Genomic DNA, 144179 nt, shown 5'->3' on the forward strand with positions numbered 1-144179 from the left:
ACGCAAGTGATTAATTTTATGAATCTTTTTATATTTTATATTATTCGCAAATCGCACTATTAACAACTGAACAGTGAGGTTGTAGGCTATTCAGTACGAATTTGCAAATCTGTACGGTACGGTTGATCAACTTTCTCAAAAATTCCAAAAATTCCGTACCGTACCGTACTTGTCCTATATATATTATATTATAGAGCCAGTACGGTATGGTACAGCTAATTTTGTTTTTTATATGTCCAAATAACCACCATAGTTAAATAGACATTGGTGTTCAAATAACCACTATGGTCAAATGGACATTGGTGTCCATTTAACCATGGTGGTTATTTGGACATTAATGTCCGTAGTTATTTGGATATATACAGTATATATATATAAATTAACCACGCCATACCGTACTGGCTCTAATATATATATAGTACGGAATTTTTGAAAATTTTTGGAAAAATGATCAACAGTACCGTACAGGTTTTCAAAATCGTACTGTTGTGACTTCTTTGTTAAGCTGGAAAAAGATAATGTAAAAACATAATTATAAACTTATCATCGTACTTATAAATTACATTTCATTGTGTTCTACGTTTAGGATGGGATGTATGATTTTAATAGTATTTTAATTATGATTTTCATGAACATATAAATTTCTGAATTACAAAAATACCTTCATTAATTAAAAATTAAATGATTGTTTTCCTCCTTAAAACATGTAATATTTAATATGTTAAACATTTTTAAACGTATTTATTTATAGATGATTATAACTATTTTATTTCAAACTTATGAGGTGAAGGAAAAATAAATAAATAAACCAATCAACGAACAAACAAATAAATGAATCAATAAAGTAATATACAGTATACGAAAAGTTTTTGAGTACTAAAAAGAAATTTCCTAAGTTTATTCATTATTTACTTACAGTCTGCGTGAAGTAGCATTAAATTCATTTCAATTCACTTAATGCAGCACTATTTGGTACAATACCGATTTTTTCCCAATTTAAAACTTTTTTATGACGTTCGTTTAAAGGATTAAGTTCTCCTTTAATGTTAATGTAATTAAAAGAGGAAGGAGGAAGTGGTTCGTTAAGAATATTTGTTACTCTGTTTATGAATTCAGACATACGTTCATACGACTTTGTAGTGCAGGCATAATCCACGAACTGAAATATATTAAAGAAAGAATTAATTTTTAATTAAGAAAATATTTTTTCTTTAAATTAATATATTTACTTGGAACACGTGAGGCATTTCTTCATATATTTCGAATGTAGTATTTGTCGGAGTTTGAAATTGAGATTTTTCAAATTTACCAGCATTATATGATGGACCCTTATATTTAGTCGGTTCAGCAGATCTATAAGCAAAATAAATTGTTTCATCTCGTAGTCTTTCCTCATCTCCTGCTACCTACATTATTCGAATAAATTCTTTTTTAGTGTAAAGTTATCTTAAGAAAAAGTCAAGGAGAAATACCTTTCTTACCAATAATAAAGGAGGCAAATTGCCTAAGCTTTCAGCTAACATTGGACTGACATATGGAATTGCCAGCCCTTCATTATTTACATATAATTGTAATCTTCCCTCAGGCCTATCAAAAGAATCATGCCAAATTTTGGGACCAAGATTTTGGTTCTTAATCTTCGCTGCTAAAGCAGCATCTTTTCCTTTATATTCTTTACTAGCCTGAGATTCCGCGTAAAAAGAAGCAGCACCTCCCGTCACATTTGGAATATAATCAGCACATCCATCATCTAATATTGAAGGCAAGCTAGCTGTAAGATCAACCCATGGGCTCTGTAATGTTCCACAACACTATCATGTAAATTATTGACAATTCAACAATATGATAAAGCAAAAAAAATAAATTTTATATTTACCAAACCGATAATTCCAGCACACGATGGCAAACCAGCATCGCGTATAGCAAGACCGAGAGCTAAACTTAAACCACCTCCAGCACTATCACCACAAATTACAATATTTTTTGGATTTAAAGGTTCAAATCCAGCATCTTTGGGAGGATTTAAGAGATATAGATAAGCAGCTAATGCATCATGTAATGCGGCGGGAAATTGATTTTGAGGTGCAAGCCGATAATTGAATGCTATACAAGAAAATTTTGGTTAGATAATATATTAAAGATTATTGAAAGTTTCATTCTTTCGAGGTTTAGACTTACCTAAAACTCTTGCATTTGCAATTTTAGCAAGAGGACTCGTAATACAACGATAAGTTTCTTTAGTGAAAAAGTAATAAGCTCCACCATGAATATACAGAATAGTTTTCTTGTTTTCTCTTTTTTCCCATCCATCATTAGGGACTTGAAGCCATTCAGAAATAATTCCATCATCTTTCAAATTTTTCCATTCAGGATCTAAGACGTGTTCGTATGGTTTCAAAATTTTATCAAGATGAACTTGAGCCTCGTTTCTATATTTATTATCAATCTTAAATTCATTTATCACCACACCAGCTTGTACAGGAGAAGGTTGAAAACTAAAGCTAGCTCTTTGCATTTCCTCAATCGTTTTGTTACTTACGAGTAATGATATAAACTTTGCCCAAAATATATGACTTGTTAAATTCCATGAAGGTCTAGGTGGTCCATTAAGATAATGTTTTATCGTTGTAGAAATATACAATGGTGAATTTTTTAAAAAGTCGGCCATTTTTCAATTAGTAAAACTATATGTAAAAGATTCAGTTCAAATAATAGTTTAATTTATATAAGAATTTATTTAGATACTATTTTTTACTCTAATAATTAAACTTATATTGATATTTGTATTAGTATCTGAAACATCTTATGATGTATTCATTATCAGAATTCTTACCCAAAATAAGTATATTATATATAAATTTGTCTTAGAATGCCTTCCTGATCTAGAACCTCGAACAATATATAGTTAGCAAGAAAAGTCAATTACGACAAATATGCAAACTCTAAAGCAATCTAATCGTTTGCAATACATTCAAAATCAATTAAAATTAAAAAATTAATAAAAAAAAAGCATTGTGCGACGGTGACGTTAAGACTACCCCGGATTTAATAAATGGATCGTCCAGCATCATCATGCATCTGCGCCCTGTGCTACAGATTTGAAGTGGCGTATCATTTGCCATAGATTGGCTAAATTGGCAGGCTCTAATCCCAATACAATTTTGAATTAGGCTGCATAAATGATTGGCGTAGAACAAATTTACAACAACGTAATGAAACTAATCCTAAAAAATTTAAGCTATAAAATAATATAATCGTGACAATGAAATTCTTCACATGAGAAATCATCATTGCCATCAGTTTTTTTTGATTTTCCCACACGACGAATTTTCTTTTTTTATATTTTTCAGTTTTTAGATTTTCCCACGCGACGAAAAAAAATTCTTTTTCTTTTAAAAAAAAAATCCACCTTTTCTTTTAAAAAAATTTTACATTTAATTTTTAATTTCTAGTACCTGCACAGCTCTCAACAATTCTTTATGCTTTGCTGAATGTATTAAATTGTGCCAGAATAGTAAACAAATCATAACCAAATCGTGCAAGTAATCGCGAATTTTTAGTAATTATTTGGATAAAATCTAGTCTATATGCAGTTACTGCGCATTAAGACGTTCAACAATCTATTTTTCAACCAATCCGACGTATCTATTATCAAAGTCGTTACGACTTTTAAAATTTTTTTTTGAATAATTTTAATTATATTTATAAAATTTAGTAAACGTAATGTATAATTGTATAAATATATTGTAATTGCATCATTAAGTCATTTTAGTAAATATGAAATAATACATTATATAACCTTGAATAAATGTTTCTTATAAGTCAATAATTTTCAAATCCGTGACTACCACCGTGTACTATTTATATCAACTTCATTTATAGGGTGGATCGTTTGTGTATCTCAAAACCTTTAATTCGGCATCCCCGGCCAATTCAAATAAATCCGAAGGTGAAAAAAAAGAAGTAAAAGCAATTAATAACCCAATTTCTTTAATTAAGAAAATCAAAGTTTGAAATAATTCCAAAACTTACCACATATCTCCAAATTACAAATATGAAACTCCAAAAAAAGAAACTTCCAAATTAGAAAAGAAAAAATCAGAGTTTCACAACAGCGAAACCTACCATTTTCTGCCCAAAACCTACAAAAAGATAAAAAAAAAAATTTTAGTAAAAAGTTTCTTTTAAAAAAAATAACAAAACAAATTTAAAACTTACCTAAGAATCCACTTTACAGAAACTTCAAGATCGTAGCGATGGCTTAATGCGCAGTAACTGCGTTATAAATACATAGTGACCACATTATGTAATCGTAAAGAAATTACATATATGCAGTTACTGCGCATTAAGCCATCGCTACGATCTTGAAGTTTCTGTAAAGCAACGCTTAATTTGGAGTTAGAATCTACAAAGAAAAAAAGAAACTTTAATAAAAATTTCTTTAAGGAAAATAAAAAAACAACTTTTGAAGTCCTTCAAAACTTACCCATGGATCCAAAGCCAAATCCAAAACTGGATCCTACAAAATATAAAAAGAATAATGTTTTGAAAACTTAGAAGTCGGAACCAAGCAACCAGCCTTCTGGGAAGCTTTCTAAGAAAAAGAAAAATGCACTGTTAGTACAATTCACTTTCATTAAAGAAATAGTCTAAACTGTCTGTCTAAAAAATAAGAGGAGTATCAAAATATTAGTAAAGTATTATATTAAATAATAATCAATAAAATATTTCTAATTCCTCACCAAGATACACCGTGTCAAAAGGCCTTGTTACTTAAGAGAAATGAAAAATCAAAACTTAAGTAAACTATTCTATCAAAAGAATAAATCAAAATATCTGATTTCTCACATAACCAAAAGTCCGGCCATCTAAGCAAAAGAGAAAATCAAGATGTTGGTAAATGTTTCAGTATATACAGTATATAATTAAAAAAAGAATTCCTCACACGTCCAAAAAGCTAAGAACCAACTGTTTAAATAAAAAACAAGAAAAAAATGGACGTTTATGAGTTATGACTGTTCTGAAAAGAAAAAGTTTAAAAAAAAAATTTACAGGCCCATATTCAAAGAGATTCTTCTAAAAAAAAGTGAAAAAAGAAAGGAAATTATAAGAAAGAGAAAGTGAAGAATGAGGGGGAGGAAAACGGAGGTACGAGAGAGAGGAATAAAAAGTATGAGAGAGGGAAAGGAAAGGAATAAGGGAGGGAAAGAGAAGAGTAAAGGGGGAAAGATTCTTTGTCCCTATAAGAAATATGTATACGGAAAGGATACGTTTTGTATACATTTTATGTACGTTTCTATAGATTCCGTATACAAATTCCGTATATTTAATAAGCAATTCATTTTTGAACATTTTTTAAAAAAACTAATGTATACGGAAAAAATTAATCAATACGGAATGTATACGGAATTTTAAACTTAATATTTTTAGAAAATAATTTTACAAAAATCTCGTATCATAACACGAGATCACGTGATTGTTTATTGTTTTGTTATGATACGTTTTTTGTTTTTTATATAAACCCTTACTTTGATGAGTTTGATCTTCCGATCTTCCTTTCTGTCTTTCCTTTTCTTCTCTTTTCTCTTGTCTTATTTTTGTTATTTTTTCTAAATTTTTCTTCTTTTTTCGTCACCCCCCTTTTAAAAAAAAATTTTTTTTTTCGTACCTCACTTTAAAAATTTTTCTTTTTCATCACTCTCCTTTAAAAAAAAAATTTTTTTTCGTCACTCCCTTAAAAAAAAAAAATTTTTTTGATTTTATTCTTTTATTCCCACTCTTCTAAAAATTTTCTTTTTTCTATTTCTATTTCCTCTTTATAAAAAATTTTTTATTTTTCTAACTTTGACGTCCTTCCTTTAAAAAAAAAATTTTTTTTAACTCTCCTAACTTCGTTACCCTCTTTTTAAAAAAATATTTTTTTTTGATTTATTCTTTATTCCCCTTTCTTTTTTATTTATATTTATCCCTTTTTTTATTTCATAGGCCAGCAGATTTTTTTTTGTGAGAAGATTCAGTTTTTTTGTAGATCAGTTTGGGAGTCTTTTCCTTTTTGTAGGATTGTTCAGGATTTTTTTCTTTTTTTAGGTCAGTTCAAATTTTCTTTTTTTTTTTTGTAAGTTGGGTTCAGATTCTTTTCTTTTTGTAGGTTGTTTCAGTTTTGTTGCTTCAGAGTCTTCTTTTTTTGTAGGTCAGTTTTGGATTTATTTTGTTGTTTTGGTTTCTTTTTCATCAGATGCTTCATAATTCTTTTCATTTATGTAAGTCAGACATTCTGGAGTTCTCTTTCTTTTTTTGTAGGAATGCTGACCTTTTGTGACTTGGACGATTGCAGATACTATATGAAGGGGGGTTTGTTTCCAATTAAGTTAGACGTTCTTTTTTGTTTTTTTTAGGTTGTTTGACTCCAAATGAACCTGAACTTATAGATAATTTTGGTTGCAATAGGTGGCCTTAATAAGGAGGGAATTTTCATAATGTATTTGTATTTTGTTTATTTTTTATTTTTTATTTAATTTAATAAAGTAAAATTAGATTTATGTAAATATAATTATAGTAAACTGTAATACAAATAGTAAATTCAGTGACCAAATCGTATAAATTTCGTGATAAAATCAGTGATCAAATCATGTAAATTCCATATGAATTCCGTGCAAATTCCGTATCCAAACCATATTTTTAGTGATACGGAATTGTGCATTTTTCCGTATCCTATTATGATACGTTATTTCTAAGGAAAAAAAATCGTATAAAAACTTTATAAAAAACGTATCCAATTTTTTTATAGGGTGTAAGAAAAAGTTTTTTAAAAAAAGAAAAAGTTTAAATTGAAAGAAAAAGTTTAAAAGAAGATCAATTGAAAGAAAAGTTTAAAAAAGAAAATTATTAAAAGAAAAAGTTTATAAATATTTTAAAAAGTTTAAAGATCATTGCGTTGCAGTTATTACTAATTATAAATTGTAAAAAGTTTAACAAAAATAAAAAGTATGATATAAGTTTAGAGCAATAAGGTTAGAAATAGAAAAAAATTATATTATAAAATAACAACTTTACGAAAAGTTAAGAAATGGCGAAAAAGTTTATTGGAGACCGCTAGAGGAATCAATTGAAATAGGTTAGGATAGGTTTTCCAAATCGAACTTAAAGATACTATTCAAAGACAATTTAGACATTTTTATTTTATTTTTTTTTTCTTTACAAAAGAAGAGTTAAAATTAAAAAAAAATATAAATATTAAATCACGTGTTGCTTTTTCACTTGATTTTTATATAATTAATTGGAAGCGCAGCAAAAAAACTATAAATTGCCAGTTATAACATAAAAATAAAATAAATATATTAACGGTTTAATGGTTAATTAACGGTTAAAAAATTTTTTGTTTTAAATTATTTTTCGATAAAAAAAATAAAAATAATAAAATATTGTGCATATCAGCAATTTTCTATTTTAAGAAATTTTTTTAAAAAGCAACAAATATTTGGTAATGCGCAGCAAAATAACATCATTGTTTATTAATCATCTGATTCATTTATTTTTGTATTTATGGAAATTTGTGCAACTGTTGTGAAACAAATAAACTTTTGCATTTATGGGAATTTGAGTTAAAAAAGAATTTTTTTTTCCCTTTTTTTTAAAAAAAAAATTATGCAGCCACATATAAAGTGATCGATTTTCTAGGAAGGAGGATGAAGCGTTATAGGGTTAAGGGTTCGCATACATTATTCTTACTATCTAAAACATTAAATTTGCAAGCAAAGTTTCTGGTAAATCACAATTTTGATGCCTGGAGTTTATGGGTTTAATTTACTTAAAAAATATAAAGAAATTTGTATCGCCATATTTACGGAATATTTACATACCGATTCTGCGGTAAATTGGCTTCTTGTGGTTAATAAATATGTATTTATAGCGAACTTTACCCAAAAGAAAATATATTATATAATTTGCTTCCCGGAATGGGATGATCGGCTAGGTAAACATTAATTGATTGTAAAAATACTAATAATAGTTAAAATTTCGAAATTTCGAAATCTAATTTGTCATATCGATTCACAGAATTCATATGCGGTACAAGTAAAACCAGAGTCCATATAAATAGAACCAGTATTTGCGCTGAATCTTTTACATTATAGTTTTACTATTTAAAAAAATGACCGATTTTCTAAAATATTCTCCGTTATTAATTTCTACGACGATAAAACATTATCTTAATGGACCACCTAGACCTTCATGGAATTTAAAATGTCACATATTTTGGGCAAAGTATATATCATTACTCAAAAGTTCCGAAACAATTGAACAAAAGCAAAGAGCTAGTTTTAGTTTTCGTCCTGCTCCTGTACAAGATGGCGTGATGATAAATGAATTTAAGATAGATAATAAATATAGAAACGAAGCTCAAGTTCATCTTAATATAATATTGAAACCATTTGAACATGTCTTAGATCCTGAATGGAAAAATTTGAAAGATGATGGAATTATTTCTGAATGGGTTCAATTCCCTAATGACGAATGGGAAAAAAAAGAAATTAAGAAAACTATTTTGTATTTACACGGTGGTGCTTATTACTCTTTCTGTAAAGAAAATCATCGTTGTATTACAAGCTCTCTTGCTAAAATTGCAAATGCAAGAGTTTTAGGTAAGCTAAACCTTGGAAGAATGAAAATTTCAATCAATATTTAATATATTACCTAGCTAAAAATTTTCTTATATAGTAATTAATTATCGGCTTGCACCTCAAAATCAATTTCCTGCCGCATTACAAGATGCATTGGCTGCTTATTTATATCTCTTAAATCCTCCCAAAGATGCGGGATTTGAACCTTTAAATCCAAAAAATATTGTAATTTGTGGTGATAGTGCTGGAGGTGGCTTAAGTTTAGCTCTCGGTCTTGCTATACGTGATGTTTGCGATGCTGGTTTGCCATCGTGTGCTGGCATTATCGGTTTGGTAAATAAAGAATTCATTTTCTTTGTTTGTTGAATTACTAAATCATTTACATAATTATAATGCGTCACATTATAGAGCCCATGGGTTGATCTTACAATTAGCACAGCTTCAATATTAGATGACGAATGTGCTGATTATATTCGAAATATGAAAAGAGGTACTGCTAATTACGCAGAATCTCAAGCTAGTAAAGAATATAAAGAAAAGGATGTTGCTCTCGCAGCAAAGATTAAGAACGGTCCCAAAATTTGGCATGATTCTTTTGAAAGACCTGATGGCAGATTACATTTATATGTAATTAATGAAGGTCTAGCAATTCCATATGTCAGTCCTATGCTAGCTGAAAGCTTAGGCGATTTACCTCCTTTATTATTGGTAAGGAAAGGCATTCACATTATCCTCTCTTAGATATTAACTAAAAAAAGATTTATTTGCATAATGTAGACTGCAGGAGGAGATGATAGATTTCGAGATGAAGCAATTTATCTTGCTCATAGATCTTCTGAACCAACTAAATATAAAGGTCCATCATATAATGCTGGTAAATTTGAAAAATCTCCATTCAAAACTCCGACAAATACTACACTCGAAATATATGAAGAAATGCCTCACGTATTCCAAGTAAATATATTAGCTTAAATTTAAAGAAAAAAAATGTTTTTAATTAAAAATTAATCCTTTCATTAATATATTCCAGTTTATGGAACATGCTTTCACTACAAAGTCGTATGAACGTATAGCTGAATTTATAAATAGAGTGATAAATACTCTTAACGAACCACTTCCTCCTTCCACTTATAATTACATAAATGTTAAGGGAGAATTAAGTCCTTTAAAAGAACTTCATAAAAATGTTCTTAATTGGGAAAAAATCGGTATAGTACCAACTATACCACATGAAATGAATTAAAATTTAATTCTAATTCACGTAGATATGGTAAGTAAAGAATGAATAAATTTAAATTTAGGAATTAATTTACTTAAAACAAAACTACTTTTTAGTACATCGTATACTGTATATTATTTCACTTATTTTCTTTATTGATTCATTTATTTGTTTGTTTGTTGATTGGTTTATTTATTTATTTTCACTTATATAAGCTAAAATAAAAAATAGTTGTAATCATCTATAAATAAATGCATTAAAAATATTTAACATATCATATATCTTAGAGAGGAAACGATCATGTAATTAAGACATAAGTTGTATCAAACTTAAGAATATCCGAATATGTGACGAATTAAATTATAATTTACAAACAATTTTTTGAATTTTAAAATATAAGTTTTATTTTAATTATAAATAAAGGTATTTTTATAAATTAGAAATTCAATCGTACAAAATATAGTTGCAAAATCATAATCAAAATCATCTATCCATCCTAAACAAATACGATGGTGAGTTTCTAATTTTGAATCGCCGCAACATATCGCTGTTGGCACCGGTAAACCATGCTATTCTCTTCTTATTCTTAAGTTATTCACTAAGCTCAGAGCAACAATGCAATTTTATAATATGAATGTGTAATTTTTTAACGCTTTATTAGAAAATGCAATAAATTAAAGATTGAAGACTAATGAGCCAATTGCGCCTGCATTTTTGAATAAATGTTCGCTACAAGTAAAACAAAAAATTCAAAATTTTTCAGAACATGATACTGATATTATATTTTAATGACAACTTTAATAATACTATATTTCTTTTCACCTGCCAAAAGGCTTATATGTTTTATTTAGGAAGAATATTAAGGTTTGTTTAACAAAGTTTGACTTGTTATTTACTTATTAATTTAAAGGGACGGAGATATCATAAAAAAACTTTTCTTTGGTGTAATAATAATAATTAATAATTTTAAGGTAACTTTTTAATAGTAAATTATTTTATTTTCTCTTTCAGAAATAATTTTACTAGTTTTATTTCATCAAATCGGGCGGTGCTTTCCTTCGGAACAGCTCCGCCATCAGGTTTTGTTTTCGGACACCAGGGTGATGTTGTCATATTGGCGGCTTGGTTCACAGATCATTTTCGGCTCTAATAGTTTAGTGTCCTTATGATTTGTACCGTGACACAGATGCCACTCACGTCGTGATAGGAATAAAATGGGGAGTAGCATCATTTGAATGTAAAGACGCAAGGAGGATAACAAGTCTCAAGTTGAAGCAGCGTTGAAGTCTCATTTTGAATAATTATCAAATTTGAAGAGTAAATAATTTTATTTAAAACAGAATATAAGATCTATAATAAGAAAAGTTTGTTGGTAGGAAATCTTATATAGATCTTAATAATAATGCTATAGTGTTCTTGTTAATATGTATATATACTAACAAATAATTTTGTATTATTTCAAAAGAAAATTTTACTCTAATTTTGAAATTAAAAATTGTTCAGATTGATCACTACATATGGAGATATTAATGATGCTAGAAAATAGAAAATTAGTATATTGGACGAAATTACTCTTCAACCAACGATTCAACTAATGCAATTTTTTAATCATTGGATAGGTTTCATTCTTCTCTTTCAAATAAATGTAGAATTAGGGATTGGAATCGATTCGACTAAAATCGATTTAATCGAAATTTGAATCAGTATCTAATAGAATCGATTAATCGAATCTAAAAATCGAATCCCAATAAATCGAATTTTTATACATTTTGGCGCAGCAAATATAATCTTGCTGTTTCTATAACCACGTCACAATGAAACATTATCCAATCAAGTCAATTGTGGCTAATGTTTAATTAATTAAAAAAAAAATTTTTTTTTTGATTGATAATTTCGACTGGATCATCTTTTGGCCAGAATTAAATATAATTCTATAATTCGGGCCAAAAATGTCTACTGCATATTATACAGTACATATATTTTTTATTATAATGATAACAAATTTGGCTTTTTATATAATAATTACTTTAGCTGATAAATTTTCAGGTTTTTTATTCAGTGCAAAAATAAAATCATTTTAATCAAAAATTTTCAAATTTTACAATAAAGATTATTTTAGTATTTTAGTTAAAATCCACCTAAAATTTTGTGCCGCCGGGATCATCGAAAGCGTTGCATCACGAAAATGTTTAAAAAATGATTTTTTTGTAAAATTACTGAGAAACGATTAATCGATTCTTAAATCGAATTCTCGGGTTTCAATTTTCGATTGAACCGATTCCAATCCCTATGTAAAATCATATCCGTAGCATACATGTACGTAAAATTATTTAGAATTTTGCTATAACAGATAAGAATTATGATGGTGCATATTAAAATTCCTCATTTTACGTTAAATTTAATAAAATTTTAGATACAGATACATCAAATTATTGTTTAATAATTCGAAAAGTTTGAGTAATATTTATTATATGAAATTTTAACCCAACCAAGACATTTGCAATAAAAAAAAAAAATGTAGAGATTTATTTTTATTAAAATTCATCTGTTATTGGTCAACTTTATATGTAATAACTTTTTATATTATAAAAATACCAATTATATTTAATTGATTAGCAAAATTTGAGAACAATTTAATATGTAGAATTTTTCAAATTGGAAAAAAAATATTCTCACAACGGAGTGATAAAATTGAAAATGATCGGCAAAATTCGCTTGATAAAATCGGAAGCCATATTTTTTTTAAAAAAAAGAGGTTTATTTTATTAAATAGTAAATATTTTTTTTAAATAAAAATCAAAAATTGGGTTTTGTTAAATCAAATGCATTTTTTTAAAATATTTTAAGTCAAAAAAACGAAGCCAGTTGTTTTTATTAAAAAAAAATAACCGAAAGTTAGGTTTTTTTAATAAAAAGTACGCATTTTTTTTACCGTAATATAAAAAATGTTACACTTTTAAGCAGACTGAAATTATTTTTTTTAATTAATTATCTTTTTTTGCAGACTCATTCCTTATAATGCGTCAAATAATCATCACATGAACTGATTGGATAAAATGAGCTACATAGTGACCAATCAATGAAGGGCCCTGTGATCGATATACACATCCAATAAAAGTGCTATCGTTCTGACATTTTTGATCATGCGATCATGCATTAATTATAACATCATAAATAAACTTTATATTCAACTTTCTATAAATTTCATTTTTATGATATTTTTAATCCACTTTATAAGCTTCACTTAAATTTTTCTTATAAAAATTTTAAATACTATCGGTCGGTATGATCTTGATGGACTGAACGATAACAAAAAGTTACGTCCTCATTCATTTTATTTGAAGAACCGAGAAAAAGTAACATTAATTTCATTTCATTAGTATTATTTACTTTTTATTATATAAGCTGGTACTGAAATTCAAACAAGTGTATTAATTGATCGAAGAAGCATTTTTATTATTAATTGCTGGTCTCAGGCACTCTCATCATATAAAAATGTCGTCCGACTTGCAATCAAAAATGGTGAAATTTCATTTATAGTTTGTAAAAATTTAATCCTAACTCTAATAAACTTAACTTTTTATAAAAAAATTTTATTTATTTTATTTTATTTTGATGGAAAAAAAAAAGTTGACTATACTGTAATAAACCCTTAGTTTACTAAATATTAACACTTATTATAAACCTTTATAAACATCATGAATACTATTAAATTCTACTATTTTAACTCCTTTAGCTTTAATTTGATTCAATAATTTCAATTCCTCATCACACAATTCTTTATCCAAATTCATCATACCAAGAATTTTTAAACTATTATTACTTCTTTCAATATAATTTAATACAATTTTAAGAAATCTTAATTCAATAATATGATTTAAATTAATCATTTCAAAACTATCATGACAATTTTCTAAAAATTCCCTAAATTTTAAAAACTTAATGGAACTATAAGGATAATAAATAGAAATAGAAATTTTACTAATATTAATAGGTATATTATTTGCTAAACTTATTAAATCAATAAGGAAATGAATTCTTAATTTTAAAAAAGTAAGGTTTGGACAATACATTGATATATCTTCAATAAGATTAATTGTAGGATTTTCAACAAATAATCTTTGTATTGATGCACCTAGATATTTGATTATTAAAGATGTAACATCAACTTTCCATATATTGCATTTAAATGATATTGTCTTGAGTTTAAATGAAGCACAATTTAAAATCTCACATTGATTTAATAATATACCTTTACAGGATTCAAACATTAAATATTCTAAATTATATAAACTATTAAAACTTTTTAAATCAACATTAATAAAGTCAGTGTTTATAAATTCAATATGAACTAAAGAATGCTTTTGAAATTCTAAGGATAAAAGAACATTATTTAATAAAGAATAACAATTCTTTATCTTAAATATTTTAAGTTTGTTTTGCCTTTGAATAATTTTATGGAGCTTTTCCCAAGTAGTAGTATTGATCAAATTATTGGATGTATCATGTCTATATGATCTTTGAGGAAGCTTAATTAGTAATTTTCTCAAATTTAAACTAATATCTGCCATATTTCTTAAAAATTCATTTTCAATTTCGTTATTGATGGTATCAATTAAATAAAAACTGAATGAATTTAATCTTGTTAAATTTGAAACGAAATTTTGAACATCAAAATTTTTAAAACTTTCTTTATAAAATAAATATGATGAAATATTTAATTGTTTAATGTTTCTACTTTGACGTAAAATTGATTGATGAAATATCGGAATAATGTCATCATACATTTTGTTGTTAGAAATCAATAAGCCTGAACAATATCTTATAATAGTGGAATTTATTTCAAAGTCATGATAATCTTCCAAATATTTTGGATATTCAAATAATGGTTTGTGTTCTTCGTCAATATTAATATTATTAATCTGATTTATTGTTAGTTGATTCTTCAATTGTAAAATTTCTGCTTTATTAAAACAAAAAATTAAGGTTGAGATTATCAGGTATTTTTTTTTGGATTTTTTTGCAAAAGGGTTTGCGTAAATCAAAGGAATTGTCGATTTACACCAAAATCGATTAACTAATAAACAGTTAAATAGAGTTGAGTCATCATTTTGAAGGTATTGTAAAATGTAATAAATACAATCATCTGTTAAATAAGGTAAAGTCATCTTAGAAATTTAGGAAAGAAAGAAAGTCTTTACGGAGTATCGGAGTAAAGCTATTAGTTATTATCGTTATATAGAAGTCATACGGTACGGTTGTGTAATACTGTAGCACGGAGTTTACATTCCCCAACAGGTAATGCTAATCTATGCCGTAACTGGTGACGTCATGCGTGCATGATGTATGGCGTATTGTATGTAACTTTTTGATCGGCAAATTCGGTAAGAGTATGTTGATCATTAATTTGGTATGTACGTTTCCATTTTTCATAAGTCTCTGGAGAGACAAAAAAAATTTTTTAGTAGCAAAAATCAGTCGAAATGTGTAACGTCGGCCATTCGTTAAGTTTTTTGTGGTTAGTCCTTGATAATCTATTTTTTTAGGTTTCAACTTGCTAGTTTCTTATTTTTTAAGCTTAAATTAAATATTTTATTGATTTTTTTCTTGAACAATTTTATCCACGTTTCTCTTTTATTTTTTACATGTTACTCCCTTTTTATTATTAATTTCAATTATTGATTTCGCGTGGACAATTTTTTTAACTTTTTTTAATTATCTTAATTCTGGTCGGAATTATTTAAGAAATTATCTTTAATCTTTGCTGGAATTGTGTTAGGCATAAACGTTAATGTCACGTGATTTACCTTATTAACGTGACCAGTAATTTAGCAATTGGTATCAGGTGGCAGAGGTTTATAGATAATATGAAAATCACATAAATAATGATTATAATATAATGTGAATTTAATTTTACAACAAATAATAAGTGTATTTAAAAAAAATTAAAAATAAAGTTTAATTTCTTACATCAATTTGATTATCGACAGGTCCAATGCCAAATTTGAATTTGCAATAGATAAGGCTTGTCCTTCTTCCAATTTTGGTACATCATCGGGAGTTGTATTTTTTGTAGAGTCTATGTAATATCTATAATCTTATATATATCCAATGTAAATTTATTAAATTTATTGTATAAATTTTTACAATAATTTACCGTACCATACCATTTCCAAAAAATCATTTACTTCTTAAAATTATTTAATTTTTATAGAATTGGGTTATTTAAATATTTAATAAATGAATTTTTTTTTTCTTTTTAGAGACAATTTATCACAGCTGAAAATAATGATAAGAGATAATAAAAAAATTTTGAGGCCATGTATTTATTAATAATTATAAACAAGGACAATATTATAAAAGAACATTTATTATTTTTATGCGAAAGATGTAATAATATATTTATTTTTTTATCCCGATATTTATTATCTTTTTTTTTTTTAGACGTAATAATTTTTTATACCTTGTAATGGATTAATATTTCTATCAATATCACGATGATGTTATAATTTTAAAATATTTCACAAGAATTAATGTCTTTATTGTAAAATTATTATTTTTTTTTATTACATGTAATTTTTGCGACGTATTATTACAGTAATCGCCGAAGGGATATTTCGCCGAAAGGACGTCTCGCCGAAGTACCATTTCACTGAATCCCATTTCGCCGAAGTCATTTTATAAAAATGGATATTTCGCCGAAAAATTATTTATTCCATTTGGTTATTTTATTCTATATTATTCTATATAATTAAAAAAAAATGGTGTTTGTGTGACTAACGTTTAGATTAGACTGTATAAATAATCTTTAAATTGTGCAATGCGTTATCATCTGCGCCTCTACACCCGTTATCTTATAGACATACAATGTTAATTACTAATGTTGTGTAACATTTTATATGAGCTATTAATGTGTTTGCGCCTGATCTATGCTTAATAGTTAAGACCATTTGATCGGCAAATTCATTCTAATTTACTAATGTGCAGGAAAAGGAAATTTGTATAATTCTGGCCGGAATTATACCTTAGCAATTTTCTCCCAAAATTAAAATGACCCCCCACGTTATAAATTAAAAATCTTAACTGCGTCGAATTATATATTAATTGCCAAGACTTTCAGAAATTATTTAAATTTTACATTTTATATTTAAAGTTATAACTGATATATCACATACTGTAACCTTTTTTTCCATCAAAATTAATTTAATCACTTTCTTAGCAAAGATCTAAATTTGATAAACGTTTGATCAAAAATGACGATCAATCAATTTATACAACCCGATGCGAAGTAACGGGCTGCTGCTAGTAAATACATTAAAGAAATGTTTTCTTAGAAAATTTTTGAATTAGCTGATTTATTGAATTTATCTCGTTGTTTATAATATATTAATAGTCTTTTTTTTACTCACTTTTTCGTGAATAAATGTTTTCAGGAAAATTAAGTTATTTATTTATTTCATTCTTACTAACAATATTAGTTACTTGAATGTTAAAGTGATAATATCCTGAAAAAAAAAAAATCTCTAAAAATAATGGACGATTCGATGAAATGGATTCGATAAAATGTACTTTCGGCGAAACGTCCTTTCGGTGAAATATCCCTTCGGTGAAACGGCTTCGACGAAATGAGTTTCGGTGAAATGGATTTCGGCGAAATGTACCGTAACCGTTATATAAAACATAATAAATCACATAAATCACATTATAACTGATAATGACAATTAGAAAAAATTTACTAATGGCCCGAAGAGTATCGTTATAGCGGGCGGCACTTGTATTAATAATTATTAAATAAGTACAATATTAAAAAAAGGATAATTTGTTTTTGTTTTTATACGAAATCTATAATAACAGATAATATATTTGTTTTTTTTACTTAATTTTATGAAAAGTATTAATGAGTCCAACGCTCACAATCCTGACAAATCACACTCATTTATATCCCGACACTTATTATCTTTTTTTTTTAACTTTTTTAACTTTTTTAAACATGATTATAAATTATACTAGGAGACAGAGACCGTTGCGACGTATTATTGTAAGTTTCAAAAATTATTGAAATTGAGGTAATCATCAATATTTTACAGTAGGGATTGGAACCGTCCAAAAAAACCTTAACCGGTTAAAAACCGGTTAACCAAGGGTCTTAACCGGTTAATAACCGGTTAATATCAAAAATATTTTAAAAACTTTTTTTACTGCAAATTGTACCAATTTTTGATTTTACTTGCATATTTAGTTATAGGAAGACTATGTATCACTAAAATTATTATAAATAAATAGAAAAAAATTCGGCATTAAAACTTCAAGTTTAGGAACACGTGGCCGCAATTTACATGTCTCTGGGCCGCATTATATAAATCTGACTAGAATTATGGTAAATATAGTTTTAACCGGTTAACCGATTTTCAAAATCCTTTAACCGGTTAACCGTTTTAACCGGTTAATTAACCGGTTAACATTAACCGGTTCCAATCCCTATTTTACAGAGTAAATAAAGTTCCAGCAGAAACGATTAAAAAGATATTACATCATAGAATCAAAAGTAATACAAATATAAAACTGTAAACCAAGTCATCTTGGAAGAACTCAAAGATACAGTAACTTCACTCTGGTGGAAAGAAAATTAAAGGTACTATAAAAACGACAAAGGAGTATTTGAAATACTATCCATGCCGAAGAATTAGTTGACTAAAGAAAAAGAGAAAAACAAAACTAAATAAATTTCATATAATAATCAGTTTAAAATAAATGAAAACCATCCACCAAAATTCGTGTCAAAAGAGATTTGAAGAAAGTGTCTAAAAAAAGGAAAGAAAAAAAAGAATTTTTTTTTTGCAAAAAGAAAAAAGAACGAAAGATATTAAATTTTTTGAGATAAATTTTTCTTATGAAAAGAGAAAAGGATAAATCAAAGATGAAAATAAAGTGACTTCAAAATGTTATTTTGAAAAATTATTGAATTTTTGTCAACTTTTTTTATTATGAAAAATGATAAGTGATTTTCCCAACAAATTAAAAATTAATATTTTCATATCTAAATTGGAAATTCGGATCGGCGAAAATTATCTTCTATTTAAAAAATATGTTTGTCATTTAAAAAGAGATAACTTATTTCTTGGTATATTTAAATTATGGTTAAATTATGGATTATACAGTAATTTTTACATTGTAGTTAGCGCTGATATAAAATAACTTATTAATTTTATGAAAATTTTTATAAAAAAAATTTATTTTTTATTGAAAGTATATCTTACGAAAGAGAATAATACTGTAAAATTAAAAACAATTTTTTTTATCTACTTAATTTTGCATAGGTATTTTGGATTTACTACGAAATCTCAAGAATCCTGTTATAACACATCCTGATGCTTAATATCCTCAGGATATTAAAAAATATTATACTGTATCTTTATATGTAAAACATTAACATTTTTATTTAATATAAAGCAAAATATTTTAATTAATTTATTACTTAATTTTGCGACGTCATATTTTGATATAAATAGAAATAATAATCGTTACAAAGTATTACAAAATTATTACGTCTAAAATAAAATGTAAAATTAAAAAAAAAAGATAAATATTAAAGTGTTGAACTTTCGAGATTATGATTTATCAGGATTGTGATTTGTGAGCGTTGTGAGCGTTTGACTTGTGTTATAACGGATTCTGATCGTTGGGATTTTGAACGGCTCCCAGATATTCTGTGCAATAAATATTCAGTTATTCTAATTTTAAGTTATTGTCTCACATGGACTATATTTCACTTAGCTTCTCATCGCTCAACAACTCTGTAATTAAAATGAATTTTTCTTTTTCTTCTCGGATAGCACCCTGCGTTGAATTTTCCATAATAACTTGTTGTTATTATTGAACGCTAACTGATCGGCCGGATAATTTAATGGATGATCTGCAATAAATTATCCGGCTGATTAATATATTTAAATTTAATCTTCGAAGCTTAATTTAGACTTTCTATAGACTTTTAATACACTATTAACTTCCTTATAAAATTCCTAAAAATTTTTTAACAATAAAGTGTATTAATATTCTTTAATATAATTTTTTATTTAGTTCTAATATTCAAATATTCTGTATCATATTTAATAAAATTTTAATGGCCGGACGAATTAAGGTCGAGGTAGAGGTAGAGGCCGAAGTCAAAGTCAAATTGTAGTAAAATTTAAGGTAGAGGTCGTGAACGAAGCAAAAAGAGCCTTGATATAGTAGTGAATGAAACTATAACTTCGATTTCGGATGGTAAATGTAAAAGATCAATAATATCAATAGCGATGATGAGAAAAACCAAAAAAAAAAAATCAACATTATCACAACTACCTTCATTAGAGCAAAATGATACTGGACTTTTTCATTTGTAACTTACTGCTCCAATTTTACAAAAAAATACATTAATTTCTCATTCAACATCAGTTTATATCCCTAAGTCACTTTTTTCATCAACTCAATCTGATTTAAACAACACTATTAAAATAAACTCTAGTACATTACATTCTGATGATGATAATGGTAATCAAACTGATGATTCCACTGTATCTTCTCAAGAAGAAGCAAATGAAAATGAACTCAACTTTATTACATGCAAATACAAGTATTTATTTTATAATATTCACTTAATTCTTTTTATATTTACATGTACTAAACTAGAAAATTAATTCTTTTTAGCATCAGATTCTCATATATTGACAAAACTCCTTGAAGTTGTAATGCAAAACCAAAAAAGATATTAAATTTTTATCAATCAAAGTAATGGAATTAGAAAGTGATAACAAAATACTTCAAAAAGAATTAAGTGAAATTAAAGATGCTATTGGATCAAGTGATAAAATTTAAAATCAGTATCATCAAACAAAAAGGAGCATGGTTGGATTGATGTAAGTAATGGTAAATGATTCTCGTGATGCATATTATGACTATTACGTTCTCTTACTAATAAATATTTTATTTAATAAGTTTATGTAGACTTATTGTTAAATTACAAATATCCAACAAAAGAACAAGCTAAAGAAGCTTCTTTGTGAATATTAACAAAATTTTAATCAGAAAAAATTAAACTAATAATTTCATCTAATGAGTGGGATTTATTATTTAAGAATGGTATTCTTTCGGTAGTAAAGCTATCAATTCACAAATTAATTGCCTAATATATATGTTATAAATTATTATTATACTTTACATTTGATTTTTATTAATAGGTAATCACTAAGTTAACTTCATTGCGTGGTGGTATTGTTTCTAAAATTAAACAAAAAATGCTGTCATTCACTTGAATATATTGATTCTGATGCAAGTTTTAGAGCTATTACTGCTTGGAAGTAATCGGATAATACAAAATAGTGCTTTGAAAACTTGGGTACAATAATGTCAGACGCATCAAATACCACATATATGGATGAAATTATCAAGAAAAGTTTTCAGACAAAAGCAGCAACTGAAAATGATCGTCTATACACCACTGCAGTTGTATGCTATATTCTGAATGTAAACTCAGGTGGAATTAAGATAGAAAAGAAGTCTATTTTAAAACTACTAATGGACCAACTTCAGGTATCCTATTTTAATATTTTAATATATTTCCATTGTATTTTGAATTATGATTAAATTCATATTTCATTATATTTATAGAAAAGTATGTAGAAGTATAAAAATTCCAAAATAAAAATATTTATAATTAAAAGTGTAGATTTATTTATATTTATTAAATTACTAACATAAAATCTATATATAAATATATATAATACTCTTTAGGTTTGCATAACATTTTACATAATTTTATATGGTTCATGGTCCCTACGGGCTGTGAAGATTTTTACGTACTTCTATAAATATGCTATATATTTATTATATATATATAAGTTCCTGATGATAGCATGATTTTTAAGAGGGTAAAACACTGTAATATTAAATATTTGGGTAGCATCTGAGTCACCTTCAAGTCTTGTATATCCAGTAGCCATTCCTACGAAGAATTCACTTGACGTTTTCTCCCTATATTCTGAAATATAAGGAATTGTTGAGAGCTGTGCAGTAAGTGCAGTTATTAGGAATTAAAATTAAATATAAAAATTTTTAAAAGAAAAGGTGTATTTTTTTTAAAGAAAAGTGTTTTTTTTTCGTCATGTGGGAAAATCCAAAAAACATTTAAAAAAAAAACAATAACGATTTCTAAAGAGACAATGTGAATTCTCATGTGATTGTCACGATTAAATTATTTTTATAGCTTAATAAATTTTTAATTGCTGATCGGATTAGTTGCTAAAAATTTGTTTCACACCAATCATTTATGATTTATGCAGCCTAATTCAAAATTGTATTGGGATTAGGAAAAATCTGTAGCACAGGACGCAGACACATGATGCTGGACGATCCAATTTGGTACCCCTTTTATTTAATGTACTGTAAACGATTGTTTAGAGTTTGCATATTTGTCTTAATTTACTTTTCTTGCTAACTATATATATATATTGTTTGAGGCTCTAGATCAAAAAGCATCCTAAGACAAATTTATAATAATAAATACATAAGATGGTTTCGGATACTGATGCAAATATTAATGTAAGTAATTATTAGAGTAAAAAATAATTCACGAAATAGTAATATCTAATTCATTCATATATAAATAGAACCATTATTTGAACTGAATCTTTTACATTAAAGTTTTACTATTTGAAAAATGACCGACTTTTTAAAAAATTCACCATTGTATATTTCTACAACGATAAAACATTATCTTAATGGACCACCTAGACCTTCATGGAATTTAACAAGTCATATATTTTGGACAAAGTTTATATTACTCGTAAGTAACAAAACAATTGAGGAAATGCAAAGAGCTAGCTTTAGTTTTCAACCTTCTCCTGTACAAGCTGGTGTGGTGATAAATGAATTTAAGATAGATAATAAATATAGAAACGAGGCTCAAGTTCATCTTGATAAAATTTTGAAACCATACGAACACGTCTTAGATCCTGAATGGAAAAATTTGAAAGATGATGGAATGGCTTCAAGTCCCTAATGATGGATGGGAAAAAGAGAAATAAGAAAACTATTCTGTATATACATGGTGGAGCTTATTACTTTTTCACTAAAAAAACTTATCATTGTATTACAAGTTCTCTTGCCAAAATTGCAAATGAAAGAGTTTTAGGTAAGCTAAACCTTGGAAGAATGAAATTTCAATCAATCTTCAATATATTACCTAACAAAAATTTTCTTGTATAGCAATAAACTATCGGCTTGCACCTCAAAATCAATTTCCCGCCGCATTACATGATGCATTAGCAGCTTATTTATATCTCTTAAATCCTCCAAAAGATGCTGGATTTGAACCTCTAAATCCAAAAAATATAGTAATAGCCGGCGATAGTGCTGGAGGTGGTTAAGTTTAGCTTTCGGTCTTGCTATACGCGATATTTGCGATGCTGGTTTGCCATCATGTGCTGGAATTATCGGTTTGGTAAATATAAAATTTATTTTTTTTGTTCTATCATATTCGGGCCTGATTTATAATTTGCAATCATCGTAATGCCGGTTGACATTAAAATGTGGCCAGAGATTTGCGAATAGTAATATTGGCAGCTTTGCATAATTCTGGCCAAAATCTCAGGATTTCACGAAATTTTGTTTTGGGACACACAGAATTTACCATTTAACGCCACAAAAAATCATCGGTCACACAACTATATCAGGAGCAAGAAACGGCAATTTCCGATCGGCCAAATTGTTCCGGAAGCCACATTTCGTCCCACTTTATTACTCAAACCTAAGCCTCCCGATTCTGCTAAAAATAACTAAAATAAATAAACTATATATAAACTAACTAATATGAACATAAATAATAAAACTATTTAACTAATAAACTACCCAAAATATACATTTGAAAAAATAAACTAAACCAAATATATAAAATCCATAAATGTGTAACATAAATAAAATAATTTACGACGTATGTGTGCGGATGTTTTTACGGCAGGTCACCTGCTCGCAAAAACGGCACATTTTTGACCAGCACGGCTTGGCCGGCTTGCCATTCGCCACCTAATATTGCTATTTCAAGTTAGAGTAATTTAGTTTCACATACTATTTTGGAAATGATTTTTGTAAATGAAATCACGCTAACAGTAATTTCAATCGCGTTATCAGTTATTTTTTCCTTTTAAATAAAAATATTTATTATAATTATTAATATTATTAAAAAAATATCAATTTTGTTTGTGGCATGTCAATCTGGCTGATCATTTCAAAATTCTCGATCGAGCAGAATTTTTATTTTTAAAATAAAAATAATTTATAAACAATTAATATTTTATTTTATTTTAGTTTTTTACTTCAAGTCACCAGGGGTGATCATCACCCCGTGATAGTTAGAAAAATTCTTTATTTTATTTTTAGTAATAAAATATTAAATTCAATTCATTAAATAAAATTTTTTATTTATTTATAAATATCAAATATTTAATAAAAAAGGAAAAAATATAAAGTTTTGACTTTTCCAAAAAAAACTAAGTATATTACCGTATGAAATTATATTGGAAATTCATTCATAAAATAATAATGCTTTTAAAGGAAGCTGGCAGAGCCGACACTAGCAATACAAGTCTAGTTTAAAAAATATCACCATATTTACGAAGAGGAATCTGTTTATTACGATGATCCATGACAAAATTAGTAATTAAAATGCGTTGCCTTTTTTAAAATACATATACATTGTATCAGTTCCGAAAGCGGTATTAATGATCACGTGTCTGAGTTTCTTCGGAATAAAAACTAGAAAAATGATCATTTATCGGAGTTTTTTATAAGGTAAGCAGCGAACTGTATCCAAAAAATGCATTATAATAAACTTTCTCTGAATGAGATGAACTTAATTGTAAAAATGATTCACGGGATTTTGTGCAGTACAAGTAAAATCGGAGTTCTTTAATATAGGAGTTCTTTAATATATATTAATATACACATATTTTATACAAATAGACCATAATTTGCACTGAATTTTTTACATCGTAGTTTTATTATTTTGAAGGAACTTTTACATTGCATTGTAGTTTTGTTATTTTGAAAAATGACCGAATTTTTAAAACATTTACTATTGCTAATTTCTACAACGATAAAACATTATTTTAATGGACCACCTAGACCTTCATGGAATTTACAAGGTCACATATTTTGGGCAAAGTTTATATCTTTATTCGTAAGTAACAAAACAATTGAGGAAATGCAAAGAGCTAGCTTTAGTTTTCGTCCTGCTCCTGTACAAGCTGGCGTGGTGATAAATGAATTTAAGATAGATAATAAATATAGAAACGAAGCTCAAGTTCATCTTGACAAGATTTTGAAACCATACGAACATGTCTTAGATCCTGAATGGAAAAATTTGAAAGATGATGGAATTATTTCTGAATGGGTTCAATTCCCTAATGACGAATGGGAAAAAAGAGAAATCAGGAAGACTATTCTGTATTTACATGGTGGAGGTTATTACTTTTTCACTAAAGAAACTTATCATTGTATTACAAGTTCTCTTGCCAAAATTGCAAATGCAAGAGTTTTAGGTATGCTAAACCTTGGAAGAATGAAATTTCAATCAATCTTCAATATATTACCTAACAAAAATTTTCTTGTATAGCAATAAACTATCGGCTTGCACCTCAAAATCAATTTCCCGCCGCATTACAAGATACATTAGCTGCTTATTTATATCTCTTAAATCCTCCCAAAGATGCGGGATTTGAACCTTTAAATCCAAAAAATATTGTAATAGCCGGCGATAGTTCTGGAGGTGGTTTAAGTTTAGCTCTCGGTCTTGCTATACGTGATGTTTGCGATGCTGGTTTGCCATCATGCGCTGGAATTATCGGCTTGGTAAATATAAAATTTATTTTTTTTGTCCTATCATATTGTTGAATTGTTAATCATTCACACGATAATGTTGTGCCACATTACAGAGCCCATGGGTTGATCTTACAGTTAGCACGCCTTCAATATTAGATGATGAATGTGCTGATTATATTCCAAATGTAACAAGAGGTACCGCTGCTTTTTACGCAGAATCTCAGGCTAGTAAAGAATTTAAAAAAAAAGATGCAGCATTCGCAGCGAAGATTAAGAACCAGAATATTGGTCCCAAAATTTGGCATGATTCTTTTGATAGACCTGAGGGAAGACTACAATTATATGTAAATAATAAAGGGCTAGCAATTCCATATGTTAGTCCAATGTTAGCCGAAAGCTTAGGCAATTTGCCTCCTTTATTATTGGTAAGAAAAAGTATTTTTTGTTGATCCTCTCTTAGATAACTTTGCACTAAAAAAAATTTATTTGAATATTACTACAGGTAGCAGGAAATGAGGAAAGACTACGAGATGAAACAATTTACTTAGCTCATAGATCTGCTGAGCCAGCTAAATATAAGGGTCCATCATATAATGCCGGTAAATTTGAAAAATCTCCATTCCAAACTCCGACAAATACCACATTCGAAATATATGAAGAAATGCCTCATGACTTTCAAGTAAGTATATTGGTTTTAAATTTAAAATTAAAAATTTTTTTTAATACGAATTAATTCTTTCGCCAATATATTCTAGTTTGTGGATTATGCTTGCACTAAAATGTCATATGAACGTATGTCTGAATTCGTAAATAGAGTAACAAATATTCTTAACGAACCGCTTCCTCCTTCCTCTTATAATTACATAAACATTAAGGGAGAACTTAGTCCTTTAAAAGAACGTCATAAAAAAGTTCTCAATTGGGAAAATATTGGTATTGTACCAAGTAGTGCTGCATAATTAAATGAATTGAAATGAATTTCATGCTCACGTAGGCTGTAAGAAATAGTGAATAAACTTAAATTTAGAAACAATAAAATCATTAGGACTTTCTTTTTAGTACTCAAAAACTTTTCGTATACTGTATATTTTCACTTATTTTCTTTCTTCTTTATTTATTTATTTGTTCGTTGATTGGTTTATTTATTTATTTTTTCTTCACTCATAAGTTTAAATAAAAAATAGTTATAATCATCTATAAATAGACACGTTTAAAAATATTTAACATATTACATATTTTAAGGAGGGAGAAAAATGTTTCAATCATAATTAAATACTATTATAATCAACCATCCAACTTAACATAGAACACAATAAAATATGATTTAAAAATACGATGATAAGTTTATAATTTCGAATCGCTGCAGTATATTCAATCCGAGCCGCTGTTATAATCAGTAAAACATGCTATTTCTTTTTCACTGTTCAGTTATTAATAGTTGCGATTTTGCGTAATAATTTAAATATAATATTTTTTTTTTAAAAAAAAAAAATTAATAAAATTAATCACCTATAGCAGAGCTAACAGTTTAACTTATATATTTTTTTATTTAACCTATGGATTATTTCTTTGTGTCACAGGGAAATCACAGAATAGGCTATAAAAATGTTAAATTTTTGGCCTGATTTATAATTTGCAATCATCGTAATGCCGGCTGACATTAAATTTGACCAGAATTTGTGAATAGTACGGCTGACTTTGCATAATTCTGACCAAATCACAAAAATTTCACAAATTTTGTCTTAGTCACATACCAGTACATCTGATATATTTGAACTTTCTAAGATAAGAAAGTAACATTTGACTAAAAAAAATCATTAAATATAATTTGGATAGAATAAAACAAAGAAAATTAATAAGAAACTCGCAGCAAGCCACCTGACTCATCCCCAAAAAAGTAGCATTATTGAACAATAGAAATATTAAATTTAATTTTAACGTATCTAATTAATAATAAAAAATGATGAACGTCACTGCCACCCAATCTTGCTATTTCAAGTTAGAGTAATTTAGTTTTCTAAAATTGACCATACTATTTTGGCAATGAGTTTGGTAGATTAAATCACGCTAACAGTAATTTCAATTGCGCTATTTTTTCCTTTTAAATAACAATAATGATTAATAATATTAAAAAAATTTCGTCAATCTGGCTGATTATTCCATTATGATCAGTTGAACCTATGATGATTTTATTGAAAATTAATAATAACTAATATATTTAAATAGTAACTATTTTATTATTACTATTATTATTATTAAAAAAATATATATATTGAATTATAATAAAAAGTATTAATTTTTAATTTAATAATTAATAATAATATTAACAAAAATACCGATTTTGCCGTATAAAATAAAAAATATAAAGTTTTAAGTAAAAACTACGTATATTATTATTGTTATGTAATTATATTGAAAATTCATTCATAAAATAATAACGCTTCTAAAGAAGCGGCATTAACAATATGGGTCTAGTTTAAAAAATTTCGCCATATTTTAAAAATATGAAAAAAATTATGAGTCTAGTTTAAAAAATTTCGTCATATTTTAAAAACATGAAAAAAATTAGCATTTGTTTTTTTTTTTCACCCTACGATAATGACAAATTAATAATTAAAATGCGTTACCTTTTTTTAATTACATATACATTGAATCGGTTCCGAAAACGGCTTAAAAAAAATATATTAGATATAATTTTGTCTTAGGATACTTTGATGATCGTGATGATCGGCTAGGAATTGATTGTAAGAATGATTCACGGATCACGTGCGGTATAAGTAAAAAATTGGTTCATAAATAAATAAAATAAATTCATTTTTGTATAAATAGACCATTATTTGAACTGAATCTTTTTTACATTGTAGTTTTATTATTGTAAAAAATGGTCGAATTTTTAAAACAGTTACTATTGTTAATTTCTATAACGATAAAACATTATCTTAATGGACCACCTAGACCTTCATGGAATTTAAGAGGCCACATATTTTGGGCAAAGTTTGCGTCATTATTCGTAAGTTACAAAACAATTGAGGAAATGCAAAGAGCTAGCTTTAATTTTCGTCCTGCTCCCGTACAAGCTGGTGTGGTGATAAATGAATTTAAGATAGATAATAAATATAGAAACGAAGCTAAAGTTCATCTTGACAAGATTTTGAAACCATACGAACATGTCTTAGATCCTGAATGGAAAAATTTAAAAGATGATGGAATTATTTCCCAATGGGTTCAAGTCCCTAATGATGGATGGGAAAAAGGAGGAGTTAAGAAAACTATTTTGTATTTACATGGCGGAGGTTATTTCTTTTTCACTAAAGAAACTTATAATAGTATTACAAGTTCTCTTGCTAAAATTGCAAATGCAAAAGTTTTAGGTATGCTAAACCTTGAAAAAGTGAAAATTTCAATCAATCTTTAATATATTACCTAACTAAAATTTTATATTTAGTAATTAATTATCGGCTTGCACCTCAAAATCAATTTCCCGCCGCATTACATGATGCATTAGCTGCTTATTTATATCTCTTAAATCCTCCCAAAGATGCTGGATTTGAACCTTTAAATCCAAAAAATATTGTAATAGCCGGCGATAGTGCTGGAGGTGGTTTAAGTTTAGCTCTCGGTCTTGCTATACGTGATGCTCGAGATACTGGTTTACCATCATGCGCTGGCATTATTGGTTTGGTAATTAATATAAAAAAAGTTTTTTTTTTTATATTGTGGAGTTGTCAATCATTTACACGATAATATTGCGTCACATTATAGAGCCCATGGGTTGATCTTACAGCTAGCACGCCTTCAATATTAGATGATGAATGTGCTGATTATCTTCCAAATCTGAAAGGGGGTGGTGCTGCTCATTTCTTAGAATCTCAAGCTAGTAAAGAATATAAGGAAAAAGATGCTGCTTTTGTAGCGAAGATTAAAAACCAAAATCTTGGCCCAAAAATTTGGCATGATTCTTTTGATAGACCTGAGGGAAGATTACAATTATATGTAACAAATAAAGGTCTAGCGATTCCATATGTTAGTCCGATGTTAGCCGAAAGCTTAGGCAATTTGCCTCCTTTATTATTGGTAAGAAAAGATATCCTTGATCCTCTTTTAGATTTTTTTGTACTAAAAAAGAATTTATTTATATAATATAGATTGCAGGAGATGATGAAAGATTACGAGATGAAGCAATTTATTTTGCTCATAGATCTGCTGAACCAACTAAATATAAAGGCCCATCATATAATGCTGGTAAATTTGAAAAATCTCCATTCCAAACTCCGACAAATACCACATTCGAAATATATGAAGAAATGCCTCACGATTTTCAAGTTAGTATATTAATTTTAAATTTAAAAAAGAAATTTTTTTTTTAAATTACGAATTAATTCTTTCATTAATATATTCCAGTTTGTGGATTATGTTTGCACTAAAATATCATATGATCGTATAGCTAAATTCATAGATAGAGTAACAAATACTTTTAACGAACCATTTCTTCCTTCCTCTTATAATTTTATAAATTTAAAAGGAGAATTTAGTCCTTTAAAAGAACGTCATAAAAAAGTTTTTAATTGGGAAAAAATTGGTATACCACATGAAATGAATTAAAATGAATTTAATGCTACTTCATGTAGATGGTAAGTAAATAATGAATAGAAAAAAAATATAATCATTAATTTACTTAGGAACTTTTTTTTTTAGTACACAAAAACTTTTAGATAGAGTATATTTTCATTTAGTATTTTCTTTATTGATTTATTTATTTATTTGTTAGTTGATTGATTAATTATTTTCTTCATTTATAAGTTTAAAATAAAAAACAGCTATAAAAAAACGCGTTTAAAAAATCTTTAATATATTGTACATTTTAAAGTGGGAATCGATCATGTAATTAAAACATCGACAAATTCAACAAATTGTTTCAAACTTGAGAATAGCTGAATATGTAAAAAAAATTGATTTATAAATAAGAAATGTCTGATTTAATTAATGAAGATATTTTTGTAAATCAGAAATTTAAAAATCATAATAATCCGTCCTAAACGATGAAATGTAATTTATAAATACGATGATGACAAGTTTTTAATTTCGAACCACCGCAGCTGTCATCGGTAAACCACGCAATTCGTTGTTCAGTTGTTCACTAATAAGTTTCAGGTAGAGTAATAGTGCGATTTTGCATAATAATTTAAAATATATTTTTTAAAAAAAAAGTTCATAAAATTAATCACTTACAGCAGAGCTGCTATAGTTTAACTTTTATATTTCGTTATTTAACCTATGGATAAGAAATAACAACTCTTTTAACGTCTTATTGGAAATGTAATAAGAAAATTAATGGGCAAATTGAACCTGCCTTCTGGGTAAATTCGCTATGAGTAAAACAAAAATTCATATTAAATTGTAATGACAACTTTAAAAATCTTCAAGCCTGGCTGATTGAACTTTACACCTCTGTTTAGGAAAAATATATAAATGATCATTAATCTGGGGAATTTCCTGATTTAAATTCATGATCAAACACGACTATATCAGGACAATAAATAGCAAATACGTTGTGGTGGTGAAAGTGAATATTGAGTTTACGTATGTGTATTTTTTTTTCATATCTTATGCTTTATATAAAGAAAATTCGAATAAAATAAGAAAATTTAATAGACGGTTTTATTGTATTTTAAGTATATAGAGGTGCGTAAAAACAAAACTGAGTGGAACTATAATTAGTATGAGCGTCTGTAAGCGACGTTCTCAAATTTCAACTACCCATCCCCGGTTGACTTTAATCTAGTTGTATAGCGAGGTTTGTTTGTGGGTTTGTTAAAGAAAACTGTAGAGTTTTTGCGGTTTGGAAAAAAACCGAGAAAGTTTTTACCAAAAAAAAAACCGATTGTAATCCTGGCCAATTCTATGCTAATTCCGGCTTAATTATGAACAATTTTTTGGCGCACGCTAATAAGAAAGACGATACATTTAATACAAGTGTTTTAATTCAGAATTCTTAACTTTGATTTGCAGAATTTTGATCGAATATTGAATCAAAAAACTCTTGTTTTACTCGAGTTGACTTTCTTTATATTTATATATACAGTAAATATGACTTGAGTACAAGCTTGTGATTCATTTGGAGAATTTTAATACCCGATATTATTTATATTTCTACATTTGCATCTACCAATCTTCCTTACATTTTTTAATATTTCCATTTTATATCTGATCCCAACTCCAATTGCGCGATATATTATAAATAATTTTCTATACATATTAGTAATAGTACATGTTAACAATATTATATGTTTTATTAATAAAAAAAAAAGAAAATCAAATAACATAAGAATTTAATTAATTGAATAAATTTTTAAATCCATAAAAAATGTTAGCTGCTTTAGTTTTAAGATCTTTAACTATCTCTTTTGCCTTACTTTCTATTAAATCATCATATTCATAAGAATAATGAATAAAATCTTTTACTACACCTTTTGATTTATAATTTCCTATTAAATCATTTAGTTGTTTTTTTCGAATAAAATCCCCTTTTATACTAATGATTAATGAAATAGGTTTTCTACCTTCCCAATTATCAAAAAATAATTTTAAAGATTTCAATTCAGGTTGATTAACAGGATAGATAATTTTAAGTTTGTGTAAACTAAGTGGTGATGATGTAACTAAAATGTTGAATAAATTATCCCAATTCATAAATTCATCTTCAACAATATAATAAATTCCTAATATTTTTAAATATTGACATTTAATCAATAATTTCTCTAAATCTAAAACATTACAATTTTTATAATAAAATTCAAGATGAGTAAGGTTAGGACAATTCTGACAAATAACTTGAATAATTTCTTTAGTACTAATAGCATCAGGAAAAATAACTGAATAAGAAATATTTAATTCATTAAGTTTCCCACCGGAATTTTCGATTAAACCTTTTAAACTCTCAGTATTAATGTCCCTAGTATATAAACTTTGTAAGGAAGGTAAAGATAAATTTTCTATATATATCCATCTTTCCCAATCACCCATTAATACCAAATCTTTTAAATTTACAAAGGATGTAAGAATTTGTGTTTCAAGTTGACCACATATATTAAAATATTGTATAGTATTTGCATGTTTGATCAACGAATTTTCTAGAAATGCACGAAATAATCCATCATAAGGAGAATACTTATGTAAAAAACTAACATTAATTAAATTTTCTTGATTTTCAATTAACTTAGGAATTCCAAAATTATTTTCATACTTGTAAATAATAAGTTCCAAATCTTCAATCGATTTACACATTTTTGTTAATATAGCTAAACTATTATCCTTTACTCTAGAATCACATCTAAGGAATTTAATTTTTGAAAAACACTGTTCAGCTTCAGGGATAAGATGATATTCATAGTAATAGTTAGTCATATAAAGGTGAGTATATTCTGCATTTTTATTAATAAAAAGATTAAGTATATAATTTTTAATTTCATTATATTGACCTTGACCATGACTTAAAATTATATTTTCGATTATTTCTAAATTTAAATGTTTGCAAAAACTAATATAATTAAACAAAGGTTTCTTATATGAAATTGTAGAGTATTGACTTAAATTATTTCTTTCTTCATCTGATAAATGTGAAATAATTGTGTTTAATAATAATTTTTCTTTATCAAAAGTTAAATCTTCCCAAGGATTTTTCCATAAAATTGGAATAATTATTTCACACCAAATTTTATTAATAGTAAGACATGAAACAAGAGACTTTCTGTCATATTGTAATTCTTCGATTATCAGATAAAGAATATCTCTATATAATTTCGACATTTTATTTATTATTATTATGGTTATAAAAAAATTTTTTTTTTGTTCGAGTGAACAAAAATTTTTTTGTTTGTGAAAGTTGTACAAGGCGCCGTTTTATGTTGTAATGGCGTGGTAATGGTCGATCATTTTTTTTTTTACCCGAAGACATATGATGATTTATTATTTTAAGATTTTCTATGGTAAATGTTTTTATTTGTATATAAATATTAACAATAATTGAATAATTTACATCTTTAAATTATCCTCCTGTTTACTGTTATTATTAAATATATTAATCATTTTTAGAATATTCATATAAAATACATAGAAATCGATACATTCCGTCTAGATATCTTAATAGGGTAGCTAGTTTTCTTTTTTTTTATTTATATATCAAAGTTCTCATAATATTTACTTTATATTATTAACGTGCGTTAATACATCACAATAATAATATATTTAATTTACTAGGTGTTAATTATAGTAACTTTTTTCCAGAAAGGTTCAGTATATTAAAAATCTTTTTTATACTTAGATGCTATTAATAGATTGAAATAAGGTTCTTTTGCTGGTCCTGAAGTTTTAAATAATTTTTTTTTTTGGGGGAATTTCATAGACGTAATCCAACGATTTATAACGCTTACGTTTATTATATTATCGTAAAAAAAGAGTCTGTAGTTATTCAAACACATGTCGACAGGTTACACAACGAAATTAACGCTACACGAATAAGTAAAATTATGAAAAGTAATTGCGAAATTGTGAAATTTATCCAATTATAATGTTAATAGTGATTGTGGTTAAAAATAACATTATAACTTAAATAAAAATATTATAATTAATATCGTCAAATTTTATTTGCGCTGAAAGGTAAAGAATCCAAAGATAATGAAGTACTAAAGTTGATGAAGAGAATATTGAAGAGAAGAGAAAGTGATGAGGACATTTAATTAATTTAATTAGTAAAATATGAATTATTTTTTTGATTATGATATTATAATCCTTCTAATAAGATGTTCATTTAAATCTATCGAAGGAATAAAATTTTTTTATTATGAAGAAGCTGAAGCAAGAGGTAATGACCGGTAATGACCTAATTAGACGTATTATGTTATTCTTTACTAATACACTATCTTATTATACCGAATAAGAAAGAAAATTATAAATAATAATATTAAACTTATTGGGCAAACGTAGTAAATAAGAAGTTGAAAGTTAAGCTAAAACTACTCGTTAGCTCAAGCGCTTGCGTAATTATATAATAATTTAGCGTGTATTATTAAGAACGTTTGGACTAGAGTAAAATTAGCCGACTGATAGCAAAATGCATTGGAAGTAGATTTTGGCAACGATCACGTATCTTAATATCAGCTTGAGCTTTGCTCTTAATTTGGTTTATTGTGCGTCTTCTTATTTTTTAAAATATTTTAATAAACTTTCATATGAAATAAGGAAAAAGTCAAATAAAATATCATAATCGAACTATTACAAAGAATATTTTATAAAGTCTATTATCACTGAAAAACTTTTGTAATAAAAATTTATCGTATCGATTTTTTCACTTATTCACAGTAATGCTTATAAGGCGCAGTAAGACCGGGTACTTTAAAATAAGTAAGTTAATTTAAAAATATTTTAAAAAACTATAAAAAATATATAAATTCATTAAATAATCTGATCCAATAAAAACTACTTTTTATAAATATTTATGACCATTAAATTTTTAGACATACTCACTTTCTAATAAAACACATCAAAAGTAATTACATACACATGACCGTGTGTTATCAGTAAGGAACAGTCTCTTACCTTGTTCTACTTTCATCTTCATCACTTTTAAATACAGGAGTAGTGGTAGAAGCACGAAAAAATTTGCTGTAGGAATAAAAGCAGAAGAGATCTCTCATCTCTTGCTTCTCACTTTTTTTTCCATTCTTCTCTCTCTTCCACATACTTCCACTCCTCCCTTCTCTCTTTTCCTTTCCACTTTACTCTTTTGACCAGCAAGGAAAAAGCAGAATAGAGAATGGAACGTAATTTTTAACCAAAAATTATGGTAACATCCGGAAGTGAGGTGTAAGGAATATTGGCGAAAGTTTAGAGATGTATTATGATAATAATCAATGTATTATGATTAGAGATGTATTATGATAATAATCGATGTATCATGATTAGAGATGTATTAATGGTAATAATCGATGAAACCAGTGTTCGGACTTGTCATTTGGGACTTGCCAATCATTTCAGTCATTTGATTTCACATGGTTTTAATCAAAGTAAAGTGCGTAATGTATAAAATGACCCATCATTTGTCATTTGAGAAGTGGAATGACCATTTGAATCATTTGTCATTTCAAGTCATTTGAGAAAAATGAATGTTAGACTATAAATAGTCAACAAAATTTTATGCAAAAAAACTTTCCCTTGGAATATAACAAACTTTCCCTTTAAAATAAACACTTGCAACACTTCCTCATTTTTTCTTCACAAACATGACATACTCAAAATTATTTTCAGGAAATTCATCTGAATTAGGAAATTTACCTGAGTTATTATGTGAAATTATACAATATTTTAGGAATGATTTATCAACATTGTATTCATGTGTTTTAGTCAACAAATTATGGTGTCGCTTAGCAATTCCATTGTTATGGGAAGATCCATTTTCAATTTATGCACAAAATTTTCAATTTATTGACATTTACTTATGTAATTTAAATGAGGATGATAAAACAAAATTTAATGAATATGTAAAACAAAAATTAGCGAATATAGAATCAATATCAAATTGCTCGAGTACATTATTCAATTATACTAGTTTTATTAAATGTTTAAATACACATAAAGTTGTTTGTTCTATTGAAAAATGGCGCTCAGCTTTAATGAATAATAATTGGATCTCTCAATATTAGTTTATAGATTACTATTTAAAATGTTTATTGAAAATGAAGGAAATTTACATTCTTTTGAAGTTGAAGTATGTACATCCAATGATTGTAATTGTCTTAAAGATATTATGGAATTAATTTTACAAAATCCAAATTTTAATTGCAATATTAGAAATTTAATGTTTTCTATAGATGTTATAGATCTTAATACAAATATCTTTTCTTTACTAAAATTTTTATGTTTTAATTGTAATTCAATCTCATCATTTTATATTGGTTATGAATTTAAAGAGAGTAATTACACCTTATTTGAAAAATGTTTAACACAAATAAACCTTTAATACACAACAGAATCTCGAAAAAATTTCATTTGAATGTGATGACTTTGTATTATACAATTTATTTTCATCATTAAAAAATTCCAGTATTTCAAATACTTTGAAAATAATTACATTCTATAAAATTGATTTTAAGAAAATAATTATTAATATTCAAGAAATATTCAATCAATTGAATATTTTAGAAACTATTCATATTATTTATTGTAGTGCTTTAAATTCTGATTTTGTCCAACAAATTATTAATGTTATTAGGCCATTCAAATTAAAATCTTTGATCCTAAGCCATCATCCTTTTCAAGTTGAATCATTACAATTGTTATTACAAAAATTTGGTAGTGATTTAGAAAATTTTGAATTTGGAAAATATAATTTCAGTGATGAATCAAAACAAAAATTATTCAAATCAATTATAGAATATTGTACAAAAATTAAATATTTTTCATTAAAAGATATTAATTTTAATCTAGCACTTAACCTAATTGAAAATATTAAAAAACAAAATCTTAATTATCTTAATATAAGTTTTGATTATTATGGTGATGACTACAAATCAGAAAATTTAGGACAAATTCTTCCTACTAAATTAGAATTTTTAAAATTAGATAATATTAAATCAAGTGATTTGAAAAAATTTTTAGAAAATTCTCAAGATACTTTTATCAAAAGGTTATTTATTAGAACTAAAGTTCAACGGAAATACTTAGATAGTTTGCCTTATATAAAAAAATACATTATGAAAAAGAAAAGGGTTAAATATTTAGCCATATTATTTGATAATAATGAATTTATTTTTTATCAAGGTTCGCTTTCTTTTAATGACTTGTACACTCACTTTAATGATTTTTGTAACTTTGTTAATAAAGACTTGGTTTCTTTGGAAGATGAAGTAAAAGAATTTGAATTATATAATATTAAAGTTCAAAAATATGATATTAAAGCTATTTGTGAACAATTAGTTGGGTGAAACAAAATATTTTTTAACTTTATATATATAATTTACATGATGACTTTTGATTTTTGAAATTAGAAAGTATCTCTGTTCACTAAATCTTTAAATAACTTTGAAGTCCATTGTCTCTAAAATAGCTGTTATAGTTATTTGAGTTATTATAAGTAGTGATTAAAAAATACGATCACACAGTTACAAAATATTATATTTTTTTTCTTATGATATGGTACAAAAAAAAAATAATAAATTTTTTTTATATGCAATAAAAAATATTTTAAATATTAGTAGGTAAGTCAGCTCCTATTAAATGTCACTGTAATAAATATTTTGTAATAGTTAACATTTTTTTAGAGAAAGAATAGGAATAATTTTTTATCTGATCATGTTACAATAAAACAGAGAAAAAAATTTAAATTGATATTCCTTCTTGTTAAATTTGTTAAATTTTAGTTAAATTTTACAGGTAATACAAATATATATGCCAGCAAAGTCACGTGGAGCGGAAAAGTGATGGTGATACTTGGTAAATGGTGAAAATCGGCCATCCTTAACCTGATCCACCGGTCCAGTTGCTTATCCTTGACCGATCAAATTTGATTGGACAACCTATTTTGATTAGTATCGTGGATTATTTTTCAGATTACCGCATGTATTTTTCCTTCTCTCTTCCGTAATACTCGTAATACTCATGTTTTCATATTTCACTTTTTATTTTTATTAAAAAATATTATTTTTGGTTATATCATAGTTGAATAATAAATATTGCTAATATTGCTATTTTTTATCACGAAGCTATGGCATTTTCACAACTATATTAACTCTGTTGACAATTTTTACATTGGAACACTCTTAGAATTGACTCCGAAAGATAGAAATATTTTAATAATTATTTAATTATATTTATTTATGAATTATGAGTTTTGTAACAATAAAACGTAAACTTTTTTTAAAATATTATTAAAATATAAATAAAGTTATAGTATATATTGCTATTTGTGTATAAAATACAAATATTCAAACATAAAGTTTGCTCGCCAGACAAATCGTTAGTTGTTTCGCTCAAAAAAATTACTTTGAGTTGAATTTTGTTTTCTTCACTCCCTTTTTAAAAAATAACTTCACGAAATTTTTTCTAAGGCAAATGTTACACAAACCAATCTTCATCCAATCAATTTGAGCATCCAGACCATGGTCCAGGCTCGTGAAAATCCCTATTATTTGTCACATGCTTAACACCGATATGGAATGATCACCATGGAACTTGATGGAAAGGTCATTGTCAATGAGTCAAGGAGTCTAATTATTAAATGGATCCGATCTCATATAAATAGAAACATTATTTGTACTGAAACTTTCACATTATAGTTTTACTCTTAAAAATGTTCGAATTTTTAAATAATACACTATTGTTTAACATTTCTTTAATAATAAAATATTATCTTATCGGACCACCTAAACCTTCATGGGATTTAAAATTTTATCAAATTTGGGCAATGATAAAATCAATGTTCGAAAATACTACTATGACAATTGAGCAAAAACAAAGTGCTAGTTTTCGACCTGATCCTACACCAGCTGGTGTGATGATAAATGAATTCAAAATAAATAATAAATATTGACATGAAGCTCAAGTTCATCTTAATGAAATTTTGAAACCTTACGAACATGTCTTAGATCCTGAATGGAAAAATTTGAAAGATGATGGAATTAACGCCGAATAGGTTCACGTTCCCAATGATGGATGGGAAAAAAGAGAAATTAGGAAAACTATTTTGTACTTTCATGGTGGAGCTTATTATTTGCGTAATAAAGATTCTAGTCGTAATTTTACTTGTTCTTTAGCAAAATGGACAAATGCAAGAGTTTTAGGTAAATCAAAATCTTAAAAGAATGAAATATTTAATAAATTTTTATTTTATTTATACCTAACTAAAATTTTATTTTATAGCAATCAGTTATCGGCTTGCACCTCAAAATCCATTCCCTGCCGCATTACACGATGCATTTGCTGCTTATTTGTACCTCTTAAATCCTCCAAAAGATACGGGATTAGAACCTTTAAATCCAAAAAATATTGTATTTGCTGGTATTAGTGCTGGAGGCGGTTTAAGTTTGGCTCTTGGTCTTGCTATACGTGATGCTGGTTTGCCATCATGCGCTGGTATCAGCTGTTGGGTAAATAAGGGATTGATTTTTTTTATTGTGTTGAATTACTAACCAATTTACATGATTATATTGTATCACGTTACAGGGCCCGTGGGTTGACCTTACACATAGTACTCCTTCAAATCTAGATGACGAATGTGCTGATTTTATGCCAAAATTCAAAGGAAGTAATATTATTCAAGCAAAATCTCAAGTTCTTAGTGAATATAAAGAAAAAACTGCTGCCCTCACAGAAAAGATTAAGAAACAAAATCTTGGCCCCAAAATTTGGCATGATTCTTTTGATAGACCTGATGGAGTATTGCAATTCTATGCACCTAATGAAGGTCTAGCAATTCCATATGTTAGTCCAATGTTAGCTGAAAGCTTAGGAAATTTGCCTCCTTTATTATTGGTGAGAAAAGGTATTTCTTATTAATTCTCTCTTAGATAACTTTGCACTAAGTAAAAAAATATATTTAAATAATACAGGTTACAGGAGATGAAGAAAGAATACGAGATGAAATAATTTATCTCGCCCATAGATCTGCTGAACCAACTAAATATAAGGGTCCATCTTATAATGCTGGTAAATTTGAAAAATCTCCATTCCAAACTCCGACAAATACTACACTCGAAATATATGAAGAAATGCCTCACGTATTCCAAGTAAAGAGCATTTATTTTAAAATAGAAAAATGTACTTTTGTGCAATTATTTTTATTAAAATTAATTCTTTTATTAATATATCCTAGATGATGGAACATTTTAGCACTACAAAGTCGTATGAACGTACATCTGAATTCATAGATAGAGTGATAAATTCTCCTAACGAGCCACTTCCTCCTTCCTCTTATAATTATATAAGTATTAAGGGAGAATTTAATCCTTTAAAAGAACATCATAAAAAGGTTCTTGATTGGGAAGAAATTGGTATTGTACCAAGTGTCACACGAAATGAATTCAATTCTACTACCTCACATATATTGTAAGTAAATCAATAATTAAATTTAAATTTATAATATAATAAAAATATGTTAATTTACTTGAAAATTTCTTTTTTAGGACACCAAAACTTCTTATATCCATCGGTATTATCAGTGTTCTCGCTTATATTCTTTATTGATTTATTTTTTTATTTATTTGTTTATATATTTTTTTTTTTATGTTTTATTTTTTTTTACTTTGTAAGTTATTAAAATATTCGCATACTGAATTATCTATCATAAAATCACAGTATATGAATTGGGGATCAGTTTAAATAAATTTTATTTTATTTTATTTCATTTTATATTAAGGAGAATTACAATGAAGGAATCGCTATTATAATTAAGAAAAAGTGCAAGACACTATAAAAACCTCGCCCCAAAATAATGACAAAAATCACTTAAGTGGCCCCTTACTAATTTTGGAAGACTATCCAGGACTCCGACCAAGCTAGGATAGGAAAAACGAAATAAATAACGCACTGGGGAAAAAGAGTATGAGAAAAATAATGGGAAAGAGTGAAAAAAAATTAAAGCTAAAAAAAACCCGAAGAACTGAACTTACAACTACCCACAAACACCTAACCACCACCTTTAAGTTCACCAGCACACCAACTGTGGTTTCTACAAAAGAAGAAACAGAAGGAGGTCAAAATTTGTTTCGGAATGATGACGGAGCGCCTGCTGATCTCTAGAAGTATTTTCCTCAAAATCTAAGAAAGGAGATTCAGGATTAATTCCAGCAAGGAACGCGTATTGTTCATTTTCTAATGCTTCTTGGAGTTATCACGTGACTTAGTCGAAAGAGGTAGATTGCTTAGAATCCGCCTTTTTCCACTTGCTGGATTTCGAGTTTTGCTTTTTGTCTTGTTTAGACGTGTGCGATTGTTTCTTGAATGGGGTTTGTGAGGTTGGCTTCCAAATATGCTTGGCTTCCATAAACGAATGGAGGTCTTTCTGCGATTCAAAATACGCAATCACAATTTTTTTTCCCACCATCAGGAGTTATATTTTTTGTAGAGTCTATGTAATATCTATAATACTATATATATCCAATGTAAATTTATTATATAAATATTTTATATAATTGTAGAAATATTATAGATATTCTGCATAAAATTAGCATAAATATAGAATTATTTAGATATAAATTTATGAATAATTTATAGTTAAGTAAATTTTATACGAGTATTAATATAAAATTGCATGTTAGTTAAATATAAATTTATATGTAATTTACAGTTAAATAAATATTATATGGATAGTATTTATATAAAATTTTCATATAAATATATTTTATTTAATTTTCATATACAGTATGTGTAAAACTACTAACACAATATATAAAAAATTTTATCAATATAGTACGGACCTAAAATTTCGTGGAAAATACATACTATGGACAATGACCGTAATGCAGCGAGTTCGTCGAGGAGTAGCAGTTGATGCGGGTCATTTGTTACTATGCAGATAAGTGATCATTTTTTCAAAATCGGGTAATGGTCCTACTCAGTCCTACTCGGTCTGGTCTAAGCCGGTCCCGGTCTTTGTAGGACTGGACCGCGGTCATTGCTCATTTGTGGTGCAGTAGGACCATCTTGCTTTAAACTGTGGTGGTTTTTGATTAAACCTTTTATGTGAATTTTTCCTTCCTAAATCACTTAACCTAGAATAGTCCCAACTTTCATTATCTTCATTTTTAAATTCTTTGTCAATTTTTTATATTTAATTCAACATCATCTTCTACTTCTGCAACTTCTTATAATTCTGAACCCATACATCTTCTCATCTTTTTTTCTTCGTTACTTTCTTTCACTGCAGAATCGTATAATGAATTTATTTCAAATATTTTTCTATAATTTTTAAATTTATGTATGTACTATGTATTTGTATATTTTAATCGTATATCTGTGCACTTTTTAGATCTTTATTTTTAAAAACATACTCATTTTAAGCACGTGATTATACGATTCGCTCCAACTATCCCTCCTACTTTATCTATATAGTCTCTTTATTTTTATTATTGCCATCAACCTCTTTCCGTTCATTGTGTCATTATCATATTTCTTTTATACCTCCTAAAATATCTACCTCTAATCTAATGTCAAAATCTCTACAAAATACTCAAATTCTCTATAACATTATTCGTTATCGGAAAAAGATATCAGTACCAATGATGTCATGATTATTCTGTTGGAATGTCGATCACTCTCTTGTCACAAGATTTACATTTCACATACTTTTAGTGTCTTAGATCTCACTATTTGGAAATCAAGTGACAAAGTCCGGTGGTGGTTGAAATCAGAAACTTCTATTGATGAAGATGATGAGTCGCCAGTCACTCGCTACTTTTTCAAATTGCTACAAAATTTGTGTTTGATAAAAACGCAACTAAGAATAATACTTTTGTAATTAAAGCATGTGTTCAAAATATGTTAGATCCTGAACACCAAAGACTGAAATGGACGAAGATTATATTATTTCAAAATTAAATCAACATGCAGTAAGTATAATATAAATTCAATATTAATTATTATATATAATTTTTTTTATAAACGTGATATTTTTTTTATAGGATAATGAATGTAATAATGATGATGATTTTATTTCAATATTATTAGATGATTGTAAAATTTAATAGCTATAGAACAATATAATTGTATAATATTTCAAAGTAGACAACGATAAATTTGCAATTTTAATATTAAATATAATACTTATATAAAAGATACTGTACATATAATTTTATTTGAATTTAAAATAAAAAATTTGTATAACTTTACATAAATCTATTTTACACATAAAATCATATTCACATGAAATCCACGTTGGGTACTTAAAACTACATAGAATAGTATATGTAGATTTTTATTTTTATTTTTATTTTTATTTTTAAAATATAGACACGACTGGAGTATAACGTTACATAAGAATAGTTATAAACTAATAGTCTATTAAATTCTAAGCTAATGATAAAACCCAACCTCTCGGGAGAAGCCCGAAGAAGTCGTCCTGCCTGATTATTTAAAAAAACAACCCAGACATAACCTAAGTCGTGAAAGGACTATCTAAAGAAAAAGTCGAACTAAAAAAATTAAAATTAAAATTACAATGAAAAGAAAAATTATATATATCTAACTCGAAACTACTAGGTTGCCGGATAGAAGATAACCATCCACCAGAATGTAAGTACACAGGATCAACCACATCGGTAGTGCTGAGGTAGTTATTGGATGAGTAGATGGAGGCGCGAAAGACCATGGATGATGTGCGCGAGAATTAGAGCCATCTGAGGGTGAGTTATTCATCCATAAGTGTGAAAGAGGCGGATCCTGTGACTGGACTGAGGCAATATGTGCAGCTCTAGAGCGAGTAGGTTTTGTTCGTGTTTTATTCGATATGAATCCATAAATAAAAATTGCATATTTTTTTGGTCATGTGTTAAGGTCACGTGATGAAATACGTTATGATTCGGTTATTTTAACTATGGCGCCATGCGTAATTATCAGGGATGCTTGAGAATTTTACAAGTACGATAACTTCACAATGTACTTGTATCTTTATACATACTTAGGTATGATACCAAAATTTATAAAAAGTTACTTACAACATCCAGTAGAGTTTTAAGAACATGTAATAACAAGTATAATATCTTTATTTAAATATTAAAATATTAAATAACAATTAATTATAGATATAATAGAACTGCCATATTTCATTCTCTTTAATATTTACTGGCATAATGATATAAAGTTTATTTATTATAATTTTTTCAATAAAATATACGTTTTTGTGATATATTATTATACAATTGTATTCGTCTACATAATTTTTTTTTTAAAAAAAATTATACGTTATTTAGTTCATTTTTTAGTACTTACAAAGAATCAAGGTCTGATGAGTTATCAAATTATTTATATCAATATATTCAGAAAACATATTAAAACATATATATTAAGAAAAATTTTTTTACAAATAAATAAGAAAAATTGCAAGAAAGAAGTATTATCTTGGAGCTGGTAGTAGTGGATTTATGATCATTTTTCTTATACAGTATATTATTATTTCATCCTTTTGTTAAAGGTCAGATTAAGATAATTAAAATTTGTATATCTGATATAATCGTAATAAATATATTATCAAATTTATATTTTTTGTTTATAATAAATAGTAATTATGATAAAATAAATTAATAATAAATAAGTCGTTGACATTTTTATATTATTACTATAATAATAATAATATACTTTGCTAACAATGCTAAATTTTCAGAATGCATTGTGCGATCCTTGTACAAGCCTTGTACAAATCTGAAAATATTTCCAACAATACATTTTAATATTAATTTATTCACAATAAATTGTAAAATTCATAATTCTGATACATTTTTCAATGAGACTTATAATTTTTTACAATGTTTTCACAAGACTTTACTTATGTATATATTGTACGAAATATTGTATATTGAATTTCACAATTAATTATTTATAACTTTATAACATAAATTTTACAATTAGTAGAAAAATTAGTATTACAATCTATAATGTGATGAACAATAATTTTTAATTTTATAATTTTTAATTATAACTTTATTATAATTACAAAAGTAATCAATTCCGAAATCAACGTCTTCATTTCCGTTTCACATTCTCGCTCTTTACCTTTGTCGTTAATCTAAATAATTCTTTTAAATTTTTTATTCAAATTATCAAAATCTTCAATTCTTTCTTTAGTTGGACCCTTTGAACTCTCTAGACTATCCGTTGCCTCATAGAATTAGAATTGTTCATCCTCCGATGTATGATTAGCATTATTGTTTGGCGTCGTCTTTTAAATTCTCTTTTGAATTCTCCGCGTCACAAACGTACCATTCTTCAAAATAATTTCATCTTAATTTATAATTATATTAAAAACCCTATGGGCTTTTCGTAAAGTTTATATTAGATATATAAGATATATATATATGTACGTATATGAGCACATGTATACATATCATTAAAAATATAAAAAAAAAGAATTTTGTTTTTTGAGAAACCCCCTATTTATATAAAATTACGTATCACGTGTATGTGATATAATCCGCAGTTTGAATAACTAACTTTTTTTTTTAACCTTTTTTTTTAATTTTAAACTTTTTTTTAAAACTTTTTTCTTTTTCTTTTTAATTTTTTTTTAAAACCTTTTTTTTAAACTTTTTCCCTTTTCCTTCGTTCACCCTTCACTTCTCTTTGTACCCTTCCTTCGTCTCTCCCTCATTCTTTCCTTCCCTTCCTTTCCCTTTTCCCTTTACTTTTACATTTCCCTTCTCTTTTCTTTCTCTTTTCCCGCTTCTCTCGCACTTTTTGTTGAAGAAATCTTAAGCGTTTTTCTCCTTAGGTGCAAATTTCTGGTAAGTTTGTCTTTTTTTTAATTGTTTCATTTTAACGAACGATTTCTAATAGTTGTTTTTATTACTTTTTTTTAGACTTCGAGTATTTAGACACGTGGGAATATGTGGGGAAATTTTTTCTTAATTATCTATTTTAATGAAACATTTTCTAACGTTTCAAATTTTTTCTTTTTTTAGACGCTTCTTACGGTCTTCTTGGACCGGCATCATTTTTTTTTATTTGATTGTTTTTATTTTACGAACGATTTTAATAGTACATTTAACTTTTTTTTAGACGACTTGGTTTTTCGACTATTTTGACGCGTGAGGAAATTTTTTTTTTCTTAATTATATATTTTAACGAAACGTTTTCTAATGTTTCAGTTTTTTTTTTAGGTAGTTCTTTCGGTCTCTTTGGACGCGAAATTTTGGTAAGCTATTTAAATTTTTTTCCTTAATTGTATTGTTTTAACGAACGTTTCTAACAGTTCGTTTACTTTCTTCATCTATGCATTTCTCTAAAGTCTTTTTGGGAAATGGGATTTTGGAGTGGTAATTTTTTGTTTTTTTTCTTTGATTATTTTATTTAATGAACTTTATTAACAGTTCGTTTTTCTCAGTTTTCTCTTCTTTTAGGGTTTGCCGATTCCCCCTGGAAATGAAAGTTGATGTCATTTCTTCTGGTCTTTCTTATATTTTTGTCTTTGTTATTAACTTTTTCCTTTCTTTTTTTTGTAGGTGTAGGTTTCGATTCTTTTTTCTTTTAGGTTTCGGCGGCTTTTTCGTGTTTCTTTTTTAGGTTTTGTCGATTTCTGGGTGGATTTCATTTTATTCTCATTTTATTTGTCTTAATTACTAACAGTTGTCCTTCTTCTTTGTAGGTTTCGGTACATCTTTTTTTTTGAGGTTTTGGAAGAAGGAAGGTTTTTGTTTTTATTTTATATTTATTTTTTATGACGTCTTTGATACTAATCTTTCTTTTTCTAGATTTTGACTTCATTTCACCCTTGGGATTCGGTGAGAAATCAGAACCCTGGACCGATCAAATTTGATTGGACAACCTATTTTGATTAGTATAGTGGATTGTTACCGCATTTATTTTTCCTTCTCTCTCTTTCGTAATACTCGATTTATATTTCATTTTTTATTTTTATTAAAAAATAATATTTTTAGTTATATCATAGTTGAATAATAATATTGCTAATCTTGCTATTTTTTATCAACTCTGTTGACAATTTTTACATTGGAACACTCTTAGAACTGACTCTGAAAGATAGAAATATTTTAATAATTATTTAATTATATTTATTTATAAACTTTTTTAAAAATATTGTTAAAAATAAAATTATAAAGAGTACGATCCTATATTACTATTTGTGTATAAAATATAAATATTCAAACATAAAGTTTGCTGGCTACTAATAGATGACAAATTGTTAATTGTTTCGCTCAAAAAAATGAATTTTGTTTTCTTCACTCCCTTTTTTCTCAGACATATTACTTATATAGTGTTACACAAATAATCTTCAGTCAGACGGCTCGACGGCTCGTGAAATCCTATTTGTCACATGATTAACTTCAGCCAAGTTCTATATGGAATGATCGCCACGGAACTTGATTGGAAAGGTTATAGATCATAGTACGTACTTTCTCAATGAGTCAATGAGTTCATTTTTAAATGAATTCTCATATAAATAGAAACATTATTTGTACTAAAACTTTCACATTGTAGTTTTACTCTTTTGAAAATGATCGAATTTGTAAATAATACTCTATTGTTTAACATTTCTTTAAGAATAAAACATTATCTTATCGGACCACCTAAACCTTCATGGGATTTAAAATTTCATCAAATTTGGGCAATGATAAAATCAATGTCCGAAAACACAAGTACTATGACAATTGAGCAAATGCAAAGTGTTAGTTTTCAACCTGATCCTACACCAGCTGGTGTGATGATAAATGAATTCAAAATAAATAATAAATATAAACATGAAGCTCAAGTTCATCTTAATAAAATTTTGAAACCTTACGAACATGTCTTAGATCCTGAATGGAAAAATTTGAAAGATGGTGGAATTAACGCCGAATGGGTTCACGTTCCTAATGACGGATGGGAAAAAAGAGAAATTAGGAAAACTATTTTGTACTTTCACGGTGGAGCTTATTATTTGTGTAATAAAGATTCTTATCGTAATGTTACAGGTTCTTTATCGAAATGGACAAATGCAAGAGTTTTAGGTAAGTCAAAATCTTAAAAGAATGAAATATTTAATAAATTTTTATTTTATTTATACCTAACTAAAATTATATTTTATAGCAATTGATTATCAGCTTGCACCTCAAAATCCATTCCCTGCCGCATTACAAGATGCATTGGCCGCTTATTTGTACCTCTTAAATCCTTCAAAAGATACGGGATTCGAACCTTTAAACCCAAAAAATATTGTAATTGCTGGTGATAGTGCTGGAGGCGGTTTAAGTTTGGCTCTTGGTCTTGCTATACGTGATGCCGGTTTGCCATCATGCACTGGTATCAGCTGTTGGGTAAATAATGGATTAAATTTTTTTTTATTGTGTTGAATTACTAATCACTTCACACGATTATATTGTATCACGTTACAGAGCCCGTGGGTTGACCTTACACAAAGCACTCCTTCAATGCAAGATGACGAATGTGCTGATTATATTCCAAAATTCAATGGAAATAATATTATTCACGCAGAATCTCAAGTTTTTAGTGAATATAAAGAAAAAACTGCTGCCCTCACAGAAAATATTAAGAAACAAAATCTTGGTCCCAAAATTTGGCATGATTCTTTTGATAGACCTGATGGAGCATTACAATTCTATGCACCTAATGAAGGTCTAGCAATTCCATATGTTAGTCCAATGTTAGCTGAAAGCTTAGGCAATTTGCCTCCTTTATTATTGGTAAGAAAAGGTATCTCTTATTGCTCTCTTAGATAACTTTGCACTAAAAAAAAGAATATATTTGAATAATACAGGTTGCTGGAGATGAAGAAAGAATACGAGATGAAGTAATTTATCTCGCCCATAGATCTGCTGAACCAACTAAATATAAGGGACCATCCTATAATGCTGGTAAATTCGAAAAATCTCCATTTCAAACTCCGACAAATACTACACTCGAAGTATATGAAGAAATGCCTCACGTATTCCAAGTAAAGAGCATTTGTTTTAAAATAGAAAAATATACTTTTTTTGCAATTATTTTTTAATACAATTAATTCTTTTATTAATATATCTTAGATGATGGAACATCCTAGCACAACAAAGTCGTATGAACGTACGTCTGAATTCATAAATAGAGTGATAAATTCTCCTAACGAGCCACTTCCTCCTTCCTCTTATAATTATATAAATGTTAAGGGAGAATTTAATCCTTTAAAAGAACGTCATAAAAAGGTTCTTAATTGGGAAGAAATTGGTATTGTACCAAGTGTCACACGAAACGAATTCGATTCTACCTCACATACCTCACATAGATTGTAAGTAAATAAATAATTAAATTTAAATTTATAATATAATAAAAATATGTTAATTTACTTGAGAATTTCTCTTTTAGGACACCAAAACTTCTCGTATCCATCGGTATTATCAGTGTTCTCGCTTATATTCTTTATTGATTTATTTTTTTATTTATTTGTTTATATTTTTTTTATTTGTTTATTTATTTTATTTATTTTATTTGTCTATTCTTTTGTCTATTCGTTTATTTTTTTTGTTATTTTCTTTATGTTTTATTTTTTATCTTTATTTTTTTTACTTTGCAAGTTATTTAAATTTCAATAAACGTAGTGAAAAATATTCGCATACTGAATTATCTATCATAAATAAAAATTACATATCAATATAGTTTTTTGGTCGGGTCAAGGTCACGTGATGAAATACGTTTTGATTCTGTTATTTTAAGTATGGCATGTGTAATTATCGCTTTGAGAATTTTACAAGTACGATAACTATTTGCAAATCGCAATGTACTTGTATCTTTATACATATTTAGGTATGATACCAAAATTTATAAAAAGTTACAACATCCAGTAGAGTTTTAAGAACACGTAATATCAAGTAGTATAATATTGCATCTTATCAAATATTAAATAACAATTAATTGTAGATATAAATAATGCTACTTAAACAGAATTAATTTTTTCTTGAACTGCCATATTTCATTCTCTTAATATTTATTAGCGTAATGATATAAAGTTTATTAATTTTAATTTTTTTAATAAAATATGCGTTTTTGTGATATATTATTATACAATTGTATTCGTTTACATGATTATTTAGTTTTCATTCAATTGCAATTTGATGATCTATTTCATTTTTATATTATTTCATTTTTTAGTACTTACAAAGAATCAAAGTCTGATGATTTATCAAATCATCTAAATCAATATACTGTATTCAGAAAACATATTAAAAATTAAAACATACTGTATATATTAAGAAAAAAAAATTTATAAGTAAATAAATAAATAAGAAAAATTGCAAGAAAGAAGTATTATCTTGGAGCTGCTGGTAGTAGTGGATTTATGATCATTTTTCTTATATATTATTATTTCATCCCTTTGTTAAAGGTCAGATTAAGATAATTAAAATTTGTATATAATCGTATTAAATATATATATTATCAAATTTATATTTTTTTAAATGGTAGTTATTACGATAAAATAAATTAATAATAAATAAGTCGTTGGCACTTTTTATATTATTATTATTATAACAATAATAATATATACTATTAATTTTGAAGATTTAGAAGTTTTCCATTTACATAAAATTCAATTGGACTATTCCTGTTGTAGACCAAACTTGACCATGTCCCAAACAAAATCTAATAATGCCTTAAGACTGTAACAACATTCACAAGTCCATTTTTTACGTTTAATTCATCCGGTTGATCCGTGGATCATATGATGCCGCGCTAGATGCAGATCCTTTGCAATTTAAATTTTCACTTAATACTATAATATTTGTGACGCAGCAATCTTGATGATAACTTTTTTTTGGTAGAAAATTGAACCCAATGACATAACTCAGGAAAAATTATAGTGCCGGCCAAAAATTAAAATTTTATTTAAGGGCCATAAATTTTATTTATTAAGACCAACCAATCCACAATTTTTTTCTGGAAAGTGGAAATATCCGGATTTATTGTAACGTAAGATGGTGAAAATTTGAGTAATTACATTACTCCCCACGGAACGTAAGATGAAATTTTTACCCAATTGTGATATTTCTTTTATGATATAATTTCAGTTTCATATATAATAACAATAATTATGTTACATCACGCTCTAAAATTGCATCAGGAGAATAAAGTAAGCGTAGATCTACAAAATAATACACATGTGAAAAAACTACGCAAATCTACACCACTCGCGACAATATACGAGTGTGAAAATATTAGAAAATTTTCAATGGTATAAAATAGAAAAACGAGTAGTTTTTTAATAGTAAAAAATAATGTAGTTACCTTAATAGCAAAATAATAAAATTTTTCTTTTTATAATTTTTTTTCTAACTTTTCTTTACTTGAGTATTTTTCCGATATTTTGATATTTTTCTACATTTTTGTTATTTTTTTTTTACCTACACTAAGAGTCGAACTGAATACCTCAAGATAAATTATTACACTATTTCTTTTTTTTTAATTATTAATATTATATTTCATATTATCTTAGAATAAAGACATGCTTAAACCTTTGTATTTATGTATTTATATAATTCTTTTAGAGTGTAGATTATGAAAATATATTACAAAACTTACCTATTTGTGTAAATTTTACACAACTTTTTTAGATACAAATTTATTCAAAATATTTTAAGCTACATACATTTTCGTGCGTGGGTTATGCAAAATCATGTATTTATGCAAATTTCTAAAGCGTAGATTACCGAAACTACCAGGACCCAGAAATATATATATAGGGGTCAGGTGATGAAAAAAATTTTTTACTATGAGCTGTACGCATTTTTTCAGGGCCGGAATTATGATAATGTCAGTCGATTACTATAATAGGAAATAAAATTCTGACTGGAATTATCAAAAATTATCTAAAAAAGGAAAGATTTTCATGATTTTTTTAGTTCAAAATACGCAAACTCAAACCTGACCCTTTTATATATTTCTGGGTCCTAAACTACCTACTTGTGTAAAATTTATAAAACTTTTTAAGTTACAAAATCAATAAAGTATTTTTCAAATTGTTTTTATGTGTAATTACTTAAAATCATATATTTAAGAAATTATTTCAAGACGTAAAACTTTGAAACTAGTACCTATTCATGAAAAACTCATGCCATTTTTTAAGATACACTCTATTAAATAACTATGATTTAAAGTGTACATTATGAAATCGTACTATATTTATAGATTTTTACGGAGTATAAATTTCCAGGTATTCTACATATTTGACAACTTTACACTAATATTCACCTCATATAACCTCCTGGTGTAAGATTAACACTTCAAATAACAAATTTATATACAGAATATTGAGCATTATAAATTTTAGTAAAAAAAAGAATATACCATCATATTGATGGCACATTATTCAGATATTTGTCCGAAACGTAAGCGTAGGACACATTCAATTACAGTGTAAATACTAGGATCCTGTGTAACCATCAATTTTTAATTGATTTTCGTGATTTTGTTTATCGAAAATTCGCAACGTAGCACAACGAATTTAAATATACATTTGTTTAGCTTTACATTTTTTTTAACTATGTTTTCAACGATACATTTTTTTTAACTATATTTTTAAGCGATACATCTTTTTTAACTATTTTTAAATAATACATTATCATGTGATTTTAACGTCTCGGATACTCCAACAAGTTCCTGTTACCTAGTTTTTATTATAAAGAGCGAATAAATAAACAAATATTCTTTATTTTATTATAAGGAATAAATAAACAAACAATTAAATAAAACAATTAAGTTTTAAAAAAAGAACAACACAATTTATTTTTATCAAAAATGATAAAAATATTAGTAATAAATTAATTAGGTTCATTTTAGTGGTTAAATATGTTTATGTTTCAAATATCCCTCATTCAGTGCCTTTATTTGGAAATTTAACAAAAAAGCAAATATTTGTTTTGAAATAAAAATAAAACATAATATTTCACATTTTCACTATTTTTGGGAAGTCAATTTTATTTTGTTTATTTTATTTTATTTTAAGGTAAGCCATCAATTTTTATTTTGTTACACGACGGATTTCCAGGTCACGTGTAACGTTTATGTGTAAATTTTGTATCACGCTAATAATTTTATTGATTTGTATTCAAAATTTTCGACGATCACGGACCGAACAGCTTCATTTTAATTATAACTTGTTTTTTAACTCTATTACTGTTTTTTTTTCTTATTATTAAATTTCTCTTATGGCAAATACTAAAATAATACGACGAAAGTCCCTTGGGAGAGGCGCATTTATTGGATCCTTATATAACGCCGCAAGCGATACGTTCTGCGGGACCACGATATTGAAGTCAGAGTATCCAAATGATTCCGTAAGAAGAGCTGACATTCCTCATGCCGAAATTTTATATGAATATGAGGATACATATAAGGAAAAGTTTAACAAGTTAGACGTTGGAGCCGAATTAAAACTAAGTGTACTCGCAGGGCTGTTTACTTTGGAAGGATCGGGAAAGTATTTAAACGATGTAAAAGAAAGTTTTAGAGCTGTAAGAGGAACTTTAATATATAAAATGACTTCGGTCGAGGAAAATTTGGATATACATCGTGATGATGTTAAATCGTGTATTTCTACAGATGTGTTTAGTAATAATCAAAATGCTACTCACGTGGTGATAGGAATAAAATGGGGAGCTGCTATGATGGCATCATTTGAATGCAAAGATACGAATGAAGAAAGCAGATCTCAAGTTGAAGGAGCGCTAAAATGTCACTTTGAAAAAATAACTGTATCTGGAGAGAGTCACGTAGATGTCGATGAAGGACAATCGAATATTATAAGCCGTTTCTCTATAAAACTTCTTGGTGATGTAGTTCCAAATAATAAAGAGCTTCCTCAATCCTTTGATGAAGCCAGGAAAGTAATCGCCGAACTTCCTTTATATACTAAACAATATAATAATGGTAAAGGAGTTCCAATTGAATATATTTTATATCCATTATCGGAACTTGCAAAACTACTTACTCAAAATTTCACGATTGACAATATGGTAACAGAACTAAGCGAAGAAACAATTCTAAGAGTAGAACAAGTTTTTGATGGTTTGTCCGAATCAAAACAAAAGCTTAATGACTTATATAATGATGCGCAGTCTATTTCTGAACTCTTACCGGACGAGGTTTTTGATCAAATTAGCAATCGTGTACAAGAAGTTAGAATAAATGAGGCAAAATTCAGACGTGAACTTGCAGAATGTCTTGTTAAAGTACGTTCTGGTAAAAGCAATATTATTGAACTTGAGAATAAATTAAAAACATTTCATAAGGGTGTATTATCCAAAAGTTTTATGACAGAATTTATTCATCAACATCTTTCAGTATCTAATTTGGCCGACTTGGTACTTATATTAAAGGCCAAAAAAGTGGAATATCTTGGAAAGAATTCAAAAATTGAACATATTTTACATAAATATTCAACTAATGATATTTATGTACTCCTTGGTTATGATGAATATATTATTGATGGTAATTCATCTCCAGTACATAGTATGTTTCGAGATCTTTACAATTCGGACGAAGGGTCAAGCAAGTTTTTCATAGTTAATCTTAAAATATGCACTCAAATAAAATGTTCTAGTTATCCAATAATTCAACATTATATTAATGGAAGATTAAATAGCAACAACTATTATGATGATAACAAAGTATTGTTCACATCTAACCTTATCAAATTTAATCCTCTACCAAGTAACAAGCCAAAAAATGATCCCAGAGAGAAAGTAAGATTAGTAATACCTTGTCCTCAAGATTGTCCAACTACAGATTACAATTGGAGATGTTTCAGGTGTAAACAGAACATAGAATACGGCTACAACCAACACTTGTATTGTAAATGTGGTGAAAGTAGCATTGCTCATTCTAAATTTAAGTGTAATAGTCCCCATCACATAAAAGGATACACATCTTTTGAGTTGAACAAATTCATTGATCTGTTACCATTAGCACCACCTCAGGAAGAGATAAACATATTATTGCTTGGTGAAACTGGCGTGGGAAAATCAACATTTATAAATGCTTTTGCAAATTATCTTAAATTTAACACTTTAGACAACGCAAAATCTGGAGATATGGAAATATTGATTCCATCTGAATTCACAATTACAGATGATAATTACGAGACAAAAACGATAAAATTAGGTAATTATGATTCAAATGAACCATTAGAAGTAGGCGAGTCATCTACTCGAGAATGCAAAAGCTATGTATTTCATGCAGCTGAGAATAAGCTCATCAGATTAATAGATACTCCTGGAATAGGAGATACCAAAGGATCAGAATATGACGTTAAAAATTTTGAAAACATTCTGTGGTATATTAATTATTACCGGTATTTAAATGGGATATGTATCCTTCTTAAACCTAATAATGCACGACTAAACGTAATATTTAAATATTGTATACAAGAATTGTTATCCCATCTTCACAAGAATGCTAAAGATAATATTGTCTTTTGCTTTACTAATGCCAGAGAAACGCATTATCGTCCAGGAGATACATTACAACCACTTAAAAAACAACTTGAGGATCTTAAGAAGCAATCTAAGTCTGGTGTTGAAATAAAAGTTCACAAAGATACAATGTACTGTTTTGATAACGAATCATTTAGATTTTTAGCAGCAATTAAGGAAAATATAAAGTTTACAGAGATTGAGGAACGAAATTTTGCAGAAAGTTGGAAAAAATCCGTGGATGAGTCACTAAGGCTTATTGAAAATCTTGTAAAACGTCAACCCCACATAGTAGAAGATACTATATCACTCAATAACTCTAGAAATATAGTAATACTACTTTCCAAACCTCTTGCAGAAATAGAACATCTAATTCAACAAAACATCAAATTAATAAAAGAAAAACAAGAAGAAGTAAATAACTCCAATAAAACTATAGAAGAACTTAAAGGAAAGCTTTATATTGAACAGTTAGATCTAGAACCAGTAAATTTAGGATATCCTAGAACTGTATGCACCAATAATAAGTGTGTAGAGTTATTGCAAATTGATTATACTAATATCGTAAGGATAAACTATGTTAAGCACTGTTGTTCACACTGTTTTTTGAGGTTTTCTAAATATAATATAATAAACAACAAAGTTTTGATGTTTTGTTCAGCAATTAAGTTGAAAGATGGCAAATGTAAAGTCTGTGGTTGTCACTGGGATAAACATATGCATATTACTTACGAGAATAAATATATATTCAACAAAATTATAGACAAAAATATTGAAGACCAGATTTCGGAAAATAAATCGGATCAAGAATTTAAAAGAGAAATTATAGAGGAGTATCAAAGAAGAGTTGACCAGCAACGAAAAGAACAGGAGGAAATACAAGAAATTAGCCTTAAGTTTGCACAATTCCTAAGACAAAATGCAATAGCCGCTTACAATGATGCATATGTAGATTATCTAGATCTTTTTATAAAGGGAGAAAAAATAAAGAAAAATGCCAACCCAAATCACTATGATGATAGAATTCTCAGAGGACTTGAAACCACAAGAGATAATTACTTGAAACAAGTAGGAGTTATAAAACAAGCTATTGATAGCAACGGTAATTCCAAAATTCTAATTACTCCAAAAGAAATAGCTGAGCTTGAGCAGCAATTGTACAATTTACCAATTAATGGTCAAACTTTGAAAAAATTAAAACAAGAGGCAGAACGTAGTCAAATAGATATGTTCAGGTATACCGAAAATCATTATATTCCTGCCTGGAAATCAGCATCGAATATAATAAACTTTAAATCGAACCCGTTTGCGAAAATTTTTGGTAAGGGATGGTAAGGTTCAAGGAAAGCGTTAGGCATTTTATTTAACATTTAATAACATCATTGTCAAAATCAGGTAAATTAAGTAGTTATAAAAATAGTATTTTAAATGTCCAATATTTTATCTAAGATTCTATTATCTTTCACAATTATAATTCTATATTCATTTATTTCTCTTTAAATACTGTTTACCAATTATTTATAAAATTAACACAAATAATATCGAAAATGAAATTATTAAAGGAAAGAATCATTCGAGAAATGAATTTATTTTATTTTATAATAGGAGAACTTATAGGTCATTACTCTGTCACGTTGTAAGACAATTAATATTGTGACTTAAATTTGGTCACGTTTTCTTTTATCACGATGATCACGTTTTATTCGGTAGGACTGCGCTGCTTCTAATTGAATTAAATGAAGATAACGTTAAAATTTTGAATTTCTACACAATAATCTTAGTTTCATTTGGCCAAATTATAATTTCAGCAATTCAGTTACAGTAAAATCGTATTACAAATAAGCGTTAACAACAAATTTATTCAGTTATTATACATGTATAAAATGATTTTTGAAAATAAATATTTCGTTTACATAATCTTTTTACAATAAAATTATAAATTAATATGCATTAATCGAAAATTGCAATTGAAACGCGGTTATTAATTTTATTTAAATTGAAAACTGCATTACAAAAACAAAAATTTAGAGCCACTTCTAAGAATAGATAATCTAAAAATAAGTATATTTATATATTTGTAATTTAAATCTAAATTAGTCGGTAAACACCGGAATTTATTTGGCTTTATTTGTAAATATTTGTATATAATAATGTATGACAGCGCTGTGTGAGGTTGGTCAAAATTGATGTATTACAGAATAAACACTATAATTATTAAACGCCATAGTTAATTCAGATATTTTGTCGAAATTTTTTTTCTTTATCTAATCATGGAAGATATTAAAAAAATCATAAAACGAAAATCTCTTGGAAGAACCGAATGTATTGGATCTCTATATAATGCCACAAGGGATACATTCTGCAAAACTACGATATTGAAATCAGGAGTTTCAGATGATGCCATGAGGAGAGTAGACATTTCCGATACTAAAATATTATGTGATTATAAAGATTCATATAAGGAAAAGTTCAACAAGTTAGATATTGAGAATGAATTAAGATTAAGTATTCTCACAGAAATTACCGCTCTGAAGAATTCCGGCACATATCTGAGAGATATAAAAAAAAGCTTTAGATCCGTAAGGGGAACTCTTATATATATAATAACTACTATTGAAGAACATTTAGACATTTACCGTGATGATGTTAAAGCATGCATTTCTACAGATGAATTTAACAACTCTGATGCTACCCACATCGTGACAGGAATAAAATGGGGAACAACTATGACGGCAATATTTGAGTGTAAGGACGTGAATGAAGAAAATAGGTCTCAAATTGAAGGAGCATTAAAGTCTCGTCTTAAAAAAATAGCAAATTATGGAGAGGGTCGCATAGATGTTAAAGATGAACCATATAATATAATGGAATGCTTCATCATAAGACTTCTTGGAGATGTTATTCCGCATGATAAAGAACGTACTCAATCCTTTGATGAAGTTATAAAAGTCATTTCTGATATTCCTTTATACATTAAGAAATTTAATAATGGGAAAGGATTTCCGGTTGAATACACATTATATCCATTGTCAGAACTTACAAAACAGCTTTCTCAAAATGTCATTGTCAAAAGTATTGCAACAAAATTTAATGAGGAAACTATTCTAAAAATAGAGCAAGTTTTTGACGGTTTGTCAGAGTCTAAACAAAGGCTTTATGATTTGTATCATGATGCAAAATCTACCTCTGACCTTATACCGAACAAGATTTTTGATGAGATCAATAATTATAGACAAATGTTTAGAGAAGAAAGATCAAGATTTAAGCATGAACTTGCCGAAAGTCTTGTTAAAATACGTTCTGGAAAAAGTAATACTATTGAATTCGAGAATATAATAAAGAAATTTCAGAAAGGTATCTTATCCAAGGATTCTATTATGACATATATTCAGCAACACCGATCAATATCTATAAAGGCCGACTTAGTACTTGCTATAAAGTCCGAAAAAGTGAAGTACCTTGATAACAATTCAACTATCAAGCATATTCTGAATATGCACTCAAACAATCATGTTTTTATACTTTTCGATAACGAAGACTATATTATTGATGAGAATTCTTCATCAGTATATAGCATATTTCGAGACCTGTGCAATTTGAATGAGGGAATAGGCAAATTCTTTATAGCTGATCTTAAAACTTTTACTGGCATAAAAGATCCTGGTCGTTTAGTAATTCATCACTATATTAATGGAAAGCTAAATAGTGATGATTATTATAATGATAATAAAGAACTATTCACATCAAATCTCATTAAATTCGATTCTGAGCCACGCTTCAAACCAAAACATAATCCCAGTGAGAAAATACGATTGACATTACCCTGTCCTCAAGTTGATTGTCCATCTTTAATTTGTGAATGGAAATGTCTTAAATGTAAACAATCTATAGACTATGGCTTCAACTTACGCTTATACTGCAGATGCGGTGAAAGCAAAATTTCTCGTTGCAAGTTCAAGTGCAATAGTTCATATCACATTAACGGATACGTATCTTTTGAATTAAATGAACTTACTGACCTATTACCATCAGCACCTTCACAGGATGAAACAAACATATTATTACTTGGTGAGACTGGTGTGGGGAAAACTACATTTGTAAATGCTTTTGCAAACTATCTCAAATTCAAAACACTAAGCGATGCAAAATCTGGAGACATAGAGATATTTGTTTCGTCTAAATTTACAATAACAGATGAAAACTATAACAATAAGGTAATTAAGATCGGCAAAGCTGACTCAAATGAACAATTGGAGAACGTAAGTGCATCTTCTACCCAGGAATGTAGAAGTTATATATTTCATTTAGCTAAAAATAAGCGAATAAGATTGATTGATACACCTGGTATAGGAGATACTAGAGGGATAGATCAAGACAAGAAAAATTTTGAAAACATATTAAATTTTATTAGTAATTTTAAGTTTTTAAATGGGATATGCATTCTTCTTAAACCTAACAATTCACGACTAAATGTAGTGTTTAGGTTTTATATACAGGAATTATTATCAAATCTTCACAAGAATGCTAAGGACAACATTGCTTTCTGCTTTACTAATTCTAGAGGAACATTTTATCGTCCTGGAGATACATTACCATCACTTAAAAAACAACTTGAGGAGTTCAAGAAGAGATCTACTATTGAAATAAAGGCCAACAAGGAAACGATGTACTGTTTTGATAATGAGTCATTTAGATTTCTAGCAGCAATAAAGGCAGGCGTATCATTTACGGATACAGATGAACAAAGTTTTTCAGAAAGTTGGCACAAGTCTGCAGATGAATCATCAAGGCTCATTAAGTACATTATGACACGTCCACCTCACAAAATAAAGCACACTCTATCACTTAATAATTCTAGAAATATAGTGACAATGCTTTCAAAACCTCTTGCTGAGATAGAACAGCTTATCCAAATAAACATCAAGCTGGTCAAAGAAAAACAAAAAGAATTAGAAAACTTCAACCAAATCACAGAAGAATTTAAAGATAAGCTAAATATTTTACAGCTGAAACTTGAACCAATAGCATTGGAATATCCAAGAACTGTATGCACCAATAGTAATTGTATCAAATTTTTGCAAATTAAACAAACTAATATTAAGACAATAGATTATGCAACACATTGTTGTCCAAGTTGCAATTTAACAAATATTAGATGTGATAAGATAGATGGTACAGCCTTGAGATGCTGCCCGGTGCTTGCTGGAAAATGTAAAGTCTGTGGCTGTTGTTGGGATAAGCACATATATATTACCTACGAAAATAAGATCAATGTAAAAGTGAAGAAGAAATCAACCAAGAAAGCGATTATAGAAAAGTGTCAAAAAAGGATTATCAAGTTACAAAAAGAACAGCGAAAAATCAATGAAATTAATTTCAAGTTCGCACAATTTTTAAGACAAAATGCAATATACAGTTCTTGTGATGCATATGTAGATTACTTAAACCATCTCATAAACGAAGAAAAAAGTAAAAAGAGTACTGATGACGATGATGAAATCATTAATGGACTTGAAATCACAAAAAGAAATTATTTGAAGGAAATAGAAGTTATTAAACGAGCGATCGAAAATAATGACTCTTCCATGCCTCCTATTTTACCAAAAGATATAACCGAGTTTGAACAACAATTATATAATTTAAAAATCAATGGCTCAACTCTGAAAAGGATGAAAGACGAAGCGGAACGTAATCGAACAAATGCATTCAGATATAATGAAAATCATTATACACATACTTGGAAGTCGTTATCAAACTTTATTACAAAAGTTTTCCATGGATAGTAGACTTAGTAAAATGTCTTTCGTAATTGATATGTCAAATTTACTATTTCATTCATTTCACGAAGTTATCAGCAGTTTGTTTTAATTTTTGCTAAATCTAATTTTATAAATTTAATCAAAGAGGACTTATTGAGTCAATAGGTGATTTGTTCTGCCATTACACACGTTGTCGGTTTTGTTCACGTGATCAATCAATAAATTAAAGAGCACCCTTATCCTAGACCCATTTTCTCAAATATAATTGGTTTAAAATCAGCCACACTGTTTTTGCAAAATATTAAAAAAAAAATGAATTGTTCACACTTTTAAGATATAAAAAATGTTTGTTTTTCTCAATTTAAATTTTTTAATCACTATTTTAATAAAAAATGCATATTTATTGTAATTTTATATTTGATTTTTTTAATAAGCTAGTACATATAAAAAACGCGTCTTATTATTACAAAAATTACACAAAAAAGCAATAATTTAGTAAAAATTGTTATTTCAATAAAAAATGATATCCGGTTAAATAAATAGTTTCGTTTAACATCAATCCCCCCTCTAATTTTCTTATACCATGTGATGTTAAACGAAACTAGTATTTGTTGAATTACATTGTAAAATAAAAATCCAGCCTCATTACAAAAAATGTCTATAACTTTGCAAATATGCAAGCTATTTTACAAAATTAATACATGAATAGACAGACCCTTGCCTGCTGAAAAACTTAGTCCTCCAAGACTTGTTTTATTCGACAAAGTGCTCAAATTACGCACATATTTTTACAAATATTCAAACTATTTTAATAAAATTTATTTCTAACTGAAGTACTACCTCCATACTAACAAAATTGAGTTCAATAAGCTAAGATTTTTATTATTTTATTTTTAATTACTAGTATAAACTTTTAAAATAAAAATAATAGAGAATTTGATACAAATAATCTTTGCCTTTTAACTTTTACTCAAATTATCATTATCATAAAAAAATACATTGCTTAAAATTTGTCTGAGACTATCATTATCCGTTCAAATTGAAAGAGACGACCTTAACCTTAATCAAAACTTATGAGCTCTTTGGGATCAATTTTTTTTGTTTATTTATTTTTAATAATTGATTTAATAAAAGTCTAATAAATACAAAAAAAATTGCTAATAAAATATATTTAATTGCTATTAATACTATAAAATCAAGGCTGACAAGTTACAACAAAGGTTCTAACATTGAATATATCATGTACAAATAATGATTGTATTTCCGGTTATTTAATGAACAATAAATAGTAATTACCGAGTAATGAATTATTATTTTTTAAAGGGAATACAATTCGAACATTCACAATTATAACCTCGGTACCAAGTTGCACCTGCAATAACTTGAGTTTCTCCGGGACTTTCACACGTATAACAGTATTTGAAGTTATTAAAACCATCGCAACCACAACCACCTAAATAATTTTAAAGAAATTAATAGTATTTTTAATTATTGTACTATAATAAAATACTTACTACAAATAAATCCGCTAGTAACACAAGAACTTTTTGGTTTACACCACGAACATGTTGGGCATTTAACGGAAATTGATTTTGAAACAAAAAAAATAATAATAGAAACTAATAAGATTATAATTTCTTTTTTTTTCATCATTGTTAATAAGTGATTTGCTTTTTCTTATTTTTGCTCTTTGGTCATAAATTTCAAAATTTATTAAACAAGAATTTATTCGTGGATTTATTAAATACATAAATAGTTAATCTTTTGTTTATGATAATTTTATTTATTAAATATATAAATACACGTACAATTAGTCTTTTATCTCATACGAAACAGAATTTTAATCACAAAATTTTGCTATGAGAGTAGATTTAATGAAAACATAAATAGATAATCTTTTGTTTATGGTGATTTTATTCTTTAAAATGAAAATACATATATAGTTAATCTTTCCTATACACAAAATTCAAAACAAATGGGATGATCCTCTGGTCCTAGATTATCAGGTTACGCAATGCAAATGTTAATAATCGATTGTCATGTATTAAGATACCGATCAAGAATAAATTTTATGGTGTACTGTTGGGATCAAAAGTGACAATCGGAATTTTGAAATTTTGAAATTGTGAAAATCAAATTTTTCGAAATTTCCTTTTTAAAATTTCCTTTTATGGTAAAATTCCCTTTATAGTATAGATCGACATATACGTTTTTTTATCAAAAACAAATACCCAGTGAAATTCGATATAATGGAGCCATCCGTCCCATTAGTAAAGTTTGTAAATCCATTTATATCAAGAAATCCGTTTCATCAGGAGTAAATTAATTATAGATTATGATAATCCGTTCCTCCGATATATCAAGATTTTACTTATGTTCTGCTATATCGTTTACTTCTGACTATTAAACATGGACTAATATAGCAAATTGAGATGTGAAGTCATTATAAATATTTCGATTCTTATTATCGAATAAATCAAGATCATAATTACACTCAAAATCATAAAAGTATTTGAATTGTTGCTCTTTAGAATCCCATTCGGTATATTTTCCACCGTTCCAATTTGATGAATAAATTTCATATCATCATATATTTAATATTTTGCAAATCATTATATATTATCCATTCAATTATTCGATCTAAATGAAACAACTCCATTTGACATTTTATTATTTCCCGACGTCCATTTTGAAAAATTCTTTTTTAAATAGGATCGAATGCAATATTCATAATATGACGTACCAAGACACTCCAAAAAAAAAATTTTTGCAGTCTTTTTATTCCTTCGTTCAATAAAATTTTTTCGTGGTCATAATTTTTTGTTATCCTTTTTATCGCTTCTGTATTTTAAGGGGTTCATCATCAAGAATTGTTTGCTTTAGGAAATTCATGTTCCTTGGTTATGTCATAATGAACGTTATAATCTAATAATGTATCAGCTCTTTCAATTGCGGTGATAATAAGTTCTTGTAATATTTAAGAATACATTATAAGTTTTATAATATTTTTGCAAAGTTTCTATACAAGAATGATCAAATGTTTCTTTATTGGACGATTTTGATAATAATTTGTGTATTTCAGAAAGTTGATTATTTTCTAAATAAGTCAACTTTCCTTTTAATTCATTTATAGTGACAGTATCATTACTTGAATTTAATAATTCAGAGGCTTTTTTGAAACTAGACATTTTTTTTGAAATTAAAAAAGAGAGAAAAATAATGTAAAAAATGATTACAAATAGGGTATTTACATTTATTGATAAATTTCACAATAGACTAAAATAGTCTAAAATAGTTTAAAATAGTCTAAACTATATAAATGACGGGATAAATCAATTATCTCCTGGCTAATTGGAATCATAGTAAATTTTACTCAATTTTTTTTTTTAATAGGAGGGAAGTTTTTTTTTTTTGATAGAAATTCTTTTGAGAATTTTTTTAATAGAATATTTGAATTTTTTTTAATAGGGAAAATGTGTTTTTTTGATGGAAGATTTTCATTAGAAATTTTTCTTAATCAGGGATATTTTTTTTGATTGAGAATTTCATTAGAGAATTGTTGGTTGAAAAGTTTTTTTATTTTTTTGATGGAGAATTTTGTTAGAAGTCTCAATAGAAAATTTTATTGAAAATAGTTTTTTTTAATAAGGGTATCAAGAATTTTGGCTTAAAATTTTTTTTTTTTTAATAAAGAATTTCATTAGAGATCTTAATTTTACAATTTGAATAAAATTTTTTTTTTTTTTTTGTTTCATTTTAATAATTTCAGGTTTCTAGAATTTATTTTTATTTATTATCATACTTTTTAATTTCAATATTTTTTTATATAACCACATAATATTCATATATGACATAAATTAAAAAGTATTTAAAATAATGTTATCTTTAAAAAAAAAGTATATAGCAGAAATTTGTTTGAAGTGTTTTCTCTTTTTATCATTAATAATATTAAATAATTGCCATAAAAACATTTTTTGAAAATCTACTTTAATATATATAAATAAAAATTGGGGATTGCTAATTGCTAAATATGTCATGATGTATCTAAGTTTTGATCGGTTATTCTTGCGAAAGATATTTTAAAAAAATTTTTTTTACGAACATATTTATTCAAAATAATCTTATTTAATGAAATTTTATTTGCAAATATTAAAATTTAAGTCACGCATTTACGATTTTAAAGAAAAAAATCACCATATTTATTTTTATTGAAGTGTACAAATAAAAGAAACAATAACAATAAATAAAAAAGATAAGTAAATTACAATGATCAAGGAGAAAGATGCTAATAAAAAAATGAAATAACAATGGAGTAATGGAAAGTAATAGAAGATGAAAGGGAGTAAAAAATAGTGATAGGAAACAAAAAGGAGAAATAGGACATGATAAGAGATGAAAAGCAGTAATGGGAGATGAAAAGAAAGTGATGGAAGACGAAGAGGAGTGATAGGAGACGAAGAGGAGTAAAAATTTATTAAAATTGTAAAATTTAATCCAATAAATTTTCAATCAATTTTTTATAAAAAAAAAAGATCAAAAAAATTTCAAGCCAAAATTCTAAACAAAATTCTCCATCAAAAAAATAAAAAAAAATTTCAACAAACAATTCTCTAATGAAATTCTCAATCAAAAAAATATCCCCGATTAAAGAAAAATTTCTAACGAAAATCTTCCATCAAAAAACACATTTTCCCTATTAAAAAAAATTCTCAAAAGAATTTCTCTATTAAAAAAAATTCTTTAATAAAATTCTCCGTCAAAAAATACTTTCATCTATTAAAAAAATTCCCAAAAGAAATTTTTTATCAGGAAAACTCCCTCCTATTAAAAAAAAATTCTTAACGAAATTCTCTATCAAAAAAAAATCTCCCTATTAAAAATAATTTTCTACAAAAAAAAAAATTTTTCAATGAATTCTCTATCAAAAAAAAAATTCTCCTATTAAAAAAAATTGTTCCAACAAATTAAGTATATGTCAAAAAAAAAATCTTACTAAAAAAAATTCTCCAATGAAATTTCTATCAAATAAAAAGTTTTTAAATTATCCATCAAAAAAAAAACTTAGAAATGTCCCTATCAATGAAAAAAAAATCTTTCTATTAAAAAATTCCCAAAGAAATTCTATCAAATAAAGCCTTTGCCTATATTAAAAATAAAAATTCTCTACAAATTTGTTTATAAAATAAAAGCCAATAAAAAGAAAAATTATTCGTGTAAAATCTAAAAAAAAAAATTTTTTAAAACCGCTAAACTTAAAAACATGTGATCGACAAAATATCGACCCTGTGCTGACAAAGAAACTAATTTTTGACAAAGATAAAATTATCGAGTATAGTTGGATTAAATCAAACACAGTTGGACAAAACCATCAAGCACAGACGGACAAAAATATCAAGCACAGATGGATAAAAACATAAAGCACGGACGGAAAAAAATGTCAAGCATGGTCGGATAAATCCATCAAGCACGTACAGATAAAAACATCAAGCACATACTGACATACAGATAAAACATCAAGCTCATACAGATAAAACATTCAAGCACGTGATAGATAAACATCAAGCATGAATAGATAAAAATATCAAGCACGTACAGATAAATATCAAGCACGGACAGATGAATATCAAGCATGAACAGGTAAAATGTCAGGTACGGTGTAACATTTTGTCAATCCATGCTTGAACTTTATGCCTGGTAGTTTAGTCCAACTCGGCTTGCCATATAAATACCAATCAAATTCTAGAATCTAAATGATTTTCTTGATTTTGTTTAATCGAAAATTCATAACATAGCTAGAGATGGAAGTTAATTAACGGTTAATTTGGTTAATTATATTTAACTAAAATTGGTCAATTAACTGTTATTATAAATTAACCAATCAAAAAAGAGATTTAAATCATGTGATTATAGTTAATTTAGCTTAAACTAACAAAATTAATATATTTGACCAATTCGATGAACTCTGTACCATGTTGTATTAATAACTATAATAAGTTAAAATATAAATTCTGTTTAAAATGATCAATGAAACAGTCCTCTCATACTTTGAGCTTATACAGTGTTTTGCGTGCTTTTTCAATTAATGAGCATACTTCCTAGCAAGTTTAATTCATTTCGTTTTAATTTTTTCAGTGAAAATCATCTTCCAGTATCATTGTCACGATCATAGTAAATATTGGTCACACTGTGACACACTTTCGCATTTCCCCATCTTTTTTTTATGGTGGATGAAATCATATTTGTCACGCAATTACAGTATTTGTCACATAGCTAGTTTCTATGCCGGCAAAGTCACGTGGAGCGGTAAATGATGAAAATAACCTGCCAGATGCTTACCCTGGACCGATCAAATTTGTATAGTGGATTATTGCCGCATGTATTTTTCTTTCTCTCTCTTTCGTGATACTCATGTTTTATATTTCATTTTCTATTTTTATTAAAAAATAATATTTTTAGTTATATTATAGTTGAATAATAATATTGTTAATATTGCTATTTTTTATCAACTCTGTTGACAATTTTTACATTGGAACACTCTTCCGAAAGATAGAAATATTTTAATAATTATTTAATTATATTTATTTATGAAATTATGAGTGTATTTTGTAACAAAAAAATGTAAACTTTTTTTAAAATATAAATAAAGTTATAGTATATATTGCTATTTGTGTATAAATACAAATATTCAAACATAAAGTTTGCTGGCCACTAATAGATTACAAATTGTTAGTTGTTTCGCTCAAAAAATTACTTTGAGGAGTTGAATTTTGTTTTCTTCACTCCCTTTTTTAAAAATAACACCACGAAATTTTTCCAAGATAAATGATACACAAAAAATCTTCATCCAATCAATTTGAGCATCCAGACCATGGTCCAGGCTCGTGAAAATCCTATTATTTGTCACATGATTAACTTCGATATGGAATGATCACCACGGAACTTGATGGAAAGGTCATTCTCAATGAGTCAATGAGTTTTTTAAATGGCAAGATTATTCTCATATAAATAGAAACATTATTTGTACTGAAACTTTCACATTAGAATTTTACTATTTTGAAAATGTTCGAATTTGTAAATAATTCTCTATTGTTTAACATTTCTTTAATAATAAAACATTATCTTATCGGACCACCTAAACCTTCATGGGATTTAAAATTTCATCAAACTTGGGCAATGATAAAATCATTGTCCGAAAATACAAGTAATATGACAATTGAGCAAATACAAAGTGCTAGTTTTCGACCCTATCCTACACCAGCTGGTGTGATGATAAATGAATTCAAAATAAACAATAAATATAGACATGAAGCTCAAGTTCATCTTAATAAAATTTTGAAACCTTACGAACATGTCTTAGATCCTGAATGGAAAAATTTGAAAGATGATGGAATTAACGCCGAATGGGTTCACGTTCCTAATGATGGATGGGAAAAAAGAGAAATTAGGAAAACTATTTTGTACTTACACGGTGGAGGTTATTATTTGTGTAATAAAGATTCTAGTCGTAATGTTACAGGTTCTTTAGCGAAATGGACAAATACAAGAGTTTTAGGTAAGTCAAACCCTGAAATGTTTAATAAATTTTTATTTTATTTATACCTAACTAAAATTTTATTTTATAGCAATCGATTATCGGCTTGCACCTCAAAATCCATTCCCTGCCGCATTACAAGATGCATTGGCCGCTTATTTGTACCTCTTAAATCCTCCAAAAGATACGGGATTCGAACCTTTAAATCCAAAAAATATTGTAATTGCTGGTGATAGTGCTGGAGGCGGTTTAAGTTTGGCTCTTGGTCTTGCTATACGTGATGCTGGTTTGCCATCATGCGCTGGTATCAGCTGTTGGGTAAATAAAGGATTAATTTTTTTATTGTGTTGAATTACTAATCAATTCACATGATTATATTGTATCACGTTACAGAGCCCGTGGGTTGACCTTACACATGGTACTCCTTCAATTCTAGATGACGAATGTGTTGATTTTATTCCAAAATTCAAAGGAAGTAATGTTACTCATGCAGAATCTCAAGTTCTTAATGAATATAAAGAAAAAACTGCTGCCCTCACAGAAAAGATTAAGAAACAAAATCTTGGTCCCAAAATTTGGCATGATTCTTTTGATAGACCTGATGGAGTATTACAATTATATGCACCTAATGAATGCCTAGCAATTCCATATGTTAGCCCAATGTTAACTGAAAGCTTAGGCAATTTGCCTCCTTTATTATTGGTAAGAAAAGGTATCTCTTACTATTGATCCTCTCTTAGATAACTTTGCACTAAAAAAAGAATATATTTGAATAATACAGGTTGCTGGAGATGAAGAAAGAATCCGAGATGAAATAATTTATCTCGCCCATAGATCTGCTGAACCAACTAAGTATAAGGGACCATCCTATAATGCTGGTAAATTTGAAAAATCTCCATTCCAAACTCCGACAAATACTACACTCGAAATATATGAAGAAATGACTCACGTGTTCCAAGTAAAAAGCATTTGTTTTAAAATAGAAAAATGTACGTTTTGTGCAATTATTTTTTAATACAATTAATTCTTTTATTAATATATCCTAGACGTTAGAACATCCTAGCACTACTAAGTCGTATGAACGTACATCTGAATTCATAAATAGAGTGATAAATTCTCCCAACGAGCCACTTCCTCCTTCCTCTTATAATTGTATAAATGTTAAGGGAGAATTTAATAATTTAAAAGAACATCATAAAAAGGTTCTTAATTGGGAAGAAATTGGTATTGTACCAAGTATCACACGAAACGAATTCAATTCTACCTCACATAGATTGTAAGTAAATAATTAGTTAAATTTAAATTTAAAATATAATAAAAATATGTTAATTTACTTGAAAATTTCTCTTTTAGGACACCAAAACTTCTCATATCCATCGGTATTGTCAGTGTTCTCGCTTATGTTCTTTATTGATTTTATTTGTTTGTATTTTTTTATTTGTTTATATTTTTTTTATTTGTTCATATTTTTTTATTTGTTTATTTATTTTATTTTATTATTTATTTTATTTGTCTATTTGTTTATTTTTTTTTATTAAATGGCAGATCTTAGATCATCAAAATTTTCTTTCAAATATATTATCAGTTATGGGAATTCTCTACGTAAAATATCTTAATGACCAAATCTACTATGATCAGCAAATTAAATTAAAACAATAAAAAGATATTATTGGGCGTTTTTTATAAAACTAGTAACGATTTTGTTGATCATTTGTTGATCATTTATTTTTAAATTTATTATAAATTTTGTCACGAGATTTTCTATGGAAATCATTTCTCAATTTGTTATTAAAACACCTGCTGAATTGCCTTGAAATTGAAAATCATTTCCCTTTTTATAAAAAAATTTCCTTTTTGGTAAAAAACTCTCAGATTAATCTTATATAACTTTATGTCAATGTCAATGACAATGAAAAAAAACTCTCTCCCGTTCCTTCATTTCGTTTTTTTACAAAGAAAAACTTAGAAAAATTCTTTTCGATATTCTCATAATTATTTTATTTCGTTAAATATAACGGTATGTCCACCTCAGCTAGGACTACTCGTAGTGCGGCCCAGAAGGGTATAGACAACCAGGAGCAGGGAGAAACTATGGAAGGAGTTGTTGGTACAACTTCTACTGCGCAAGATACTTCGAATAATTTTACTTTCACTCCTAATGACGAGGAGTTTACTACAGTTAAGTCTAAAGCTACCTTACGTCAAGAAAACAAGAAGAAGAAAAAACAACAACACCAAGCAGCGGCTTCTGCAAGGTTACCATATAATAGAAAACAACAAGCGACTTTCAAACGACAAGAACTTGACCCTTTCGTTGCTTATAATCCACAAAATACGCAGCAAAAAAAGAAAACCAAACCTGCCGAGACCCCGAAAAATGTTGATCCTATTGTGACACAATCAACCTCTGCAACACCAACTGCGAACAAAGGAAAAGCTAATGAAGATCATTCAGATGTACTACGAAAGATCAACACACAAGATCAAGATGATCAGTCGATGCAGGATGACTCACATTTTGTTGATCCATCTGCCGATAATCAATTGCCTGAAAAAGAAATGGCTGACGCCGAATTTTCACCAATCGTCTTATCTAAACATAACACATGGAAAGCAACTTGTACGATTCCGGAGGCGCCCAAAAGTACACAATTTTGTCATTATATTGTTAAAATTATCAAATCAAAAATTGACGTCGTTACCACTTTTGAAGAAAAGAAACCAATTAAAATGACTGATGATACCAGTCAAGAACAAAAATACTGTCACGTGATTAGTATTAAAGTCAACACTGAAGTCGATTTAAATAGCTTATGTAATATGGTGCGTCTCACCTATAAACCACAAAAATATCATGTGACTTTAAATTTTTATAAGTCAGGTATTAAGTAATAAAATACAAATTGAAACCGATAAAATAATATAATAGCATAAGCTAAACATTTCTAACGGTTTACTTTTTAAGATTTATTAGAAAAATTTAATTTTATTAAGTTCGAAAGTTCAAGAATAATTTATATGATCTATATGAAAAAAGGAAAATTTCGGACTGAGATCGGGGATATATCATCATGTGAATTTCATAGATCGGAATATATCGTTACAAGATCAGGATATATCCAACCTAATGTTACGCGAATTTCATATGAAAATTACCGATTTCAATTAATTTCTCACACATTAATCAATGACTCGTCCATCAAAGCGAAAATCCAAGGCTAAAGAGCAAGAAAGAAACAACTATGGAACGTTTACAAAAAAATCAAGGATATCTGATGAATTGGATGAATGGGGAGACGAAAATGATAGTGGGTGGGATGATGATGAAGTTAGTTTATTAAACGAAAAAAAAGCTCTTGAGTTGACTTGGTCAGATAACACACACTTGGAACAAAAAAAACGTGGACCATATCTTACCGGAAAAATAAAAAAATCAACATATTTTGACAAGTATGGACCAAGTGGTTCCTTTACAAAAGCTGCAAAAAGAACCATGAAAATTTCAACTTTCATGAATAGAAATCAGACAATTCCGGATGATTTTGTAGAAGTTTTGGATGATTTGGATGAAGAGGAACAGAATCAACTCAATATAGATGAAAGAATCAAAAATCTAAAGACTGAACTTGGAGAACAGCAAAAGATTTTAACAGTAACTGAATATAATAAAAAACGCGCAATATATGAGTATTTAAAGAGATTAGATGAAAATGGAAAGGGGAAGATGAAAGCTAGCAAAGAAGCTGCGCAGTTGATTTTTATAGATTGTGCACCAAACAGAGCAAGATCAATTCAATATTGGGCGAATTTTTGGCTTCAGAATAATCACCTTCCAATGAGTCGTCAAGGGAAACATCAAAAAACAATACGATTAATAGATGATGAGGATATAGCAGTGAAATGTCACACATGGATTCGATCTCAAGGCGGAACAACCACCCCATTGAAGTTTAAGGAATTTGTTGAGCAAAAATTGCTCATTAATTCTGGAATAACGAAAAAGAAAACTATCGCCAAAGCAACTGCAACTCGATGGTTAAATGTACTTGGCTATAGCTTTCAATCACAAAAACAAGGTAAGAATTCGTTAATACAGTATTATACAAAAAAAACAATCACACATTATTTATATTAAGGTACATACTATGATGGTCATGAACGTCCTGATGTTGTTGAATATCGAAAGTTATTTCTGGATAAAATTTATAGTTATGAAAGGTACATGGCGAAGTATGAAGGTGAAACTATGGAACGAATACCACCAATGTTAGAATCTAATAATAAAGAGATAATCCTTGTAACACATGATGAGTGTATATTTTACTCTAATGATGGGAAACGAGGTGTATGGACAAAAACAGGAGAATTGCCATTGCGTAAAAAGGGAAATGGACGTTCGATAATGGTTAGCGAATTTTTGTCAGAAGAATGTGGCCGTCTTAAATTAAATGCACAACAGCATCAAGAAAACTCTTCCATACCTCAAGAAGCGCGCACTTATCTTCAGCCAGGCAAAGATCGAGAAGGATATTGGACAAGTGAACACCTAATCGATCAAGTAAAGACAAAAGCAATCCCTATTTTCGAAACTCTTTTTCCTAATTGTATTGGATTGTTTGCATTTGATAATAGTTCGAACCACGCAGCATTTAGGCATGATGCTCTTGTAGCCAGTAAAATGAACTTAAAACCGGGCGGAAAACAGCCAAAAATGAGGAACACGGTTTTTGGATTAAACAATCAGTACCAATCAATGGTAAACGAAAATGGGGAACCCAAAGGGATGAAACAAGTTTTAATTGAACGTGGCTTATGGAAAAATGGCCTTAATGCCGACTGTCAGTTGTGTAAAGATAAGGTGGATGATATAACACGGATTGATTGTTGTGCACGCCGGATTATTTCATTGCAACCTGATTTTTTGGCACAAAAAAGTGCGTTAGAGGAAGCAATACTAGAAGCTGGGCACTTGTGTATTTTCTACCCAAAGTTCCATTGTGAACTTAACTTTATTGAAAGATATTGGGGGGCAGCGAAAAGATATGCTCGCGAAAACTGTGACTATTCGTGGTCAAGCTTGCAACGTGTTGTTCCTGTAGCTTTAGAGTCTGTCGATACGATTATGATAAGAAAATTTGCAAGGAAGGCGTGGCGTTATATGGATTTATATAGAAATGGAATAACAGGTAAATTGGCTGAATATGCAGCCAAAAAGTATAAATCCCACCGTTGTATTCCAGATTATGTTTTAGTTAAGTTAAATAAAGTTGAATAAACTGCGCGATTGCAATTTGTTTTGAAACTCGATTCGTAATCATATGACGAAGTCACATGATATCACGCTAAGTCACGTGAAATCTACGTTTTTGAAATTTCGGACTTTGTGGTTTATAGGTGAGACGCACCATATGACTTTTAAAATGCCTAGTGCAACCGATGGCGATGAAAATAATGTCGTTTACTCCTTTAAGAAAGTAGATAATTTACAAGAAAAACGAAAACAACTTTTTCAAAGTCGTGAAAGCCGTACTATCAAGGTATTCAATATACCGTTATATATGGAAAATTATAATTTAAAGGCTGTTTTTAGTCGATATAGAGAATTAGAAGAAGATGGCATTACTACACGACTTAAAGGTATATACAGACAAGCTTTTATAACCTACAAAGACGAACTTAGCGTACAACCTTTTTATGCTCAATGGAGTGTATGGGCGTTTAAAGAATGTCTCTCAGTGGTACCTGTTTTGCTATCTGAAGATAAAAAATCTGAAAGGTTCCAATTTGCAGCAAAAATCAATGGTTTACCGTTCAATACTTGTGCACGTGATTTACAACCATTGGTTACTGAAACCAGCGCTGCGTCTATCTTTATTCCACGCAACCCCGTGACATATAAACCTATGAAATATGCTTTTGTATATTTTCGAAATGATGAAGATTTTAGTATTGCAACCAATAATGTATATGAATATGAAGGTCAACAACTAGAATGGTCCCCGTTAGATACCAAATCTTGTCATAGATGCGGATATACGGGACATGTAGCGAAGGAATGTCAAACGGAATTACGACAACGTTCAAATAAATTAAATCGTAATCAACTGCTCCAACAGTTTAAAAATCGTAATAAATCTAAATTCAATTCATACGCCGATGCTACTAAGGGAAATAGATATCCTAATAATCGACAACGACATTGGAATCAAAATAATATTATCAACCGACAACGTAATAACAATACTTATACCTTTAGTGAAGAAGAAATGCAAGCTTGGGGTGACGAAGAAGATATAAGTGACAACAACCACAACACAATTCAAGGCGGTACTAGGAAAGGAGGCTCTATGCATGAGCCAAATAACAACACACATACATCTTCACAAAATGATTTATCAGAGATCAAAAAACAACTTACTACTTTAAATGCAATGATTACCGAATTTAGAAAAGAAAATGATATAGTTAGAAAAGAAATTAATTCAATTAAAGAAACCTTTAAAAATAATAATAATCGTAAAGGTCTCCAACAAAAGCCTGACAAATTACCAATTGTTAACGATAATAATAAGCGTGCCAAACCTGACTCATCTTCAAGTGAAAATGATGACAACAACTTAGTGCTTAACTTAGAATCAAGAGTAGAAAAACAAGATAGTTTATTAAATAATATGTTCAATATGATCACAAAACTTACTGGACAACTTTCCGATAAAGAACAAAATGATTCTACTACAACTAAAATTGCAAGTATTGGGGGTACTAGCAATTCAGCCAACCAGTTCGAATCCACTTTTTAAATCTTAATGATTGTACAACCCAATAATAATAATTTAATTAATAATTATTCTAACAATCCACCCCCACATTTAATTAATTATAAAAGAAAAAAGAAAAAGAAGAAAAAAACAAACTTAATGGAAGATAATACAATTCCAAATCAAATTAACAATAACATAGATATGTTTAACGAGCACGATAATCAGAAATATTTTACAAAAATAGCGGTGCTTAATATATGTACCTTAACAGAATATAAATTGAACAATATTTTTGACTATATAAGAAAAAATGGTGTCGATATAATGGGCATTACAGAAACACAAAAAGCTGATAAAGAAATTAATTTTTTCAATGCAGATAAAGCTGGATACAAAATTATTTCACATAATGATAATAAAAATGCTATTGGAAAAGGAGTTATGCTTATAATACGAAATAATTTAGAAAAACATATATTCAATATAGAAAAAATTAATGGACGAATATTAATAGTGGACTTTTCCTTTAAAAATAATAAAAAATTACGCTTAATATTATTTTATAATTTAGCTAATCATCGTACGGGTGTAGATATGAACAACAAAATTAATATGAATACACATGTGATTAATCATATTAAAATAGCTAAATCTAAAAAAATGGAAATCATTTGTTGTGGTGATTTTAATTTACAATATAGAAAGTTTAAAAAACGACTTGATAATAAACAATCTGTGCCAAAAATGTTGAAAATTTTTCAGAAATTAGAAAATCTTAATTTATGGGATGTTCATAAGGAAACTTATGACATGGACAATACAAAAGATATAATAACTTACTTTGGTCGTTTCAAATCAAGAATTGATTATATATGGATATCAGAAAATCTTTTTACGAAAACATCGAAGGCAAAAATTATTAATATAAGAGATATAATTAAAACGGATCATGCCTTATTAACTTTTGATTTTATTAATGAAGATTTGATCTATCCGATTTTACAGACAAAAAAAATGAATACGACTAATGTAAATTTAATTAGATATATTTTTGATTTTGATAATACTGAAGAAAAAGATCTTTTAAATTTTCAAGATGACTTAAAAAAGGTTGCTACTTCTTTTAATTTAAATGGTTCGATTGAAGAAAAGTGGTCGTTTTTTAAAAATAATTTATTGAAAATTAAACAACAACATATTCGATCTAAAGAAATTATAGTTAATGTTGACCGTGACAAAACATTTCAACATACACAATTATATAAAGATTTACGATATATTGTATATTTAAGAAGAAAATTTAAAAAGAAATTGAGTTTTGAAAAACTCGCTCTAAATTGGAAATACTACAATAATTATTTAAAACATTTAGTTAAAAGACATTCAATAGATGAAGTGAATTCAACATATCTCTTATTACAACATAGATTAAGTCGATTTTTAATAGGTCAATATGTTAAGGAATTAAATGAGATATACGATACTTTATTTTCAAAATTTTCATTGGAAATGTTTAATCTAAAAAATGATAAATTAAAGAAGCCATAGATAAACGTTGTGCAGATTTGGCAGATAATCAACGAAGAATGATTGATAATATTACTGAAAATGAAATGAAAAAAATTTTTATAGATAGAGTTTTAATTGATGACGAAGATGGAAACAGTATTTTAGTTACTGATGAAAATAAAATCAAAGACATAACTAAAGATCATTTTCAAAATGCAGCAGGGTCGAAAAATCGTACAATAGATGATTTACAAGAGTGGTCTGATGAATATGAACCTATAAGATCAATTAATGAATTAATTTATAATAATTGTCTTGAACCAATAACTGATGATGAATGGGATATCGTAATCAAAGATTTACCAATTAAAAAAGCAGTGGGGCCAACAGGAATTGCATATGATGAAATTAAAAAGGCTCCGTCAGAATTTAATCATTTATTAAGAGATATTATAAATGATGTTTTACGTAATCAAATAATGCCTGAAGACTGGAAACTAGCAAATATATATCCGATCCCAAAGCCGAAACCTTGGGGGTATAGATTAAATAATACTAGGCCAATCACGTTATTGGAAACAGCTAGAAAAGTTATGATGAAAATAATTACAAAACGTATCTCGAAGATAATGGTAGAACATCAAATTTTACAAGGATACCAATACGCGGGCTTGCCCCTAAATTCAACTTTTGAACCATTACGAATAATTAATGAGATAATTCAACATAGTAACGAACGTGATAAAGAATTATGGATTCTTGCTCTTGACATGTCAAAGGCTTATGATCGGATTAATGTTTTTATGCTTGAAAAAGCAATGAAAAGAATTAAATTTCCAGTAGAATTAATTAATTTATTAACAGGTCTATCATTTGGACGGAAAAACAAAGTTTTTACACCTTATGGTTTAACAGACGCCTTTAATATGCAATGCGGGATTGATCAAGGGGAGATAATTTCACCGCTCTTGTGGATTATTTACTACGATCCTTTATTGACAAAAATTAAGAATTCAAATCTAGGTTACGATATAGATGGTTTTAAAGTTAATAATATTTATGATAATGTCGAAGAAAAGATTAATTTTAACTTTCCAGGTTTAGCGTATATGGATGATACAAATTTCATGGCTGGAAACCAGGAAAATTTAGAAAAAATTTTATCAATTGCTGACACTTTTTATAATCTTAATGATATAAAAATCAATAAGGATAAATCAGAATTATTATTAAGAAAAAAATATATCCCAGAATCATTATCTTTGAGTTTTGGAAAATCGATAGTTAATATTAAACCTACTAGTAAAAAAGGATCAATTAGATTACTAGGAGTGTGGTTCAACGCTTTTAATCGAAGAAATCATGTGATTGATCAAATTAAAAATGAAATTAATAATTGCTGCGATTCAATGATCTTACGAAAAAAATTAACAGATAAACAAATGGCTTTTATCTTTAATGTCTTAATCATTCCAAGAATTGAGTATAGGGCACAACTAATTATTTTATCAGAATATGAATGTAACAAAATTATGGCTAAATTTCGTATTTTATTTAAACATAAGTTAAAATTTATGAAAACTACACCGAATTCAATAGTTCACTTAAAAGAAATGTTTAATGTTAAAAATATTGAGGATAATCAATTACAAGCAAAAACGACTAATTTTATCTTGCAAATTAATGATAAAAATGAATTGGGAATGATCACAAAAATTCGTTTATATAATCTTCAACAATTGTTATTTTTAAACGATAATCCTATTTATTCATTACAAGAAAAAGATATTATTAGATATAAGAAAATTTTCACGACGCAATTAAAAAATCATTATATATTAGAGTGTATCAAAATGTTAAAGACTCAAAATTTTAGCATTGCTATTAACGATACGATAGATAAAATGGAAATAATTGGAGGGAATATTTTAATTAAAGATATTTTACCTGAAGAAATTTATTTCAAAAATTTAAGATCAATAAAAAAACTCAATATTATGTTTGCAGATCAAATTTTAACGTTAGATGGAAAAAATTTATTAACATTAAAAGAAATTTTGGGAAAACGATTTAAAAAATTTTTTAGTCCAAATAGATCTTTAATTGAAAAAAGTTGGAAAATTATAGAAGATTGTATTTTAGATAACAATGAAGTTATAAAGAGACGAATTTCTATTGAAGCTACGAATAAAATAGGCACTAGTTTTGCTCATAATTTAAAAGGAACAATTTTAACTAAAATGAATTTAGACTCAGAACCTATAAATAATGGTTTTATTTTTGGAAAAAAAAAGTTACATAACGATATAATTTTAGTTTATGGTAAAAATTACAATTTGGGATCTAACGATATAGTATTGGAACATTATATAACGGTTAATAATCCAGATGACTTATTTATGGGTTTAAAAAAATGTTTAGGATGTTTTTTGGATGAAACAAGCACCCTTGGTCCCCTTGAAAGAATACATAAGCAAAGTAATTGTTTAGTTAAATTGAGAATAGAAGATGTTTATTTTCTTGAAAATTATTTACATTCACATGCAATGATAATACATGAAACTGATTCATATATAGTACCAGATATTATTCAATCACATATTGAGTCAAATATATGGCATGAACATAATTTTATTATAGAACCAATGCTTTTTAAACAAGATGATATTAGATTAAATATTTTTGAATCTAATATGCAAAAATCAACACATAATTGTATAGAAAAATATGTTAAAAAAGAAAAATTTAATAAGAACTTAACGATTGAAAAGTTAAACGTCATCAACTACAAATTAATCCAACAATTGGGAGAACAAATTTTCGTATATATAGATGGTTCTGTTATAAATAATGGAACAGAGAATATTGATGGTATAGCTGGTTTACATTTTTACGATAAAGATCATAAATTAATTGATGAATTTTACGTTAACATTGAACATTGGATTTCTCCAAGTAAAGCAGAAGTGACAAGTTTTATAATCGCATTGATTATTGTTCATAATATTAGTAATGTTGAGATAATTACAGATAATGAATTTATTTTTAATTATTTTAATGATATTATATGCAAAACTGAAATTTATAATACACGTAAATTACTAAAAACACAAAATAACATTTATATTTGGGCATTAATTCGACAATTTATAGACTTAAATGAAATAATTATACCAAAAATTACTAAAATCAAAGCACATGACGATGATTTATATCACAATTTTTTAGATCAACAAATTAAAGGTCGTTATTCAGATAGAAATAGGGTATATTCGGTTAATTTTAATTTTTTTCAACTCGATAAAATCGAATATATGCTTACATGGAATAATATTATTATCGAAAAACCGATTAGACGTTTCATACGATATTATAATGAAATTTTAAATTTAGAAAAATTTTTTAATCTTCGAAGAAATCGAAAATATACAATAGATAGCGTAGAATGGGCAATTACTTTTGAATTCTTAAAGGAAAATGAAAATGTTTTACAAACTAATTTTCACACAACTAAACGACGTCGTTATAAAATTAAGAATTTAATTGAAGAAATTCCAACTGTAGAACAAAGAAAATTGACTAATTTTGATATATATAAGGATTGGAAATGTCCGGTCTGTGAGCGTAAAAAAGAAACTTTTGGACATGTTTGGCGTTGTTATTCAAATCGTAAAAGAATGAGAAATATTATATATTATTCGATTATATGTTTAATTGAAAAAATCAAAGAATACGATATATATACCTTCGATGAAGCTAAAATAATTGACTTATTTATAAACGAATCATTTGGGGAAGTTAAAGTTAATAATAATAAATTAACTTTCGTGGATATTATTAAAGGCTTATTTCCTAAATTATTAGCTGATTTCTTACGACAAGAAATTAAAATGACTAAAGTTCATATATTTGAAACTGGAGTTAAATTTTTAGATTTCGTTTTTGATTCTACACATAAAATTTGGGTTGATAGATGTGATTTACAAAAAGATAAAGAAATAAGTTTAGGTGTTACTAAAGAAGATAAAAAACATTATAGTTATGATAAAAATATAGTTAAAAAAGATATTAATCATAAAGTCTATCAAAAGGTAGAAGGGCTTTTGAATAATATATATTTTAATATAGAACCTTTGGATTTTATAGTTCGTGTTAATCAGTATACTATTCAAATAATTTTTTCTTTTATTTTATTTTATTTTATTTTTTAAATATTTTCTTTTATTTTCGCCCAAATGGGTTGATTTTTTTAATTTTTTCTTATTTTTGTTTAGTTATCCTGGTTCATCAGGAATATAGTAATTTTTAGTATATTCTAGATGTTTAGTTTTGTATTATTGTTATGTAGATTTATTCTATTACTGTTATCAAACTAATGACACGTGCTGTAATGTTTCTTTTTATAATAAATAAATTTTTCGTTAACCAGTAAAAAAAAAAAAAAAAAAAAAAAAAAAAAAAAAAAAATGTCAATGACAATGTCAATGTCAGTGACAATGTCAATGTCAATGTCAATGTCAATGTCAATGACAATGACAATGAAAAAAACTTCTAATGCCAACTTTTCGCAAAAACTCTTCCTGTGCCACTAAAATTCCCTGTTAAATTGTTGCATCATTCAATATTTGCATAATTTCATTTTTTTGTTGATCATTAAAATTTCATAAAATATTGCAAAAAAATAAAAAAAATTGTAGAAAAAACGTTTCAGCATTTTTTCATATAATATTATTAAAAAAAAAATGCCAAAACGGCATTTTTTCATATTATTTAATGGAAAAATGTCGTTTTGGCATTTTTTTTTCACTTTTTATGAAAAAAATCGCCAAAACGGCGTTTTTTCATATTATTTAATGGAAAAATGCCGTTTCGGCATTTTTTTTCATTTCTTTTATGAAAAAAATCGCCAAAGCGGCATTTTTTCATATTATCTTATGGAAAAATGCAGTTTTGGCATTTTTTTTCACTTCTTTTATGAAAAAAATTGCCAAAACGGCATTTTTTTTATATTATTTAATGAAAAAATGCCGTTTTGGCATTTTCTTTCACTTCTTTTATGAAAAAAATCGCCAAAACGGCGTTTTTTCATATTATTTAATGGAAAAATGCCGAAACGGCATTTTTTTTCACTTCTTTTATGAAAAAAATTGCCAAAACGGCGTTTTTTCATTTTAATTAATGGAAAAATGCCGAAACGGCAAAGCGGCAATTTTTTCATATTATCTTATGGAAAAATGCCGTTTTAGCATTTTTTTTCACTTCTTTTATGAAAAAAATCGCCAAAACGGCGTTTTTTCATATTATTTTATGTAAAAATGCCAAAACGGGATTTTTTTTTCACTTCTTTTATGAAAAAAATCGCCAAAGCGGCTTTTTTCATATTATCTTATGGAAAAATGCCGTTTTGGCATTTTTTTTCACTTCTTTTATGAAAAAAATCGCCAAAACGGCATTTTTCCATATTATTTAATGGAAAAATGCCGTTTTGGCATTTTTTTTCACTTCTTTTATGAAAAAAATCGCCAAAACGGCATTTTTTTCATATTATTTAATGAAAAAATGCCGTTTTGGCATTTTTTTTCACTTCTTTTATGAAAAAAATCGCCAAAACGGCGTTTTTTCATATTATTTTATGTAAAAATGCCAAAACGGCATTTTTTTTTACTTCTTTTATGAAAAAAATCGCCAAAATGACATTTTTTTTCACTTCTTTTATGAAAAAAATCGCCAAAATGACATTTTTTTTCACTTCTTTTATGAAAAAAATCGCCAAAACGGCATTTTTTTCATATTAATATTTAATGAAAAAATGCCAAAACGGCATTTTTTTTTCACTTCTTTTATGAAAAAAATCACCAAATCGGCTTTTTTCATATTATCTTATGGAAAAATGCCAAAACGGCATTTTTTTCCACTTCTTTTATGAAAAAATCGCCAAAATGGCATTTTTTCATATTATTTGATGGAAAAATGCCGAAACGGCATTTTTTAGCATTTTATTAAATAAAAAAAATGTTGCAAAAACGTTTTTTAATATACAATTAATTTAAAAAGAACGTTTCTCAACGTTTTTTCTTTTTTTTATAAATCAGGTTACCCGGTCACCTGAAATGACCCGAATATTTTCAGGTCAAAACGGGTTACCTGAAATGACCCGAATACTTTCAGGTCAAACGGGTCAGGTCAGGTCAGGTCAGGTTATATCAGATTATCTGTTTGACCTGACCTGACCTGAAACCTAAAAAATTTCAGGTTAACCCAAATGATTTTTATTAAATTATTGAAAAAAAACATTGCGCAATGTTTTTTTCTAATATAATGTTATATAAAAAATGTTTTCACAACGTTTTTCAATAAAATATAAAAAAAAAATGTTGCGAAACATTTTTTCCTAATATAATGTTATAGAAAAAACGTTTTCGCAACGTTTTTCAATAAAATATCAAAAAAAAGTTGCGAAACATTTTTTCCTAATATAATGTTATAGAAAAAACGTTTTCGCAACGTTTTTCAATAAAATATCAAGAAAAACGTTGCAAAACATTTTTTCCTAATATAATCTTATAGAAAAATTGATTTCGCAATAAAATATCAAGAAAAATGTTGCAAACATTTTTTCCTAATATAATGATATAGAAATAACGTTTTCACAACGTTTTCCAATAAAATATCAAGAAAAATGTTGCGAAACATTTTTTCTATAACATTATATTAGGAAAAAACATTTCGCAACATTTTTCTTGATATTTTATTGGAAAACGTTGTGAAAACGTTTTTTTCTATATCATTATATTAGGAAAAAATATTTTGCAACGTTTTTCAATAAAATATCAAAAAAAAAACATTGCAAAATGTTTTTTTCTATAGAAAAAACGTCTTCGCAATATTTTTCAATAAAACAAGAGTTCTGTTTAAAGGGGAGTTAGGACTATAAAATGTAAAGTATATGAAATATGATTTATTTTGAACTTGTTCATTTCAATAAAATCATGACATTCGAAAAAATCTATGTTACAACCTAATAGCTTAATTCTAATTAGCTAATTTAGTATTAGGTTTTAATTTAAAAAATTAAGCAGTATCAAGGAGAATTCTCGCAAATTTTTCTTAATACTGCTTAAATTATAATTTAGCTAATTTAGTATTAGGTTTTAACCTAAAAAATTAGGCAGTATTAAGGGAAATTCTCATGAATTTTTCTTAATACTGCTTAATTCTAATTTAGCTAATTTAGTATTAGATTTAATTTAAAAAATTAAGCAGTATCAAGGAAAATACTCACGAATTTTTCTTAATACTGCTTAATTCTAATTTAGCTAATTTAGTATTAGGTTTTAATTTAAAAAATTAAGCAGTATCAAGAGAAATTCTCGCGAATTTTTCTTAATACTGCTTAATTCTAATTTAGCTAATTTAGTATTAGGTTTTAATTTAAAAAATTAAGCAGTATCAAGGGAAATTCTCGCGAATTTTTCTTAATACTGCTTAATTCTAATTTAGCTAATTTAGTATTAGTTTTAATTTAAAAATAATTTTAAAAACGTTTTTTTCTAATATAATCTTATAGAAAAATCATTTTCCCAATGTTTTTTTTAATATATTATTATAAAATAATAGTATTGTTAGTTTCAGGTCAACAGGTCATTCAGATTTTACTGATGTTACAACCTGAACTGATGCCAAATCGAAATTGCTAAACCTGACCTGATAAATTCAGGTCAACCTGTCAGGTTACCTGAATTTGGACAACCTGTTCAGAACTCTAATTTTTAACCACAGAAACGTCAAGTCTGACGTTTTTTAACTAAAAAAATTCAGTTTTTGATTTTTTAATTACAAAAACGTCAAGTCTGACGTTTTTAATTAATAAAATCATTTTTTTTTGATTATTAATTACAAAAACGCCAAGTCTTACGTTTTTAACCAAAAAAATCAATTTTTTTGATTTTTAATCAAATCTAACGTAAAAATGATTTTTTAATCATAAAAACGTCAAGTCTGACGTTTTTAATAAAAAAAAATTAATTTTTTTTATATTTAATTATAAAAACGTTTGATGACCCGACCCAAAATTTTCGAGTCAATCTGACAGTATAATGATTATAACTCACTAACAATTACCAAGTTACTCTAGTTCCAAATTATCGTTAAAATGATGTCAAAATGATGTCAAAAAAAAGTGCTATTTTTATTTTAATTTAATAAATAATTTGCTATTTTTATCTTTCATGAACGATTTTTTGATATTTTTGTAAATGGTTTCTTTTTTTATAAATACTTTTATTTTTCAAATAAATATAAATACACTATTTTTTTTTCTATTTATTTTTTTTTCAAATAAATAAAATAACGAAACAAAAAATTACAATTATTTATGTTTTTGCTGCATTTATATATAGAGCAAAAAGTTTTAAAAAAATTCCTTTGTTTTCTCAATTAACCTCTTTATTTGTCAAGTTTCGGTAATCTAAATACCAAATTTATTGTGGAACAACTTACATATCATTGCATGAACCATATAATTTTCAACAATCGCAAATCGCGGACTGAGAGCTTTATTTTTTTTTTCTTTTTATAATCAATAATTGTTTTGACCCACAATTCTATTTCCCCTCGTTATTGGCTTTAATTTATGGCAAGTACTAAAACAATAACACGGAAGTCCCTTGGGAGAGGCGCATTTATTGGATCCTTATATAATGCAGCAAATGATAAATTCTGCGGGACCACGATATTTAAGTCAAAGTATCCAAATGATTCCATAAATAAGATTAATATTCCACATACTGAAATTTTATATGAATATGAGAATACATATAAGGAAAAGTTTAACAAATTAGACGTCGGAGCTGAATTAAAATTAAGTGTTCTTACAGGATTGATTCCTTTAGAAGGTTCGGGAAAGTATCTAAACGACGTAAAAAATAGTCTTAGATCCGTGAAGGGAACTTTAATATATAAAATAACTACAGTTGATGAAAATTTGGATATTCATCGTGATGATGTTAGAGCTTGTATTTCTACAGATGGGTTTACTAATAACCAAAATGCTACTTACGTGGTGATAGGAATAAAGTGGGGAGCTGCTATAATGGCATCATTTGAATATAATGGCACGAATGAAGAAAATAGATCTCATATTGAAGGAGCGTTAAAATGCCACCTTGAAAAATAAGATCTCCGGAGATGGTCACGTAGATGCTGAAGAACGATATTCTAATATTATTAGCCGTTTCTCTGTAAAACTTCTTGGTGATGTTGTTCTAAATAATAGGAAGCTTCCTCAATCCTTTAATGAAGCTAGGAAAGTAATTGCTGAATTTCCTTTATCCATCGAACAATGCAATGATGGGAAAGGAGTTCCAATTGAATATACTTTATATCCATTGTCGGAACTTGCAACGCTGCTTGCTCAAAACGTCACAATCGATAGTATGATAACGGAATTAAGTGAAGAAACTATCCTAAGTGTAGAACGAGTTTTTGATGATTTGTCCGAATCAAAACAAAAGCTCAACGACTTATATAATGACGCACAATCTACTTCTGATTTCATAATGGACGGTGTTTTTGGTCAAATTAGCGATCGTGTACAAGAAGTTAGAATAAACGAAGCAAAGTTTAGACGCGAACTTGCAGAATGTCTTATTAAAGTACGCTCTGGTAAGATTAATATTATGGAACTTGAGAAAAAATATAAAAAAATTTCACATGAGTGTATTATCTAAAAATTCTATGGCGGAATTCATTAATCAACATCATTCGGTATCTAAATTGGCTGAATTGGTACCCGGATTAAATACCAATAGAGTGGAGCTTCTTGGAAAAAATTCAACCATTGAGTATATTTTGCATAAATATTCAGATAGTGATATTTTTATACTCCTTGATAATGATAAATATATTGTTGATATTAATACCTCTCCAGTGCATAGTGCGTTTCAAGAACTTTACAGAACAGATGAAGGGTCAAGAAAATTCTTCATAGCTAATCTTAAAATATGTACCCAAATAAAATGTTCTAGTTATCCAATGATTCGACATTATATCAATGGAAGACTAGATGGTGACAATTATTATGAGGATAATAAGATATTATTCACATCAAATCTAATTAAATTTGATCCTCTACCAAGTATCAAGCCAAAAAATAATCCCAGCGAGAAGACAAAATTAGTAATATGCTGTCCTCATCAAGATTGTTCAACTATTGATTGCAATTGGAAATGTTACAGATGTAAAAAGGATGTAGATTACGGATATAATAAACACTTATACTGTGAATGTGGTGAAAGCAATATTACTCATTCTAAATTTAAGTGTAATAGTCCCCATCACACAAAAGGATACATATCTTTTGAGTTAAACAGACTTAACGATTTGTTACCATCTAGGAACATAATGACACTTCTTTTCAAACCTTTTGCAGAGATAGAGCGTCTAATTCAGAATATTATCATATTAATAAGAGAAAAACAAGAAATAAATAATTCCAGCGGAACCATAGAAGAACTTAAAGGTAAGCTATATATTCCACAGTTATATATCGAATCAAGGAAATTAGATTATCCTAGAACTAATATTAGTTGTATTGAATTATTGCAAGTCACCGACAGCATCGATGTGGTGGACAAACTGTTACGTAAGATTTTCGAAGTATGATGAAATAAATAACAAAATATTATTGTTTTGTTCAGCAATTAAATTAATAGGTGGAAAATGCAAAGTTTGCGGCTGTCGTTGGAATAGACATATGCAAGTTATATGAATTACGTATAGTAAATGCAATGATATTTTAGAGAGAATGCAGAAAAAGAACAGTTATAGAGGTGCACCAAAAAAGAGTTGATCAAATACAAAAAGAACGGGAGGAAATAAAAGAAATTAGCCTTAAGTTTACACAATTCTCAAGACAAAATGCAATAGCTACTTACAATAATGATGGATGTATACTCATCATGAGTTGTATCTTTATAAAATCTATGCATCTATAAACCTATATACTGTATATCCAATATAAATTTGTTATATTAAATTTTTATAAATCCATAATGCATATAAATAATTTGTTTATTTTTTATATAATTATAAAATTATTATAAATAATTTAAATTATTTAAATATAAATATATGTGTTGAATAAAATTATTCAAATATAGAATTATTATTTAATATAAATTTATATATAATATATGATTAAATAAAGAAATAATTTATTTATCGCACCGCTTAATAAATTCAAAATGTCGTAAATTCGCCCAATTCCTAAAAGTGCCAAAGATTATGTAGTTAAATTGAATCTATACTCACTTAATTTTTCAACTGAAATTTTGATAAAATCATTAAATAAATCATAAATAATCAGTGATCGGCGGTACGGTAACTCTGGCGTCTCTGGTCAAGTTTATAATTCTGGCCAGTTTAGTTATATCAAACCTGTTAAAAAATTCGGGTCCAAATGATGAACCGGTTTAAACCGGTTTTTACAACCGGCCCTGTAAAAAAAGTCGATCCGTTTTTTATAATCCATCTTTTTTTTCCGTAAAAGGCTCATATTATCGGAATTAATAACCTTATATCATGGAATTTATCGAATTATTTACATTTTTACGGAGTTTTTTCAGAAATAACGGATAAAATTTTTTTATAGGGCAGTTCCGAGATTAGTAATCGTTTATTTATGTTACTAATCAATCTGACGCCAAAAAAAAAAAAAAAAAATTTTTTCATAGAATCAATCGTCTCTCATTTTGATTTTAATACCCCAAAAATATAAATATATATCAGGTGAACTTTATTCAAAAAGAAAAAGTATATTTACAATAAATTAATAAATTTGTCTTAGAATTTTCTTTGAATGGGATGATCGGCTAGTATGCATTAATTAAGTGATCACTAAATTCGGAGTTTATTAAATATCGACATTACAAATCAAAATTATTTCCGATTTTTTTTTTCATTTTCGTATAAATAGGACCATTATTTGCAATAGATCTTTTACGTTAAACTTTTTACGTTAATCTATTTATATGATTAAGCCTTTTATATTATAATTTTATTACTATTTAAAAATGGTCGATTTTTTAAAATCTTCTCCATTGTTAATTTCTACAACAATAAAACATTATTTTAATGGACCACCTAGGCCTTCATGGGATTTAAAATTTCACATAAATTGGTCAAAACTTATATCGTTATTAGAAAGTGCCAATACTAAAACAATTGAGCAAATGCAACAAGATGGTTCTAATCCTGCTCCTGTACAAGCTGATGTGATGATAAATGAATTCAAGATAGATAATAAATATAGACGTGAAGCTCAAGTTCATCTTGATAAAATTTTGAAACCATATGAACATGTTTTAGATCCTGAATGGAAAAATTTGAAAGATGATGGAATTAATTCTGAATGGGTTCAAGTCAATGATGGATGGGAAAAAAAAAGAAATTAGGAAAACTATTTTATATTTACACGGTGGAGTTTATTTTATGCATAGTAAAGAAACTCATAGTAATATTACAAGCTCTCTTGCTAAAATAACGAATGCAAGAGTTTTAGGTAAGAAAAAATGTAATTTCAAACAATCTTTAATATATTAGTTACCTAATTAAAATTTTCTTATATAGCAATTAATTATCGACTTGCACCTCAAAATCAATTTCCCGCCGCATTACAAGATGTATTGGCTGCTTATTTGTACCTCTTAAATCCTTCAAAAGATGCTGGGTTTGAACCTTTAAATCCAAAAAATATTGTAGTTTGCGGTGATAGTGCTGGAGGTGGTTTAAGTTTGGCTCTCAGTCTTGTTATACGTGATGCTCGTGATTCTGGTTTGCCACAATTAGCTGGTGTCATCGGTCTGGTAAATATAGAATTTATTTTTTTATTTCGTTGAATTACTAATCATTTATATAATTATATTGCATCGCATTACAGAGCCCATGGGTTGATCTTACAATTAGCATGCCTTCAATATTAAATGACGAATGTGCTGATTATATTCCAAATCTGAAATGGGGTACTGCTACTATTTTCATAGAATCTCAAGCTAGCGAAGAATGTAAGGAAAAAGATGCTGTTCTTGCAGCAAAGATTAAGAATCAAAATCTTGGTCCCAAAATTTGGCATGATTCTTTTGATAGACCTAATGGAAGATTACACTTTTATGTAAATAATGAAAGTCTAGCAATTCCGTATGTTAGTCCAATGTTAGCTGAAAGCCTAGGCGATTTACCTCCTTTATTATTGGTAAGAAACAGTATCACATCCATAATTCTCTTTTATACTGTATGTTTTGAACTAAAAAAAAATTGATTATTTGAATTAATATAGATTGCAGGAGATGATGAAAGAATTCGAGATGAAGCGATTTATTTTGCTCATAGATCTGCTGAACCAACTAAATATAAAGGCCCATCTTATAACGCTGGTAAATTTGAAAAATCACCATTCCAAACACCGACAAATACTACACTCGAAATATATGAAGAAATGCCTCACGTATTTCAGGTAAATATATTAGCTTAAATTATAGAAAAAAAAAATTTTTTAATTAAAATTTTACTCTTCCATTAATATATTCTAGATGATGGAACATGCTTGCACTACAAAGTCGTATGAACGTATGACTGAATTCATAAATAGAGTAACAAATACTCTTAACGAACCACTTCCTCCTTTCTCTTATAATTACGTAAATGTTAAGGGAGAATTCAGTCCTTTAAAAGAATATCATAAAAAAGTTCTTAATTGGAAAAATATTGGTATTGTACCAAGCTAAGTAATCACACGAAATAATTGAAATGAACTCAACGTAAATGGTAAGTAAATTAATAGTAGATAACTTGCTTAGGAAAGTTGAATTAAAGCTATTAACTTAGAATGGGAAACTATTTACTTGAATATTTATTATAAGTAACTGAAATTTTGTAAATTAAATAATATAACAGAAAAATCCATTTTTTAGATCATTAAAACTTGTCATTCTTTTGTATTATTTTTTCGCTTTGTAAAATTAAAGTTATAATAATCTATAAATGAACGCTATTATCATGTCATTTAGACATAAATAAGTTTGGGAATATCTGATTGTGTATAAATCATTTATCCGTCCTAAAACTTGAAACATAAATGAAACGAGGCTTATAAATGCGACGATAGGTAAATTCTAATTTGGAAACGCCGCATATTTATTCTGAGCAACCCATTCACGTCATTCAACTGTTCACAGAGTTCAGGGCAACATTCGATGTAATTATGTAATTACAATGTAGAGCGAAGCTACTCTTTTTTTAATAGTATTTAATTTATATATGGACCAATAGCTAGTTAACACCTTTTTAGGAGATGTCATAAGTTAGATTTGAAAATCTCCATTTCAAACTTTGACAAATACTACACTCGGAATATATGAAGAAATTCCTCACGTGTTCCAAATAAGAAGTACATCAGTTTAAATTTAAAAAAAGTAATTTTATTAATATATTAAATGCTTACGCTTAACGAACCACTTAATGCTTCCTCTTATAATTACATAAATGTTAAGGGAGAGAAACGTCATAAAAAAATTCTCAATTGGGAAAAAATTGGTATTGTATCAAGTAGTGCCGCAATACGTGGTAAGTAAATAATGAATAAATTTAATAATTTACTTATTGTATTTTTTCTTTATTTATTTACTTATAAATTTAGAGCAAAAATAATTATAATAATCTATGCTATAATACTAGATAAACGTATTTAAAAATATTTAACATAAAGAAATTGGTGTGTAACAGTAACGTTTAGACTAACCTGTATAAATAATTTTGAATTGCACGGTGTATTACATTTACTTGGAGACTTTTTTGTATTAAACTATTCTTTATTATAATTTATACTTTCATCATAATAAATTTATAATAAATTTCTTATCTGTTACTATTTTTAATCCTTAATATTGTCCATCAAAGCAAGCCTGCCTTATTGAGAATTATTATATATATATATCATATTAATACTGGTTTTCGGAAATATATTATTTTTAATGTAATACGAAAAAAATTTAATATTATACGACTTGTGTACTAGTTATTCTTTTGCGCCTGATCTAATCCATAATTATTATGGTTTGAATAATTTGATTGGCTGTTGGGTCGTGTGGCGTTCTGATAGCCAATCTGAGAGATTTTCATCGCTAATAGTTTCGGTTAAATCTTGCTTCATAGATTTTAGTTTATAGCTCATATAATTTTATAGGGTTAAATTACTTTCTTCTGCAAGACGGGCTTCAACTTTCCGAGCATTAGCTAGCGTATGGGAGGTAGTAGGTTAGTTATGGAAATGGTTTTAAAGTCAGTTGGTTATGTTTTAAATAGTTTCAATCTAACCTCCACCGTCGATGTAGATTTTTCTCTTCTTTTAGTTTAGTTCATTTTTTTTATTTACTTTTTACAATTTTTGATTTGTATATAAATTCTTGTATGTGCTAACTGTTATTGTTTAATAAAAATAAAAAATAAAAAATTTTAATCGGATATTTTTTTTTTTTTGCTAACTAACGAAAAAAAGCTTAATTTACTTTGCTAGCAGATCGATTATTGTAAATTGATTTTTAAAATCTTTTTTTCAGCCTTTTTTTAGACTGGTTCTTTTTTTTCAGTCTCTCTTTTTAGAACGGGATCATTTTTTATTTGATAATGGTAATAATATTATTTTTTTTTTAGTTTTTTGAAACCGAGATTTAATAAATTTCATCCTTCATCCCGGTTTTTTTCTCTTTATAATCTATACTAATACGTTTTTATATAATTTTTTATTAATTTTTATGCATATTGTATGGTATCGTATTGGGTATCGGTTATTCATTTACGAAGTCATGTGATCATCTACCGTTACTGACGTGCCGTCGTGACGGTTAAAAAAATGCCGTAACTATAAGAAATTCAAAAGTCTGTAATCGGAATGTTTCAATGATTTTCGCTTTCAAATTATTTCCCAAATGGAATTTGAGGCGCTGCCTAATGAAATTCCACTAGTCAAATTAATTATGTGTAACAAAAAGATTGATACATTATTAAGAAATTAATAAACATAGACATTTTAATTTTAGAAATCTTTCATGACGATCTTGATATTTTTGTAAGTAAATGGTTTTTTTTTTTTCAAATAAATACACTTTTGGTTTTTTTCTTTTTTTTTAAAAAAATAAAAATAAAAATAAAATAAAAATAACGAAACAAAAAATTATAATTATTTTAGTTTTTGCTACAGTTTCAAAAAAAAATTCCTTGTTTTTCTCAATTAATCCCTTTATTTCTTTATTTGTCAAAGTTTCGGTAATCTCGGAATAATAAATACCAAATTTATTGTGAAACAACTTACATATCATTGCATGAACCATCCTTATTATACATTTATACATATAATTTTCGACGATCGCAAATCGCGAAAAACCTTATTTTTTCTTTTTATAATCCAATAATTTTTTTGACCAAATATTCCATTGCAATTCTATTTTCCCTTATTATTATTAGCTTTAATTTATGGCAAGTACTAAAATAATAACACGAAAGTCCCTTGGGAGAGGCGCATTTATTGGATCCTTATATAATGCAGCAAATGATACATTCTGCGGGACCACGATATTTAAGTCAAAGTATCCAGACGATTCATTAAGAAAAGCTGATATTCCACATACTGAAATTTTATATGAATATGAGAATACATATAAGGAAAAGTTTAATAAGTTAGGCGTTGGTGCTGAATTAAAATTGAGTGTTCTCACAGGATTAATTCCTTTAGAAGGTTCGGGAAAGTATCTAAACGACGTAAAAGATAGTCTTAAATCCGTGAAGGGAACTTTAATATATAAAATGACTTCAGTTGAGGAAAATTTGGATATTCATCGTGATGATGTTAGAGCTTGTATTTCTACAGATGGGTTTACTAATAACCAAAATGCTACTCACGTGGTGATAGGAATAAAATGGGGAGCTGCTATAATGGCATCATTTGAATGTAAAAACACGAATGAAGAAAATAGATCTCATGTTGAAGGAGCATTAAAATGTCACTTTGAAAAGATAAAGATCTCCGGAGATGGTCACGTAGATGTTGAAGAACGATATTCTAATATTATTAGCCATTTCTCTATAAAACTTCTTGGTGATGTTGTTCCAAATAATAAAGAGCTTCCTCAATCCTTTAATGAAGCTAGGAAAGTAATTGCTAAACTTCCTTTATACACCAAACAGTACAATGATGGGAAAGGAGTTCCAATTGAATATACTTTATATCCATTGTCGGAACTTGCAAAATTATTTACTCAAGATGTCGCGATAGATAATATGATAACAGAATTAAGCGAAGAAACTATCCTAAGAGTAGAACAAGTTTTTGATGGTTTGTCCGAATCAAAACAAAGACTCAACGACTTATATAATGACGCACAATCTACTTCTGATTTCATAATGGACGAGGTTTTTGATCAAATCAACAATCGTGTACAAGAAGTTAGCATAAACGAAGCAAAGTTTAGACGCGAACTTGCAGAATGTCTTATTAAAGTACGCTCTGGTAAGATTAATATTATGGAACTTGAGAAAAAATTAAAAAAATTTCATAAGAGTGTATTATCTAAAAATTCTATGACGGAATTCTTACGCCAACATCGTTCGGTATCTACATTGGCTGAATTAGTACCCATATTAAAGACCAAAAGAGTAGAGTTTCTTGGAAAAAATTCAACCATCGAGCATATTTTACATAAATATTCAAATAGTGAAATTTTTATACTCCTTGATAATGATGAATATATTGTTGATTTTAATTCCTCTCCAGTGAATAATATGTTTCGAGATCTTTACAGTTCAGATGAAGGGTCAAGCAAATTCTTCATAGCTAATCTTAAAATATGTACTCAAATAAAATGTTCTAGTTATCCGATAATTCGACATTATATCAATGGAAGGCCAGATGGTGACGATTATTATGAGGATAATAAGATATTATTCACATCAAATCTTATCAAATTTGATCCTCTACCAAGTATCAAGCCAAAAAACAATCCCAGCGAGAAGACAAAATTAGTAATACCCTGTCCTCAAGATTGTCCAACTATTGATTGCAATTGGAAATGTTTCAGATGTAAAAAGGATGTAGATTACGGGTATAATGAGCACTTATACTGTGAATGTGGTGAAAGCAATATTACTCACTCTAAATTTAAGTGTAATAGTCCCCATCACACTAAAGGATACATATCTTTTGAGTTAAACAGACTTAACGATCTGTTACCATCAGTACCACCACAGGAAGAGATAAACATATTATTACTTGGTGAAACTGGCGTAGGAAAGTCAACATTTATAAATGCTTTTGCAAATTATCTTAAATTTAACACATTAGATAATGCAAAATCTGGAGATTTAGAAGTATTAATCCCATTCGAATTTACGTATACAGATGATAATTACGAGACAGTGACGATAAAATTAGGTAATTATGATTCAAATGAAACATTAGAAGAAGGCGAATCATCTACTCGAGAATGTAAAAGTTATGTATTTCATTCAGCTGAAAATAGACTAATAAGATTGATAGATTCCCCTGGAATAGGAGATACCAGAGGATCAGAATATGATAGGAAAAATTGTGAAAACATTCTGTGGTATATTAGTCATTTCCGGTATTTAAATGGGATATGTATCCTTCTCAAACCTAATAATTCACGACTTACCATAGTATTCAAATATTGTATACAAGAATTGTTATCACACCTTCACAAGAGTGCCAAGGATAATATCGTCTTCTGCTTTACTAATACCAGAGAAACACATTATCGCCCAGGAGATACATTACAGCCACTTAGAAAACAACTTGATAAACTTAAGAAACAGACTAAGTCTGGTGTTGAAATAAGGGTTCAAAAAGATATAATGTACTGTTTTGATAATGAATCATTTAGATATTTAGCAGCAATTAAGGAAGTAAAGTTTACACAGAATGAGGAACAAAATTTTGCAGAAAGTTGGAAAAGATCCGTGGATGAATCACTACGGCTCATTGAATATCTTGTAAAACGTCAACCTCATATAGTAGAAGATACTTTATCACTCAATAACTCTAGGAACACAGTGTTACTTCTTTCCAAACCTTTTGCAGAGATAGAACGTCTAATTCAGAAAAACATCATATTAATAAAAGAAAAACAAGAAGAAATAAATAATTCCAGCAAAACCATAGAGGAACTTAAAGGAAAGCTATATGCTTCACAATTAGATTTCGAAACAAGGAAATTAGATTATCCTAGAACCGTATGCACTAATATTAGTTGTATTGAATTATTGCAAGTTAACGACGATATCGATCTGATAGACTATGTAAAACACTGTTGTAAAAACTGTTACGTGAGGTTTACTAAGTATGATGAAATCAATAACAAAATGTTGTTCTTTTGTTCAGCAATTAAATTAATAGGTGGAAAATGTAAAGTCTGCGGTTGTCATTGGGATAAACATATGCATGTTACCTATGAAATTATGTATAAATACAATGATATTATAGATGAGAATGTGGAATTACAAATTTCGGAAAAAAAATCGGACCAAGAAAATAAAAGAGCAGTTATAGTGGTGCATCAAAATAGAATTGATCAACTACAAAAAGAACGGGAGGAAATAAAAGAAATTAGCCTTAAGTTTGCACAGTTCTCAAGACAAAATGCAATAGCTGCTTACAATGACGCATATGTTGACTATCTTGACCTTTGCATAAAGGAAGAGAAGATTAAGAGAAATGCCAACTCAAGACATTATGATGAAAGAATCCTCAAAGGGCTTGAAGCCACAAAAGAAGATTACTTGAAGCAGGTAGAAGTTATAAAGCAAGAAATTGAAAACAATGATAGTTCTATTACGCCAAATGAAATAGCCGAGCTAGAAAAGCAATTATACGATTTACCAATTAACGGTCCAAAGCTGAAAAAATTAAAATATGAAGCAGAACGTAGCGAAGCTGATGCATTAAGATACACTGAAAATCATTATAAGCCGCCGGTATCAAGTAAAACAAACTTTATGTCAAACCAATTCGCGAAATTTTTTGGTAAAGGATGGTAATATCAAAGTTATTTGAGAAGGTAAATTAGAAATTTTCTTAGACGAAGGCAATAGTTTTTTCGTCAAAATTGAATAATTATTTTATCAGGCGCGCCTAATATTTATTTATTTTTAAGATTGATCTTTATAATTTATAGTTGTACAATTATTTAGTATCTACAATATCTAATATATTCTTATTTATTATTCATAAATGTATACTTATATTATCAAAATAAATATATTATATTTTGTTTATTATTACAATTAAATGTGTTACCAGGTTTGCTTGTAGAAAATTAAAGAGAAAATAAGTAAATTTTATGTACCGCTTAATAAATTCAAAATGTCGTAAATTTTGTTTTTCGCAGTAATCAATTATGTACCTTCCTCGATGATTAAATATCTGATGACCTGAATCTTGGTGTATAGTGAGATACAAATATGTTTCAAATTAAAAAATTCAAAAAATCACGTGATTGAACTAATATTGACTTTTGATTGGATAGAAATAAATCATGTGATTAACAATTCTCTGTAATTCTGGCTGAAATTATTAAATTAAGATTTTTATTTTAAGACTTTTTTGATATTGACTAGAATCAAGCTTATATTCCAGCCAAAATTATAATTACTGACCAGAATCATATGTTTCAAATCTGAAAATTATATATAAAATACCTTAATTTTACAGGTTAATAACTTTTGATTTAGATAACCAACCAGGATAATCTCAACGCCATTTTGTAGTATCTATTAGATTATACGCACTCAAATTTTTATCAAATTTTTAATTTGTTTGATGAATTGTTGTCCCAAACCGTACTATTTCAAAGCTGTGATAATTTTACTATTAGATAAAAAATTGATTATTGTCGATATACTGCATCTCTTGATTTTGATAGGCCCCTAAAAAACAAAAAATAGACTACTATAATAATCATTATCATACGACATTACGACAAGTTCAATAAAATATCATATATATAAGTGAACAATTATATTATTTATGAAATTAACTTTACAAGGGTATGGTTGTTAAAGTGATTATAATTTAATCGCATCTTAATTTTTGCAGAATTATTTCGTCATAAATAAATAAATTTTTTTGTCATCATTATTGTCACTTTCAGAAGAGGAAGAGTATTTTAACTATTTATTATAGTGCAATCAATTATTTTTGAGAATATGGTTTGGGAAATAATGTAACATATCTGATATGAATTAAGGTGGTTGGTTGTTTCTTTGAATAATCATTTTTATTACTCTTAAGCTAAGAATTTTTTTTTTATTTGTATGTTGAATTTGAGTTTCGTACTTTTTCGTCACTATTTTCTAAGAGAGCGTATAGTGATTTTCCTTAGATAGAAATTCATAATTATTGAGTATTTGAGCACCTTTTACTATAATAACTTTTAAATGATTTTCTTTTAAATTTTTCCGATCTAGGCTGATGTTATTAGCCTTATTGATTTAACGTATATATATATATATATATTGATATTTCAATATTAAAAGAATTACAGTATATAAATTTGCGTTAAAAAAATTTTATAATAAATTAACGAAACAAAATTCATAAAATGACTTCCGCTGTTATTTAACATACATCGAGGATGGCTTGGTCATCATGGTTAATAATAAACAAGCAAATTTTTTGAACTTTACCATGATAGTAGATTTGTTTGTTTAGAATTGAGCCACTATCGGAATATCTGCAGCACATCGGTTCTTATATTAAAGTTCCATTTCAACCAAACCTAAAATAGAATAAAAAATCCACCTATTGGAATAGCCATTCTTAAAGTTCCATATTTCAAACGAACCTAAAGTAGAAAATAATAAAAAATGAAAGCTAGCTTGTTGAAAGACCTAAAAAATTTAACCTGAAAAGGTTAGATTTATTTATAGATCTTTCTAAGATAAGAAAAAAATTTCATAAGTTGTGCACCACTAAAAAAATCAATCCGTTGCGCAATATTTAATCTCTTCGCACTGATTACACAAAAAGATCCAACAATTTGGTAAACACATAAGAATTTTGTTGTTTTAAGGTGACACAAATCTTTTGACGGACCAGTCGAACCATCCCTTTAAATTTCGACTAAATTTCACATGAGTGGTACAAATAATCCAAATTATAATACTGTATCGACATATTTAATCAAAATAATTTTTCTTTCTTCCACAATATTTTTCATTCTCGTATAAATAGAACCATTATTTTGATAATTTTTTTATAATAATTTTTTACATTAATCTTCTTTATTATTTGAAAAATGTCCGATTTTTAAAAATATACTCTGGTGTTAATTTCTACGACGATAAAACATTATCTTAATGGACCACCTAGACCTTCATGGAATTTAAAATGTCACATATTTTGGGCAAAGTTTGTATCATTACTAGTAAGTTACAAAACAATTGAGGAAATGCAAAGAGCTAGCTTTAGCTTCGTCCTGCTCCTGTACAAGCTGGCGTGGTGATAAATGAATTTAAGATAGATAATAAATATAGAAACGAAGCTCAAGTCCATCTTGATAAAATATTGAAACCATTTGAACATGTCTTAGATCCTGAATGGAAAAATTTGAAAGATGATGGAATTATTACTGAGTGGATTCAAGTCCCTAATAACGAATGAGAAAAAAAGAAATTAGGAAAACTATCCTCCTGTATTTACATGGTGGAGGTTATTACTTTTTCTGTAAAGAAATTATCGTTGTATTACAAGCTCTCTTGCTAAAATAGCAAATGCAAGAGTTTTAGGTAAGCTAAACCTTCGGAAGAATGAAATTTTTAATCAATCTTCAATATATTACCTAACTAAAATTTCCTTTATATATATTCAAAATCAATTTCCCGCCGCATTACAGGATGCATTAGCTGCTTATATATATCTCTTAATATGCAGCTTTAAATCCAAAAAATATTGTAATATGTGATAATAGTGCTGGAGGTAGTTTAAGTTCATTTCTTGGTCTTTGTTATACGTGATGCTGGTTTACCATCATTAGCTGGTATCATCGGTTTGGTAAATAAAGAATTTATTTTCTTTATTTTGTTTAATTACTGATCATTTATATAATTGTGTTGCATTACTTACAGATGACGAGTGTTCTGATTATATTCGAAATATGAAAAGAGGTACTGCTAATTACGCAGGATCTCAAGCTAGTAAAGAATATAAAGAAAAGGAGGCTGCTCTCATTAAGAACAGTCCCAAAATCTGGCATGATTCTTTTGAAAGACCTGATGGAAGATTACAATTATAAATGAAGGTCTAGTAATCCCATATGTTAGTCCGATGTTAGCTGAAAGCTTAGGTGATTTACCTCCTTTGTTATTGGTAAGGAAAAGTATTCCAAAAGGATTTATTTACATAATGTAGATTGCAGGAGAAGATGATAAATTTCGAGATGAAGCAATTTATTTTGCTCATAGCGCTTCCGAACCAACTAAATATAAAGGTCCATCGTATAATGCTGGCAAATTTGAAAAATCTCCATTCCAAACTCCGACAAATACTACACTCGAAAATATATGAAGAAATACCTCACATATTCCAAGTAAATATAGTTTAAATTTAAAGAAAAATAGTTTTTTTAATTAAAAATTAATTCTTTCATTAATATATTCCAGTTCATTGACATGCTTGCGCCATAAAGTTCTATGAACGAATGGCTTTCGTAAATAGGTAACAAATGCTCTTAATGAACCATTTCCTCCTTCCTCTTATAATTACATAAATGTTAAGGGAGAATTTAGTTCTTTAAAGGAACGCCGTAAAAAATTTCTTAATTGGGATATAATTGGTATTGTATCAAGTAACCACACGAAACAAATTGTTAGTTGTAAGTAAATTAATAAATTTTAGATTTAAGAATAGTGGAATCATATTAAGTTACTTGAAAAATTCACTTGAAAACTACTCTCTTGGCACACGAAATCCTTTTTATACTCTATAGATGTTCTCACTTATTTCCTTTATTGATTCATTTACTTAATTCAAATTATTTTTTTCTTAATTTATAGATATAGAATAAAATAATTATAATCATTTATAAAAAATGCATTGAAAAGATTTCATGTTATGAGAGGAAACGATCATGTGATTTGACATATTGCCAAGATTAGAATATGTAACAAATTGAATTGTAACAATTTTCTGAATTTAAAGATGCATTGTTACAAAATCAATAATTAAAAATCGTTTATCTGTCCTAGTAAAAACTTGGAGCGTAGCTGATAATCTATTATTGATCATTTCTTCTGCTTCTTTATAAATCACAAATAAAGCTAAATTATAAATACGATGATAAGTTCATGTTGGAATTGCCGCATTTCCAATTGTTGTCTCTTGGTTCATCATCAGTAAACCATGCTATTTCTTTCATGTCGTTCAATTGTTCACTAAGTTCAGAGCAACAGTGCGATTTCGCATAATTTTACTTACAACAGAGCTGTAATTTTAACTTTATATTTCATTATTTAATCTATGGACGCGAGAACCAAATCAGTCAGTTAACTCCTTCTTGAGAAACGCGATAAGCTAAAGATCGATAATAAATGTTTACTTTGTTGAATAAAGTAAAAACAAAAATTTTGATTATGTAATTTATATTGTAATTTAATGGTAACCTTAATAATTCTATCATCTTTCAGCCTGACATAAATTTGAAACTTTTCACGCACTTTCCAAAGGATCTATACTATGCTTTAGAAATGGGAGAATCTTTTGCCATTCAATTCATCTGGAAAGGTTCCTGATTCAAATTCGACCGAACACGATGACTATACCGGGATAAGAAATAGCAGTGGCAGAAGTGAACTTTAATTGTGCAATTATGCTAACAAATTGAAAATAATAGCAAAATATCAAATAAGTTTAAATTAATTGATATTTAACTGATTTTCGTTAAATTGATCCTTTAGCTTATACATATTTCAGTTATTTCACGTTGCTTTTATAAAAATTTTTTTCACGTGAACTATATATAATATGTTAGGCCAATCCAACGCTCTGACCAATCGATCTGAACAACTGATTATTTGACTAATGACTCAAATTAATTAAATATATTAACAGTTAAAAAATAAATAATAGCTTAATTTATAAAATTTATTTGGTTTGATATTAACTAACATTATTTCTGTAACGTAGTAATTATATTTAACATCAGAAAGTAGGGCCAAATAAGGAATTTTATTTTATTTTTTATGCTTTTTATTTTGCATTAATGTAATAGTTGCCAAAACTGAACTTATTCCCTGTAAAAAAATCTGATCCGTGTTTTATCTTTCCATGTTTTTTCCGTGAATGTATCATTTTCATGGAATTTATAGCCTTAAATCATGGAAATTTTCATCTCGCTAACACGGATATCCGTGAATGAATCATTTTCACGGAATTTTTACGGAAAACACGGAGAAATAATGTATACAGTGAGTGAGGAACAAAGTTTTGCAGAAAGTTGGAAAAAATCTGTAGATGAATCGATAAGACTTATTAAGTACCTTGTAAAACCTCAACCTCACGTGATAGAAGATACTATATCGCTTAATAACTCTAGAAATACAGTGATACTACTTTCCAAACCTCTTGCAAAAATGGAACATCTTATTCAACAAAATATCATATTAATAAAAGAAAAACAAGAAGAAATTAAAAACTCCGATGAAACCATAGAAGAACTAGATAAAAAGTTGTACGTTTCACAGATAGATCTTAAACCGGTAAAATTGAGATATCCTAGGACTGTATGCACCGATACTAAATGTATTCAAATTATTCGAACCAAAAATATTAAAAAAATAAATTATGTAAGAGTCTGTTGTTCACATTGTTACTTGAAATTTTCTAGACATAATGTAATAAACAACAAAATTTTAATGCTTTGTTCAGCAATTAAAAAATCGAATGGAAAATGTAAATTCTGTGGTTGTTCTTGGAATAAACATCATATGCATATTACCTATGAGAATTAATACATAGTCAACGATGTTATGGACAGGAAAGTAGAATTACTGATTTCGGCGAAACGGTCGGATCAAGAAAAAAAGGAAGCAATTATAGAAGTGCATCAAAGGATGGATAACCAACTACGAGAAGAGCAAGAGAAAATAAAAGAAATTAGTATTAAGTTTGCACAATTCCTAAGACAAAATGCAATAGCCGCTTACAATGATGCATATGCAGACTATCTTGATCTTCACATAAAGGAAGAGAAAACTAAGAGAGATGCCAACCCAAGTCATTATGATGACAGAGTCCTCAAAGGACTTGAAACCACAAAAGATAATTACTTGAACCAAGTGGAAACTATAAAACAAGCAATTGAAATCAATGATGGTTCCAAACCTCCAATTACACCAGAAGAAATAGCCGAACTTGAGCAACAATTGTACAATTTACCAATTAATGGTCAAACTCTGAAAAGTTTGAAATTTAAAGCACAACGTAGCCAAACTGATGTATTCAGACAAGCTGAAAATCATTATAAGCCGCCGTCAACATCAGATGGAATAAACTTTAAATCAAACCCACTCGCGAGATTTTTTGGTAAGGGATTGTTATAAGAGAAATTTTTCTATATTATACATTTTAAACAATTGATAATAGTTTCTTAAAAATCGGATAATTAATTTAATATAATTTATACGCTCAATTTTTAATAAATATTTCATAGTTTGAATATATTTACTCAATACCTACAGTATATTATTAATAAATACCGGTACTAAAAATGCAATTAAAATAAAAATATTAAAAGTGTGAATACAAATTTGTTGCCATTTTTGCGAGCGAATAGTAAATGAAGATTGTTAGTTGCGTATTAAAAAATAATTTACTCCCGATATTATTAAATAATTTAAGAATATAGTTAGTTTAATTATCGAAATTGTAAAAAGCAACGGGTTGAGAATTTTCTTATCAGAACAAGATGAGCTCTCGATATGACAGCGAGCACATCGGCTTTGTGGCGAAGAATTTAATGAATTCAATTGGCTTTATCCGTTACGAGGAATATTTGACGTACATAATTAATTGTTCGACCGTAATCAGGAATACGATTTAACTGTTTCTAAAAGCTTTTGGCAAAAGAAATCGTATAAGCAACATCTATATAATTAAAAAAAGTGGAGACATTTAGACTACTCCCTGTATAAAAATTTGATCAAGGTTTAGTTAAAAAATCCTTTTGTGTTGCGAACATATGATGCGTCTGCGCCTGATTTTTACCAAAGAAATTTTAAGATCACAAATCGATCTTTCCAGAATGGATCTACCCATTTTAGGGTAGTGAGATCAATTTTGCTTATTGATTTTGTTAGAATCTTTGTAGGTTCCTCTGCGATTCCTAAAGTTCTGACTGCGGAGCGGATATTAGTGACCGGCTGTAAATTTTTTTTGATTGCGAAATTTTTTTTTAGCAATTTCTTTTTTGTACAGGTCCTCCTTGAGGTATAATACGTATATAATGACTATATATAACGTACATAAGATGGGTATTGCATAAATAAAATTTCCTGATTTTTTTTAATAATGCCATAGATCATTATAGATATAACAATTAACAAAATCTTTCAGAAATTTTCTAAATTTTTTTTTCTAATAATAACAATAGATCAGTATAATAATAGATAAAATCACTATGAATCGAAGCACTACTACAGGGGACAAAGTCCCCTGCTAATAAATTCATTATTCTTGTTTTAAATAAATGTAATCATTATTGATAATTCATTATACATACTATATATTATATATCCCATTCCGTTTTTTTCATCTTTAATAATATTTTTTTTCTTTACATATAAAGTTAAGAATATTAAAAGTAGGTTATTTTTTACATAAAGACATAAAGATATAATAGTTCAAAATCTTATATAACTTTTCGTTTGAGAACATTATTAGACAGAAGAATATCTCAATATAAAACCAATAATTTTAATTTTTTTTTTTTTACTATTTATAATATATATCTATATAACTAAAAAAATACATGATAAAATCGTAACGTTTAGACTAGCATGTATAAATAGTTTTGAATTGTGTAATAGTATATTTTCTGCTTGCGCCTAATCTATTCCATGTTAGCGTAAGTTTTTTTTTGCTCCTTATTTTCTAGATTATTTAGGTTAATATCGGTAAGTTCAAGGCATGAATTCCGAATTGCAGATCATCAATATTGTGATAGAGATTATTAGATCATCGATCCTAAGAAGGTTATATTTTTTTATAGACTAAATCCCTATCCCAAATCTAATTATAGATTGTCACATGTAATCTACTAGTTTTACGTCATCTCGGACGCTACATTTGTTACGTCATACAATTTTAAACTATTAAAAATTTCTAAATATAATAAATACTGCGCCCATAATTAATAAATTCACTAAATAAGTCACGGCATTAAACCTGCTCGTACAATACAAAAATTATTTATTTTAAGTAATTTTTTTTTAGAAGTTTCTATTTAAAACTTTAATTATTTTCGTGTGTATAAATAAATATGTATGTTCATTGATGCGGTGATGCAGTGTCACTCTGTCATGCGGTAGTTACACCATCAATTGTTATATATAACTTGTATAACTTCAGTTTTTTTGGTTTTTTTTTGCACCCCGTTTAAATAAATTCATATAAAAGGCATTCTATATTTCATTATGTCTACTATTCGAAGTGACCTAGTTCATCAAACAATTAATAGAGCATGGGCATCATTTGATTATAATACTCATGGAGACTTACATACTTCATATGAATATATACGACAAGTAATTCTCACTGATAGTTCTCTTACGGAGGATGAAAAAACTGAGGCAATAAGATTAAATAATAAAGATTATGATCGAGATAAGATTAGATGTAATACAGGAATAAGAAGAATTTGTGAAAATTGTAATCAAAAATGTTTAGCTACATTACATTGCGAATATTGTGTTCAAAATTATTTAAAAGCAAGATTTTCAAATTGGACGTCTGGAAATAATGATATTGATAATTTGATACAAAAATGTCAATTGGTAACACTTAGCCCGGGGATGATAGTAGAATGGATCCCATATGATAATCTACAAAATATTAAACATCTAACTAAAGGAGGATTCTCTGATATTTATACAGCAAATTGGATTGATGGATATTATATTGAATGGGATACTAAAAAGCAACAATTAATAAGATTCGGAACTCAGTTTGTAGTACTTAAAGAATTAGTAAATGTTGAAGGTGCAAGTCAAATTTGGTTTGAAGAGGTTTGTAATCTAATAATCTAATGACTTATATTTAAAATTTTCAATTATTATCAATAAATTTAAAATATATTTCTATAGGCTAAATCTCATTTAAATATAAGCAGTAAATATCCAAGAATTGCCAAGTGTTATGGTTTAACCAAAAATCCATCAAATGGAAATTATCTGCTTGTATTAAATTGGAAGGATATAAATTTAAGGGAATATTTACAACGAAATAATAGCCAAATTACATGGAAAGAACGAATTCAAATCGTTTTTTCAATAATTGATGCACTTCGTTGGATTCATAAAGAGAATTCGATTCATAGAGATTTGCATTCTGGAAATATATTATATTCACAACAAGCAGATGCTTGGTGTATTAGTGATCTTGGATTTTGTGGTCCTGCAGATAAATCATCAAAAAGTATATATGGAAATCTTCCTTACATAGCACCCGAAGTTATTTCTGGAAGAAAGTATTCTTTTGCATCTGATATTTATAGTATTGGTATACTTATGTGGGAAATTTCGTCTGGACAACTTCCTTTTTATAATCATGAACATGATTATAACCTTGCAATGAACATAGTTAATGGCGTAAGACCAAGAATAGTACCAGGAACTCCTTTAGAATATGAAAATTTAATCAAACAATGTTGGGATGCTGATTCACTAAAAAGGCCTAACATTAATACACTTTTGAATAAAATAAGTGAAATTAATGCATCATTTCAAAATATATCAGATGAATCACAAGCAAATAATAATTTGAACAAAAGTAACTTAAAAATAAATTATACGAGTAAAATGTTATTTACAAGTAAAGTCCACCAATTTGAAAAATTTCCTGAACCAAGGAATGCAACAGAAGGTAGGTATAATTGCATTATATATTTATTAGATTTATTAATGTTATTTTTATTAATATTATTTCCTTTATTATACAATATGATAACAGAAGAACAAGAAGGTAACGCAAATTTAATAGGTTTATTTAAAATTGATCTATTAATAAATTGATTTGTTTATTATAATAACTTAAAATATTACTTATTTATAACAGCATTTTATAGTAAATCATATGATTTAAATATTCCTGATAATTGTAAGTATTTGTTAAAATTTTTCGTCAAATTTTATCGTATGTTGATATACTGTATGTTAATATTTTTTCATTTTTTTCATTTTAGTTGATGATTCTAATTCAAATTATGCTAGTACATCTAAGACAAGCAGCAAATTAAAAGGTAATCATTTATTTTATCAATTATTTAATGTATTTGATTTATTTGATGTATTAATCTATTTCTTAATTTTAGGATTTAGTAAAAGATTATCTAAAGTATTTAAACCCCTGAATATAAATTCAAAAAATGATAAGTAAATATATTGTTAGTACAAGCGTTTTATTAAATATAATTTTTTTTAAAAAAAATTGATATTCAAAATGATTAAATGATTATAAAACAATGCAATAACAGACTGAATGACGTAAATTGATATTGACGTTAGGGTAGATATTTTTTTATAATAATAACTTCACTTCATAATTAAATTAAAGTTTTAATGAGTAATTATAATTAGTTTGTTTATTACTTTACAAATTATATGTCTCATTTTATTTTGGAATTTATTTAAACACTAAGACTAGAGTATCAAGAAATTTCTTAGTTTGTAATTTAAATAATTCTCTTATATTTACATAAATTATTAAATATATAAATTATCAATCTTGGTATAAGTATTAAAAATAAATGTTATATGATGATGGTTTTGTGAGTGTTTTATGAAATACTATGTGAATCGACTGCGGAGAAGAACATGAATGGACAACGGAGAATTTACATTACAGTATGACAAGTGTTTCAGGGGTTTGTTTGTTTGAATATGGAACGTTAAGAAATAGGTGTTTTGCAGGGTGTTACGATAACATGTAGTGTATGGATACCTTTATATGTAGGATCGGTAAGACGAATACCAGTGGTGTAGGGTCGACCACCTGTAACTCGTGGTTACACAAATATATGGATCACGGATTGAACTAAAGCCACATATAAATTACTATAGTTTAGATGTGCAAATCACAATGATCTTATTTTAATAAAAAAGTGATAATTATATGATACTATCACACCATGACGGCACATTGCGAAGCTATACATGATGTGAATCTTATCGCCTTCGCGTTTCTAGTTCTTAAGATATTTAGCATCAGCTACTTAAAATACCTCAAAATTATATATAATTTTATTATATACTTGAAAATAATACACAATAAAGGAAGTATACACTATTTTTAAATGTTTTAGATAAAAATATTTATAATTTTTTTTATTAAGATCTTATAAAAAAAAAGTTTAATTTCTAACTTTCTATTATCAAGTGGTAAAAACATAAAAAACTAAGAATAGAGCTAGCACACACAACCTTAACTTTTAACATCAGCTGCTCTTCTATGTATGTGTGCTGCGAAATTTAATATGGATTTTATTTGTGTAACCAATTTTATGTGACTTCAGTTTTGTCTTGTGATCATAAATATGTGTAACCCTGCCCTGTTTATTTATCTATCCCCTAGACCCTACAATACACTACATCTGTCTACATGTTTACTATGCTCTCCGGTATTTGTGTTCATATAAAAAATAATAATAAAAAAAAAAGAAAAAAAAATATATACATACATATAGTATATATATTTTTTTTCAAACGAAATGATTTTTTTATATACTTCATTGATATATATTATTGTGTTTGGTGCTTTTCTTCAATTGTTAGTTGAAGTAAAGTCTCAATTAATAACTTATAAACCAGATTTACGTTACGCTCATACTGCTACATTAATTGAAGATAAAATATACATATTAGGCGGAGCAGTCCCTCCTCCTCGTACTGATTACGGGATATCACCAAAAGAAACGTTTTTATATCTCGATGTCTCTACTCCTTTTAGCACTAATGAAGTAAAATATATTGACATCTCAAACAACAATGCCGTTCCATCGCATCGATTTGCTATAGCTACTAAAGGTGGTGCAAACAATAGTACGTTATTCTTATATGGTGGTGATAATTTAAACAATCAAACAAAGGAATTAGTTTATACGTTTGATGCCCAACATAGCACATGGAGTGTTCCAAAAATAACTGGTGATCCTGATCCTCCTAAAGGAACGAGTTATATGTTTCCTGTAATTGATTATAATGAGTTATTTTATTTATTTGGCGGAGGAGGTGCTCCTGTGGTAAATTATGTGAATGATATGCATATCTTGGATACAATAAATTTAAGCTGGAAAAAAGCCAGCTCAATTGGTGCACCTAGTAATAGAGATGGTTATGGTGCCGTATTCTTACCAAACAAAAAAATTATCTATATGGGTATGTAATATGAACATATGATTTATTAAGAATTTTTTCATATTCATGATATTATTATTATAACTAGGTGGGTATGGTCCGAATGGCTTTTTACCACTAAATGAGGTAATTATTATAGAATCAAATAAATAAATTAAAAGTAATAACTCATGACTTTGATAATATTTTAAGGTATTCTTATATGATACAATCAACAATTCATGGGAGAGAAAGGTAGTGTTCTTATTAGTTTTTTGTTATTAATTCAATTTTAATAGTGTGTAACCTTCTATTCTTACGTTAGGAAACTGATGGAATAGTACCCACACCAAGAGCTTCATTTTCGGCGGTTCTTGGTAAATATTTCAAATTATGGTTATTACGTAATATATTAATATATATTTAATTTAATCTACAATCAACAGGATTAGATGGACAAAGTGTGATTATTTTCGGAGGGAGTTCAGAACCCCCTCTAAGCCGTGAAATTGCACTTTATGTTTTAAATTTAAATAAATTTAGATGGCGTATTCCGGGAATCTCTGGAAAAATTCCAGCAAGCCGTGCTTTTCATAATGCATTATTAATTGGAAATTATATGGTCGTGACTTTTGGTAAATATAATAATTGTTTAGATTTAGTATTTTATAAATTATTTAAATTTACTAAAATATATTTAATATTAAAGGTGGTGGATACATGCGAGAAGATGATAATGATATATTATTACTTGATATTAGTAATAACGATGAATATGCTTGGACAACATCTTTTGTACCTCCATTACCTACTTCTCAATCACCTACTAATTCATCATCACATTCTAATATTAATACAATCGGCGTAGCTATAGGAATTTTAATAGGTGTAATTGGTGGTATTGCATTGACAGTCGGAGGTTTCTTTTTATACAAACAATATAAAAATAGAAAAGAACGAAGTAAAGCAATATCAACTCCTGGAAATGAGAGAATTAATATCAAATATTCTTAAAAAATTAGATATATCAAATCCTGAAGGAATTTTGAAAGAAAGAACTGTAGTGGTTGAAAAAAAGTTCTCAGAATAATTTTTCCAGTCAAAATTTAGCTGTAAACCATTGCGTGATTTTTTACATACGTGTAATTTCGAAATTCACACCCTTTTAAACTCCTATACATGTTATGGACTTTATCATATTTTTAAAGTAGTTTATAGTGTATTGAAATAAAATACAAGTCCGAAAGGAATTTTTAACGATTAAAATTTCGTTAGTGTCGCATGATTTGTTTTGCTGGGAATCTCGTACAACTCCTTTATGATAACAAATTAACCACAAATAATAAATTAGATATCGTATTGGGTATAACCTGTACGAATGAAAATTCATAATTAAATTCCTTCCATAAAGGAAACAATAATAAATTATAGGTACGTTTTTGTTCATTGCATATTTTCCTAATTTTTAATTGCTGCAGAAAAATGTTACCGCAAATCTTGTACTACTTGCCATGAATTTAAAAATGCTAAGCCCTGAAACTCGATTAGTTTTATGTAACCAGCAAGTATTGCCCGTTTATACTACCCGTTTACTTTTTTATCAGATATGACTCAAGTAATATCTGGTATTACCCGGATAAAAATCAATTTTTTTTCTAATAAATATACACATCAAGATAATTAGAAAATAAAATAAAAAAATAAGTGCTGAGTAGCACACCTCTTAATTCTGGCCGAAAGTTATAATTTTGGCCAGATTTAGTGAACATTTCATTTAGCCAAAAATTAAAATCAATATAAACCTTAATTCTGGCCGGCAATAAAATTCTGGCCAGAGTTAACATATTAACTCTGGCAAAATTTAATTTTCTATTGGAGTGGGTATATATGCATTACAGTAACATTTTACTCGTTTGCTCCGGATACTCGAGTATACCGGATTGTATCCGGGTAAACGGGTAACGGGTCGCAGCTCTACCAGCAGTTTGTATACTTACATCTTTTCTTTAAATATATACTGTAATTCACTTATTTTTATTTAATTGTAAGCATGGAACACATACTCCAAAACAATTCTGAAATTATACACAAGGAGAGATCTTATGACAAATACTGTCTCAATATTGTCAAAGGCAATAGTTTTGCTTATAAAAGAAGTATTATCAGATTATAATTTGTCAGAAATAAATAAATTCTTTCAACTTTTGTCCCCGGTCAACTAACCGTGAAAAAATGCTACGAAAGTTCATGTGATTTTTCACCACCAGTGACCAGTGTCACATCCTACCGTATTTCATTTTTTAATAGCTCTCTTTCTTTATTAGTATTTAGATACCGAATATATTTTTTCCAAAGATCTACACTTTTACCCGTTTATCCTCCTGCGGATCTACAGGCCTTCTAGGGGCTATTGACCTACCTCTGGTATAGACCTTGTTGTCAAGACCATTTAAACTAAAAAAAATTATGAGACGTTTAGAATGGTCTCCATAATAAATATGTATCACCTCACTATCTAAACATTGATTAAAAAAGAAAAATCTTTTTCGGTCTTTTTTTTTAGAACCAAAATTTTAATAAATATTATTTTTTTCAGTCTCTTTTTGGTCTCTTTTTTTTAAACTAATTTTTTTTATATTTATTTTTTTTTTTTTGGTCACTTTTTGGATCAAATTTTTTTTTTTTAATATTATTTCTTTCGGATTCTTTTGGACTGAAAATAATTTTTTTTTTAAGTCTCTTTTTTGGATGAATTTTTTTTTCAATTTTTTCAGTTTTTAAAACTCATATTTTAATAATCTTTTCTTTCTATTTTTCTTAAAACTGAATTTTTAATATTTTTCGCTCCGGTATTTTTAAAACTGAATTTTATAACTTATACTAATATTTTTTTTATGTAATTTTTTTTATTTACTATTTTTATTAACTTATATACTGTATGTGTAAATATAGTATGTGATTCACAAATAGTACATATCCCGTTGTTTTTGTTTTGGGATTCATAGTTTCAAACTTGCTTTAATCTACCTTCTCCTGCCTCACCTTTAAATGTACAATAATATTTTTGCAGTGCTGAATTATACCTAAAAGGAGGTTCATTTTGGAATAAATGAACAAATATATTCTCAGGAAAGACATTTATTGAGAGTCGTTTGGATCCTACGGAATGTCTATTGAAACCAAGACGTTTTTTAATTAAGACTATAAACGCATTTTGGTAAGACACAAGCTGCTCAAAAGTAGACTGGTGGAGTAAATGGAGATGAAGTATAGTTTTATTGTTTTTATGCTTAGTTCTTTCATGAGTTAAAAGTTGTTTTCGCAAAGAAAAGGTTTTTTGGCAAAGGTAACATTTAAAGGATATGTTGGATACAGTAACGCGTGATTGTGCCGTATAATAGTTAAACTGGTAATGATTGACCGTCGATCATTTCGCAGGTGATATAACTGAAGTGAGCCATATGGCCGATTTTCATTTTTAATTCATTCTTTTCTGGATCGACAATCTAATAATCAAAATAAATACATATTTGAAACAAATTATATCTTGTGTGATTTTTTATCTAGAATAAGTAAAGTACATATTTTAGCTTAATTTTATTTTTTTTTTGTCGGCATGTTTTTATTATTTTTAAGAAAATTTATTTGTTTTACTTTTCTTCTTCATAACTTTAGGATTACTAGTATCCATCCGTTTATTACCTTATTTAACCTCCTTTTCCGGCTCTTCTACTTCGTCTCTTTAGCAGGCCGAATTCGACATAATAAATCTCTTAGCAGTTAGATAATTTGTTAATAATAAATCACGTGGTATGTTACGATTTAACATATGTTATGTGTAAAGTTTTAACATTATTACCATTATACCAACACTCATCTCCGAAAGGGTTGGATTTGGTTTACAGTTGTTAGAGTCGCTGTCGGTCTTAGTATATAGGATCTGTGTGATTTTTACTGTAGCTTCGTTCGCTTTGAAAAATAAAAACATTATTATCATTATTGCCACCGATTTATACTGATATTTAATAACTTGTTTTCAAATTTTTTCATGTTATATAATTTATAATATATTGAAATTTATTTAGTATTACGTAGAATGAAAAAATACAAAATGATTGTAATCAAATGTATACCACGTATTCATGTGATAATCGTGATATGTCGTAATATATCACAACCGCACCTTTAAATGTCTTAAAATCAGATCATAAAAATAATGATATAAATTTCTAAACTGCTTATAAATATTCGGTGTAAGTCGCATATTTTTGGCTAACTAGTTTATGACAATTTTTGAGTTTATTCAATTGACAAAAAATCAATGAAATTATAATACGAACGCTAGTTCGCTGGTTTAATTTATGGTCTTTTGTGATATACTTATTACTAAAATAAATAACAACAAAAATGAAGGATGTCTAAAATTGCCTCACTTTTTGGATTGTCTCATAAACACCAAATATTAAAATTATTATTGATAATGCAACGCTCAGGCATTAATTTATCTTTTTTTTTCTTTATATAATTGTCAATAAAATTTGAAAAATTGACGTCATACTTTATCACAAATTTCTGTACAAATATATCTTTTATTGTTATAATGATAATACATCTTAGCTTTTACATAACTTATAATAAATTTAACAAAAAAAATATTGTTTTCGTATAGTATATCAACTCCCTTAGAGCCAGTTATTCTATAAAAATTTGATTTTGTTGCAGTAGAACAATTGGCCAACGACCGGTTGGATTGAATTTCGTTCCTAGGCATGGAAAAGATCACAGAAAAGAATTTTATCATTCTAATCTTAAAAGTAACCTTTTGAATTGCTGGCATCTATAATAATACCATTATTATAATAACTCTGATACAAAAAAAGTTCCAGAATTTGGGATGGATAATACAAATTTAAGAAACTGATTTTATATATCTAATAAAAGTATTTCTTAGAAAACTTTCCAAGTAATTTATATAAGCTATTTCCATTTTTTCCCATGCTATTTTCTAAAGGTATATAATGGCTTTCTTTAAAATCATTGATTCTACTACGCTTCACTTCATCATTTATTTTTTTCAAAGTCTGTCCGTTGATGGGTAAAGCATATAATCGTTGTTCAAGGTCGCTTATGTCCTTTGGTGAAATTGGGCATGTGTCATCGTTGCTAATTGCTTGATTTATCAAATCTATTTGATCTAAATAACTTTTTTTCGTGTCTTCAAGTCCTTTGAGTATTTCATCATCATAATTTCTGGGATCAGCACTCTTCTTAATCTTTTCTTCATTTACGAAGAGATCCAAGTATTCCGCATACGCATCATTGAAACTTGCTATTGCGTTTTGTCTTAGGAATTGTGCAAATTTAATACTAATTTCATTTATTATATTCTGTTCACCTTTTAATTGAGTCAATCTCTCTTCACACTCCTTTATCATTGCTTTTTTTGCATCTTGATCTGATTTATTTTTTAAGATCTCTGAATTTACATCCTCATTAACAATATTATTAATTATTTGTTTATTCTCATAAGAAATATGCATATGTTTATTCCGTTCACAGCCACATTCTTTACATGTTCCATCGAATTTCATGGCCCAGCATAATTTCAAATAGTTATTAAACGGTACATAACAGCGTTTGCAACAATGTTGTATATAATCTATCTTTATGGTTGTTTCGTTAATTTTCAATGTTCTATCACAGCTGCCATTTGTGCACACCGTTCTCGGGTATCCCAATTGTATTGGCTCGAGGTCTATTTGCGGAATATAAAGTTGGTCTTTAAGATCTTCTATCGTTTTGTCAGAGTTTTCTATTTCACTTTGTTTTTCTTTGATTAATTTAATATTCGTTTGGATAAGTTGACCTACTTCCGCAAGAGGTTTAGAAAGAAGCATTACAATACTTCTAGCATTGTTAAGCGATATAGTATCTTCTACCTGGTGAGGCTTACATCCCGAAATGTGCTCAATAAGTCTTCTTGATTCATTCACAGATTTTTTCCAACTCTCTGCAAAACATAGTTCATCCGTTTCCGTAAAAGCGATACCTTCTTTAAGTGCTGCTAAGAATCTGAATGATTCATTATCGAAGCAATAAGTAGTATCTTTATCTATATTTATTTCAACGTTAGAACGTTCCTTGAGCTCGTCAATTTGTTTTTTAAGTGATGGCAATGTGTCCCCTGGGCGATAAAATGTTCCCCTAGCATTTGTAAAGCAGAAGACTATATTATCTTTTGCACTCTTATGAAGATGTGACAATAATTCCTGTACACAAAATCTAAACACTATATTAAGTCGTGGATTGTTGGGCTTGAGAAGGATACATATCCCATTTAAAAATTTGTATTTGCTAATAGAAATCATTATTTTTTCAAAATTTTTCTTGTCTTCATTTAATCCTCTAGTGTCTCCTATGCCGGGAGTATCAATCAATCTTATATGTTTATTTCCAGGTGCGTGGAATACATAGCTTTTACACCATATAGTAGATGACTCTCCTACACTTCCTAACCGTTCATTTGAATCATCATCGCCTAATTTTATTGTTTTCATCTCACAATTTTCATCTGTTACTGTAAACTTGGATGGGATAAATACCCTCATATTTCTAGATTTTGCATCGCTGAGCGAATCAAACTTGAGATAATTCACGAAGGCGTTTATAAATGTAGACTTTCCTACACCAGTCTCACCAAGAAGTAGTATGTTTATTTCTTCTGGAGATGCTGACGGTAACACTTTAATAAGTGTGTCTGACTCAAATGGTACGTATCCTCTAGTATGATGAGAGCTATTGCATCTAAATTTACAATGAGTAACATCACTTTCACCGCAATCACAATACAAACGTTTGTTATAACCATATTTTATGTTCTGTTCACATTTGAGACATCTCCAATTACAATCAACTATTGGACAATCCTGGGGACAGGGCATTACCAACTGTGTCTTCTTATTAGGAGTATTTTTCGGCTTGCTTGGTACTGGATCAAATTTAACAACATTTGATGTAAATAACACTTTGCTATCATCATAATAGTTATCACTATTTAACTTTCCATTAATATAATGTTGAATTACTGGATATTTAGAACACTCTTTTCCGGTAAATATTTTAAGACAATACTTGCTCAATTCATCTGAATTGTAAAGGTCACGAAACATACTGTATATTGGAAATGACTTATCATCAATATTATGTTCATCGCTATCAATAAGTATATATATTTCATTGTTTGGATATTTAAGCAAAATGTGCTCATCAATGGTTAAATTTTTATCAATTTTCTCCACTTTTTTTGATTTTATAGCAAGCGCTAAGCCAGCCCTTATAGATACTGATCGGTGCTTTTTAATAAATTCCATTATAGAGCTCTTAGACAAGTTACCTTTCTGAAATGTTTCTATCTTACTTTCAAGTTCGTCAGTATCTTCATTACTAAAACGTATTTTAATAAGATATTCTGTGAGTTCATTTACGAATCTTACTTTCTCGTTTCTGACTTCTTGCATACGGTCTTTGATTTCATTAAAAACTGGTGTGAGATCAGGTAAAATTATTTGTGCTTCATTTGTATCATTGAATAAATCATTAAGTCTTTGTTTGAACTCAGATAAATTATCAAACATTTGTTCTACTTTTAGGATAGTTGCCTCACTCAAACTTGTTTCCATGAAATTAACGTTGGTATTTTGAGCAAATAGATCCGCGAGATCTGATATTGGATATAGTATATATTCGATTGGAACACCTTTCCCATTATTAAGTTTTTTAATATACGAAGGAAGCCCAATTATGATCTTTCTTGCTTCATTAAAAGACTGAGGAAGCTGCTTGTTATGCGGAATATCACCAAATAGTTTTATTGAGAAATGAGTCCCAAGATTCGGCTCTTTAACATTTTTGAAGCTTTTCTTAGAAATAGAAACTGATAAATTTTCACAATATGCCTTTAGTCCTTCTTCGACTTGTGACTTTTCCTCTTCTTTCACATTACTACATTCAATTGATGCTATTATACTAGCTCCCCACTTTATTCCTATTATGACATGGGTAGCATGGTTATTACTGAACTCATCCGTGGAAATGCATGCCTTAACATCGTCACGATAAATGTCCAAATTTTCCTCAAATGAAGTTATCTTATATATTAGATTGCTTTTCACAGATTTAAAACTTTCCTTTACGTCAGTTAGATACTCTATAGAACCTTTCAAACCTTTCCAAGAAAATAGTTCCGCGATAATACTTAATTTTAATTCAGCTTCGACGTCTAACATTTTGAACTTTTCCTTATATGTATTCTCATATCCACATAATATATTAGGTTGAAAGATTTTAGTTTTTTTAATTGAACCATTTGGCCACTTTTCTTTATTTAATATATTGATTCCACAGAACGTATCTATAGTAGCATTATATAGAGACCCAATCTCTTCGATCCTCCCAAGAGACTTTCGTCGTATAGTATTTTGAATATCTTCCATTAAATTTGACGCAGCGAGACTAAATTTTGATTTCAATCATAAATCTGGTTTTTTTTAAAGGGAAATTTTATACATGTGGGTGTAAAGGCCGTATTTTTATAATGAAAACTTTGTTTTTTTTTTCTAAATAATCAGGCTAAAACAGGTTTTAATTGACACATGAAAAATTGTCAATCAATGGGACCAACTTTATTTTGAAGAATGACTCTTTTTTTAGAAATTAGAATAGATTATCAATATAAATTTAACAAACAATTATAGTCTATATAAAATTTAATGCATTATCAATATGCAATTTTACGCATTATCTACATGCATTCTGCAAAATAATTTTAAATCATTGTTCTTTAACTGATCGATATTATTATGTAAGATTAGAACAATATTGAATGCACAAGTATATACATAAAAAGAAAATAAGCTTATGAAAAACTAGTCAAATAAAAGTTCATTTATTTTCATCAATTCAATGGTAGAACAATAATAGATTACTATATCGGTCAATAAATTACATGTACCTTAATGATTCGATAATAAATAATTTCTATTCAACGATGCAATGATGCATAAAAAATTATGAAACATACATAATGTGAATTACAATAAGTTACCGTGAAAAATTTTTATCTGGATAAAAGAAAAAATATCTAAAATCCAGATATTTATTTGAAAAAAAAAGAATATATATATAGTTTCTTTATAAACCAAAAAATCAATTATTAATTATTACAATAATTATTTTAATTTCAAATTTCTGCAGATAAAAAAAAATGTAAAAAAAAAAAGTTCATATTTAGTTTATCAGAATTCGCCATATTATTTATTCCTTAAATAAATAATATATAAATAATATGTAAAAAAAAAATTTTAATAAATAAAATGACAAAATTTTTTAGATAAAAATAAATTCCTGAAATCTTTAATAAAATAAACAAAGGAGATATAAAATATTAGAATTTTATTTTTATTTTTATTTTTATGACACAAGGTCGTCAATTATCAGTACAAAATATAAAATATTAGAAGTACGTTTAATATTAATATTTCTTTTTTGCTGATGCGCCACAAAATCATGTGGTTGGAAAAAGTGACGGGAAAATAAATCCACTAGAGGGTCGATCTTAATTCTGGATAAAGTTAATCATGCTTAAAATTTTGATAACTCTGGCCTACCTGATTAAGTTTTCATTAATCTTTTATTTCTGAACCTTACTTCAGATCTTTGATTAACAATAATAAAAAAAAGAACCTACTAAACAATCATAAAAATACATAATAAATATTGTCAATTGATAGTGCGCAGGTTTAAATGGTTTAGCAGGTAGTCATTAAGCCAATGATCATCTACAATGACAAAGTTTTAAAATTTTTTTTTCGTAATGTCGTAGTAATTGATTTAGAATTTAATATTTAAATTTTATGACTTAAAAACATCAATTCCACAAAAAATATTTATTCCAAAATTTTTTTTGTTTCAAACACTTATTTATGACTCTTTAAACTAACAATTTTACTGAACGTTCAAATGGATAACGGAACATTTGAAAATAACAAGCGTCAACATCATGTTATCTTCACGATTAAACTTTTTCTATTAAATTTATTTTAAAAATGTGTGATCGTCAATTAGAATTATAAGGTAGGATGACGTACAGTATGACATCATTTAACAGCATGTGGTTAATTTTAATAATTGGGGCAGATCTTTTTTTAATGTCAGTCGATATTAGTTAACATTAGTATAACCTGAATAATAAAAAATTATGAAGCTGTATATGTACAGTATATATATCTTGATGTACTATAATTTTAATTGTATTTTATTTAACATAAAGATGCTTTTTCAAAGATGCTTTTTAACTTTTTTTTTTTTTTTTACAAAAAAGTTAAAAAAATTAAAAAAATTCATTTACCGAGAAAGTAAATCATTTAAGCGTAGACGTAATTGAAAAGCAAGATGTTCATGCTTTTTCAATTAAGGATCTACCACCGAAATATTTTGTAAATTTCAGAATTTGACACGTAAGTATGTTTAAAACTTACATCATAAGATCGTCAGAAAATGAAGAGAGTATTATATATAAATGAGCTGTGGTTTCTCTGACAGATTCAACTAGATCATGTCCGGTTTGTCAATTAATGTGATTTGTAAATAAGTTTAAATTATTCGCCAATAATCACAAAATTTGTAAAATACCTCTATGAATGACGAAATCGTAAATAAGACTATATAATACATGAAATCAAATTTCTGGTATAATTTCAACTAATAATTCGACACAAGCAATTAGAGAGTTCATATCTACTAAATTACTTTCGTATTTCCTAAGAATAAAGTCACCAAACAAATTAATACAATCGTCGCCAACTTTCTTCCTGGACATCTTATAAAAGAATTCTTCTTTGACTCAAAATTTTCATCCATCCATCTATCAGGATTAAATTTATAAGGTTCTTCCCAATAATAATCACATTATGGATAGCTTTAACATTAATTATAAACAATGTGTCAGCTGTCCATTGATATCCCGTTCACTAGGTTTATCAATATATTTTGTAAACAAAGTTACAGTTGGAAAAACGCGAGCTACTCCTTTAACAATTTCTTTACGATTATTTAATGAATATTAAATAATATAGTAAACCGTAAAATTCATATTTAGTAATTGGTCAAATTTTATATACTATAACATTTCCTTTTTTCACATCTGGATAATATGCAATATAATAGATGGTGAATGAACATTCATTATTTGAAATAAAAAAAAAGGAATGGTTATCATAATTAAAGTTAAGCATATTACATTTACGTTAAATTTCGATGATTAAAATTGTAAAATAAACCTAAAATTAAGATATTTATAATAAAATTCATTTACTTTATAAGCTCCACTAAGAATATCAAATAATTTAACGCGAATTTCGGTATCAGTCAAAAATCTATGTAATTAACATCACGAAATGTGTTTTTTGATAATCATCATACGGTATGGGTTCATATTACAATTTCTTGTCTACGACTCTAATATTTGCACCCAGTTTTTGGCTTATTTTAAAAAAAATGGAACATAATTTTGTAGATAAATCCCATAAAAAAGATTACAGAATCTTCGATTCTTGTTGATGGATGATAACTACGACTAAATATCTATAATTTGGGAAGTCTCATTAATATTCTACTCGACATAAAACTATAGCGTATAAATCTCATGTATGTCACCATCATATTTCTTATAATAATTATAAACCATTTCGATATCTCCATGAAACCACTAATAAATATGAATGGGAAGATCTCAGGACCGGTGATAAAATATGTATAACTAGGAACCGTTGTAAGTCCGGAGCGAAAACTAAAATTTGCAATTTCATTGGGCGACGATCACGTGCAACGAGAAAGCCACGTGATCGATTTTTTTTCATGATGCGTAGACATACCGTACCGCATACCTATAGTTCCCCCAAAGTTAGTACCAAAGTTAGTACCCACGTTATAAGACCCGGGTATTTTAATTTTTACTCTTAATCTCCTGTCGCACTAAGTGTCACTCATGACCACCTTTATACTAATTTTTAAAAATTGCGAGTGATTAGCTGTTTATAAATGACCGGGAATCTTCGTTTAGTTATTTCCCGGCCTCATATAGATAGCCGGGAAATTACTAATTTTAGTTTAAAATAGTTAAAATAGTTAATATTTAATGAGTGACACGCTCCAGGGGATTACCCATTTATTTCATGGGAAGGGGAACATTAGGGTTTTTTCCCTTCGGGAAAAAAACCCTATTATTCCCGACTCCCCACGAAATAAATAATACCAATTAGTGTCCCCCTTAATTCTAGTACTGTAGATTTAGCTTAATTCTGGTTAAAATTATTATGTACCCCTCATATAATACCCGGTATCTCACAAAGTACCCACGGGTAATATATAATTTCGGTACGGTATATTGTCCGGAGCGAAGCGTAGGACAATAATGGTGTCACATAAAATAAAACATTAATTATTTAAATTCTCAAGTGATTTTAAAAGTCATCTTATTGTTTCTCTTTTTATTTTATTTTATTTTATTTTTGTTGCTGAGCTCCTTCAGTCTTAACAATTTTCAGGGAGATTTATATTTTTAACAACAAAATTATTTACATATGATCATATGATCATTTCGACATAATCAACGCACATTAAAAACTCCTGACGATCTCACATCTCATAGATTGTTGTACATTTTGAATTTTGTGACCGTAATCGTCGTATAACGACCTACTGTATATTAAATTTCATACAAAATTGACGTCATTGAAAAAAATCAACATAATATAAAAAATCTATCAATATTAGAATAATAAGTCTATTATTATTAATTTTATGGTGGTATAAATAAGTTATTTCATGGAGATTTTCACGGCGCAGCCGTGAAAAAATCCACAATTCCTCGTGAAATAACTATTACACATATACGTTGCCTTACCAATTTACATAGTAATAAAAAAAAATATTCAAATACAATATATCTTTTTAAATATAAAAAAGTCAATTTCTTGGTTTAATTTCAACTAATAATTCGACACAAGCGACTATAAAACCGATATTCGTAGTTTTCATAGGAGAATCTGTATTTACTAAATTAATTTCATATTTCCTAAACAATAAAGTCATCAAACAAATTAATTCAATCATTGCTAACTTTCTTCCTGGACATAATCTTAATCCTCCACCAAACATGATAAATGAATATTTCTTTGATTCAAAACCTTCAACCATCCATCTATCAGGATTAAATTTATCAGGTTCTTCCCAATAATCTTTATTATAATGAATAGCATCAATATTAATTCGAAATAATGTATCAGCTGGCCATTTATATCCTGCTATTTCATCAGTTTTATCAATACATCTTGCAAATGAGCGCATTATTGGAATAATTCGAGCTACTTCTTTTACAATTGCTTCACAATAATTTAAATTATAAAAATCATCTTTAGTAATTGGTCGCATTTTATCATCTCGGAATATTTTATCAATTTCTTCTATCATTTTCTTTTTTACATCTGGATTTTTTAAAACATAATATATAATGAATGAAAACATATTCGCATTCTATATTTAAATAAAAAAAGAAAAAAGGAATGGTTAATATTATTTCAAGTTAAATTTAAAATAAACAATAAACCAAAATTTTAAAAAAATTTACTTTATAATTTCCACCAAGAATTCCTTCAAGTAAACTAAATCGAATTTCAGTTTCAGTCATAGATCTCGCGACTTCACCAGCTTCGATATAATTAACATCACGAAATGTATTTTTAATAATCATCGATGTCAACATATCATGCGGTAAGGGTTCATTCAATGGTATATCTTCAATTTCTTTTCTACGTCTCTTAATAATTGTACTCAGTACTTGATTAAGAAATCCCATATTCTGAAGTATATCATCTGCTTTATTTTTAAAAAATGGAATATAATGTCTTAAGAAAGGAGAAATGATATAAAATATTGAATAACCTGTAATATGTTTATTAAGTGCTTGAACTAATTTTACAGAATCTTCAATTATTTCTGATGGTTTATCAGATTTTTCATCAATGAAAGTATTAAAATAAGTTGTCATTAAATAAGATCTTTCACCAGTTAATAATTTAATAATTAAATCAGTTGAATAATGATTAAACCATTGAGAAATATTTAATATATTTTTATTTTCTTTGATAATTTCTTCTTTAAAAAATAATTTATCCCAATAACTTTCTAATTCAAGGAAAAGAACGTTTGTCCAATGAATAGCTTCGTTAGTAAATTTCGGTGACAGAATTGCTTGTGAAAAAAAATGACGATTACGTATCCACGATTTAAAATTGGTATTAAACACGACTCCTTTCCCTTCAATTCCCAATTCTTCTGGTCCTTTACAATTGGGAAGTCTCATCCAATGCGTACTTTTTTCTGATAAAAAATTTTCAAGATAATCACTTTGACATAAAACTATGGACCTTACATTCGCAAAATTAGAATAAGTTGAATAAATCTCATGTATGTCACCATATTTTTCGTAACAATAATTGTAAAACTTTTGTGAATCTCCATTAAATAACCAATAAATTTGAGGCAAATTACCTATGAATGGGAAAGGGAATGGACCAGGTAAAGGATTGACACGAGTAAAATATGAATAATAATAATATGCTACATGTGTAATTAATATTGTACTTAACAATAAAATATAATCATTAATTTCAAAATTCTCCAGTAATTTAAAATTCATCTTATCGTTTCTGTTTATTTTTATTTTTATTTTTTTTGTTGTTGTTTTTAACCTTTTCAGAAATAATATATAATATTTTGTTAATCTGCAAATTATTCTACATATATGGACATTCCGACACTAAAAATAATTACGTCAATCTTTCGCGATTAAAACTTTAAACATAGAAAGATTCTAGATTTGATATTTCAAATAGACAATGAAATTATATGACATGCTGATCATTTAACTGCATGTGTTAAATGTGATCACCCGGTTTTATTACCTTTGCAGATCCTAAATAAGAAATCGTCTTTCTGTAGCGCCAAGCTTCGTAGTTATATATAACCTGGATAATAATAAAAAAAAAATTATGAAACTGTATATATATATATATATATAGTTTAACTTGGTGAGCCAAATTTCCTAATAATTAATTAAGTGTAGCTGAGCGACAAGATGCTCATACTTTTGAATATTCCATTATGAAGTATACAATTCTATAAAGGCTGATGATAAAATGATCTACCGTATAGTGCAGTAGAAAGTATATTCCAGAGTTTTGACACGAGCATGTTTAAAACTTTCATATTAATAGGATGAAGGAGTATACTGTCATTAATAAGGAATTGTGTAATTGAATGATATTCTAAAGCTCCTGACAACTAATAGTTCTATTTTCTACTATATTCAGTTTCCAATTAATGGTTAGTTATAAAACATTGAATACACATTATTACACAATAACCATAAATTATAACAAATCAGAAATAAGTTTAACCTTAAATATAATAATTAATTTGTCGTCAGCATTTTTGTTCAAATATTCACAATAATCATACTCCTAGTTATTCATATGGATCATCACACATTATTCATTTTTAATTGGATTCATTTGAAATCCTTAAATTGAACATAGGCAGGACTATGCAAAAATTTGGAAAAGAAGGGTGAAAAGATAAAAGATAATTAATAAACCTAAGGCTAAACATGATAAAGAGCGTCCAGGGGCGGTTATTGGAGGGTATGACAACGGGTTGTTTTTTGCCATGTGGAAACGGGATGAATATAAATATGGTCATAATAAATGGGTATCAGCCAATTTAAAAATGAAAATAAGGGGACTTTTAACAATTTGTTAAAAGGAAAAAATATTATGAATATCAAAATTAACCATTCCAACGTCATTTCAGTATGTTTCGCTTAATTTCGATGTTAGCCTGAATTAATCCTTTATGGTAACAACTCATAGTCAGTCATGTTATAACGGGATTATGTTCGTCTATCAACTGATATGCGACACATGGATTTTGACTAACCGAAAAAAACTATTCCCGAAAAGAGGGGCGTGATTTATCTCCATAGTGTGATCAGATGTGTGATCAGATGATTTGTCGATCAGCTCTCAAAAAAAGTGCTGACAAAAATAGTATTTTATGTTTGACAAGCGATACTTAGCGAATCGACACGACTCCATCATAAGTTTTATTATAGAAGTTATTTTTGAGTTTTTGATATTGTAAATATATCGACTAAAAAAATCGTAAGATTTATATTTTTTTTATTTTAATATATAAACTTTTTGGGTTTTGCATTTATTTTATAATAACTTATTAGAATAATCATTTAAAAGGTTTTTTTAACTTATTTAGTGGTTCATGAGTTTTTATTTTGTAAGATTTTAGTATTTTAATATTAAGGAAATATTTATTTTTTAAAAGGATCTTTTTTTTTTACTTTTTGTAATAATAAACTAACAAAAAAATTTTAATTTTTTATATTATTATTCTTTCTTAAACTTACCTTGTAATAATATATGAGATAAATTTATATTATTTATTGGTTTTGTGATATTTTTGGTTGTTTCTTGTTTAAAAGTATAAAAATTGTTTGTTTATATATTTTGCCGATCACATAATCATTTGTACGGTTTCTTTTATGAATTTTCTTAATTGGGATAAATCAAATTAATAAGTTTCTTTTTTAGTCATGTTAGTAGTTCTTGAATAGATAGAAGCTTTTTTATCCGAAGTGGCGTAATATGACGTGACAATCTTTCTTTTTTTAATGAGTTAATGAATTCATAACTAACTGAATATACAAATTTTAATGTAATGAGATTCATCTCGTAAAAATAATCTGCGCCCGATTGTGATAATATTTACATTAAAAAACACATTTATTTTCGTTGGATTGCAATTTTTTAACGAAATGTATGTATTTAATATATAAAGTTATATATTCAAATATTTACTTTAATATTCTTGCAAATACAGTATAATCAATATACGAAAGAACGTTCTATACCTTGAACGACATGTTAATATTGTATTACCTGTCGGTAAAAAAAAATTCTTATAGTTTTCAATATCGCAATATCTTTATAATTAACATTAATATAACTTGTGAGATTATAATCTGTTAAAATATTAATTTATTATTTTACATATTTTCACTTCCTTAACTTAGACAGAGCATGATTTATTTTAAATATATTCATTCATTTTATTATGTTCAATATTTGTAGAAATTCAAAGTTGTTTATTTACAAAAAATTACAATTTTTTCAAAATAAAATAATTTTATACCATTATTCTTGAAAAACTATATTTAATTTTATGAATTTATGTCTTTATGAATTCTTTCATATATTATTTTCGGAGACTTTTGAAGATTATTCCGATTGCGTCATTATACAGCATGCACTAGAGATTGACTAATTATGTTATTATCCTGAGTACAATTTTCTTTTTATATAAATAAATTAAAATAATCTCGTCATTTAAATTTTAAAGGGTAGATTTCCATTAGAGAAATTCTTTTGACAAATAAACCCTTACTATAATGGTCGATCCATACAATTATATATTTAATTATTGTCCTTTAAAAATACTAGTACGGTAACACTAGGCACTGTATAAATTTTTAGTATTATTTTAAGTGATTCGTAACCATACTTGCTGAGAGTAGAAATACATTCATTTTCGTTATATTGAACGTTATTTTCCTTTAATGATTTGTTTAATAAATAGGTAACCCGTAACCATATCGTAACAGATTTCTTTACAATTACCATAATAATGACAAAAGTCATTTGGAGGTCGATAAAAAAAGGTGGTAGGATGGAAAGTTATATTGGTAAGTTGATGAATTTGCATGGCATCCGCAGAAGTCACGTGATGAGTATTTGCGGAAGTAAGATTCTGTTGCGGAGAGACAGTAAAGTTGTTGTAGTTATTGGAGTCCGGATAAGTAGCGTTGAACGGGGTGGTTGGTTGTTTTGATTCATATTGTATCAAGTATTTTTTCTAAAAAAAAAAAAAAATAGGAATTAATTAAAAAAATAAAAGATCGAAATATTAGAAACTATTGTATAAACTGTACACTGTGGAGAAACACACTATTAAAAAATCTTACTTCACAAAATGGTTTTTTTAATTGAATGAAAAGCTTTAAGTTAAAAGCTTTAAAGTTAAAGGCTTTAAGTTGAAAAAAAAAAGATTTCTCTTGCAGTCTTTTATATAAATTTTTGAATATTTGCCGATCTCACACTACTTTTAATCAATGGGTTGTGCTGTAATGAGCTTTGAAGGATAGCCACCGTCGCAAATAGGATGAAATTACCTTGTTTTTATATGCGTACTTTTTGAATTATACAATTGGCGAATACGTCTTTTATAAAAAATATCTGCGTTACCGAATTATGAACGGAATTATAAATCACATATCGCATTTAATAATAATAATTCTGATCAAATTATGACTTTGTTACATATTATGCATTGAAGTTTATGTATCACACATCTTTTGTATAGTGAAGAGTTAATATGTAGACGTGAAGATAAATACGTTGGATGCTCTTTAATATATTTGATCAAATGTAACACAGATCACGTAATAATGGATAGAAAAGGGCAAGTTAATATTTAATTATACTATATAAATAATCATTATTTGTTTAATTTATTTATATTACTTTATTGCAAAAAGCATATAAATAAAATAATTCGTATAATCTATGAGTACTCCCCATTCGTGGGGTTACCTTAGGCCACACAAATTCGAATTTTCGGTTCACTTCACCCGGCCGGGTCACTTTTTCAAATTTCAATAGAAAAAAGTTTATATATAAAAAGTTTATCACGTGATCAGGACGCAATTTTATTGGCGGGTAAGTTTATCACGCGGCTGAGAACTTCTAGAGCGAAAATAAATTCCTCCCTTTTAAAAGTCAACCAATCAAATGTCACGATTTTATATATAAACTTTTTTTACTAATAAACAATAAACCCCGGGTCCCCGGGTCGATTTTAAATTTCAATGTTACGTGAACCGAAAAATTGAATTTGTGTGGCCTTATCAGAAAACGCTTTAACAGGCTATCAGTAAATGTTCGTTCTATGACCAAATTTCTGCATAGTTTTGTTAACAAATAGATGCTAACTTTATTAAAATTAACTATCTCTAAACTGTTTAGTATTCCATAGAAATTCTTTTACAATATATTGTCAGATTCAAAAGAAATGCTTCTTTTTAAATTTGATACTTGTAAGAAGACCATAAAATTATATTCAGTAGATTTGAAAAATAATTAAATAGTCTAATTTAGAAATATATAAATAATAAATTTCTTTGTTCATACTATTTGAGTAGGTGGATTTATCTGGAATTCCTTGGTTACACAATACATTAAACTTTATTAAGCTTTTTTTTACATCTAAATTTCTTATTTATTATCCAGTTGTAATAATATTTCTTTTTTTATTTTTTTTAAAAAAAAGTTCACCTAAACACTTCTAAAATCAACACGTAATGTATTCATTGATGAAAAAAAAAAAGATTTCATAAATGTTTTGTACAGATTGTAAATACTATTTCTATTACAAATTAAAATATTAAAAAAAAAATTATAACTAATTAAGTAACAAGGTAAATTGTGCAATTTAATTTCGAAAATCTTTTAGCTGTTAGACGTTACGAATGTATAAGCATCATGTGATTAGTCATCTGATTGGTCCCAGATTTTTTATGGATATGTTTAACTATTAAATGTTACCCACTTTAAATATTAACGTTGCTTGTATTGGCACGAAATGATTTATAAAAATATATTTGATTTATCTAACGAAAACGTATTTATACTACGCACTGAAAGTGTATTATTTAAATTACGAACTCAGTTTATTAAAACAATAATAACAAAACATATCACTATCTTTTACCCTCTCCATTTCCAGTACATTTATCACATACCTTCCTTTAATAACTTTAATAATGATAATATCAATACTATTACTAAGCGTTCATATTTGCTTTAACTGAATTAGTAGCTATTGAAGATGATAAGGATTTAGCTCTTGAAAGTGATGTTGATAGATTTTTAACTAAATCTGTTAGTCAAAAAATATTGAAAATAGTATTAAAAAAATTGTTAGAAAAAAATGAAACAATCTAATAAAAATAGCAGTGTTGGAAATAATAATAGTAATAATATTAATAATAGTAATAATAGTAGTAATAGTAGTAATAGTAGTAATGGTGGAAGTACATAATAATACGCTCAAATTTATTATTTTACATTTTTTATATTTTACATTTCATACATAATATTAAAAATTATTTTAAAAAAAATTATTGAATTTATTTATTTATTTATTTTATTTTCTAGTTGTACGATAGATATAATATTTTTTAATTTCTTCCCATTCTTTTTTTGTATTAAAAAAAAAGTTCATCCAAGAATTATATTATATATTATGACAAACATTAATCGCGCATTGTACTTATTTTTATTCATTAAACCTTTAAAAAATAAGAAAGAAGGATTTTTTTTATAAAATTTACAAGAGATTGGTGAATATTTATTCTAAAATAATTATTTGTAAAAAAAATTATATCAAAGTTAGATATTTTAACTAGAGGTTGGAACCGGTCCAAAAAGTCTTAACCGGTTAATAACCGGTTAACCAAACCTTTAACCGGTTAATTAACCGGTTAAAACTCAATCCTAGTCAGAATTAAAATTCGGCCAGGATTAGCATCAAATATATTTTTAATCCCGGCCAAAATTAGGCCAGACCAAAACTCTAACTATCGAAACGAAACTCTAGCTGAAAGACGAAATTCAGGCCAAAATTGTCTGGCCGGCACTATGAATTTCGGCCCGCATATATAACACAAAAAATTCCTTACCTGGTGGCTAAACTTTTATCCGAAGTCCCGTGATTTATAATTCTGGCCGGCACTGTAAATTTGGCCAGAATTACGCATTTTAACCGGTTAATTTAACCGATTAATTTAACCGATTAATTTAACCGGATAATTTAACCGGATAATTTAACCGGTTAAAAATTGTTTTTTAACCGGTTAACAAATGTTTTAACCGGTTAACCGTTTTAACCGGTTAATTAACCGGTTAAGCTTAACCGGTTCCAACCTCTAATTTTAACGAATAAATAAATATTATATATATAATTTAATTTAATTTTAAACCCTTTACCTTTTTAAGTGTAGAATAAATATATGTTGGTTAGTGAGAGTGCTATAATACCGAAGTTGCGGACGTGAAAGATATATAACAAGTATATCATATGGTTTAGATTCAGAATTATGATAATTCTGGTAATTCCGGCCAGTTTGCAATAATTCATTCATATTAACGATCACCATTATTTTAATGAATTTGCCTTTGTGCGCTATTTATATTTATATATTTCCTTATATTAATCGCATTACCGTACATGAAAATATTACAACATTTAAATTTAATAATATACTTTAAAATTTATTTAATAAAAACGCATTCAATTTACGTATATGATATTTTACTGATATAATAATATAAATAATATAAAGATAAAAACAAATAAAAATAAAAAAAAAATTATTAAAATTACAAACTAAGAATCTTGAAGAAAATCTCATCAAGTCATAGTGTTTAAATAATTTATAAGAAAAAAAAATCAGGTGTAATAATTTTATCTAATTTATATAATTCTTTTGTATCTAAATATCTTAAATAAAGAAAAAAAAAATATTACGTAAAATTCGGTAATTTAAGAGGTAATTTTTAAACATTTTAAAAAATAATTCTTACTTTCAGGAAGTTCCAATTCATCTTGTTCTTCCGAATGAAGATTTGGATTGTTATGTGCTTCATATTCATCTATCAGATATAAATTAAAATTAAAAATCAAAAAATATACTATAGAATAATTATTTTAAGAATTTAAATAATTGTTTTATCATACCATTATCATTAATATGAAGTTTCTTTATTTGCTTTTGTGTTGATTCAATCTTATAATCATCTAAATAATAAATCATGTTTAATAATATAATAAAATTAACACATTTTAAATTATTTTACTTGCCATTTTTCGAGCTTCTTTTAAATATATTGGATAACTTTTTGCTGCTAACTAAATAATCTCAAATATACAGTAAGTTATTCATTCATTGATTATTCAAAATAAAATATATTATTTAATTACCTTTAAATATGCTGCTTATTTTTGAAGTACTATTTTTCTTACTACTTAATTTATTAAAATCATCAACTAAAAAAAGCAAAATGAATCAATAAATAATATCTTTATATAATATTTAAATGTAATTGCACTTACTATTATTAGGAATATGAAAATCATATGATTTATTACTATGAAACGCTATAAAAAAAATTAATCATGTCATCATAATTTAAAATTATATAAGAATTTGTTTAATATATACCTTCCTGTTCTTCTATTATTATTTAAAAAAATAGACATTATTAATTAAATATATTAATACACCTTTTAAGCAATTACTAACAAAAATGTTAATAAATCAATAAATACCCTCTGTTGCATTTCTTGGTTCAGGAAGATTATCAAATTGATGAAGTTTACTTGTAAATAGTTTGCTACTTCTAGTATAATTTTCCATTTCAAAATTATTATTTTCCTCTAGCTGAGATAATTCAGTTGATTTAGTTTGATAAAATAGATTAAGCTTATCCATTTCATCTGTAAGTGTATAAATATCAGGTCTTTTTGATGGATCAGCATCCCAACATTGCTTCATTAAATTTTTATATTCTAATTGAGTTCCTGGTACAATTTTAGGTCTTATACCATTAACAATATTCATTGCAAGATCATAATCATGTTCATAATTATTAAATGGTGGTTGTCCAGATGAAATTTCCCACATAAGCATTGCAATACTATAAATATCAGATTTAAAAGTCTATTCTTTTCCAACAATAACCTCAGGCGCTATATAAGGAAGATTTCCATATATACTTTTTAATGGTTTATCTGCAGGTCCACAAAATCCAAGATCACTAATACTAAATCTAGTTTTAAATAATATATTTCCAGAATGCAAATCTCTATGAATTGCGTTTTCATTATGAATACTTGACAGTGCTTCAATTATATAAACAGTAATTTGAATTCTTTCTTTCCATGTAAGTTGATTATGATTTTGTTGTAAATATTTTCTTAAATCTATATCCAACTTATTCATTACAAGCATATAATCTCCATTTGATGGATTTTGTGTTATTCCATAACATTGGACAATTTCAGTCCATTTATTGCTTATATTTAAATGTGATTTAGCCTATAAAATAAACCATTAAAAATTTAAACAAAATATTTCTGTTCTTTTTTTTAAAAAATTTAGATTACAAACCTCTTCAATCCAATTTTGATTTGCATTTTCAACATTTTCTAATCTTTTAAGTACTACATAATGACTTCCAAATCTTTTTAATTGTTGCCCTTCAGAATCCCATTCGATAAAATTCCCATTAGTCCAGTCTGCTGTATAAATTTCTGAAAATCCACCTTTTGTTAGGTATTTAATATTTTGTAGATTATTATATGAAATCCACTCTGGTATTAGATATGGGACAATTGTTTTCATTTGACATTCTTGTATCAAATTATCAATAATAACATTTCCAGATGTCCAATTTGAAAATTTTGCTTTTAAATAATTTCGAACACAAATTTCACAATATGTTGTAGCTAAACATTCTTGGTTACAATTTTCACAAATCCTTTTTGTTCCTTTATTAAAAGTAACTTTACAGAAACATGTCAAACCAAGACTAAGTCGTGACTAAACCATGGCCAACTTGTAAACAATCAGGAAAAGAGTTAATCACATGTTAGTCATGAGTTAGTCATGAGTTAGTTACGGCTTCGTCATAGGTTTAGTTACTGGATATTAAGGCGATATTCACAGATCGTCAATAAATCGCAATATCATCGATAGCAACTTATATAATATATCATAGCGTCATCATAACTAATTATGTAAATAAAATTCAATAAATTGTTGATTGGCATAACAAATTATGTAATAAAACTTTAATAAATCATTAATAAATTACAGTGTCTTCTTAAAAACGTTATAACTACATTGTAGGCATATATAGAATAAATCTTAATTACACTATAACAGCTTTTATAATAAATCTTAATCACATTGTGGCCACGTATATGATAAATCATATCGAAACATTATTCATGTATAAACTGAGTATAGATAACTCAAATTACTTGTAATAATTAATTGTAAATGTAAAATCAAAATAAACCATATAAAATACATATTTAAGCATCTTTAAAGAAATAAAGATTTCTTTCGTTTTCTAGATTGTAACCATCAATGCATTCATTCTCATTACAATAGTGAATAAAATGCATAGTACTTGTACGAATCATGCTCATAGGAAAGACATGTTGTTATCTATTCACAGACTGGAGTTTGAACACAGGGCATTCCAGCACAGTTTGATTGGTAATTTCGAATCCATTAACAGAAACAAAGGCAAACTGTTGGTTGTTGTATGGATGACTAAAAATTGACCGTATAGTTTTAAAAGCTTCTATCATTAGTGACTACAGTAAACAACTTTGATTCTTTAATAGAAAAAATTAAAATTTCAAAGTTAGTTTTGAAACTTACCGCCTATCTAATAAAGTCCAAAGGGAAACCTACAAAAAAAATAAAGAAATAGTTGTTCCATAATCCAAAAATCGGGTAAGATTCCTAAAAAAAGTTAGAAACGTTAAATAACATTTTTTAAAGTTTTTGAAACAAATTCATAAACTTACCAACCGGGTCTCTTAAAAAAAAGAAAATTAAACATTAGCAAATGTTTTATTGAAGAAATAATATAAATCGCACGTCCAACTGTCTAAAAAAATGAAAGAATTCATTAAAAAAATAGTGTTAAAAAAAAACCTACCGAAATTCACATCCGTCCAAAGCTGTCTAAGCTACAAAATGCAAAACACGAAATGTTAGTTGATGTTTTGTTACATAAAAATCAAAAATAAATTTTGATATTACCTTCGATATATGAAAAAAATAACAAAATGTTAGCAAAACGTTTCATTAAGATAAGTTTGAAAAACTTCACTAAAGTTCACACGCGTCCATGAGCTGAAGAACAAACCACCTAAAAAAAAGAAAAAAAGATTTAGTAGCTGTTTTTAAAAGATAAAGCGTAATTTTTTTTTTTGCATGAATGAAATAAAAAAAAATATTGTAATTTAGAATAATGCAACAAAATAATAAAGAAAATAAAAAAATTACAAAACTTACCAGAATACCACATCCAAAGAACTGAGAAGTCGTCTAAAAAAGAGAGAAGAGGAAAAATATTGGGAAAGGGGAAGACGAAAGTGTGAAAATGGAAGTGTGGGAAACAGGAAAAGAGTAGAGTTAAAAAAAGTTTAATTAATCGTTCAGACGTTCAATTATTATTAATATAATATCACGTGATTTACTTGATGAATTGAATTTTACTGAAAAGTTATATGACGTCATCTGCTTAGTAATTCTTTCATTCGATATATGATAGGATTATATGTATTATAGCGATTTCTTACAATGGTTAAGAGGAGCATAACGATTTTGAAACATTTGTAATTTTGTTCTAATTTGTGCTTATTTTTATAATTTTTATAGGGATAATTTTCATGTTATATTAGTTAGGTGTGGAAAATAAAAATTTATTTAAAATAGATTAGGAATTTAGGAAATAAACTTTATGATCTTGTACTTTTATATTTAAAAAAATTACAATTAATACATATATACTGTATAAATATATAATTTTCTTTTGACTTAAATACTTAAATACACGTCTAATTTAATACATAAAATAGTTTAAATTAATAGCTTTTTAAAAATTAAATAGCTAAATTTAATACTTGAATTAAATTAAATAGCTTAAATTAAATACGTGTTTAATTAAACAAAATAGCTTAAATTTAAATTTAAATACACATCTAACTTGATACTTAAATTAAATTAAATTAATTAATTGTAAAATTTTATTAATTTTTATCGCTTACAATATTACAGAATTTATTATTATAATTTTATTGCTTATGATTTTGCTGGTACTAAAATTTACTATTGATTTATCACATACTTTATTAATTTTTATTATAAAAAATTAAAAGGGTTATTTGTACATCACATGTGTTACGACGAGTGGATTTAGCCTTTTAGTAAGTTTCAAACTAAAACTCTTTTAAAGGTTTTGATCAAAGTCGAAACTTTTTAACTATTTTTTTTAATTTTCTTTTAAAAGTTTCGATCAAACTATCAAACCTTCTTTTTTTTTAATTTTTTTTTTTGAAAGTTTTGAGCTTTTGAAATTTTTTAATTTTTCTTAATCGAACTATCTAATTTTTTTTTCTTTTTTTGAAAAGTTTAAGCTTTTGAGAAACTTTTTTTTTGAGAAGTTTAAACTTTTGAGTAATTTTTTTTTTAAAAAAAAGTTTCTATCGAACTATCAGTGCTTTTTTTAATTATTATTTTTTTTCTATCAAACTGTCAAACTTCTTTTTTAAAAGTTTAATCAAGCTGTTTCATTTTTGACTTTTTTGAAAAATTTCGAGTTTTTAACTTTTTTTAGTTTCAAAATTTCAAAAAATTTTTTTGACACAAGATTCGGTATGTGCAATTTTTTTTTATTTTATCCTTCTTTAAATAAACATTATTATTAACATTTTACATTTTTTTAGGCGGCTCTTTAGGTTTCCTTGGACGTGAAATTTTGGTAAGCGCAAATTTTCTACTCTGTCTTCTAGTGACCATTTACTGACAGTTTGTTCTCTTTCTTTTTATTAGATAGTTGGTTCTTTGGCTCTTTGTACATGAATTTCGGTAAGTTTTTCTTTGTTTTTCTTTAAAATACTTTTAACAAAACGATTATTAATATTTCATTTTTTTTTAGGTGGGTCTATAATGTCTATGAGAGGGTTGATTTAAGCTAAGTCAAACTGTTAATTGGATTAAAGACGAGCGCCCTGTATACAGTACCTTTGTACTATTATTCAAGATCAAATCTATTTTTTGATTAATTTATTTCTCTTAACAAAATTTTTCCTAATGTTTCATTTATCCTTTTTTTGGATGGTTGTTCTTCAGATTTCTTTAGATGCATGAGAATTTGGCGAGTGGGTTTTTCTTTAAGTCAACTTATTATTTTAACCCTTTAAAAAACGGCTTTTAACACTTTTTTTTGTAGGAAGAATTGCTCCAGGTGAGTACGGATCAATCAGGTGATACTATTGACCAAATCAGGTTCCCACCTTATTATAGTTGTGTCACCAGGGGCGCTATGTCAACGGAAATTTTTAGTACGTTGATCGCTTAAAAATCCGCGGCTATCCAATTATAATAAGAGGAACATTGGAACATTAGATAATGTATTTGCAATGTACTGTATTTTATAAATAAATTTATATTATATTTTACGGTTAAATTTTACAATTGTACATGTTAATAAATTAATATTAGTTACAATTAATGTATTGTATGTATTTTATGATATCCTACAAGACCAAATACATTTAGAAAATTTAAAGTATTTTAACACTTCGAAAAAAATAAATAAAATAAAATAAAATAAATAAAAAATTATAAATACAAAACAAAAAAAAAAAAATATTTTTAACATCTTTGACTCATCGTTGTATACTCGCAGATACGTCGCACAAATGTCTTGATTAATATATTCTGACTGATGTTCGATGTTATTTGCTATCTTTTAAAGATTATTATTCGAGCTTACCACTATTTCAAGACTAGTTTTCGTCAAAACTTTATCAGAATGTTATCGAAAACTTAGCAAAATATGTCATCGAAAGATAGATACGAATTTGAAAATATTGGGTGACGAACTCATGACTGCTAAGTCGCAAAACACCAGGTTTCTGTAAAGAAGTTTATTAAGATCATAGTGTTTAGTTAGTAATGTTATTGCTTCAGATTTTTCATTTTCCGTAAGTGATTCATCATCATGAATTATTTGTTTACTAAATACATAACTTTTGTGTGTATCATTACGAATATTTGAATCCATTAATGCATATGATCTAATAATCGCATTATTAATTTTTTCATTTTCACCAAATGACATAATGAAATATGTTATAAGGCTTTAAATTCTTATAAAAATATATTTATTAAAAAAAAAAAGAAAAGGTTGAAACCGGTGTTTTTAACTCCGAAGTTATACATATTAAAATAGTAATGTGTAACCAAAGCGAATGTTACAGTACATAAAGCAAACATTGCATTGTACTACCTAAATTTATAATATGCATGACATGTACAAAAGAAAGAAAAAAAAAGGTTTGTCATTATATAAATTATTTTTTTGATGGTTTAAAATCTTTTTTTTAAAAAAAAATTTCTCTCTTTATTAAAAATCTAAGCAAATGTTACACTTCTTAACGATGTACTGTAGATGTAAAAAAACACTACATACGCCACATACTAGCTAATACAAAATTCCAAACGTTTCTGTTTAACTATAATTTTAAAAAAACTACAAGTATTACCATCCTTCCAGAAAAAGTCTCTCACTTGGCAATAGAATCTTTTTGGAATATTAAATTATTTCCGTTCTTATCATCCTTGATCTAAGTAAGGATCTGCAAACTATCTGCAAGGTGGAGTGTACAAAATTTGCTACTTCCGGTACACTATCTATTTAACCACTTTCTTATTTGTAGGCACGTCCGAAATGTGTGACAGGTTACGCCGAATTCGGTGACAAATAACAGGTGACAAATAAGTTTTGGACCACTAAAAAAAACTGTCACTCAGATAAATAGTGTTTTTGAACTTCGGGCTTGCACGTGATCATGTGACGCTAAAAACCGCTAACCATCACCCCTTACTCTAAAGCTAATATATTCGGCGTAACCTGTCACACATTCCGGACCAGCTATTTGCACTCGTAATGACGTAATGTGAGTATCATCTTTACTTCGCCACCCGCAGCAATTTTCAAAAGTTTAAAATTTCTTTTCAAAACCTTGTCATATATTCCATAAAAAGTTGAATAAGAGCACTATCATACTGACATTTAACGCTCTTGTTGAACTAATTTTTATTAAAAAAAAACTTGGGCTTTTTATCGTTTTTCCAAAATATTTCAATTATTTGAGTAAAACGTTTTTTGGTCAATATCTCGACTAATTTCCAAAAAAAAAAAAAAAAAAAAAATTCAAAAAATATATATAATGAAAAAAATGACAAAACTCGGTTTTAATAAAGGAGAGACTCAAAATAATAAAAATTTGTGTCATTTTTTTGACCATAAAATTTTTGGTCAAGTGATCGAAGGAAAGAGCTTTTTTTTTATAATTTAAAATCTTTTATTATGCTTGTAACTAATATATTTGTATTAAAAAAGTATAAATTATCCATTCTTTCTATTTGTCTATAATAATTATACCGGCCAGAATTAAATTCTAGATTGTGTGACAGGTAATACGTACACTTTAATTGTTTTTTATATTTAATTAAAACCCAGTATTTTTTTAGTGGATTTCCTTGTAATTTCATTTTGAAAATGAGCCTTATATTTTATTAAATTCAAATAAGTGATAATTTTAACAAATAAACATATTTCTTTTATATTATGTTGAAAAAAAAGAAAAAAGATAATAATATAAACCGTATTACGCATAGTAATAGAAAATAACTGGAAACCAGGAGGAATAATAATTTATTAGCAAATTTTTTGATTTTGTGAGTGCGAAAAAAATTAGTAAAATTCGAGTTCATATTTGCCGTGTAAAAATAGAGCGGTTTATAATATATAGATGCAAGCACATCATGTATAATATCCTTATTTATTTTAAACTATGAAGGTTCATTCCTTTATAGATGAATTTGAAATTTTCACACGGACCTTAATTTGAAATCTATAAAATTTTGTTTAACAATACTTGATTCCAGCAGGTTTTAATAATACACTATTAAGAATTTAGAAAAAATAGCGAATCATCATTGTCGTATTATAAAAAGCGGACGCGACGCGATATCTAAAATTTGTCTCACAGTTTTGCATACAAAAAAACTCCAGCGATCCAGTTAGCTTAATCTTTCATTTTAAGTATAATAAACTTGAACATAATTTATATGATAATAATTATTAATATTAAGCTTATCATAAATTGATATGATAATAATTAGCTATTGCAATTACACCGTTTTACACGACATGTCGATATTAATAATCTTGAAAAGAACAAAAAAAAAAGAATAAAATATAAACGAATTAAACAAATTGATAAAGGAAGAAACGTATAAATAAAATGTTCATAATAATTTTTTTCATTTTAATTCTTTAACGCTTAATTTTATAATTACTGTACAAATAATTTTTTCTTATGCTAAAGTCTAAAACGTATTATAATTAATAATGTAATTAATAAAAAAAGAAACTTCGCTAAATAATATATTAAAGTGAATAAATCCCACTAGATTTTTTTTTATTTTGCGAATTTTTAATTTAATTTTCTTCCTTTTGATATTCCAATCATCATCATTATCCTTAATTCTCAAATTTATAATTTCTCCATTCTCTTGCTTTTTTAATACAATGAATTGAAGCATCAAAAAATCGAAAATTTCCAAATATTTCATAATAAATTAGTTTAATCTCGATTTATCAAAAGATTTATTCTGAATAAGTTATTTCATCAGAGAGAAAGAAATCATATTACGTCCATAAATATAATTTTATTTTATTTGTGCGTTTAATTCTTATAATATTGAAAGAAATTTGATGCATCCAAAATGGACTGATTTTTTATTATTATTGTCCGAAGAGCAATATATTTTTCTACACACTATAAAAATTTGTGGTCAGTCCACTCACGTAAACATAAATAAAATCACAAATTATAATTTCTCTTTTTTCTGCACCGGTAATTATCCGGTTAATATTAAAAAAATTTTTTTTTTCTTTTGGCTGTAAATTCGATTTTTGATTTCACATATACAGTATATTTAGCGATACTGTACTGTTATTAATAAATAAATAAAAATGATAAATCTGGCCAGAATCATGATCAATTTAGATTAACCGATTAACTGATGTTTAAGAAACTTTAACCGGTTTACATTAACCGGTTCCAACCTCTACAGACAATATAGAATATTTGGTAATTAGCAAATATAAAGCTAATCATTTAGAATATAAGGAATGTTAATCAATTAAAGTATCAAAAATAAATAAATAAAAAATAATAATAATTTCATCGCAGATCTTTTATTAACAAAAAGTAAAAACATCCAATCGGTAATAGTGTCAAATTTAAAATTGTTAATTTCTAGCTTAGTTGAAAAATAGAAAATATTATGCGCAGTTAAAATATATATACATATAATCAAACTTTTGAAATTCGTCGATCATTATTTCTTCCCAAAAAGGCATAAACTTTGATTTGGTGTAAGGTTACATGATACACAACAAGAGAAAACCGTTTAAAATGACTTAATTTTCACATTCTGTGTCGCAATCAGACCATCCAAACTTAGCTTTCTAATGATGGATACTGCAAATAAAGTTATACGACGAAAGTCACTTGGGAGAGCCGCACTTATTGGTTCTCTGTATAATGCTATGAGAGATACATTCTGTGGAACTGCGATATTGAAAGCAAAGTTTCCAAATGGTTCATTAAGTCAAATTGACATACCCAATAGCGAATTATTCTATGAGTATGAGGATTCATATGTAGAAAAATTTAATAAGTTAGACGTTGAAGCTGAGCTAAAATTAAGCGTTATCGCAGGACTAACTACTTTAGAGGGTTCAGGAAAGTATTTAAGCGATGTAAAGGATAGTTTCAGAACTGTGAAAGGCAATTTAATATACAGGATGATTACAGTTGAAGAAAGTTTAAATATTTATCGTGATGATGTTAAAGCATGTATTTCTACTGACGGATTCAGTAACACAGATGCCACTCACGTCGTGATAGGAATAAAATGGGGGGCTATTGTAATAGCATCATTTGAATGTAAAAACATGAATGAAGATGACAAGTACCAAATTGAAGCAGCGCTTAAGTCTTATTTTGAAAAATTATCACTTTCTACCTCTGAAAATGATAACGTAAATGCTGAAAAGGATCAACCTAACCTTATGAATTATTTTTCTATAACGTTTCTTGGTGATGCTGTTCCATATAATAAGAAATTTCCTCAATCTTTTGATGAAGCAAAGAAAGTCATGACAGAGCTTCCTTCATATGTTATAAAATTTAATAATGGGAAAGGGTTTCCAGTTGAATATATTCTTTATCCTATATCAGGACTTGCGAAACCTGTACTTAGTACTCAGAATACCATAGTTAATAGTATGATAAGGGAATTGAACAAAGTAATTGTCTTAAAGATAGAGCAGTTTTTTGATGGTTTATTGAAACCAAAACAAAGACTCAATGATTTATTTAATGATGCAAAATCTATCTCTAATCTCATACCTGATAATATTTTTGATGAGATTAATAATTATGTACAAGAATTCAGATTGGAGGAGGCGAAATTTAGAAAGGAATTCGCGGAAAGTCTTGTTAAAATACGTTCTGGAAAAAGTAATATTGATGAGCTTGAGAGCATAATGAAGAAGTTTCAGAAAGGAATCTTATCTAAAAGTTCTATTATGGATTTCATTGATCGATATCGATCAGTATCTACAAAAGCTGACTTGGTACTTGCTCTTAAAACAAAAAAAGTAGAGCATCTTGACAAGAATTCGACTATTGAGCATATTCTGCGTAGGAATTCAATAAATCATATCTACAAACTTATTGATCAAGATATTGTTGACATTAATTCGTCACCAGTGCATAGTGTTAATTCAAATGAGAAGTCGATTGTAGCTGATCCTAAAAAATGTCCCGAAATAAAAAGTCCTGGTCGTCCGGTTGTTCATCATATCGATGGAAGCTTAGAAAGTAATGACTATAATAATAATAATAATATTGTATCAAATCTTGTTAAATCTGATGTATCCAATTTAAGAACAAAACCTAATCCTAATGAGAAGATGCTTCCAGTATCTACGAAGGCTGACTTAGTTCTTACTCTTAAAGCCAAAAATGTAGAGTATCTTGATAAGGATTCGTCTATTGAACATATTCTGCGTAGAAGTCCAAAAGGTCATATCTACATACTTATTGATGAAGATATAGTTGTTGGTAATTTGTCACCAGTTCATATGGTATTTAGAGATTTATGTGAGTTAAATGAGAAGTCAAGTAAGTTCTTTGTAGTTGACCCTAAAATATGTCCCAATATAAAAGGTCCTGGTTATCCAGTAATTCATCATTATGTCAATGGAAGATTAGAAAGTAATGACTATTACAATGCCAATAAAATGTTATTTACATCAAATCTTATTAAATTCGATCCTCAACCACATTTCAAACCAAAAAATAATCCTATTGAGAAGGCGCGGTTACTAGTACCTTGTCCCCGAGTTAATTGTTCTACATTTTGTAATTGGAGATGTTTCAAATGTCAGCATGACGTTGAATATGGATATAACTGGCATTTATACTGTGGATGTGGTGAAAGTAGTATCAGCAATTGCAAATTCAAATGCAATGATCCTGATCATAATGAAGGATTTGTATCTTTTAAATTCAACACACTTACCACACTGCTACCGTCGGAGCCTCCAGAAGAAATAAATATATTATTACTTGGTGAGACTGGCGTAGGAAAATCCACGTTCATAAATGCTTTTGTAAACTATCTAAGATTCGATACATTAAATGAAGCAAAATCTGGGAACATGGAAGTACTAATATCATCTAAGTTTACATTAACAGATGAAAATTATGATACTCAAACAATAAAAATAGGCAATGATGATCCAAATGAGCAAGTACAAAATGTAGGAATGTCATCAACTCAAGAATGTAAAAGCTACGTCTTCCAAGCAGCTGAAAATAAAATTGTAAGATTGATTGATACTCCGGGTATAGGTGATACTAGAGCGTTGGATCAAGATAAAAAAAATTTTGAAAATATCCTTAAATATATTAGTTA

General features: G+C 27.4%; 25 protein-coding genes across 25 annotated transcripts in view; 20 read left to right on the forward strand and 5 right to left on the reverse strand.

Moving 5' to 3' along the window:
- Positions 1 to 940: 940 nt before the first annotated feature.
- OCT59_002324 (uncharacterized protein) lies at positions 941 to 2668 on the reverse strand (the record flags this gene model as incomplete). The annotated part of the gene is made up of 5 exons (XM_066144426.1): positions 941 to 1159; positions 1230 to 1406; positions 1482 to 1793; positions 1877 to 2103; positions 2179 to 2668. 5 exons carry the CDS (start codon positions 2666 to 2668, stop codon positions 941 to 943), a joined length of 1425 nt encoding a protein of 474 aa, XP_065995590.1.
- A 5111-nt stretch (positions 2669 to 7779) lies between these two features.
- Positions 7780 to 9861, forward strand: OCT59_002325 (uncharacterized protein; the record flags this gene model as incomplete). The annotated part of the gene is made up of 7 exons (XM_066144427.1): positions 7780 to 7972; positions 8056 to 8067; positions 8133 to 8639; positions 8716 to 8951; positions 9027 to 9326; positions 9396 to 9572; positions 9649 to 9861. The coding sequence occupies 7 exons, from the start codon at positions 7780 to 7782 to the stop codon at positions 9859 to 9861; spliced, it is 1638 nt and encodes a 545-aa protein (XP_065995591.1).
- A 3558-nt stretch (positions 9862 to 13419) lies between these two features.
- OCT59_002326 (uncharacterized protein) lies at positions 13420 to 15037 on the reverse strand. The gene has a single exon (XM_025332567.2). The coding sequence runs from the start codon at positions 15003 to 15005 to the stop codon at positions 13515 to 13517; it is 1491 nt and encodes a 496-aa protein (XP_025170308.1). The 5' UTR covers positions 15006 to 15037; the 3' UTR covers positions 13420 to 13514.
- Positions 15038 to 22531: 7494 nt separating this feature from the next.
- Positions 22532 to 23240, forward strand: OCT59_002327 (uncharacterized protein; the record flags this gene model as incomplete). The annotated part of the gene is made up of 2 exons (XM_066144428.1): positions 22532 to 22865; positions 23080 to 23240. The coding sequence occupies 2 exons, from the start codon at positions 22532 to 22534 to the stop codon at positions 23238 to 23240; spliced, it is 495 nt and encodes a 164-aa protein (XP_065995592.1).
- A 1679-nt stretch (positions 23241 to 24919) lies between these two features.
- Positions 24920 to 26648, forward strand: OCT59_002328 (uncharacterized protein; the record flags this gene model as incomplete). The annotated part of the gene is made up of 5 exons (XM_025330716.1): positions 24920 to 25409; positions 25484 to 25719; positions 25803 to 26114; positions 26192 to 26368; positions 26445 to 26648. The coding sequence occupies 5 exons, from the start codon at positions 24920 to 24922 to the stop codon at positions 26646 to 26648; spliced, it is 1419 nt and encodes a 472-aa protein (XP_025170311.1).
- Positions 26649 to 28570: 1922 nt separating this feature from the next.
- On the forward strand, positions 28571 to 30291 carry OCT59_002329 (uncharacterized protein; the record flags this gene model as incomplete). Its single annotated transcript, XM_066144430.1, has 5 exons — positions 28571 to 29060; positions 29135 to 29370; positions 29452 to 29763; positions 29835 to 30011; positions 30091 to 30291. 5 exons carry the CDS (start codon positions 28571 to 28573, stop codon positions 30289 to 30291), a joined length of 1416 nt encoding a protein of 471 aa, XP_065995593.1.
- Positions 30292 to 32022: 1731 nt separating this feature from the next.
- OCT59_002330 (uncharacterized protein) lies at positions 32023 to 33495 on the reverse strand (the record flags this gene model as incomplete). The annotated part of the gene is made up of 1 exon (XM_025320876.2): positions 32023 to 33495. One exon carries the CDS (start codon positions 33493 to 33495, stop codon positions 32023 to 32025), a length of 1473 nt encoding a protein of 490 aa, XP_025170313.1.
- Positions 33496 to 35966: 2471 nt separating this feature from the next.
- On the forward strand, positions 35967 to 37667 carry OCT59_002331 (uncharacterized protein; the record flags this gene model as incomplete). Its single annotated transcript, XM_066144431.1, has 3 exons — positions 35967 to 36270; positions 36387 to 36656; positions 36886 to 37667. The coding sequence occupies 3 exons, from the start codon at positions 35967 to 35969 to the stop codon at positions 37665 to 37667; spliced, it is 1356 nt and encodes a 451-aa protein (XP_065995594.1).
- A 1364-nt stretch (positions 37668 to 39031) lies between these two features.
- On the forward strand, positions 39032 to 40923 carry OCT59_002332 (uncharacterized protein; the record flags this gene model as incomplete). The annotated part of the gene is made up of 7 exons (XM_025332569.2): positions 39032 to 39232; positions 39374 to 39521; positions 39601 to 39827; positions 39904 to 40212; positions 40290 to 40466; positions 40553 to 40785; positions 40863 to 40923. 7 exons carry the CDS (start codon positions 39032 to 39034, stop codon positions 40921 to 40923), a joined length of 1356 nt encoding a protein of 451 aa, XP_025170315.2.
- A 6976-nt stretch (positions 40924 to 47899) lies between these two features.
- Positions 47900 to 49801, forward strand: OCT59_002333 (uncharacterized protein; the record flags this gene model as incomplete). Its single annotated transcript, XM_025330717.2, has 6 exons — positions 47900 to 48392; positions 48472 to 48698; positions 48777 to 49085; positions 49160 to 49336; positions 49425 to 49663; positions 49741 to 49801. 6 exons carry the CDS (start codon positions 47900 to 47902, stop codon positions 49799 to 49801), a joined length of 1506 nt encoding a protein of 501 aa, XP_025170316.1.
- A 3772-nt stretch (positions 49802 to 53573) lies between these two features.
- OCT59_002334 (uncharacterized protein) lies at positions 53574 to 57173 on the forward strand (the record flags this gene model as incomplete). Its single annotated transcript, XM_025327638.1, has 1 exon — positions 53574 to 57173. The coding sequence occupies one exon, from the start codon at positions 53574 to 53576 to the stop codon at positions 57171 to 57173; it is 3600 nt and encodes a 1199-aa protein (XP_025170317.1).
- Positions 57174 to 58108: 935 nt separating this feature from the next.
- OCT59_002335 (uncharacterized protein) lies at positions 58109 to 61621 on the forward strand (the record flags this gene model as incomplete). The annotated part of the gene is made up of 1 exon (XM_025332570.2): positions 58109 to 61621. The coding sequence occupies one exon, from the start codon at positions 58109 to 58111 to the stop codon at positions 61619 to 61621; it is 3513 nt and encodes a 1170-aa protein (XP_025170318.1).
- A 2921-nt stretch (positions 61622 to 64542) lies between these two features.
- Positions 64543 to 64785, reverse strand: OCT59_002336 (uncharacterized protein; the record flags this gene model as incomplete). Its single annotated transcript, XM_066144432.1, has 1 exon — positions 64543 to 64785. One exon carries the CDS (start codon positions 64783 to 64785, stop codon positions 64543 to 64545), a length of 243 nt encoding a protein of 80 aa, XP_065995595.1.
- Positions 64786 to 68656: 3871 nt separating this feature from the next.
- Positions 68657 to 70542, forward strand: OCT59_002337 (uncharacterized protein; the record flags this gene model as incomplete). Its single annotated transcript, XM_025330718.2, has 6 exons — positions 68657 to 69149; positions 69220 to 69446; positions 69522 to 69830; positions 69910 to 70086; positions 70175 to 70404; positions 70482 to 70542. 6 exons carry the CDS (start codon positions 68657 to 68659, stop codon positions 70540 to 70542), a joined length of 1497 nt encoding a protein of 498 aa, XP_025170319.1.
- Positions 70543 to 71147: 605 nt separating this feature from the next.
- OCT59_002338 (uncharacterized protein) lies at positions 71148 to 72020 on the forward strand (the record flags this gene model as incomplete). Its single annotated transcript, XM_066144433.1, has 1 exon — positions 71148 to 72020. The coding sequence occupies one exon, from the start codon at positions 71148 to 71150 to the stop codon at positions 72018 to 72020; it is 873 nt and encodes a 290-aa protein (XP_065995596.1).
- Positions 72021 to 72315: 295 nt separating this feature from the next.
- Positions 72316 to 74403, forward strand: OCT59_002339 (uncharacterized protein; the record flags this gene model as incomplete). The annotated part of the gene is made up of 2 exons (XM_066144434.1): positions 72316 to 73204; positions 73265 to 74403. The coding sequence occupies 2 exons, from the start codon at positions 72316 to 72318 to the stop codon at positions 74401 to 74403; spliced, it is 2028 nt and encodes a 675-aa protein (XP_065995597.1).
- A 145-nt stretch (positions 74404 to 74548) lies between these two features.
- On the forward strand, positions 74549 to 75928 carry OCT59_002340 (uncharacterized protein; the record flags this gene model as incomplete). Its single annotated transcript, XM_066144435.1, has 1 exon — positions 74549 to 75928. The coding sequence occupies one exon, from the start codon at positions 74549 to 74551 to the stop codon at positions 75926 to 75928; it is 1380 nt and encodes a 459-aa protein (XP_065995598.1).
- Positions 75929 to 86030: 10102 nt separating this feature from the next.
- OCT59_002341 (uncharacterized protein) lies at positions 86031 to 88060 on the forward strand (the record flags this gene model as incomplete). Its single annotated transcript, XM_025332872.2, has 3 exons — positions 86031 to 86548; positions 86628 to 87061; positions 87264 to 88060. The coding sequence occupies 3 exons, from the start codon at positions 86031 to 86033 to the stop codon at positions 88058 to 88060; spliced, it is 1749 nt and encodes a 582-aa protein (XP_025166019.2).
- Positions 88061 to 89469: 1409 nt separating this feature from the next.
- OCT59_002342 (uncharacterized protein) lies at positions 89470 to 89850 on the forward strand (the record flags this gene model as incomplete). The annotated part of the gene is made up of 1 exon (XM_066144436.1): positions 89470 to 89850. The coding sequence occupies one exon, from the start codon at positions 89470 to 89472 to the stop codon at positions 89848 to 89850; it is 381 nt and encodes a 126-aa protein (XP_065995599.1).
- Positions 89851 to 89887: 37 nt separating this feature from the next.
- Positions 89888 to 91179, forward strand: OCT59_002343 (uncharacterized protein; the record flags this gene model as incomplete). The annotated part of the gene is made up of 5 exons (XM_025332873.2): positions 89888 to 89957; positions 90026 to 90261; positions 90336 to 90647; positions 90732 to 90908; positions 90985 to 91179. The coding sequence occupies 5 exons, from the start codon at positions 89888 to 89890 to the stop codon at positions 91177 to 91179; spliced, it is 990 nt and encodes a 329-aa protein (XP_025166020.2).
- Positions 91180 to 93555: 2376 nt separating this feature from the next.
- OCT59_002344 (uncharacterized protein) lies at positions 93556 to 97742 on the forward strand. Its single transcript, XM_025322538.2, has one exon. It carries the CDS (start codon positions 93923 to 93925, stop codon positions 97496 to 97498), a length of 3576 nt encoding a protein of 1191 aa, XP_025166021.1. The 5' UTR covers positions 93556 to 93922; the 3' UTR covers positions 97499 to 97742.
- A 5171-nt stretch (positions 97743 to 102913) lies between these two features.
- Positions 102914 to 104056, forward strand: OCT59_002345 (uncharacterized protein; the record flags this gene model as incomplete). Its single annotated transcript, XM_025328572.1, has 2 exons — positions 102914 to 103406; positions 103473 to 104056. 2 exons carry the CDS (start codon positions 102914 to 102916, stop codon positions 104054 to 104056), a joined length of 1077 nt encoding a protein of 358 aa, XP_025166023.1.
- Positions 104057 to 109437: 5381 nt separating this feature from the next.
- OCT59_002346 (uncharacterized protein) lies at positions 109438 to 111076 on the forward strand (the record flags this gene model as incomplete). The annotated part of the gene is made up of 6 exons (XM_066144437.1): positions 109438 to 110104; positions 110172 to 110209; positions 110276 to 110317; positions 110388 to 110439; positions 110509 to 110697; positions 110772 to 111076. 6 exons carry the CDS (start codon positions 109438 to 109440, stop codon positions 111074 to 111076), a joined length of 1293 nt encoding a protein of 430 aa, XP_065995600.1.
- A 3917-nt stretch (positions 111077 to 114993) lies between these two features.
- OCT59_002347 (uncharacterized protein) lies at positions 114994 to 118554 on the reverse strand (the record flags this gene model as incomplete). The annotated part of the gene is made up of 1 exon (XM_025332875.2): positions 114994 to 118554. The coding sequence occupies one exon, from the start codon at positions 118552 to 118554 to the stop codon at positions 114994 to 114996; it is 3561 nt and encodes a 1186-aa protein (XP_025166027.1).
- A 23112-nt stretch (positions 118555 to 141666) lies between these two features.
- Positions 141667 to 144179, forward strand: part of OCT59_002348 (uncharacterized protein) — a gene marked incomplete at both ends in the record, with an annotated part of 3939 nt that continues 1426 nt past the window's right edge. Inside the window, one exon of the mRNA XM_066144438.1 lies at positions 141667 to 144179. This exon is cut by the window's right edge and continues 1426 nt beyond it. Coding sequence (XP_065995601.1) covers positions 141667 to 144179 — 2513 coding nt within the window.

The sequence above is a fragment of the Rhizophagus irregularis genome, chromosome 10 (genome assembly GCF_026210795.1).
Source record: "Rhizophagus irregularis chromosome 10, complete sequence".
NCBI lineage: Eukaryota > Fungi > Glomeromycota > Glomeromycetes > Glomerales > Glomeraceae > Rhizophagus > Rhizophagus irregularis.

What these genes read in the sequence shown, in the direction of transcription:
- OCT59_002326 (XM_025332567.2), bottom strand. Translation starts at nt 15,005, where the DNA reads ATGACTTTACCTTATTTAACAGATGATTGTATTTATTACATTTTACAA.
- OCT59_002344 (XM_025322538.2), top strand. Translation starts at nt 93,923, where the DNA reads ATGGCAAGTACTAAAATAATAACACGAAAGTCCCTTGGGAGAGGCGCA.